The following is a 143,331-nucleotide window of genomic DNA, read 5'->3' as shown; positions in this document are numbered from 1 at the left end:
CTGTGTCTTAGGGAACTTGACAAGTGCCCCTGACTTAGGGGATAAAACCCTTGATTTTTGACTTGTATGGAGGGGAAAATGGGGTCCCACTTGAGACCAGTGGGGATGATAGCTGTTCATTATCATGTGATTTATTTGAGTGGTCTCTCCTCTGGCTCAGAACCTCTCAGAGCCTGGATGAGAAGCACTTGCTGTGTTTGTAGGTGCCAGAAGGACTCTTTGGGCTGAAGTGAATTTGAATTTCACCTACATGATCTGTGTATCCTCTGGCAATAAAGCCCCCAGTTAATCAGTATTTTCCTCGTCCTGTGGCTGCAGTGGGTGGATGTTTGGCAGCAGGATGTGCTTTACACGCCCCTGAATTTCAGCCCTGACCCTGGAAGTTAATGGGAGCTGCATCACTTTGGGATTGAGTTGTTATTGTTTAACTCGCCATGTTGATTGGTTTTTCTTGGACTCTTCATCAGCTGCAGTGTTTGATGTGTAGATGATTTCAGTTTGCTTTGAAAAAAAATAGATGTTTTGAATTACCTATTATCTTGCACAAAGTGAAACTATTTGCCCAACCCCATGGTTGCCTTAGAGACTTGCTGCAAACAACAGATAGAAGCATGAGCTTAATATGAGGAATGTCCAGAGGACAAGTATGTGAGTGTTGAAACCAGAAAAATGAAACAACATGATTGCAACATCTGTCAAAGGGTAGGAGACTTTGAAATATTTCAATTTTATTGTACACTGGTTATGGGCTTTTGGAACCTTAGGTCAGCACCTGGCATTTGTGTTTCTTCCTGAAGGACCTTAAGTGTTTCAGTCAACATTTAATCCATCTCTTCCCTTCTGAGCCCTCAGACTGCCTTGTTTGAGGGCAGGAAAAATATGCTTTATTCAGACAAAATGGGGAAGAAATTTGTTCTTAGCATTTGGAAAATAGAAACCCAAACCCTGGAGTTCAGTCTTTGATTTATTTGAAATCATGGTTTCTAAAACTGTGATTGTTTTAGTAGTTTTATTATTTGTATGTAAAAATTAAAGATCAGAGTTGCTGTCAAGATTTCATTTAAAAAACTGTTAAAAGTGGTTATCTAGCATATCATGCAAGTTTATAGAAACAGTTTGTTATATAGGCTTGTAAGCCAATTATTAAAACATCTGTGAATCATTTGATACTACATGTTGCAGACAGAATATTAATGGGTACAGCAATAGTGTGTGGGCAACTTGGAATCCCACTCCTTTAATAAACTTTGCCCAGATGGAACTTTTATGTTCATGAGTTTCCACACATCTCAATTGCTTCTAGAGAATTCCCCAAAGAATCTAGGATCTGCTGGCAAAAATCTATTGAAGTTGAGCCTTAGGTGTTGGGTTTTTAAAATTCTTTTAAAGGTACCAAAAAGGAAGTTTAGTTCAACTTGTATTTCAAGACAAATAATTGATACCTGTGGAATAATTTCACAGATACTGATAAATATTCTGGGTTTTGAGCTTAAAGGCTTTCCAGAGTAATTCGCATAGTGAATAATTGGTGCCAAGCAACAGAAATGGGATTTTTCTTCTGAGTGATTTTGTTTTTCTGTGTTATTAGGGGGAGTGATCTGGTTATTGTTATATGACAAGCTAAACCTTCAAAATAAAATAAAGGTTTGCTGTGTTGTCAAAGCATCCAGTCAGTAGTTAGGAAAGAGAGCAAACCAAATCAAGTTCTAGAGTTTCCCTACATCTCAATTGCTTATAGAGACAGGAAGATTTTGTTACTGCAGAGACCTATCTATGCTTGAGTGTCTGTCCTGTGCAAAGCCAAATTGCTTTTTATTTCATCAGTGCTGCTGTAAAATTCTGAAGTCCTGTTGGCACACAAATTATTCATGTTTTTAAACTAAATTTCATCTGTAGATAATGGCTGAGCCCTTGCAGATGAGGAGAATGATCTGACTTTCCCCTGCTCTGACCCACTTGATTTCAAATGGGGTTTCACAGAACGTGTGTCCTGCAACAATCACCATCAGGGCTTGGAATTGCTGCAGTGCAGGGGCAGCACCTCCAAATACCCTTGGGTCATACAGGGTCTGAAAGGAGCTAAATTCTGTGGAGTTACTTCACTGCAAGTGGAATTCCAGCGCATTTTGCTGGGTATGAAACACTCCCTGGTCTGCCAGCATTCAGATTGGGTGGTTATGTACCTCTTGTGGGAGGATTTATGCACAGCTGTGTTCAGAACTGCTCACTGGGGTCCCTCAGCATTGTTTTTAGAGCAATGCTCCTGATCAGTGCTTTCTCACTGAATTTTCTCCCCTTGGAACATCCTGTAGCCCTGCAGTGTCACATTCCATGTGCAGGATTTAGAATCATAGAATGATTTGGGTTGGAAGGAACCTAGAGCTCATCCAGTTCCAGCCCCCTGCCCATCCTGCCAGCCCCCTGACACCTTCCGCCAGCCCCATCCCACAGTGGATCACTGGTTTTTTGCACACCATTCCATCCAGCCCTTCCCTGACAATAAGTTAGAATTCAGTGAGTTACTGTACAGATGCAGAGCTCTTGTTTTGAGAGTCAAAGTCATCAGACAAATGCATAGCTGCTGCACTGGAAAATATATATAAAAGAAAACAAACCAAAGAAAGAACACACTAAACAGATGTTTGGTGTGTTCTGTTTCCTGCTGCTTCCTAGATGCAATGTTTTCCTATAGGATACTCATCTTGGAAATCTTTGACATGTGCACACCTATTTTTTTTTTTTTTTTTTTTTTTTTGCAAAAGGAGTGAGCATGTGAGCTAATTCCTTGCATAAAAAAACCTAAACAAGAAAGTTCACTATAATTTATTGGGAGACAATTTTGTATGTACATGTGCCTTGTTTCTTGAGAGAAAGAAAATAAGACCACCTGGTAAGCAAACATTTTAAAACATTGAATTCAAATGTCTCTGTATGTGTGTGGTCATGGATAATAGCCTTTAAAAGCCTCAGAGGCCTCTGTATGTATATATGTAAATAAGAAACAAACTGACATTCAAGACAGGAAAACTTCATAAATCCAAGAGCGGTGTAAATCTGCCACACTCTGTGTTTTGTGACTATGCACTTAAAATCATAAGCCAGAGTTTGCTATGATGTGAAAAGCAATTGAAAGGTAGCACCATGCTGTTATAAAATCTTAAATTTGTCCAGTCAACAACAGAGTTCTTTTCAGTCTTAATTTCAGTTTTAAACTCACTGAGTTATAGAATGTTCATGGGGGAAAAAAACCAGCACAACTCATCATCAATCTCTAACCCATCTACTCCTGGCAGGAGATCTATGGAAAGCTGTGTCTAGCAGAGAGGATCCTGAAGAGAGAGGTGGAATAGTGTGTGGGAATCCAGGGCTTCCCTCTGGCTGCCCTGGCAGGTCTGGGACCCCCCTGGACAGAGCCCCCAGAGACACTGTCTGTGATCTCTGTCCATGGAAAAGAGTTTTCAATCTTACAGGATGAATTACAAGCTCTGAGTGTTTCATATAAGTAATAATTAAGTGTGGCACGGGTGCAAAAGTAAAATTTTAGGATTCTGGATTAGGGGTTCAAAGGGGACAAGATGGAGGAAATTGGGTGTGTCTTGTCCTTTTTCTCCTTCTTCATGCCCTCCATGTTTCACTGTTCAACGTAGGTGACAGATATTGGCACATTATTGTAAATCCAGCCCAGGTAGTTTCTGGTATTTAATGTTTGTAGCATCCCACTGAGGGCAGAGCCCCACACGCTGCCCTGCAGGACAGAGCTGGGCAGGGCAGCAGAACATGTTAGAGATCAACAGAATAAACAACCTTGAAACCAGCACAGACCAATTATGGCTTCTGCTCTGGCAATGGGGCAGAAAGAGACTTTCTACAATCTCAGAATCATCAATACCTCAGATTCTGACAGCAGTGGAGCAGTGCAGTGTGGCCAGCACAGAGGTACCACTCAGTTTCCTGCCCCAAACCAGCCATGGCACAGCCAGCTGGCCTGGAGCTGGCCATTCTGCCTGCAGTGCTTTCCTTGATGAATTTCAGTCTCAGAAAGGCTGTCTCTGCACTCCTTCCCAGCCCTAAGGCCACCTTTGGGTGCTGTGTATCCATAAATGTGCCTGTCTGTTCTGCACCCCCATGAATGCAGAGGGTATGAATGAATTGCAGCGACGATTCATAGATGGTACAAATTCATAAAAAAAGAGAGAGAAATATGAATGGCTCAAAGAGCTGAATACTGCATTAAAAAAAAAAAAACCAACTAAATGAAAGTTGACTCAACCTCAGGGAAGAAGAGAGTGATGAGCTGTGGGTTTTGCACAGTTCCTGAGGTTGCTGTGCACGGAGAATCTCACGGCTGCCTGAGCAAATGCCACATCAGAGGAATTATCTGTGCTCTGTGTGACATCTCCCCCAGCACAGCACACGTGCGTGGCTCAGTCACGCGGCCTTGGCTCCCTCAATGTGTTTGCTGCTGGCCCAGCTGCAGGAAGCACAGCATTGATGCCTATTTTTATGGGATTTAAAGCTGTACAACACCCCCTTCCCCTGCCTCTGGTCTTTTATGTTTAAGAAGAATTACTCAGTCATTATATTTTCTTTCTCCTGCTGCTCTCTATTTGTCTGCCCCTGTTTTCTCCAGTATCCATTCTTCCAACATCTCTGTTTGGTTAACAAATTATGAAAGCCTCAGAGTGCTCAGATGTTTCTATTCATTCCTAGTGACCTTTTCATTCATCTCTTTCACTCCTTGATCAACCAAGTCACTGTAGCCCCTTGGTGCCTTGCTCCATGATGTGTTTTATTGCCCATTGGGCATAGGGCTGCTATTATTTCTACATTTACAAGGACAATAGTCCCCATCACAAATGTCTTTCTGCTTTCCGATTTATAGGATATATCTTGCCTGTAAATGTGTCATTGAAGTTTGGGATTTTTTTTCTATTTAGACCTTTCAAAATCATCTAATTCATTTAGAGTGGCTTGTGGCCCTCCAGGGTTCTGCTGGAGCTTTTGGAATCTCATTTTGTTCCTGAGTGGACTCTTAAAAAGTGCTTTCTGTTGCTGGATTCTTCCCACCCCTGCTTAGAGGCATGACAGCAGCAGAAGGCTTCTGCCCAGCCTTGAGCCTCTGCAGATATGAAAATAAGAATTTCCGTAGTTGCCCATTCCTTTCCCATATTAGTAACCCCACTTCTCCAGAGGCTCTGATCCTGCACTTGGAAAACAGCGATGGGCACTGGGGAGGTGTGCAGGAGAAAAAATGGTAATACAGTGCTTGACTCTTTCCTGATGTACTTTATTAGGTGTAACCCTGACCAACTTGATGATCGAGGAATCACCAGAGTGAAAGTGGAATTCCATCCTGAGCTCTTTGTGTCACCTCCCAGCACCTTCCATGGGTTGCTTTTGTTTTTCTTTGTGGCAAAGGATCACGTTGAGCAAGCACCATCTGCAAATGAGAAGCCAAAGCTGTTCTTGACTCTCTTGCAACTTAAAGCACACTACAGGGGCTGCCCTGGAAATAACTACCAGTTCACCAGCTTGGGTTTGAAACAGTGAAGTAGAGACAAAGTATTCCATCTATCCCATTACTCAGTATATCAATAGGGAAAAAATGAGTACAAAGTGTACAGAGTGAAGATATTTACTTTAAATTTACTACCCTTGCTTGGCATTTAATGCAAAAAATGGTAATAAAACTGTGGATGTGGGGTGGGTTTTTTTTTTCCAGACAGAGATTTGACAGTAAATTTTTGCTATATCTCTTAACTGGCTTTTCCCATAAAACTATGTTTCAGGTCTATTCCTCAAATGTGAACTATCACTCTGATGCATGTGAAATCGAACTACCTGATGGTAGCTCAAACCTGGATGGCCCTGAATCCATAGAGATATCTTGCATCAGCAGCAGTTGTTAAGTGCTGCTAAGGGGCTACTTCAACTGCCAGCTCATAAATCAAGTTATTTTTGGTACAGCTCCCTGAATGCTGCAGCTCCTAATGAAATGAATTCAAGCAAATCTTTTATATTTTTCAGCTGAGAGGGTGGTGATGCTGCACAGATTAGGAATAGGTTAGCAGTGGGCAGATGGTGAAAAGAGAATCCAGAACAAGTAATAGACAGGAGGCAGTGCCAGAGTGAGAGATGAGGCTGTGCACTCCTGGGTAAAAGAAAATAAAAATACATACTTCTGTTTCTTCTGAATGACTGGAAATATTCACCCCAAGATTCTAAATCAAAATTTGAGGTAGGAGCAGTGGTAATTCAAAACTACCAGGTGTAAAAGCAAGGTATAGAGGTGTAAAGCTTTGAATGGCTTTGAGGGACCTGGTGCCACTTGTCTTTCTGGTGTTAGGCTGCAGCAGCAACAGGGATGACAAGTGCACTGAGATTTTACACCCCTGTGCAGTAGTGCCTGGAAAAACCTCACTCACCAGTGAGCTCCATAAGAGAATGATCATGTCATAAGTAAGAGGAAAAAAAAAATAAAAGAAAAAGAAAATTCCTGTCAGACCAAGATCAGAGAAAATTAGAAACAATTAAAAGAGCAGGTATCAGACTTGACAGGCCAGGACAAGTCACAAAAACCCTGACAAACCCTGGCTTTGATATATCACAGGCTTTGAATTCTGTCTCCTGGGCCACATAAGAGCAGAGGAACTCGGGTCTCTTAGGTGGGCTGTGGGAACTGTTGTAACCAGGCCCTGTTCACAGAAGATGTTTGGACACCATAGGAAGCTGCTGAAGAGGAACCTGTGCAATACTTTGCTCTTCTCTTCCCCCAGAACTTGTTTCACTGGCAGAAGGACTCCTGGATGCTGACCCAATGTCTCGTCCTTGTCTTGGACTGTGGCCTGCAGAGTGTGAAAAACTACAGGTTCTGGAGTAAGTGTGATGCCCTTCCTATCCTTTCACCACAGAAAAATACCTTGACTATGGGAGTTGACCAGAAAAATCCTTAGGAATGATGGGACTGGAGAGCAAGAGAGTAGGATTAGCAAAATGAATTTTCTGACTGTAGCCTGGAAAGCTTTAGACATCCCAACAGCCCTTTGGAAAACAAGAAATGGACCTGAATGCTCTGCCCTTGCCTGACCTCATCCCAGAGGCTTGGTTCAGCATCCCCATGCCTGGCAGCTGTCCTTGTCATGTGGGCTCTGCTGGTGGTCTGGGCTGGTGCTCCCAAAAGCAGTCATTTCTTGAAAATAAGTTTTCTCTCACCTCTGCCAATGTCTTGCCACTCCCTGACCCAGCCTTACCCAATTTCTCAGCAGAAAGCTATTCAAATCAACAACAGGACTTTAATTGCTTCTAGATCCAGTGAAGGAAACTTAAATGTTGGCTTGAGTGATTCTCATCTGGTTGTCTTCTTCCAAGCATGTGAAATACACAACCAGGGCATCAGAACTGACAGATATTGTCAAACACACCCAGTTCTCCGAAGAAACTGCATCTCTCAATTCAGCATGGAGGTTAAAATGCAGAGTGAATGTAATAATGACAATGACACTCATAAAGCAACGAGCAATTACAATTTGACACAGATAAAACTCTTGTCTGGCACAAGGTGTTGAGCAAAGGAGCAATGCAAATGTGCCTAAGTTATTTAGGTGGGTAAGAACTGCTGTCTTCCAGCAGCCTCTGAATGCTCCAGACATTTCTGAAAACAGGGCTTAGCTTTCCATGTCACTTCTCTGCTCTGAAAATGTTAGGTGCTTTTTGAAAGAGCTTTTGGAGAAGGTGCTAAGTCATAACTGAATACTGTACAAGTGCCTTTAAGATACAAAACCTTGGGAAGTTCAGATATTCTGTCTAAGACAACAAGGAAAATACACCAGATGTGTTTAATTTTTCATGAGACTTACAAGGGATAAAAGTAATATGCTCTAAAGATAAAAATATTGATAGCTTGCTTATTTTGATAATAAATCAGTGCAAGCATGTTATTTGCAGATATCTCAAAGTTTTACAGGTAGGCAATATTGTATTGTACATATTTTATCACTACACTGTTTAGCTTTCCAAATGACTTGTGAGAGTCTGGGTAATTTTACCCAGTCAACTTCAGTAAAAATAGTATTAGAAAAATCTCTTTTCTTAACAGAATGGAAAAGCCTTGATGGAGAACAGATCGTAAAGAGAAGAGAGGAGGGGGAAAATGCTCTCCTCTTGGAGAGTAGGTATAAACTACAAAAGGAATGGTAGCATTTGAATTTTCTTAGAGAGAGGTGGATTCCAAGGAGATGACCTGGAGCACAGGTGCCTCGGAGACAGTGATGTTTCTGCCATACCTCTGGAAAAATCCCCTTTCTGGGGGCTGTGGGAGCTGGAATGTTCACCAGGGGTGAGCAAGGAAAGGGTTGGATGCAGGGGAGGAGTGCCAAAGCCTTCAGGTGGTGCTGCCTGTGTGTTTTTTCTCCAGGACACTGGCAAAGGCAGTGGGAAGAGTCCAACAGCATGACCAGAGAAACAGAGCTCATGCATGTGAGAAAGCTGTGGCTGAAGACCAGGCAACTGTGAAGGACAGAAACATCTGAAGATAAAATGTGTGGTAAAATCACTGACTTGAGAGAAGCCAGGGGTCAGGAGAAGTCTGTGATTAAATAGATGTTACCACCTACATGCCAAAGTGAGCTATGGCAAATACCTGTGTGATGTTGCACAACCTTCCAGAGAATAATTGACTGAAGTTTCAGCCTGGAAGAACATAAATTGCATAAATTTCTCCTGTAAGAATCCCTGCACAGGCACCAGAGCAGCCATCAAGCAGAAGGGAGAGGAAACCAGTCATGCACTTGCTGGTTTTCTTTAGAAACTTCTACCATAACCCACTGAGGAGCATTGTGCAGTGTCATGTGCCAAGAAAAATAGCAAAAGGTCTGAGGCTAGTCTGAATTATCTGCTTCCACAACTGATCCATTGTAGAGGTCAGCATCCAGATGAAATGCATTCTCTCACCTCCAGTAAATAGCATTGTTAATGACTTCATGAGGAAACTCACAGATATACCCTGAGTCATTATGTGGTTTGATAACAAGATACTGGAATAATTGCATGTAGTTTGTGAATATCTTTGATGTGACTGTTCAGTCAGGAACAAGTAAACACAAGGGAACCATCAAAAAAAAAAAGAGGGAGTTGGTCATCTTTATTTTTTCTTTTTTCTTTTTTTTTTTTTTTACAGGAGGAGAGCCCTACAAATAAATATAGTGAGAAATCAGAATCTGAACTCTAGAAGAAAAAGACAGAATAAAATGACTCAATTTACATATCTTGGCAGTCATATCCTCATGAAAACGTCAGAGGCTGGCTAAGGCAGGGCTGGATTTGGCAGCTTAAGATTTGGTTTTGGGAAATCTGCACTTTAAAGTGAATCACAGAGTCGTCAGTATTCCGTTTTTTTAAATGTATTTGAAAGTTTTAGGACTTTTAAAGTGCAGAAGTAGATCTTAAAACTGAAAATTGCTACAATAAATTTCTAAGAAATGGAGGGATTCAGCAAACCCTTAGGTTTTGTCAGCAGCCCCTTAGGTTGGAAGAAATGTTGAAGAGAAGAGTTTGGAAAACTGTTGAGAAAGAGTGTCTACTTTTAAAGTCTTAAGTAATTGAGTAGTTGGCAAATAATGCAAAAGAGACCAAGGAACCTAGAAGACATCCAGAGGTGCTAATCAGAAAGTGGAAGAAATATTCTCTGGGACACTAGAAAAAAGGCTGAAGATGGTTGGCGAACACACAGTTACCTACATTTACAGAGATTCTTGATATGTCTTTTAAAATATATGCACAATGAGAACTGAATTCTATTCCAGGCATCTCTGATATCATGGGAACAGAAGATTAAATGTGTGAATAGAAGCGTTTTTCTCTGTGCTTTAAATAAACCACCTGTTTCATGTATAGAACAATGCTGCTCAGCTGTGAACATCCTCTGAGAGACAAGGAGGAATTTTTGCTAGAAAATTTGGTGGGTTCTGAAGAGAACTTTTCAAATAACTTCAGTTGGCTGGGTAAGGATCCTCACTTCTGCCAGTGAGGCCTCAGCTCTCTTTAGCTGAGTGATAAGCACAGGCAAATGGTGCTCGTCTTCCATCTATGACAATGCCAGCTTGGAGCTCAAAAAGCTGTGTATTGAAGATGTGAGTGGCTTCTGCCAGATATGGAAAGGGGCAGAAGGGTCATTGCAAGAACAGGCTCATTTTCTGCTGCAAGGAATGAGCTCTGGTCTGGCTTGCCTGTGTTGATACACAGGCACAGACAGTACCTTCCTTCCTGTGGCACTTTCCTCTAGAGCAAATCAATCTTAATGCTGGTCCAGACCTCTGGGGTTTTAGTTTTTATTCAAATTGTTTGCCTCTACATCTATTTCTGTATATTCTACATCTATTTCTGGGTTTTTTTTGGCAGAATATGGTGTACAAAGAACTCCCAAACAAGTGCTAGGTGTCTGGGAAATAGAGCCAGCTGTGAAGGCTGGACTGGATGTTACTCCTGAAATCTGCCACCAAACCTGGACCAAGAAGGATAAGGAATGTTGAATTTAATACCTTGCACTTCATTTATGTGTCTGGAGATGCCTAGTAATAAACCAGCCAGGCAGAACTGGGACAAAAGGGTTTTTGGACTGTGGAGAATTGACCTCAAGGTGGTGGTCCCAGCATATCACAAAAAAAATATTACTGCTCTCCTGCTTGTGAATGTATTTTTTGGCTTTCCTTTTGCCAGAGTTTTCTCTCCCTGCAGCCCAGCTTCCAGAAAAGAGCCCAGAGGTTGCAGCAAGAGTAGCTTAGGAACTCGTCCCATTTTCTGTGTGTTGTCTCATGCAATTTCTTGTGTTTCTGGTCCTGGCTGAGTTGCCATCACCTCTCACTGCTCCTTGTTAGCCCCCAAAGCCAGCTCTGCCAACTGCCTCCAGAGAACAGCTCTTCACTTTCAATGGGCGCATTAAATCTCCTCACCCAACTCTGTTTCTCCAGCTCCAGCTATCTGAAAGAATGGAGGAAAACCTCAAAGTCCAGCAGAACAACATCCAGCCCCAGCTGCAATATTCTCATCTTCTCCTGGCTTCTACAGGGAAGTTTAAAATTTTCCAGAATTTAATGAAGTACATGGCAGGAATCTTAGGCATTCTCTAGAAGGTTGTCCAAGAAAAACAAGAAAACTCTTGGAAATGTTGTGCTTGTCAACACAAGCAGTGTAGCCATGCCCATCTGGCACACACCTGTATAGACCCTGACCATGTCCAAGAAAAGCAGAAGGAAGACATCAAACTCCCACAAAAGCTTTTTTTAATATGTTTTTTTGCTCCTGTGCCTGACTACAGTGCTTGAAGGTACCAAGTAGATCCACCCTTGATGCTCTCTCTGTGGAGAAAATACATTCTTGAGGCTTTTGGTATGAAAAGATGTACTTTAAAAAATGTTAGGGGTTGATTAGGTGATAATGTTTTCATTAGAAAATCTACCTGTGTAGCTCTGGAAGGCTGCTGAACTCCCTACAGCTCCAACCAAGCCATCTTCCTGCCTTATTTGTCTCTGGGTTACACTAAACACAGCTGGCACTCCAACATATGCACTGACTTTTCATGGATGCCATCCTGAGTTTAGCATTTAGGAATCCTCTGAGTGATCAGTGTAACAATTGAGGACATGTGTCCGAGGTTGTTTTATCAGTGCTGTGTGTGATGCCTTCTACATCATAATATGCTCTCAGGCCAGTTCTGCAGGGCTTCTGTGTCAGGATTCCTCAGAAACCAAACCAAAACAGCAGAAAACTTGTGACAAGGAGCATATTTTAGTGTGATGCTAAAGACATCACCAGCCACTAAGACTCACACATTTAATGTGGCAGAACCACAAAAGGTGCCCTGTGCTTTGGGATGAGGCTTCCCACAGGTAGCAGGTTTTGCTGACCACACTAGGATAATTTTGCACTATTTTTCCATTCTACTGTTCTTGAGATCTGAGGGAGATTTCCTCACTTTTGTGAAGTTCTGTCAGACCTATTGATATTTGCTTTTATAAAGGTCAGATAAACCTACACAGCTTAGTCCTGCAAGCCCTTTGGCTGTTTATTTTTCTCTCTCTTTTTCTGGTTTCTTTTTAAGATTCTCTTCACAGGAGGAAGTTAGTCATCATGTGTTTGGACCTTTGATGGAGGCTCTTTTAAAGTGCAGAGGGTTTGTCTTTCATCCCTGATACTTTCAAAGGAGCCAAGGGACTGCAGGCACATCCGTGGTTGCCCGTGTTTTACGCCGTTTGCGCTTACAGATTTTGGGTGATGACGTCAGTCGCACTCCGTGCATTTCACCCTGGTGCTGGTTTGTGTACCTGAAAGATGTGAAGTGTCTGCCTTGCTCCAATCCCATCAGTTGCATCCTACTGATGCTCCAGTCCCATCTGTTCACCTCCTTCAGTGCCTCAGGGCTCGAGAGGGAGAACTCATGTGAACAGCTTTCTAATTCAGAATCTCTGAACCACTTGCAGAGCTTGCTCACATGTAAATGTCTCAAAAACCTGAACCCTTGGCTGGTCTGTGGGGTTTTCTTCTCCCTTCCTTGTGGATTAATTAGTCATGCAGGTGGGTAATAGCACATAAATGCAAATAAGTAATGAGTACTGAGAGGACAACCCTTCGCTTTGCCTGGGTCCCCTCTGCATTCTGCTCCAAGATATCTCTGTACCTCTGCATGTTTCTTTTAATTGGCAGAAATTTTTCAAGCACTCTTACATACTGAGTCATCAAGGGTCTTTGAGTATTCCCTGCAACAGAGCCACTTGAAATAGAAGAGGTGTGCCCCATGTGCTGTGTGGGAGATGGCTTCCTTTTCTTTTGTACATCATGATTGTTGCACACAGTGAATTCTGAGAAGCCTGAGAAGGTAAGGCTGGAATTTCTTTATTATGAGACAGATAGTTCTGGTATTTTGCTCTGCTGGTAATTACAAACTAATTGGTGGCTTCACATACCTTACCAAACAATGTCTTTCAGAACAATGGGAAAATCTTGTACCTGGTCTCTTGACTCTCGTTTTATAGCAAATTAGTTGTAGCTGGACTGAAGGTCTGGTAAGAGTTCTGTACTGTTCTAGAATTATGGAATTAATCACAGAATCACAGAATGGTTTGGGATGAAAAGGACCTTGAAGGCCATTCAGTTCCACCCTCCTGCCATGGGCAGGGACACCTTCCACTATCCCAGGCTGCTCAGGGCCCATCCAACCATTGGGCATTCCAGGGATCCAGAGGCAGCCACAGCTGCTCTGGGCAACCTGTGCCAGGGCCTCATAGGGAAGAATTTCTTCCTAATATCCAATCTAAACCTACTCCCTGTCAGTTGAAACCATCCCCCCTTGTCCCACCACTGCATTTCCTGGCAAAAACTCCTTCTCCATCTTGCTCATTCCTTTTTGAGAGCACCATGCAAGAGTGCAAATACAATTATGATTGGCATTCTCTGACCAACACAGAAGTAATGATAATATCTGGGGAAATATTTGAAACCATTATAGGATTTAAAAGGGATTAAATTAAGGGTTTCCATCCTTCATGAAGAATGTCCTTTGATTGCTGTTACCAGTTACTGAGCTAAGGTAAGTGGTTTAGAGTCCTTAATTTTATATATTTCTGACAGTTTTCAAGAAAGGGACACAGGGACCTTGTATGGTCAATTCACTAAAGGTACACTTCTAGACAAAAAGGAAATTATAGTGGAAGACCCAAAATTTTGAGTATCTGAAAAAGTTAAATAAATGGGTTTAATCAATGGCAAAAATTAAACCCAAAGGAAGGATTGGGCAAATTACTTGGACCTGGGAAATCTTTAGGACATAGGCTGTTTTTATTGTTCTTTTCTGTGTCTGGCATAATGCGAACCTAATACAGCAGCTCTTCAGTTCTCCCATATTGCAAATAAAATAATAGTAGTTACAAACAAAAAGAGCTCTGGCAGACTTCTACTGTAGATAAGAGCATGTGGGGATAATGTAATCACAGTGGTCAAATAGGTAAATGTTAAAACTGATTTACTATAAGCAATGCAAGTGTGGAGATGGAGTTGTGGAACAAATTATTTGCTACTTGGAGGCAGAGAGTTAAGTCCTCTGTGTTGGTGGGAAGTGGGTGGGCAGGTTGATTCAGAGGACTGGTTTTGCTCTCCTAGCATTTAGAGATAAATGGAAGGGGTTTGGTGGGCGAGTGACATAATTTTCTGGAAGAATCCTATAACTGCAGTAGATGCAAGATATTGTGGAGGAAAATATACCTCCCATCCTGTAGAGAGATGCCTTCCTGAGGTGATTTTTTAGCTGTCCTCATAATTTTTGCCCTTTCACACATAAGCTGTTCTCTCAGTGTGTGTGGTGGTGCTGAGTCAGAGCTGCTCTCTATGGTACATTCCTGTAAGAGCAAGGTGGGTTTGCACTTTAAAAAATTAACCTGCTTTGCACATAAATCTGCTAATGGTATTAACATTCAGATACAAGGAAAAGGCAATAACAGTTAATGTTCTGATTAATTCAAGAAACTGAGTTTTGGTAGATCCACATAGTCTGGAGCAGGGTCAGTTTTTAGAGCTTAGCTATGAAATGTGGAAAATTGAAGCACTTGCTGGGCATCCAGTTGTTCTCTTTATGGGTTCCTCTGCAGGTGCTTCACTCCTCAGCTCATTAGAGCCTTTGATATTGTTCTCATTATCAGCCTTAGAATAATCCTGTTACTCATTGGTTCCATGGCAGTCCTGGCTAGGAAGGACTGGGGCTCTGACATGCAGCAGGGCCAGTGCTTGAATGCTGATTAGCAGAAAAGCTGAAGAGGTGGAAGAGGTTATTTGATAGAGATGATTTTTCTTTTCATTCTACTGGCATCCACACTTTTCAGCAGGATTTGCTTGAGTCCCAGCACAGCTGACTGTGCAGACTCCTTGGGAATGCTCCAGCCAGGAGTGCTGCTGTCTGCAGAATGTGAGGGGCTTGGTTTGGAGACGGGGAGAGAAGCAGCAGCAGCAGGAGTTGTGAGCAGTACTTTCTTTTCTTTGGCTCCTGCTGGGCCTAGTTAAGTTATTAGTACTTTCTTCAGAGGAATGAGATCCTGCAAGGTTCCCTCTATGCCCAGCTTTCAGTCCACAGCCCTGGCCTGGGATTAGTGGTTTGCTTTCACACTGCTTGCACACTGGAGTTGTTACAGCTGTGTGCAATTGCTGTTGGCCCTGGCAGCCAGAGCAGAGCTATTCTTCACAGCTGAAACCAACAGAGATCCTTTAAAAAACTTGGGAGAGATCTCTGAGGTCAGCTCCGAGTAGTTGTTTGTCCTGACTGAGAAAATAACTTGATTGTAAAAAAACATTTATGACACTTTCAACTCTATCAGGCACTATGTGTTGTCAAGATTATTTTGAAAGATAGAGCATAGACCGGGGATAGAAATGTGCTTATTTTTCAAGCAAGCAGAGATTAGAGCAAGCATTTACAGTTTTGCAAATCAAAGGAGCTTGGGATTTGCGTCTTTGGAGACCCCGAAGGGCAGCTCTGTCAGCCAGAAAAGAGACTTGCTAGACCAGACAGCACAGCCCTACTCTGAATCCTCATCCCGTGGTGACTGGATCCTGCTGTGCTGAGCTGCCTTAGATGTGTGCCATGGATTGCTGCCCCAGGAGAAGCACGACCCTGCTGCCCTGTCCCTGGGAGTGCTGGACACGAGCCCTGCCTGTGCCTCTGGGATGGAGCTGGGAGCTCTCTGCACAGCCAGAGCTTGCAGCAGCTCTGCTGTCCTGCTGCCTTGTCTCCTGGGCCTCCTTTGGAAATGGCAGTTCTCTTTCCTCCAGTGCCCCTCATCCCTTCCTCTGTGCCTTGGGAGGATGGATTCATCTTGATACACAGCCTGTATTGCAGACTCTGACCAGACCTCATTTTTAGGGGAGGGAGGAAGAGGAGAAAAAAACAACCAACAACAACCACTGCTGATTCTGGCTTTGATAGTGTACATACCACTGTGCTGCAAAATGAAAAACTAAACATGCAGCCTAGATAGCTGACTTGGAAATGTGTGGTGGCAGTAATTATGTTTTTCTTTTTTTCCTTATTTCCTTTCTTTTTTTTTTCCCTTTGAATGTGATTCAATTAAAGAACCTTTTTGACCAAATTTGGAGAGAATTGGGTTAAGGCTTTTGAAGAATGCCTTCCTGCTCCAGCTCTCAGTGAAATCCATCCAAATATACGAAACAGAAAGGTTGTTGATTTAGTTTCTTTGGAAGCTGTGTTGTATTTTCTCCCTAGTTCAGGCTGTTTCCTTGAAACTTGATTTCTGCTTATTGCTCTTCTCACTGAACCTGAATCCAAAATAACAAATATTATTTAAAAAAAAAAAAAAAAAAAAAAAAAAAAAAGACTTTCAGAGTCTGTTTTCAGTTCCCTTTGGTGGCTCCCAAAAAAGCACTCTGCCAAGATTTCCAGTGAGCACTGTGTGCCTGGACAGCTGCAGAGCAAGCTAAGGCAGGAGAGTACTGTTACAGAGTTGTTCAGGAGCCTTTTGTGGGCTCAGGAACTGTGGAAATTGATCCCAGTGTGGCTGTGCCAAGCTCCAAGTCTCTCAACAAGCTGCAGGATTTCCTTCCAAAATTAATATCAAGTTTAAACCACTATTCCTCAGGTTCTACCTTATGTTTTTGCTGCTTTGTCGCTCCTTTTCATGTCTTTGGTGGCATCACCATCCCATTCTCTTATACCTCTTTCTGCCTTTTATGGAAAAATCCTTCAGCTGCAATAAACTGGCCCCTTTTCCTTTCCTCTTGCTATTCTTGTAAGCCTCTTCTGAGACATTTCAAGCATCAGTGCTAAAAAGTTCAATAAACTAGAACAATAGTGGCCTTCCTTCTGGGTTTCCCTCTTGCCAGTTGTATTCAGGGCTGCCAAGATGAGTCTTTAAAGCCAGCCCTGAATCTTACCAATCTCTCCATCTGACATTTTGTTCCAGACAGTGTGTTGTGGTTTGGGACTATATATTGTGTGTCTCCTTGACTTCATGACTAATTGCATGTCATAAACATTATTAGTAGAATAGTTTTAACAGTATTCCACGAGAACACTCTGCCAGGGCTTCCCATAACATAAGAAATGATTTAGTAGAGATAACTGATCTGGATACTCTTTCTAAAGTATGGCCTAATTTTCCTTCTGTGCTCCTTCACCTACATTTTTTATGACTTTAATTGTTTTAGAGATTGGCAGTGGTTAGACTCAGTAAAATTTCTTAATAATAAAGGATTCCCTATGTCTTTATGGTTTTGTTTTATCTTTAGTGTGGTATCTTCTGCCTGATCTGCATTTCTATTTCAAGGGTTCTTTGTATGGATTGTTTTTTCCCCCCAGTTCGGACTTATCTTAATTTTGGCTTTTTAAACTTACATGAGCGTTGTTTGGGTTTTTGGAGGGGTGGATTTTTTTCATTTGATCTGTTGTAGATGTATGATCCCCATGGAGAACAATAGAGGAGTTTTCACATCTTCCATTAAGAAGTCTGCTCCTGGGGAACAACCACCTCCTCATGATAAGTCCCTCTCTAACAAAAACACTGTCTTGTTAGAGCACCTCTTTTAAGCATCCTTGGCTGCTGTGTGAGTCTCCAGGTTAGGATTTGCAGATGAAAGGTGAATTAGGTTGCTTCCAATATAGCCTAAAATAGATTAGAGCAATAAAATATAGATTTGTTTCCTGCCAACAGTTCAAAATCTAAATCAATTTATTTTCCATCCACTCATGCTGAATAGAAGTTGTGAACAGCGAAGCAAAGGAGTTTTAAGAGCTGTTAGTAAAAGGCTAAAGAGCCTTTGTCTGAGTACAAAAAAACTTCCTAATAAACTCACTGCAGGGAGCAGAAATGACTTTGTGCTTGTGTCACAAGCACAAAATATTGCCAACATCCCTCTTTCAACCCCAGACAAAATCTGGTACACTGAGAAAGTAACTGAATTTCTTTCGCTGGCACTTAGATTCATTTTTAGGAGAATAAATGGTGTTGGATTTTCCAAAGTTATGTATTAATGTCCAGATACAGATAGTTGTGTCTAATCACCCAGGTTTAAAGCTGCTAATTGTAGTTGCTGATCCATACGTGACAATTTTTGGCTGTAAAATCACAGTTATGTGTTCTATCTCCAAAAATTTCTCTTGTGTAACTTCAGAGTGTAACCTAGGTGGGATAAAATCTGTATCTTGGTGTCTATAAGGTACCTAATAGGATGGACATCTGGCATCTCTAAACAGCTGATACTTTATTTATAATATAAAATATGTGTCTGGGTCTTTTTATTTCAACCTTGGCATTGTCAGAATGCAACATCAGAAAAATTAGTTATGATACAGTTTCTTTTCAGTGATTGTTGTGATGTCATAAAATGGTGTAGCTCCTATAACCACTGTCACAAGAGGGTTATCTTGGGCTGGATAACACTGAATTTCATGCTCAGTCTTATCTGCTTGTGTCAAAAGGCATTAAAACTTAATATCCTGCCATGCATATGAATCAAAATGCTGTTCTTGTTCTCCATTTATTGCTGCCTGCTACAATGGGAAGAGGTAGGAAACTAAAAAAAAAAAAAATGCTGTAATAAAACTACTGGTTGTTTATACCAGCATAATATTTTTGAGAATGAGAGAGAAAAGCTTTAGAAATGGGTTAACATTTCTTCCACATGTTGTTAAAGGGGGTTTGGATTTTGTTTATCAAGGCTGAGTTCTTCAAAGCCCTTATTTGTGGGAAGGGAAATGTATTTGGGGGAAAAAACTCTGCTGAATAAACACGGGGCTGCTTTGAGTGAAGGAGAGTTGTGAAGCTGCCACTGCTCCTGGCATGGCTGCTTGCTGTGCTTCTTCACTGAAAAGCACATCTTCTGCAATTTTAGGTGGCATCTGCAGAAAATGCCCAAAGGCAAAATGGACACGATGCCCAGAACTAATTATATGCGACACGGAGGGAAGTTTACAGCAGTTCCATTTGGAATGAGTAATTCCAATTACTTGGGGACATTTTTAAACCACTGGCACGTTTGATAGAGGGAGGGGGGAAACCCAAACACAGCTTGTCAATGAAATCTGTTGATGCTGGCATTCAGTGGTGTAGATATTTAACAGTGGGATAATACTTGTCATTCATTTAGCTTGAAAAACAAAAGTAGCCAGAGTAAGGCCAAAAAAATGAGTCTCTAAAGATAAGTTCCTCACTTGATATTTATTTACTTAATAAGGACGATTTCTTTTTAAAAGTGTCAAGTACTCACTAGCTGCTATTAATACCAGCAGAACTGGTAGCAAAGGAAATAACTAAGAATGGTGCCATAATCATTAGGTTGGTTTTGTTCAAGATAATCTGTGCCTGTGGTCAGAAAGAAGCCAAGTATTCAATCTGTGGATTCTGGCCCAAATGAGCAGAACTGTGTGTTATGGACGGGAAGGTAACAAGGGCAGGAGGAGAAAGAGGAGTCAGCTGGAGGAGGTGCCTGTATCTCTGATGGATGGGGTGTTGTACCTCAGCTGCTGCCACCCCACAGGCAGCAGGGACAGCAGACACTGCCTGGGGAAGGTCACTTGGCAGGGGCACCTGGGCTCTGTGCCCTGGGTAGGAGGGGTGGCACAGGAGGTGATGCTGAGGCTCCCGTGAGCCTTTGGAGGAGGAGGCAGAGATGGGGACAGATTGGACACCCATGGCCAGGATGGTGTGAGCTCAAAGTGCAGGCTTGCTGTGAGGGGCCTGAATTAGTTTCAGATGACATCATACACGGTGACTGATTATATTTAGAATATGTGGTCATATGTACTGAAACCTTCCATATGTTAATTATGCATGCTTCAATATATGGCTACAGGAAGCTTGTGAAATCAAAGCAAAATTGGTAGGGAAAATATGTTCTCTAGATGAACTTTAAACACAGTTCTACAAAAAGGTTTAACATACCAAAAACAAATTTATTTATATTTTAAAGTTGGTTGTCTTTAATGGATGAAAGACTTGCATCTGAAAGACTTGCATCCTTAAGACTTAAATATTCAGGCTTAGTTAATATTTTGGGATAAGAAGATATGTGGTACATATTTATCAAATGTAGTGGTTTTGTTGAAAATCATAGAGCAAACATTTCTAATGTACTGAATTATAAAATGAGTTTAAAGACTCAAAGACCTCTGTGGAGGTTGTTAGCCAGTGTTGAAAATATTGCCTCTGAAACATTACAGTAGCTTAGTAGATATGAATGAGCTATTAAAAAAAATAATCACAAACAGCCCTGTCCCTCCAAGACAACAAAAACCCTTTTGTACACTTGCATTTTTGGTGTAAGTAACTTCCTGTCCTTCTGCCCATCCTTACAAAGATCTCAGCTGCTTAACACCAAATACTTGAAATTATGAATGCTCATTGTCATAAGCAACTTTGTGCAGATGATTAGCCTGGATCCTAGAACTTAGGCAAAGGGAAGATTAAATTAACTAAAAGCACATGATCAGCTTAGACTGGGCTGAGACTGGGGTAGACTACCTTTAGGACTTTGCTTTAAAAATCTTTGCGAGTTTAACTCCCAGTAATGCATGGATTTCAGCTGAGCATCTGTGGGACAAGCTAATCTGCAAATTCTTTTTATTTTTTTTTTGTCTTCAATAGAAAGTCATTGTCTTTTACAGGTAGGTGTAAGGTGAAGGTAAAGGTGAAAACTGTCTTTTCTGAAAAAAACTGAGCAGATTTGCCTGTGGACTAAATAATTTGGTTTGAAAACACTGCAGAAAGAAACTTGGAAGTTGTAGATCAGTTTTCATATGGTCCCAGTCTGTCTGGACATATTTCATAATAAAAATTGCGAAATTTTTGCATAGTTAGATATAATTCTCTTTGAGGAGCCCAGTTCAGACAGTGTGAACAACAGTAAGTTCCTGAACTACAACATGTTATCAAAAGAGATTTCCAATTTGAGATGCAATACATATTTTTCTGTAGCAAGTCTACACTTCTTTCTCTACTGCTCCTCCCCAGCATTTATTGGAAAGCCTACACTTGAGCTGAAAAAGTCTCTTAACAGAAAATATTTTATTGAAAAACTTAAAACTCTTTGAGAAAAAATGCTTTATACAAATCTGTTTAAAGCTGTGATTTAGTTCTGGTCACGTGGCAAGGTGCCAGGGCTGAAAGATGTTTTGGGCAAGAATTTCTCTTCTTTGGCTCTCCTCTCCCCCAGATAATTTCTGTGTATATGTGGGACTGAACTACTCCTCTGGCTGCAGACAAGAGTACAAATTCTCCTTGGAATATTTTATTGAAGTTGTTTTTGTAGTAAAATCCAGTGTGGCAGTGTCCCACCATTCGTGTTTGAAATGTGAACCTGCATCTTCACATTTCACCCAACACTGCCTTCTTTTCATCAAAGGCTTTCAAATATCTGACACTTATTTCAGTGCCATGGTGATGCAAAAACCCTGTGGCAGCCCTTGCTGTCATTGGAAAATTGGGACTGTTTGTTCTGAGATGGCTAATGAAGAAATGCAAGAGAGCAATTTCATCAATCTCACATTTTTGTGCTCTGCTAGCTTTGAAAATGAGAACTTTTTTTTTTTTCCTCCCCATGGATAAGGCGTAGAACAAAACTTTTCCATAACTGTGCTAAACCAGATCACAGAAATGCTCTGGCATGGGCTCTTGCCACACTGGTCAGGCAGGAGGGGTTATTTGTTCACTGTCCCTCCAAGTCCTCTTTGGTGTGAAACAGTGGAAAAGCCTGAATGCAAACATCAAGGGTGGTGAGTAACCCAAAGAGAGAAATTTATGCTGGTGCTGGGGAAAGTGAAAAGGGCATTACAGGGACAATGCAAATGGCATAGAGCAAAAACTTTGTCTAAAATAGGTGTGAAGGGTGTTTGGTCTTCAGTTGAGGCAGGTGGCTTTGCACCAGGTGCTGGTAATAAAATCTGCAAAACAAAAAGGAAGAATCAGTTGGGATAATTCTGGAATAACCTCATTTGGACACTATCATTTGGGCTGCCTGTTAGAGAGCAGCAGCGGGGAATTGTACTGTTATGTGAAACTCAGCTTCCCACATTAAAGAGAGAGTGTTGTAGAGTTCAAGAAAAACCAATACAATTAATGATGGTTTAGGTTTAGTTTTGGTGGGGTATTGAAGGCCCAGAAAAAAACAGGCACAGAAATTAACTTTGAAAAATACTTTCAGACAATATGATTGAGCATAAATGCAATTTATCATAAAACATATTTTCCTTCATTTTATGACTGCATTGTTGTAGTGACTGGATAGATTACTTTCTTTACCAATATCACCTTTCCTCCCTGCCTGTTTTTGTCAGAGTTCTTCAAGAGTTTGCCTAGCAAACTGCTTCCCCAGTGGTGCAGTGTGACCTCTTACTGTGGTTTAAACTCTCCAGGGCAGTTCAGTGCTGCACCTCTGTGTTAAGGTTTGCTGTCTGCATGAAAATCATGTGCTCAGAGTTTTAGAGCTTTGTATCCTGTTATGCTGCTGCAGCTCTGGTGTTTGAGATGCTGGAAGCTGATTCCTTGCCCTGGGCAGTCAGTCTCTTGTTTCTTAGGAGACAGGTTGGGAAGGTTTGATGCTTTTCTTTTTAAACAATTTTTTCTTGTCTTATAACAAGAAGGGATGCTTATGGGAGCAGTGTTTTATAGTTTTGTTGGTCTGAATAAATAGAAAAGCCAAGAGATGATGCCTTGGACATATGTAGAAACCCAAAAGCTCTTACAAGTTGAAGTGTCTCCTCATACAGGCCCATCCACTACTTCTGTCTCTAATAATTTTCTTGTCCAGATCATGACACCTCATGTAATGCAATATATGATATATCTAACTTATAAAAATATAGTATATGCATGCAAATGAAATAATATGTATAATTTATATACAATATATATGTCATGTTGGATAATGAGCTGAAACAAATTCTTGCAAAAAATCCCTTTTCCTGTTAGAGGAAGGAACAGGATTCCCTTGATGTCTGTGTACAGTGCAGAGGGGAACTCGGTACCCAATTGCTAGTTCACTGCATGACATTTAAAAGCAGTATAATGATACCAAAATCAGCATTCAGTGACCTTTTCTTTGCTTCAGAACTATTGTAAATGTTTATGGCCAAGATCTTGCTGAGAGGAAGCTCTGCAGAGGATGGGGCCTTCCTTTGTTGCTGTTTGCTGGACAGGGAGTTTCTCCAAAGAAGGAGAAAAAATTGGTGTCCCCCAGAGAAATCCAAAAAAACCTTACTGCACTGCTCACCTGAGAGCAGATTCACCTGAGAACAGAGTCACTTGAGAGAAGAGAATCAAACAGTGCAATCACCACCTGCCTGTTGTCTGCAATGAGAATTGGATATTGTCAGGAGGAGAAATGATGGTTGAGGGAGTTCAATTCAATTTCCTTCCCCCTTGTGGTGCTGAGATTGAGTTAATTTTGCTTTTTTGGCTTACAAAGCCAGTGGTGAGACGCTGAAAAATGACCAAAACTCGGTCTCTGCTTAGGCCCCCAAATGTAAATAATAGCACCAAGGTGTTCTGAGGATTTGAGAAGAAACTTGGCTTGGCTTTGTAAGGACAATGGAGACAACAGAAGAACATAATGGGTTCTGATGAAGATGGACATCTTTATCAGATTATCTGATAAAGATGGAAGAACATCTATGGCAAAGGTAGCTGGGAGGACCATCAGGGCTGCTGCAGTTGTGTTCTGCCTTTGCACTGAAGGGAAAACTCCTGCATTCACTGAACATCCTTGCACTCAAAGGTAAGGACTTTTCTTGGAAACAGCATAAGTGCAACTCCAGCCAGGTACTAAAAACCTCACCCAGACCCTGACCATAAAAAGTGACATAGCTCTGATGCATTAAGGCAACTGGATTAACTGGACAATGCTGTCTTCCTGTTTGTTTCCCAGTGGACAGGAATTAAAGCTATTAATTAAATTAAAGTTATTAAAGCAACTAAATTAAACTGAATGATGTTAAAACACACTTTTAATGCCCTTAAGACCGTTTGGATGCTTCTGGCTGGAGGAGATGTTGTCTTGTCATTCTTGTGTGATCAGAGCCCTTTGTCTGTGTACCTCAAATTGTGTGTCTAATGCACACAGAACAAATAGGATCATCCCATGGCAATGCTTGGTGTTATTTCGGGTTTGAAACTCCTGTTATTTGGGGTTTTAGAAAACTTGAAACTCTACACTGTGAGCTGGCTTTGTATTGCTTGGTCTTCATGTTCAGTTTCAAAAAGGGGTTTGGCTAAAGGAGACAGTGCATAACTGTGTGCAGAGTCACAGATGTGCACAGTTGGGGTTTCCCAAATGTGCTTTCATTCCTTTCTCCAGCTCATCTGTCCAAATGCTTCTTGAGAGGATACTAGCACCAAACATAAGAGGAAATAGTTTCCATTTTCAAGTTTGAATCTCTAAATGTTACTGTTCTCCCTGAGGTCAGCACAAGGTTTTTATTTCCCTGTTCTAAGCAGGATAGAAAATTGCCAGTATCCTTTCCCCCCGCCCCCCATCTTCACAGGATTTATCCATGTGCAATCACTGCTGATTGGATTCTCCCTTTTCAGGCACCCAGCTGTGCTGCTTGAATGCTCACCCCAGCCTGCTTGCCAATTTTAAATGCTTTATAGGGACATGTTCTTATTCAAGCCAATCTGAATTGCACATCATTTCAAAACAACAACAACAAAAAATCCACACAAAGACACAACCCCCCTCCCCCCCCCAAAAAAAAATCTAAATCCACCCTATCCCCCAAGCCCCAGCCTCAGATGCTCTCAGCCTCTGGGATATCCCTCTATAGAATGACATGTCTGTCATGATAAGAGATGCAGCTGAACAGGGATCAAGTTTGGCGTCTCCTGAGAATTTCAGGTGTTGGGTTGAACCTTTTCTCCTGGAATATCTCCCCTTTTCTGACATAGCAGAACTCTTTTTTCAGTTTTCACTTTTGGAAGCCTAAGATGCCTTATGGTAACAAATTTCTTCCGACCACCTTCTGCAGAAAAAAAAAAAAAAATGTTTTGTCATCTAATGAGTGAAGTTGCAGAATTCTTTGCCCATGTTGAATGCTCCATTATTCTGTACAGAAGCTTTTTCTGCATATATATTTTTTTCTCCATTGAATTAAAAGCTCAGGTACTTTCATGAACCAGCCCTTCAGGAACCTGGGTTAATCAAAGTGGATTTTGTATCTCAGGAGGAGACCCTGTGACACCCAAGCTATCTACAGGCTTTTGACAACAAGCCAGGGAATCTGCAGCAGTCTTAATTTTGATTGCTGTGGCTCAAGTTGCCACATCTCTCTCTTGGAAGATTTTCTTCTAAGTTGTTCTCCCCTTACTGTGTTTGAGTGATAGCATGATGTGTTTTGGTTAGGCTGCCGAGGCTGCAAGGTAACAAATGTATGTTTGCAGAAGTTGTCATGGTTGGGTTGGTTTTTTCTTTTGTCTGAAGGCCTGTGGCATTTTTTGTCAAAATCAACTCTTAAACAGCCTCTAATAAGAAAGCTTTAGGGTTCATCAAATACTAAAACTGGTCTTTGAATAACAACATTTGTAAACTTCAATTCAAAGACCTGCTGGAAGTAGTGGCAAGCTGACAAAAAGTTGTCATGGAAACCACTAACACCTAGATATGGGTGAAAAAAGGAGCTTTCATTCAGAGACCACAATTATTTGTAAAAGAAATCTGTAAGTTTCTGAAACATTTTTTCTACTCAGTTGTGATGGTAGGGCTGCTATTAATTTTCATAAATGTGTGTGTGCATTCACAGACACAGATGAGGAACGTTCTGCTGGATGTATTAAAAAATTTCTGGAACATGAAATTGCAGAGAATCAATGAGAGATTAAGGGTAGGGTTTTGTTGGCCCTTTGTGTTTGATTATAGCTTATCCATTTTTGATAAAATGTGTTTAATTCTTGTTAAACTGAGCGCAAGAGAGAAAAAATGTGCATATGAAATAAATTTATGGGAAAGATATGGAACAGAGAGAAAGTACCTGAGAAGCCTGGCTAATCAGGAAACTAAATGGCAGCTGAAATTAAGAAGATAGGAAGGCTGAGTTTTTATAGCCTGTATTTTAGATACCCTTTTGATTTTGTCTTAATAAAGTAACTCAGCAGTTAATTAACACTCTTAGAAAATGTGTAGTACATACCTAAATATGGCTTTATATACTTTTTTTTTAAATTCAGATTTTCAGTTGTCTAAAGACTGTGCTGGGCAATGATAGGTCTGTGTCATTTAGGTAAACTTTTAGAAACATCACCTTTTCTGTCTTTACAGAGCTCTTTCTGCTGCCTTGGGAAGGCTGCCCTAGAACAGAGGCTGGACAGAGCTAAATAATAAAGCAGGGATTTATTAAAAGGATCTCCTCCCTGGATCCACCTTGGGCAGCACAAGAGCCCAGCCAGGGCTGCACCCAAGATGAACCAAAATGGTCCCAAAATGCACGAGCGCTCCTGGGGGCTCTCCCTGGGATCAGTTCTGCTCCATTGGCACCTTGGAGTTCATTGTCCCATTCCAGCTCCAGCCCAGGCAGTCCCATCCTGCTTGTTTTTCTCTCTCCAGACCACATTGTTTGTGCTCCTGGGGCTGAGATTTGGATCATTTGTCCTTGGTCCCCAGCTAGAGAAGGAATTGTTTTGTCTCCCTGCTCTGGGCAGAGAGCTCACCATCCCCTAATGTGAAGCTCAGAACTGCATAGTAAAGCAGCACAGAATCTGAAAAATATAAAAGCTGAAACCTGAGGCATGATTTAAGGCAGATATTTAAGTGTTACAATATTTTTTGGAACACACTAAACTGACTTTTCTGCACAGAAGAATCGCACTACATTCTCAAAGGCCTATTACTGCCACTGTCCCCTGTCCAGTGCAGAGTTTTTAAATTATATTTTGCTGCTTTTCTCACTGATACTGAGCATTTCCAGTGGGGCATTGTTTACTGTTCCATGCTTGCTTTTGGCTAGGGATCGTGATGCCGCAACCTGATGTCTTAATTAACCAGAATTCACGATGCAGGGTTTAGGCTGACACTCTGCTTTTATGTCAGTGCTGTGTGAATCAGTAAAAATCCCAATATAACAATGAAAAACCTTAATTGGCATGATGATCACTCTTGGTTTAGCATGACAGGCCCTGGAGACAGAGCTGATGAATAAAGATGCAGAGCCCTAGGTACATGGTGAGAGCTGCTGTTGACTCATCTTAGTGATTATATAGAAAAGGAGGCTTTCTTCTACATTCTGAGTTTCCCAATGAAACTTCAGACTGAGTAAGGATGACATAACTGGGCCAGGCCCATCCAGGGCTGTGTGTTTCCTCCTAGAGACAGCAGTAGCAATAGAAGACAGCAGAGAAGAACCAGGCAGAGTCACAGCTCCTGAGTCCAAGCTGGTGCCTTGGGGGTGGAAAACCTTGTGGCAGCAGCTCTTTGCTCATCCTGCCAGTGCTGTGTGCACTGCAGGGCTGGTGCCTTCACCTGGGCATGAGTCAAACCCTCACCCTGTGGGAATCCAGGGCTTCCCTCTGGCTGCCCTGGCAGGTCTGGGACCCTGGCAGGGGGTGAGGAACCCCCCTGGACAGAGCCCCCAGAGACACTGTCTGTGATCTCTGTCCATGGAAAAGAGTTTTCAGTCTTACAGGATGAATTACAAGCTCTGAGTGTTTGATATAAAGGGTAATTAAGTGTGGCACAGGTGAAAAAGTAAAATTTTAGGATTCTGGATTAGGGGTTCAAAGGGGACAAGATGGAGGAAATTGGGTGTGTCTTGTCCTTTTTCTCCTTCTTCATGCCCTCCATGTGTCACTGTGGTGTTGGCATTTTTCTGTTGGTTCAGGCTGGGGACACACTGTTCAATGTAGGTGACAGATATTGGCATGTTATTGTAAATCCAGCCCAGGGAGTTTCTGGTATTTAATGTTTGTAACATCCCACTGAGGGCAGAGCCCCACATGCTGCCCTGCAGGACAGAGCTGCGGCAGGGCAGCAGAACATGTTAGAGATAAACAGAATAAACAACCTTGAAACCAGCACAGACCAATTATGGCTTCTGCTTTGGCAGTGGGGCTGACAGACAGAGACTTTTTTCAATCTCGGAATCATCAATACCTCAGATTCCGACATCACCCAAAGGAGGAAAATGCAATTCCTTGAAACCTGCCATGTGACTCCTTGTAATACTAAGGGCCTACATTGAGCCTGTGGTAGAAATCAGTCTTAGAAAAGGTTGCTTGACTACTCTGCCTTGTCCTGCTGATGCTGGATAAAACAAATAAAAGTTTAGTAAGGGTTTCAAGCAGAGAGTGCATGCTATTCATTTCACATGGATCATTATATACTCATGTCTATTTAGCTATTCATTGCCTTGCCCTTTGGTCCAACTGTTAACTGAAAACAAATTCATTCCTGTTTTTATTAAAGCAAGTGGTGCTGTAATGACCTGCAACAGACTAAATCCATGGTGGAAGAGAATTACAGCTGGAGCCAGAGGGGTTTAGGAGATCAACATAACATTTTTGGTGGAAGAGAATGGTAGTTTAATAAAATATGAAGCAGGATTAATGCTGCAGATGACCTTAAAATACTGACTAGCAAAGAGTAGAGTTGCAATTGCACATACATGTGCAGCTGTAGCTGGCTGATTGCGAGTGCTTGTGTTTAAAAGAGATGTTCAAAATGATATAAAAGACCCTAAATATGGATTGCTTGTGTTCCTATAGTTTAAGTTCAATGTCAGCCTACCCCAGAAGCAAAAAAAAAAACTAAGCTGTTTCTCCCATTCTGTGAAAACTAAATGAATTGGTTTTGAAAATTGAAATTTATGATAGCAAATTTTTCACAGTGTGTAATTATGGTGCTGTAACTGCTGGAGCAGACTCTTGGTTTGTCTTGTTCTTGGAGACTGTCAGCCATGGACTGGTGCTGGGGAATGCAGTCTGCCTCCAGCAGATTTTTTATGATATTTTTCTCCAATACCTCACTTGTTAACTTTATAAATTCTCTCTCTTTTTTTTTATTTTTATTTTTTTAAATAAACTTCAGCCATAATTTCTGATGTGTTTTGGTCCAACTGGGATGTGTAACAGGTCCTTGCCATAGCCTTTTGTGCTGACCTTTTCAATTAATTCACAGCAACACTGAACAAAACTAATAAGGTAATGCTGAGATGTGCTTGCAACACCCAGTGTCAACAGCATGGCAGTGTAAGAATGGTTTGAGACTTAATTAATCTTTTCTTATTGTTGAGCCTTAGGCTATGTCCACTGAAATCTCACTTCCATGAGTCTTTAAGAAAAACCTTCTTTAATGCATTTTTAATAACATGGTGGCATATTTTATGATGATGTTGGTTTAGTTTTGTTAGAAAGAAATAAATTTTTATTATACATTTTAACACCAGTGGTACCTAGACTAGTGCTATTAGGTATTTCATAATAACTATGTTTTAGTCCAGTAAATGTTTTTATTTCTTGTAGGCATATCAAGTTATCATATGCCCACAGGCATAAGGCTTTATCACGCTTTAATTCCAAAATATTTTCCCCAGGTGTAGTTTTTTTTGCGCTAAACTTGCAGTGCAAGGACAGAAGCCTTTGGTTCTGTCTTTGAATGCAGTTTGGGATGTGGGAGAGATTTTTGACCATTCTCCCAGAAAACTCAGCATCCTGCCCAGCTGAACTTTGCCTGTACATGAAGAAAATATCCATTTTCTTTAAAAAGAAATTAATAACAAATATCCATTTTCTTTATCTCTTGACAGAGAGACTGGAGGTTAAAGACCTGCTGCAGCAGTGCACTGAAGGACTTGATCAATTAGCTGACAGACAATCCTTTTGAAATCTGAAGATTAAACCAGTGGAGTGAGTAGCAGACTCCCACTGACTTCAGTGAGCCAGGACTTAATCTAATTTCCTAATTAAATGGTCCTGTTCTTCAGCAAAAGCATTAAAAAGATAAATGTTCAGTAATTGCTTTGAGTATTTCCAGTGAAATCTCTTTGCTTAGGATAACACATTTCACATTTCAGTGCAACAACCACAAACTTTTGTGGTTTCAAACTGTGCAAGAGATAAGTATGAAGGTGGAGTAGTACATTTGTGGACTTTTCTCTCAAGGTAATGATTTTGGACTGCGTTGTTGGGGTGAATAATTTCCTTCATTGGCTCACTTTTCTGTCTCAGATTGTTGAAATCAAAGGTGGCGAAAGGTATTTAAAATACTTCTGAAAAATCAGCTCTTAAACTAACATTTTAGTCTTTTATGTTCAGGCCTAAATATAATTATTTAGAAGATAAAAGCCTGGGGAAGAAAGATCTGTCTCTTGTGAACCATTTCACCATTATTCCTTTTGATCTAATTGGCCTATAGCAAAACTCCTCTTTATTTTCCATTAAGAGGAAGAAAAAGGATTTTATTTTTCTGCTTCAGGGAGGAAAAACATATGATTTGGCACCCTCTATTCAAATAAATTGTTGCATTTACTATTTTTGCACTAGAAAATTATTTTACGTTTGCAAAATTAATCTCAAAGATTTGAAAACATTTTCTGAATGGGATGAATTGTGTATTTTAAATAGGAAAATAGAATAAAACAATCAAAACCAAAAGTTGCCTGAACAATTCCCACTGTCACAAAAGAAAGATGACATTGTTGCTGAGATGTGGGTCACGGCAGGATATGCTTCATATGTTTAATTGAATATTTTTATGAATGCCACACTTTCATGCATTTCTTATGAAAGGAAACATAGCGTTTTCATTTATGAGGAGGTAGGAGCAAGATTGTGTTAAAGAGATGAAAGGCTGTGATTTATTCACCACCAGCTGCCAGCGCTTCCGAGCTGAGAGGTGATAGCTCATGAGAGGGATTTCTAAGGGCAGGAGAGCTGGGGTTCATCTCATGTCCTGAGGGAATATCTCCTTCAAGGACACGCTCTCCTGCTCCACTGACACCCCCACCTAAAGCCCAGCTGGGGGGTGGGAATGCCATTTGAGCCCCCTCTCTGCTAAAACAGCGCTTGAAGGGGGGGGTTTCTCCTTTCTGTACAAAGCAAGGGAGTGCAGCACAGAGACTTGGAGGTCAGGTGGGTGATCCAGCCAGAATTCCATGTCCAAGCTGCCTGTGAGCATCTCCCACGGGCAGCCACATTGCAGTGTCTTCCCCTTGGGAACTCAGCTTGGTTTTACACCTCCCTAGGGCCCAGAGGGAAGGCAAGGCTCCAGCAAGACTGGCAAAGATGCCAAAGCAGTGCACTGATGCTTCTCACCCCTGCAGGGGTGGGGAAGGATGATGGTGCTGGCTGCTGGCTGTGGTGCAGACAGGCTTTCAGCTGATTTAGATGTATTCCCTCTGGTGGTCAGAAAACTTCCCAAAAGGAAATAGCATCTGATTTGGACAGATGTCTGTCATTGTAATTATAAGTTTTCAAGTGGTAAATGACAGCAGAAATGGTCAGAATCAAAATATTTAGGCTGCCTCCCATGTGTGTTCTAAATCAGGCTGAGCCCTGGCACAGAAACGTGAAATAAATAAGCACACCCTCCCTGGGGGCTCATGCACACACAGATAGGAAACCATTTTTATTAGGGGAAAGCAAACTGTGTTTGGTAAATGCAGAAACTGAATCCATACAAAACTAAAGTAGAAAATGCATGTATTCCCCTTGGTTACATTAGCATTACTCCACTATTTCTTTTCTAGTAACATCCAGAATTGGGCCACAGTTTCCACCCTGCTCTCTTAATTTGAAACAACAACAATAACCACAGAAAGGTTTTATAAAATTAAGGTGTTTGGTTTTAAGATCTCAGCTCTGCTGCTTTCTTGTTTTCTATCCCTCCACAAGGTCCTCAGCTAGTGCTATTTCTTATTGTGGAATAATCTCTTCTGTGTCTTGCAGGGGAAGCATAATCTCTGTTGTCTATGTTAGCCAAGAGTCCAGCAGGAAGATGAAAGAATACTTCCAGAGGCTCTGGAGAAGATTCATTGCTTCTGGAGCATTTTCTTCTCCACAAACATTCAAGGCAAGCACTTTTTCCTCTCCAAGCCCCTCTCCTTACCCAGGACTCCCTTTCAGTACGAGATACATATTAGTCAATTTTTATGCAACTTTCCAAGTGTTACAGGGGAAGGATGAATTCTTTGCCAGCTATAAATCTGGGATGTGGACACACATGATGGTAATAGCTCATCACATGAGCTAATTAGTAGTTGATTACTTTAACATGGAAGGAAAACATACTACAAAAACTTTTTTGTATTCCGCTTGCTCTCACCATGCACTAAACCTGACCTAAGACACTTCCATTTATTATTTTTTTTTCCTTTTTGCTCTGAGATTTTAAGAGGTTGTTCTCCTAGGGTTGCTAAGTCTGCTTTACTGTTTTACGATATCTTATTTCAAAATGTGACCTGACACAGGATTGAGTTAATTAGTTAATGATTAAAAACCAGGCTTCTCTCCAATCAGAAATACATTTCTCTAAATGAGGTTTATTCTGATCTCTCTTATAAGATAATTGTTTATGCAAGCTCCTCTGGCATTCATACAGAATTCAGATTGCCTGCAATTGCCTGCAAAGTTTGAATTAACACAATAGAAACCTTCTTCACTTGACAAGTGAATTTTTTTTTGAGTTCAGGGTTACTCCTCAGCTACACTTGCAGAAGGCTGAATTATTTTGGTGCTTTGTGTCCTGCTTTCTCATCACATCTTCTTCAAAGCTTAAGCCACACTGGCTCTCATCCTGCCAGAGAGGATTTGGGCAGGCTGATCATCAGGTCACTGATGAAAACCCATAAGTGCTGAGCCATGAGCAGGCAAATTGCTTTTGTCCTACATCCCATGCTCTGACTTCACACCTTTCTTCTTTTCATGGTTGAAATGTGGCTTGCAACAAGTAACAAATCTCCCCAGTTAAGGGGCTTCTACAAGAAAAGTTATTTCTTGTGTACTCATCCCTTGAAAATTTGATAGCTCCATGTTTGTGACAGAGCGAGGAGCTTGGGTTTCCTTTTTCCTGTCGGAGTTGAGCAATGGAATTTTCTGTTTTGATGAAAATTCAGAGGTTTTGAAGCTGCACCTGCATGCAGCTAAAGTTACTGTCTGTTTTTAAAGAGTTCATCCTGCAGCCAACCCCCAGCCAGCTCTGGTTCCTGTTTCATTCAGGGCTTGAACGCTCCAGTCCTAATTCTTCAGTTCCTTACATTTCACCCAGGCATTTACACCTGTAGGAAGTGGATTTAACAGGCTTTGCAGCTTGATATTTATGCCTTTCTTTGTAGTTTTTCCAATTGAAATAGTACAAGAACAGTAAAAGTAATGGAGTAAATGCCTAGGAGAGATGGGATGCAGTAGGAAACCAAGTTGTGATTAATTTTTCAACATCCAGATCTATTCAATCTAGTTTCTAGGTTCTATTCACTTGAAAAGGGAATACAGTATACTAAAAGATTTTTGAAATCTTTCCAGAGAGGAAAACCAAGGATTGTACCTGCTGACAGGTAGTTTGGTTTGCAGATTCCTTCAGTGTGTACCATGTGCTGGGAGTTGTGATGAGTTTGGTCAAAAGCTGGAATGTCAGGAGGGAATGGCAGGACAGCCTGAGTTGTGTCATCAGCTGAAATCAGCTGATCAGGGTAATGCAGGAGAGCAATTATCCTTCCCTCCCTGTTCTCAGGTGTTCTGAAATCTGAGCAAGGTTTTCTGGCATCTTAGGGAGCTCATGCTCTGTTTCTCCACAGGATAAAAATCAAGCAGAACACATAAAGTTAGAAAAATTAGAGACTTCTTGGCAGCAAGTTGTGGCTCTTGGCATCACTGTTAGAGGAGAATGTGTGGCCATACATCTCCCATTGCTGGTGGCTGATAAATTTCCAGAGCTGTTCCTGGGTGCTTAGGCAGCTGGCATACTCTTAAAATAAGATATTTGTGATAGGGAATTGACAGGGCAGTAATTTCTCCTTCAGATTCTTGCACTCTCAGTGCAGCTGAAGTGATACAATTAGGATTTTAAATAAGGCACTGCTTCACCAAATTATTTTGGTTAAGATGACCCTGTGGAGGGAGATCAGTTTATGTTTTATGCCCTCATGGCAGCTTGCCTCTGTTGTGGCGCGGCATGCGCTCCTCTCGCCGCGGCACTCCGAGCCGTGCCGGGCTGGGCGGTGAGGGAAGAGAAACGGGCGGCCGCTTTCCCCTGCAAGCTCTGCAGTTCAGTTCGTGGCGCGCGGGGACAGACGAAGGCGACACGGGACTTGGGGGTGAACAGGATGGTTTTATTCAGCGAGCCCCAAGACCCCCTCGGGGGCGGGAGCAGAGGTTTTATACAGAACTCAGGAGGAGGGGTGTAGGAACAGTAACCACTAAGGGAATAGCAGGGGAGGAGTTTAGGGCAGAACTAACATAGCACAAACCTATCAGGGGAAACAGGGGAGTGGAATAGTACAAATGGATCAATAGAGTGTTGAGCCTCACTAAATAGACAGGGAATGGTCTGGAAGCTGAGGAGGGGGCTAGGATGAATGACAGGGAAGGTTCCAGGGAAAGGGGCAGGGAAAGGGAGGATTGACCACTTGGAGATGAGGGGGTTAGGGGAGAGCTAGGGAATACTGACAACTGGGGAGAGGAGGAGATTAGGGATGGGGGGGGGAAACAGATATTAAACAAATATCAAATTAAAGACACACCACCGCAGCCTCACCTGAAAGGCTGAGGTCTACAGTTATGAAGGCTTCTGGTGGAAGAACTCTTCAAACAGAAGTGGGCTGTGGCAATTTCATCTTGAAATTAATGGAATTTGAATAGGCAGTGTCAAGGGGGAAGATGCTCTCTCCAGGTCATCCTGGCACAGCAGAAATAATTCAGTGCCACAATTGGCACCCAGAAGTGCAGCAGCAGTGAAAAGGTACACCAAAATCTCTGATCCAGGAAGCTGATGGGGGTGTCTAGAACCCTGCCCTGTATAAAACACAGAGCTCTGCTTATTTTCTCAGTGGTAGCTGACAGAACTTCTGTCTGCCTTTGTCCAGGCCTGCTGGACCACACAGCCATGCCCCAGCCCCATCTGTGTGCTCTGAGGATGAAGTCACAGAATCACAGAATGAGGTTGGAAGAGACCTCTAAGATCATCAAGTCCAACCTGTGCCCTAACACCACAGCTAGACTAGAGCACCCACAGTGAGACCATGCTGAGATAAGGCTTTAACAAGGTACTCTAGCTCCAAGCTGAACTGGGAGGAGCTGATGCACACCTGCATGGCTGGGGTAGGGTAGGTGTGAGCCAAAGGGGTGTGTCTGGGGTCTTGGCACGTATCTAAAGGTCAGACACTTTTAGCAGGGACATTGTGACATGAACACCACCTTCTTCTTGACTCCAAAGCAAGGTAAGCAGCCAGCTGGAAGTCCTAAGGTGCCTGAATGTACAGTTGGTCAATAGATGAATGGCTGTGGAAGGGAAGATGAGCCCTGTTCATGCCTAATTAGAGCCCTGCCAGCTGTGCCTGCATGGCTGAGGCCTTGTGAGACCCAAGAACATCTGGTCCTCATCAAGCTGTGAGCTTTTGGCTGATGAGGAGCATGCATTGCTCATGTGTCTGCGAGGCAGATGGCAAGAAGCGTGATGGTAGCAAAGTTCCTCTGGGAGCTCCTGGTGAAGGCAAGTGTGTCACAGTTGGTTTCTGAGCACTGCAGGCTGTGTTAGCTGCAGGAACTTTCTGCCCAGTGAATTGTTTCCCGAGGCAAACTGTGTCTGTACAAAACAGACTTTAGAGGTAGCTTGTTTTCATCCTGCCTTGATGAGATGGCTGGCATGGATAGCCAGAAAAACACATCATGGCTCTGATGTTATTTTCTGCAAGGGATAATTGAGACTGAAACACTGGCCCTGGAACAGGGAACCTTAGCCTTCTCTCCAGCTTGTTAAAGAAAGCAGTTGTGATTAAAATAATGAATGAAGGAAAGAGTTTGGCCTTCCATTGTATTAATGTTCTGTATTTCACCAGACCCATTAACGCACTGAGCTTCAAATCCTGTTACTCTGGATTGCAAAGAGCAGTCCTTTCACTAGCTGTAGTCAGCCCTGGGTCCCTGGAGCTTTGATAAAGCAGAAAGGAAAGACTAAAAGTTCATCATCTGGGGAAAGAAGCCCAGATTCCTTTTTCTGGTGAAAAATAGCAATGAAGTAGCATTGTTCCTGTGTTTGCACCAGATCGTGGAAGTCACACAATATTCCCCTTGCACAGCATCATTTTGCCTGTCTGTCCTGTCATGCTGACTCTTGCAGCTGCCTGGCCCAAGTCCCAGCCCTCCAGCAGGAGCAGAATGCTGCAGTCTGCCCTCGTGTGTGTGTCAGGAAACACCAACATCAGCCTCCTTCTCTCACAATCATGCTGGCTCCCATCTGCTTTAGAATCCAGCTCCCCTGCTCTATTCAAAACTCTATCTGACAATCTGGATATTAGCACAAAGATGTTGTTCAGACTGCTCTAGAAAACAAAATGCAGAGAGGAAGGAATTTTGTTGAAAAATATTAGATGAATATTACAAGCTGGAACTTGTTCCAGCCACTGTGCTCTCCACGCATCTGACAAAAACAGTGCCTGGCTTATCTATTACAGAAAACCCCCGTGACCAAAATGTACTTCAGCTGCTGGAAACCATTGTAATTTTCCTACTGCTCGCTATTTACACCAGGAGAATGAGTGCTAATTAATTTTTGTTAGGTACTTTACTGTGATTGCTCAGCATTCTCAAGGGAAGACCGAGGTCAAGAATCAGAGTTTGTGGAAGGGTTTGTTTTTTTTGAGATGCTTTCCAAAGTTTTTCCTTGCACCTGGGATTTGTCAGCCATATCCTCTTGGGCTGTGTGGAGAGAGCATTATGCATGAACTTTTGGAGGAGGATGCTCCAGGATTAGAGTTTTAAGCAGTCCCCCAGGCTTTTCTTCCTGTTCCCTTTCGCCTTCAGACCACTCCCAGGTCTGACCTGCATTTGTGTGGCAGAGATGTTAATTTGGAGACAGGCAATGACAAGTCAGTGTAGTTAAAATGTGAGTATCTTCTGAGACAAAATTCACAGCTTTGCCCTGATCAGGTGAGATTAAAGCTCTACAGCTCAACTAAACTTAATATTTATGGCGTTCTTCTTTTGGCCCAGAGACCATCTTATCTAAAACAGATGAGAGCTTATCCTTGTCTTTAGATTCTGTTATTCCTACATTTTATTCTTGTAAATGAGCTATCAGAATTTAATGAAATGAACCCCTTTTTAAATAATGGACTCTATCCTGCAGAGTAGTAAGAAATAAAACTTCCCAATATTATTCAATGAATAGATAAACAGCAATGCTTCTAACACATTGAAACTAGTTTAAAAAAGTGGTGATTTTGGTTATGATCTTTGGTTTTCCTTTATTTTCTTTTCCTTTTAATGGCATTGGAGTATTTAAATCTTGGACTGCTTGGAAAACAGGAGTTTTACTTCTTATTTGGCATAAAATTCAAACAGGGGGTAATGCTGTCAGAGTCTGGAGGTGGATAAAACATTTCCCAGATTTTATAGAGAGCTTGAACTTGGGATTCTGATTTCCTTCTTTCCAAGGAAAGAAGCCAGACAAGAAGTTATATGTATAGAAATATTGTAGATGTATTAAAATATTTGTATGGCTCTCATCACTAGTTTCTGAGTGAATAGGTTTGGATCTGAATTTCAGCTGCAGTCAGGAGTCTGGATCAAGGCTTTAATTTAGGGCTATCTTTCCTTCTAAATGGCTTCTATGCGTTTATGACCCTGCTTGTTTGGTTTTTTGTTTTCTATTGGAAACTCAATAAATTTCAGATACTTTAGGCAGCACAATGATTTTAATTGGCAAAGAATAGCAGAGTTGTTTGCAGATAATGAACCTGTGGATATAATGGGAAGCTGATACCTGTGATTGTCAACCTTGACCTCCAACCATTTTTGCTTTAAGTAAAATCTTTGTGAAAGCTTTGTCAAAGATCTTTGAGGAAAGGCCAAAACATAAGTATATTGTTAGTCAATGCACCATGAAATCTTAAAAATAGAAGTTGATTTCTAATTTAAAAAAAAAAAGGGAAGAAAATATATATGCAATGTTAAGCTTCAGGATAAATTGCTGGGGTTATGGGAAAATCTGAAAAGGCAAAAAGTTCTGTGTTGCTTCCTGGCATTTGAGCAAACAGGTTTTTGCAGCTGTGTGTAATTACAAGAAGTTAGAGGACTGTTTATTTAACAATGATATATTTATACATTTACTAGGAAATACAGCATTAGTCAGAGAGGCATTAAAATATCTGTTAAGCTATCCATTATAATATCTGCAAAGTGAGCCCTTAAGAAATAGTATTCTTCCGTAGTATTATTCCATACAGTCATTTTTCAGTTTCCTGTAAACACAGCTAGAAAGACATAATCCAAAGGGGAAGTTCATGGAGGTTCACACAGAAACAGGGATGTGCACCTTTAAAGTTTATTTCTCTCTCTCTGATATAAATTTAACACCTGTTTACATGGCAGGACTTCAGGAGTTTGGAGTGGTTTTGGTGTGTTTGTGTCACTTTTATTATGTTGGGAAATCACATTATCTCCATTCCTCACGGGGAAAACTGAGCTCTGGCCTGATATATCCAAAAGGCAGAGAGGTGATTTAGATGGCCAGACCCAAGACTGACCTGCACTTCTAGTCCTGCAGACACATTTGCAAGTGATTTTTTTGTTCATGTGGAGTAATGCATGTCCTGAGTGATTTCTGCTGTGTTATGGAAGATGAATTTGCTGTTGTGCATTCCCTCCCTGGCCAGGACTAAGGCAGGGTTTATCTGTTGGAATCAACTCCATGTGGAGTGCAGTGACAGCCTCAACATTGATGAGAAAAATGTGTGGAGAAAGAGTGGATGGTGACACGACTCCAGTTTGCACAGCAGTCCCGTGCTAAAGAGCCTTTGATGGTGATGTGATGCAGTCCCTTCCCCATGGGACCATAATCCATATGCTGTAGATGTGCTTTTCTTGAAAAAACTTCCCCAGCTCATAGTTGATGCATTGAAAATTTCTATTCCTCCTTTAAAAGTGAAGTTCTGTTAAGTTAAAGAGCCCAGGGAACTGCAGCCAGTGTTTCAAAGTCACAGGCCAGCATCTTATGCATTTATATTGAAACCAGAAGATGGACTTTGAATATTTTTCTTGGGTAAGCTATCTTCTTTCTTCCTTTTCTTGAATTCATTTGGTGGTGCTGAAAAGTTCTGAAATTATTTCCTGGACTAGATTAATTATTTAAGACAATGGGAGTTGTTTAGTTGACTTCACAGTGAATTAGAACAAGTAATTTATTTAAAGGCAAGATACAGCATGAACAAGCAGTAAAATTAACTCTCCATTCTCTTGTTCCTCCTACAGAGACACACAGGCACTCTCACTTCTAAGCTCAGCTCTGACCTCTGATCATGAAAACAGATTGTTCTCCGGACCTTTTCATTTTATGGTCATTTGAGAAGAGGTTACTGGTGATGATGTTCACACCTTCCAACTTAAAACTGGATTAATATAATGAATTATTCTCTACAAGTTTTATCAAATGAAAACCAGAGTGTATCATGGAGTATTTAGAATATATTTATATTTTTTTTTCCTGGTTTGAAGCAGTTATATGGTGTGAAAACACAGAAAACTAGAATCATTTAGGTTGGAAAAGACCCCTAAGACCATCGAGTCCCCCCAGCACTGCCAAGACCACCACTCTAATAATGTTTAAATTGCTTCCTTTTGGGCATGCCTGTGCTGTAGATTTTAGAGGTGGGGAGCAAAACAGGGCTGTGATCAAAGATGGAGAACCAGTGGGATGAATTTGTTATACTGCAAATATATATATATTTGTTATATATATTTTATTCTCAGTCCTGCAGTGCATCTTTCTCCTCCATCAGTAACACATTTAGTCTGGGTGGAGAAGGCAGAACTCCACCTGATCTACTCCCTTGGGCCACAGCTAATAACCATATTTCTTATTTCTTTTGATGCCAGCAGTTATGGTTAGAAAACCAACACTGAACAATGCTGTGGCACTAGAGGGGAGAAAACATAACCCCCTGACTATTCCTTTTGCTCTTATTCTTTTAGCTGTTGTTAAGGAGGGATAAAACAGATTGGAGTCAATTTTATGGGGTGTAGTTAAGAATATGCCTTAAGGCTTTTGCCTCTTTCTGCTGTGGCAAATGTTATTGGGTGGGGACACACTAGGACAGTCCTAATTTTCCCAGTGACCTCAAGTTTCATCTTATTCACTTTGGTGGCAGTGTCTTGTGCAGTCATGGTTGAATTCACACAAGGTGGTTATTTAAATGGCATGTTCTGCCTTAAGGTTGTCTGTTTTTCTCCTTAATTAAAAACATTGGGATGCCTTACTCAACAACTACCCTTATCCTGCAAATCAACCTGAATCTGATTTTCAGCTCTCCAGCAATTTTAATAATAAGTTCATTTTGTTTTTTTTAAATAATATGTTAATTTTGGTTGGACTTGATGATCTTGAAGGTCTCTTCCAACCCAGTCATTCTGTGAATTCTGTGAATTTTCATACTCTTAAGAATCTTTTGATCTCACTCTGGATCGGGATATGATTTTCATCATTGATCTAATCTTTCTTCCACTGAAGTTAAAAAAAAAGCTTCCATTAAATTCAAGAGCAGACAGAATTTAATCCTTTTCAAAGCAGCACCTGGTTCATAGACAGGCGTGCTGCTTGGACCCTCAGATGGGAAAACACAGTTGAGATTTTAGTTTGATAATAAGCCTCTCTGTCTACAGCAACCCAGAGGACAGTCTGGATCTCAGTCTTAATGTTAAGGAGGGTTCAGGTCCCTACTTGTCTGATGCTTAAATCTTCTGCAAAATGAATTTCTTTGCCACTTTTAAAAGCAAGAGTGATGTTTTGTAACTCTTTCTTCTCTTTATTGCTCCCATCTCTGCATTCAGTGCAGAAAAAAAAACTCCTGCATAATGATTCCAATCTTCTCATAGTAGTCCTGAATTGACTCTTTATTTCTCTGTGTTTTCCTGGCTGTATACAGGGGTGGGAATGTAGAACATGTGGTGGACTGTTGTGAGGTTTCCCTGCTGATAGCAATATTTCTCTAAAGATGTATTTTTATAATATATTGTCTGAATCCACACCCCAAATTCACAAGGAGGAGATATTAAACTGACTCTTCCTGAAGATTCCAATAATCTTTAAAATCGTGGGTAATCTTAGCTTTTCAAACCTCTTTGGTACCCAGTGGTCCTGCACCTTTTACAAACAGTTAAAATTATTATTGCTTGATCTTGCTGCTTCTTTCTGGCTATTTTAATTCTGAGATTAGTCATGTGTGCTCCACAATTTCCCTGTAAAGGCAGGGGATGAGTTTTGCAATTGGCATGTTGTGATGAGACCATTTGGGACCCTGATATATTAAACAGGCTAGGGGAGATGAGAACTGTTTTGGATTTGTCTGAAGACATCTTTGGAGCCATTCAGTGAAAACAAAATAAGGGGGAAAAAAATTTTGTTTTCAGTGCTTCAGTTGCGACATTGTTTGCTTCAAAATAAAATACTGCAGTTTTAGGTGACTTAAACTTTGGGCCCAGTTCCAAAGAGAAGCATCTTGATTTAGGAAAGCATATTTTAGCAAAACCTTTTCATTCTTTTGATCCACTGTTTCTTCTTTGTACTTTTCTTCCTCTTGTGTGTCTGCAGCTGCCAAAGCTGTGGCACCAGAGCTGTAGACTGACCTTTCCTCTTTGCCACTGCATTTTTTGCATGGTTCAGGTGGCACTGTCCCCACATCACACCGAAGTGGAAGACAGCACTGGAAGCAGAGCATGGACAGCCAGTTTCCCTCAGTGCCTTCACAGACCTTGAGTCCCACCTGAAATCACCTCCAAATGAAATAAAGGCTAACAGAAATTGCATTCAAGAAAATTGTCTTGGAAGAGATTTAGAAATTCTTGGCTTAAGAATGTAGCCCTACTGTGTAACTATTGGAGATGAAGGTGTTAAAACTCTTTTGGGCTTATTTTTTGTTTCTGATTCTGCCTCTGGAGCAACTGTGCTGGTCACTGAAGGTAGTAGGAACACTTGACTGGATAGAACACTGGTTCCAGCTGCTACAGCCCCTTCTAAAATCACCCCTCTAGCAAGATGGTTATAATTAACTGTCCTTTCTGGTGTTTGGGAAGACATTCAAATAAACCCCAACCACTACAGAAGAACAAAGGGCTATCAGTGGGTAATGCTGATGAATGCAGTTACTGGTTCAACGGGGCACTTGTGGGAATTTGCCCAGGATTAATTTTGATTTCCCAGCACATTTGCAGGTGAAACATATTCTGAAGTGAAATAAGAGGTTAATCATGAGAAGGCAGCTGACTGCTCTAAGCAGCAGCCTTTTTCATCAATGCCTCTGATGCAAATAAAAACCCCAAACAGCCCTAAAACTAAATATAGCTTAAAAGTCCTCAAAAGCCAGTCAATAAATAGTAATTATCTCTCACAGCTGGAAGCATGTTTTGCTTTGAGTGCAACCAACAAACTGTGCTTGACTGTGTGCTGATTATTTCAATCAGCTTATAAAAGAGAATTCTATTTTGGAGCCCCTCACTTGGAAGGTGTTTTATTTCCAAACCCTTCCCTTCCTTCCCAAACTGCTGCAGACCTGGACGAGTGGCAAGGGCTGATGTGACCCCAAAGGTGGTTTGTGATTCAGGCTTGCTGATGGGCAGAACAGCCCCACATCTCCTCCCTGTGCCCCTGTGCATCCACTGCTCTCACCAGAGAGAGCAGAGCAGACATCCAGCGTGGATCAGCCCTGCAGCTTCCATGCAGGAGTGCCACTCCTCAGTATTCCACAGGGGAATCTCAGTATTTTGGGAGGGAGAGAAAGGAAGGAAAGAGATAAGAAGGCAGCTCTTGCAAGAGAGTTAAAAACCAGGCCTGCCATGTTTCATGGCACAGTGATTTTATTTTCTTTTTCAGACACCTCACCAGCACTGGAGAGTGGCTTAAGCTGTGAGATCCTGACAAACTGATCCTAATGCTGCTCTCTAAAGCTGGCAAACTGAAGGGCAAGTTTGGATTTGCTCTCAAAATTAACACATCAACAATCATGTCAGGAAACTGGCATTTATAATGTTCTTGTGATGCACTGTCCTCATTCCACAAAGTGAAATTGTGTTGCCCTACCAAACATCCTAGATGAAGCCTGAGCTGGTGCGGATAATTCCCATTTCAACAAGAGCCACATTTTTCAGCATCATCTTGCAGTTCTTGGGACCAGTTTTAGAAACTACATTATCTTTGAGGCTTTGTTTTTGCCTGTTAGAATGATGGATGTCTTCTGGAAAATAACATCTATTCTGATGTTCAGTCTCCACTTCTGACAGAACCTACATATCCAATAGTTTTCTCAGTGCATAAATGAAATATTGCCATGCTCCTGTAGGTGGATGTGCACTGCATGTCCATACTTCAAACTATTACAGACCTCCCTGTGTGCAGTGGGCTGAATTTTGAAAAAAAAAACACAACCTGAGGTGCTGCTGCAGCTTTTGGATTTATATTTCACATATTCTCATCTTCCTTCTTCCTAAATGGGCTAGCTGAAATTCTCACATTGGTCTTGGTATCTCTGGTAAATTAGAGAAAGCAAAGAGGCTGCCAGTTGTTTTAGTTATTATTTAAGCAGATCTCTGTTTAACTTGTTTAACTAGAATGACAGGCACATGAAGAAATCTTGAAATCGCAGGATGGATATTTTATGTTGTATGTTTATTTTTTTTTCAAACAATGGACTCTTTTTTTTGGAAGCCATTTACATTTTCATAACTAACATTTTAGGATGCTGAATGAAGCTTTTCAAGTAAAAGGTTACCATTAAAAGGACTAGGAAGTGGTGCCACTTACCATGTGCACCTGAATTATCCTTGAGAACCATAAGAATTGCTTTATTTGTGGTTCCTTTTCCCTTTTCCCTTTCCCCCTTTTCCCTTTCCCCCTTTTCCTTTCCCCCTTTTCCTTTCCCTCTTTTTTTCCTTTTCTGCTTTTCCTTTTCCTCTTTTCCCCTTTCCCCCTTTTCCCTTTCCCCCTTTTCCCTTCCCCCTTTTCCCTTTCCCCCTTTTCCTTTCCCCCTTTTCCTTCCCCCTTTTCCTTTCCCTCTTTTTTTCCTTTTCTGCTTTTCCTTTTCCTCTTTTCCCCTTTCCCCCTTTCCCCTTTTCTCCTTTTCCCCTTTTCTCCTTTTCCCCTTTTCTCCTTTTCAGTTTTCCCTTTCCCCCTTTCATCTTTTCCCCTTTTCCCCTTTTCCCCTTTTCCCCTTTTCTCCTTTTCCCCTTTTCCTCTTTTCCTCTTTTTCCCTTTTCCCTTTCCCCTTTCCCTTTCCCCCTTTTCCTTTCCCCCTTTTCCTTTCCCCCTTTTCCTTTCCCCCTTTTCCTTTCCCCCTTTTCCTTTCCTTCTTTTCCTTTCCCCCTTTACCTTTCCTTCTTTTCCTTTCCCCTTTTCCTTAGTTTTGTTTTAGAGGATTCATATAGGGAGTAGATTCTTGCTTTGTCAAGATCACAGAGGAATTGGATAGATGGAGTTGGATGGTCACAGGTTTAGGTAGCCCTAAACATTGCAGAACTGTGAGGGAGTGTAAAAGTATGATAGAGTGCAGGAATTACTCCCAATCAAACGAAGTTCTCCCGAGATCAGTGTGGAACAACATATCTTGGTGTCATTCAGATGCTCTCCCGAGGCTGCATTCTTGGCACCTGCACACTTTGGCTGGTCTTTTTTGTTTTTCCAACTGTATATGGACTTCTTTTGTTTCAAATTAATCTCTTGATTGGCTGCAGATGCACACCAAAATGTCCTTTGTTTTAGTGTACATTTTCAAGTGACTAATGATTAGTGCCGGTTGGAAACTTCTCCATTGCAGTGATTTGACAGACATTTGTGGTTACAGCAAAATGGATATTTTCTGTGGAAATGCATCGTTTTTGCCAAGGAGAAAAAAAAACCCAAAAAACCTTTTTTTTTTTTTGTCAAGTCATCCTGAAATCCATGGTTTATTTTAGGTCAACTGGTTAAAGAGCTCAAAGCTGTTGATTGTTTCAGGGCACTACTTAAGGCTTGTTTTTTATGACTGTGTATATTTGTTGCTCCAGGCACCATTAATCAGCCTGTTTCATCCATCAGTATCTCTTGCTGGGAGCTGTAGTAGCTGGGATGCCTTCAGAAGCAAAAAATATCTCAAAGAAAATTATGGATAATAATTATAGAAATTATTTGTCCTGTAAGGGGAAGTGCAAGAGCGCCAAGTTTGCAGTTACAGCCTGGGAGGGGTTGGGGGGTTTTGTGTACAAAATGGAGTTGTGAGAAACATAGTTTCCTTTGGAAAGCATTTCTATCCAGTCCATAATTGATAACTATTAATAATTTGATGTTATGTAGAATGAAAATCTTATTCATGAGCCTCCTGTTATCATCTGTAGTTTGTCGCACTTTATTTCTTTTTGTAGAGGTGCTTTTGTGCTCAGCTTTAAGGCTTAAAAAACCAAAACCCAATAATAATAAATGATTTTGCCTCTTTTAATTTGAATTCTGAGGGTATTTTTATACAGCCTTTAAAATTCCCTCAAGTCTCATTTTTCAATCTTCTGTGTACAAGTACAAAGGCTTAAAACCTAACCTTGCACTAAGCAAATACAACACCATTAAGTAATTACTTGTTTTCAGGAACTGTGATTCTGAGAGGAAAGAAAAACAACATTACAGGACTTTCACTGGTACTTTGAGAAATGGGTAAATAAGGGATAACAATAGTGGAACTCTGATTTTTGCAGTGGCTGCCAGGTCTATGACCATAAGTCATTAAATGTTCACAAAAGTGAATAAATAAGCTGCCTAATGTCGTATTCCCCCACGATTTGAGACTTGATCTAATTAAAAAATCCTAATAAACATAATAGCCATCCTCCCAGCTTCTTAAACATCTGCCCCAGCATCATGCAATTGGAGCATGGAGGAAACAGAAGGGATGCACTGACCAAATGTAATTCTTGTAAAACAGGGACATAAGGAGATCAGATTGGTAACTGGGCACATCAAGGATTTAATGTTATCTGAGAACACAGTCCATGCTTATGCAGGCACTAATAACCTCACTTAATTTCTACACTATCACTCATTTGTGAAGGGATTAGAAAAAGCTCTCCTTTGTACCCAATAGTGTGCACACATAGGGGCCCTAACTTATTAAAGCTAATTTTACAATTAGACAGCACAGTGAATCTGTGAATTAGCTCCATAATGACAGGAACAGATGTCACTTGCTGTTGAATGAGAAACACAAAATATCAGGAGTGTACTGTGCAATGCTGCCTCATGCTTTCTGATAGCCAGCTTGACCTCCCTGAAGTCAGCCTGCTCCTTAAAAACCTTTTCCTAGTGTTTGTCTAGCCAGAGGCAGATTGCAGTGGTGACAGAAGGCAGCCCCACTGCAAATCCTAACCCCTTCCATCCCCTTTCCTCAGGCTGCCAGAAACTCTGGGCAGACCCTGCTCATTGTAGCCATTCCCCTCCAGGGATGTGTCAAACAGAGAATCAAAGTTAATTCTCCTGAGGCTGCTCTTGGACCAAGCCACATGCAGACCTAATCCTAATTACATAATTTTCTCTTGTCAAACATAATTTTGCTGGGGCAAGAATGTGATTTTTAATAAGCACTAGGTGAATTTAAGGCAGAGTTGTGGAAAGACTCTTGTTCCCACAGCTGTGATGCCAGAAAAAAATCATATGAAGGTTTGTACAGGAAGGGTGAAAGGTTTGAACAGGTCTATTTTACTGTGATTCCAAAGAGAAAAGTGAAAGCATGATGACTAGGACACAAAGGGGGAACAGTCTACAGGTTCCAGGGCAGATATTGCTGCTGCTTTGGTGCTGGGAACCAAAGCACCATTTGATTAATGAGCAAGATAGGCTTGGGAGGGTTGAAATGTTATGTATAATATAGACATGCACTGTTGGCAGCACATCACTAAAAATGTGCAGAGGGTGAGTTGATAGCTGGGAAAGTATCTGAGATAACCTGGTGGAAAATCAGCCCTGCAGTGGTTCTTCAGCATCCTCAACACCCTTGGAATACTGCTGCAGAAGGATAGTTCCATTTTTCCCCCTTCCTCACAGCTTCACAGCAGAAAGTGTGCAGGAAAATTTCCACCAAATATCATGTGACAGTTTGGGTACTGGGCAGCTTTTAATTGAGAGGTGTTAGGGTGTGAGAGATTCCAAGAGATGGAACTGTCATTCCTAATCTGTTCACACAATTGCATGGATATGTATATATCTCATAATCCAGATCTACCTTTTGTGAGCAAGCCAGGGTCAAATTGCTTCCCTGATGCCCTGAAACAGGGAGTAATATTTTTTTTTTCAGGGTGGCATTTGCAGCACTATAACATGTGATGGGAGGGGTTTGAGGTTTGCTGGCCATACAGACCCTGTTCCCCTTCTTGCTGGGTTTGGTGCAAGTGATTTTGTGAGGAAGTAATTAAATCAAGGGAAAGCATCATGTTCTCTAAAGGAACAGCAGAAAGCAAGCACAGTATTTGCAAACCATGTACTCTTGTTGAGCCTCCAGCTTGTTCAGAAGGGCTTTTCTGCTCTAATTCATCTGATTTGATTTGGTGAATCAAACAATTCCGTGCCTTAACAAGCATTCCTATGGACACAAGCAGGGTGGCCTTGGATCACGTGTGAGTTAAGACACTGAGTTTTTGAGATACAATAGATTGATTAAGATAGAAGCATTCTGATCATGTCCCCTGAAGCATCAAGCTCTGTGATTGGCAGTCATGACTAAATAGTCACCATGTCCTCATTTCTTATTTTGGAAAGCTCCATTTCCCCTCCAGAAGGGGAGGAAAGGAGTGCTGAAGGGCTGGAACGTATCTTTTGATTCCAAGGGAAATTTGAAGGCATTGTCTCTGGGATTTAGCCTGTCCAAGGTTAGGTTTGCTGCAGAGACATGTCCCTATTGGGACACTGCATCCTTGTAGCACACCTGTCCTTAACCCTGTTGCTGGGGGAAGAAAACTCAATTTTTCCTGGTGGCACGTGGGCGAGCTTGGTGAGTGCACATATAAGATCCTGGCTGTTTTCAAGCTGTTTTGCTTTATAATATGATGCATACACAGGGAAGACATATGAGGTTTCTACCTGCTGAGACTGCTACCAAACCAAGTTCTGCATTTAATTTCAGTGGAGCCGCTCTGGCGCTGCATCATCGCTCGCTGTGAGCTCCGGCGGGCGGGATAAACAAATGGCTTTTTGAGCGCTATTTTTACACACCTTTAGGACAAACAGGGAACAATTCCTGGTGCTCGGCTTGCGTTTTCAGTGGGGTTTTCACCCCCAAGCGCTGCCGGGCGGGTGCGGGTGCTCTGCTCCGTGCTGGCGGCCCCACGAGAGGGCAGCCGGGACCCGCCGCTCCCCAGCGCTCCGCTCCCGGTCCCGCCTGGCTCCGGCTCCGCGGGACCGACCGCCTGCAGCTGCTTCATCCCACCCTGCCGCCTGCTAAAACCCGCGGCTGCTCGGTAGGAAACCCAAAATTGGACTGGCTGCCCTATAGCAGCAGCCTGCGCTTGTGCGTGTCCAAGCACAAGGGCAGCAGTTCTCCAGTAAACCCAGAGGAATAAGTTTGAGGGAGTTGGGGTTGTTTAGCCTGGAGAAGAGGAGGCTCAGAGGTGGCCTTATTGCTCTCTACAGCTTCCTGAAGGGAGGCTGTAGACAGGTGGGGTTGATCTCTTCCACCGGGCAGCAACCGGCAAAACAAAAGGACGCAGTCTCAAGCTACGTCAGGGAAGGTTTAGGTTGGATATTAGGAAAAAAAATTCACTGAAAGAATAATAAAATACTGGAATTGTCTTCCTAGGGAGGTGGTGGAATCACCATCTCTGGATATGTTTAAAAAAAGACTGGACTTGGCACTTGGTGCTGTAGTCTAGTTGTGGTGTTAGGGCATAGGTTGGACTTGATGATCTCAGAGGTCTCTTCCAACCTCATTATTCTGTGATTCTGTGTGATTCTGTGAATATTCCATCTTGCTAAAAAAAGGGACAAGACTGAGTCACTTTGAATTTCGAAGTTTAACCAGTGTTTATTCTCAATTCATCAGGCAAAGTTTAGAGATTTGCCTGCTGGCTCTGTCGTACATGCTATTGGTTATGGCAATCACTCTGTAACTTTGAATTTGGGTAATGCATTTTCAAAAAAATAAATACAAATCATAGATTCAGAAATATTTAATGATAAGCTGTATATCAAATATTTCCAGTCCTCTACTTTTGCTTTGTTTGTTTTTTTTTAACTCCTCTATCTGTGGTTGAAAAGCACAACTGCTGGAACCAGAAAGAAGTCGGAAATATTCACCAAATTAGAATATGCAAGATCCCTGTAATTTCTTGGGAAAAGATTGATGAAACCTCAGATTAACTGCCTAAAGGTTACAATCTTAATTAGTCATCAGTCTGCTGTCAAGAAGTCACAGAAATAAATGCCTGGATGAACAGACAGAATGGTTAGGGTTGAAAGATATCTTAAACATCATCCAGTTCCAGCCCCCTGCCATGGGCAGGGACACCTTTTACTGTCCCAGGTTGCTCAGAGCCCCATCCAGCCTGGCCTTGGACACTTCGAGGGATCCAAGGGCAACCACAGCTTCTCTGGGCACCCTGTGCCAGGGCCTCACCATCCTCACAGGGAAGAATTTCCTCCTAATATCTGACCTAAACTGTTGCCTTTTCAATGCAAAACTCCATATCATATTGCTACATTCCCTTTGGACAAGTTCCTCTCCAGCTCTCCTGGAGGCCTCCTTTAGTCACTGAAAGGTGCTCCAAGGTCTCCCCAGAGCTCTCTCTTCTCCAGGCTGAACAGCCCCAGCTCTCACCATCCTCACAGGACTGTTGCTCCAGCCCTCTGATCCTTCCTTTCTGCTTTGAAATAGTATTTTACAACAGGAAGAATTTAATTTTTAATATTCTTGCTGTTTTTTGGGAATTTTTTGTGGGTTTTTGTTGTTGCTCTTTTTGTGCTTTTTTGTTTGGTTCATTTTGGGTTTGGTTTTTCTTTTTTCCCCCACAGGGAACGTTTTTAGATGGCTTACCTGGCCAAGATGAATGTCAAACCTGAGGACTGTAATATGTTAACAATAGGTAGGTGAGGAGAATCTCAGATATCTTTGTCTCAACAAAGGGACAAGTTGTACATCATTAATTAGACACCTGCTCTTGCTTTTTCTGATCTGTTTTTTAATTTTGCTAGAAGTTTTTGAAAAAAACTGACAGTTATTTTAAAGCTTTGCGGGACATTGTATCTTCAGAAACAGGAAGGTAAACTTTGAGGCTATGATAAGGCTGCGTAAACACAGCAGAGAGTTTAAAATAGTGAATATATTTCATGGTCTGAAAGCAAGATTGACATTAAATCTTCTACATTTTGCCTGTGAGTTCCCTGGGCAAAGCCTGTCTTTGTGTTCTGTAGTGACTCACCAGAGGAACCCCAGCAGGGCTGGAGCTGTTTGTGATCTTGTAATAAGCAAGATCAAGAGCAAAGTACATCGATATCGGGGATGCTCTCCAGTTCCACATTATTGTGGCTATCTTGTCCTGGGTGAGACACTGTGGCAAGCACAAGACACAGGATAATTTTGATTAATATATGGAGCTTTGCATGAAAAAATGGTCATCAATATGCACAGAAGTTGCAGACATATTAAAAAACCCTTTTGTTTTTTTCATTGTGGAAGTTTGATATTTTAAGAAAAAAATATTATCTAGACTTTTTAAAATGCTTTAATAAAAATTTTAAATGATCCAGAGATTTGTAATCATGTTTTAATTCATCATATCCTTTCTGTAGCTTTCAAGAAGCTTTTTTTTTTTTTTAAGTTTCTTAGTTTGGTTTCTCCATTTGCAAAATGTAGATAACCCGGTTAGGAAGGGCCATATGGGGGTAAAATCCATTAATCTATGAATGATTTTGGGGTCTTTATATGAAGATTGTGAGGGCTGTGTAAGTACTGAGATGTCAAGAAATATGAAACTTTCTCCTGCAAATATCTCTACTTTTCTCTGTGTTTCATTAGTGAGCACTAGAAGATGACCTCAGTGTTGCTGGTGGCATCCTTTCAGATCCTGTTGGAAGCAACTGTTGAATGATTCCCTGTTTTAGGAATAAGGAAATTTCCCAGAGAGCAGTGACAATGTACTGTCTCAGGCTTCAGAGATGGAGCTGATCAGGGAGGCTGATGCCCTGTGAAGGCTGACCTAGAGCAGAGGCTGGACAGAGTTACAGAATAAAGCAGGGATATATTAAAAGGATCTCCTTCATGGATCCACCTTGGGTAGCACAGGAGCCCAGCCAGGGCTGCACCCAAGAAGAACCAAAATGGTCCCAAAATGCACGAGCGCTCCCGGGGGCTCTCCCAGGGATCAGTTCTGCTCCATTTGCAGAAGTTCATTTCCTTGGAGTTCATTGTCCCATTCCAGCTCCAGCCCAGGCAGTCCCATCCTGCTTGTTTTTCTCTCTCCAGCCCATGTTGTTTGTGCTCCTGGGGCTGAGATTTGGATTATTTGTCCTTGGTCCCCAGCTGGAGAAGGAATTGTTTTGTGTCCCTGCTCTGGGCAGAGAGCTCACCATCCCCTAATGTGAAGCCCTGACACACTAAAGTAGCACAGAATCTGAAAAATAGAAAAGCTAAAACCTGAAGCATCAAGGCTTCAGGAGATGACTGAATGAATTCATAGTGGGTGGATTATTCTCCCCTGATCTGGAACATCTGCTGATGTTCCAGAATAATATAAAAAACCTCCAAACCCTGTTTGCTGTGCCTGATAGGAAGCCAATACAGGCTGTTTTCGTGTCACCTTTAGGGGATAACAGAGGCTAATTGCTTGACTTCAATAAAAATTTTCACAGTGGAATGATGACACAGACATAGTGTTGATCTACAATATTCCTTTTTTTTTTTTTCCCAGTACTTCTCCCTTTTCTCCTTTAGGCATAGTACTAAGCCTTACAATTCAAATCCGAACTCCAAGTTTGTTAAAATATGAATTAATATGTAGAATTTTCACACAGGATATTTCCAGAACTGGAATCTCTTCCTTCCCCTGAGCAGGTTCTTTTCTTCTGTTTGTTTCTCCAGTGAAATTTATAAGCCTATGTTTTTGCCATGGCATGCTGTCACTTTGGAAATGACTGGGATTTCATATACCTGAAGATTATGGCTTTGGATAAAGAGGAAATAGACTGCCAAGCAAACAGAACCTTTTGTGTTGGAAACAGATGAGTGCAACGTGAACTGAGGATGCAGAATCTAATTTGTGGTGGGAATTTTCCCAGAACTGGAAAGGCAGGAACTCAGGATATGGTCTCCATGTCTCTTCCTGACACAGTCCTAAGGATGATGGATATGGCAGGCCACGCCACAGTCATCTATTGTCTGCAAGTTTATTTAGAAGGAATAAAGGAAGTGAATGAGATATAAGTGATATCTGACATTAGCCTTTGAAAATGAAAAATATTTAAGATTACTGAAGTTTGATTTCTTACATGAATTTCAGTTTTGCCTTCTATATTCTCCTTTTGTCTTTTTTCCCCCTGCCTCCCTTGCTGAAAGTCTCTAGCAATTTTGTCAGAAGAAAAACTTGGAAAAAAATTACAGAAGTGTTCACATCTGCATGCAAATGAAGGTAGTGAGAGTCAGTTGGCATGGAAATGAAGAAAACATGTCATCTGGAATAAATGCAAATATATGTTTTAAAGGCCAACCTTAACTATTTTGCTGCTGATCAAAAAATGAAAGAAAACTGAGATGCTCAATGGAGGAAGGAGGAAAATTTGTATTGCTTCTTATCTTTGTGAAGCCAGTGAAAAATACCTATACATCTGAGCTTCCCTGAGTCTTTGTTTATGTTTCATTATGGAGAATGGAGGAAGAGAAAGGAAAAATACTACAGGAGAATGGTGTATCCTTTGGACTGAATAATTAGTGGTTGACACTAAGAATCTGAACAAAGCATCCAAGCTCAACAGAGAAGCCAAAACCCTGACACTCCTAAATTCTGCTAAGAGTTAAGGGTACCTTTCTCTCAGCTGAGTTTGAATACTGGAACACAGAACCAAAAATCCCATATTTAGCTGCAGCAGCACTTTAAGTGGATGGATGGAAGGAAAAGATGGACTTGAATGATAAAAACTCTTTTCCAAGGTGGGAAGATCAAGTGTGTTTCTTCTAAGATATTCCTGTTGCATGTAAGTTACCACTGTCTGTACAAAACACTGGGGTTAAAAGCTTGGAGATGAGAAGATCTCAGCCATGATTCATGCTCTGTAGTACAGTGAAAGAATTAAAATAATTATGGTTCCTGAAAAAAATAACCTTAAATAATTATTTGAATGCCCTTATTAAGCTCTGTTCTTATGATATACCTGTCTACAATGGTTTTCGTTGCTTCCTGGATCAGTATTTTGTTAATTAATTATAGTTTATTTGGGTTTTGCTGTTGTTTTTATTAGTATTGTGGTTGCAAAACTTTGAAATATAACTCAATGAAGACAAATGAGCTGTTGTGAATAAGGTATGAAGGTTACTTGGTTTGAATCATATTTGGAAGAGTGAGTTTGGCTCATGAGCTGCTATGACCCAGATTTCCATTAGATAGGGTTCATTTTAAGGTAGCATGAGAACTAAATGTTTTCTTTAATGCTGGCAAGATAGTTGTTTTAATATGCAAGAACCACCTCACTGCACTCTGAGGGAAAATTTTCTTCACTGTGATCAAGATGTTTTTATTTTTAAAATTTATATATATAATAACCATGTGTGCTTATGTGCATTTAGAAGTTAAAACATTATTTCTATTGTAAAAATTGGATTTGCTAAAGAAAAAAAAAGTTACAGTAGGCCATGAAAAAATAGTACCAAATAAAGAGCATCAAATACACATCAAAGACAAGTTCTTGGATGAACTTTTTCTGTGCTGCTCGTTGATCTTGTGATAAGTTCTGGCAGTTTGTGAAGCAGAGAACAGATGAGTTTCCTGTAGTCCTATGAGGTGTCATGGCTATTGGATAACAGCATTTCTTCTAATTACAGCTGAACATGTTAATGCCTTGTGGTCAATGTGACTTAAAAAGGAGAAAATGGAGATGCCAGGTCTTTGTGCGTAAACATTAGACTGTTGTATGAAGAGAGAATTATTTATGAGAACATACTGTGTCACTGAAGTTATCAGAGGTCTTTGTTAGGAGTTGGGTTTGATTTGTTTGTCTTTTTTTTTTTTTCCTTTTTTTTCTTAAATGCTGCCAGGAAAAGAGATGTACATGGATAATGAGGCATTGCATCAAAATTATTTCTTAAGCATAAGTAGTTGCAATGAACATTGTCAAGAGTGGTGAGTTATCTAGAACACTTGATTTTTAAAACAACACCTTTTCTCACACACCCATAGAGTTGTACTCAAGAAAAATGCTGTGGTCCCACTTGTCTGTTTTACAAAAAAGCCCAGAATGCTGCCCTGAGTTTCCCTTACTTTGGATTAGGATTTAGGAGCTTGCACAGGCTGCACTGCAAAGCATCTCCTTGATCATAACCTGACCATGCCAGCCTCAAAAACTGCACTGGAAAAACTGTGGTTCCTATGGAGAGATTCTTATCGAAAAGATATTTTTGTGGGCTCAAATCTGCAGACTGATGCGTGCCAGGAAGCACAGCCAGGGTTTTGCCTGTGTGCCACCACCTGACAGCGAGGTTTGGGTGGAATAGGAACCCTTGGTACCCTGCACCAGGCTTCAGGGCACACAAGTTGTTCAGGGATGTGCAATTCATCAGGTGTGCCAGAGCTTTTACAGGGACTTCTGTGAGCCAGAGAGAAATTTGATAAGAGGAACCACATTTACCCCTGAAAGTATTTTCTACCAATGTTGTTGACATAGAAACCAAGAAAGAAGGAAGGATAAATAAGAGAAACCTGCAGCTGCCTATTCCAATGAGCACTTTGTCTTTCCTGACCAATGGGTAAAGTGTAAACTTAGGAGTTTTGTAAGAATGTATAAAAACTATGCATGCTGTAATAAAAACAGTTTGAAGCCTTCTGAAAATGGAGTGTTGCTTTGTATTGTCTCCATCTCAACTATGACAATCAGGATCTGGGGAGAGAGGGGCAGCAGAGCCAGGTCAGTCACTGGCATTTTTAGCAGTGGAGCCTAAAGGGCTTTTGAGGCACAATTCCCTTTTTTGGGTCTGCAGCTGGCTTGGCTTGCTCTCAGCTGGAAAATACAGGGATGGATCTCATGTTAGGACTTGTCCTTGGAGGAAAAGGTTTTAAAAATAAGTCAAGGTATGATCACAGTTCAGAATCATTATTTTGTAATAAATTTCACATAGATGCTTGGCTTACATTTTATCCCATGCTAGTTTTGAATATAGATTAAATTAAAAAGTGTGGAGGCAGGTTTGCTGTGCAATAAGAAAGTGAGTTACAGCCAAGCTATTAGTTACAGCCATTTCCTAATATTAGACAAGCTCTTCCAGACTTTCTCTCCTGAGAATGGTAAAGCACACAGATCACCAGAGCTGTCAGTCAGGCTCTTTCATCCTATGGCTCTCTGGTGTTGCTAAAAATGTTTCATTTTTTGATTATGAATTGAATGTGATGAGCTGAAAGCCATGGTGAAACCCATGGTCTGAATCTTCAAGCTGCTCACACACCCAGTGAGGAAGAAGAGTTCCTCTTGCTGCAACCTGTGTGGGTAACAATCATCCTGACAATGGCACATCAGGTGTTTAGGTAGATAAAGAACTTGTTTATACTGTAGGTGTAAAACACCTGAGGAATTGAAGGTTATAATGTAATCACAGGTAAGTATAGCTGATGAGAAAACCATTTACTCTTAAATGGCAGCCCAGAGTATCTATCAGAGAAAAAGATTGTGGTCTTTTTCCCATCAGAAATATTGAAACACATCAAAGCAAACATTTTGTGTCGCTCCTGAACACCTTTCAAAAACTGTTTTGAAGGGTGAGATGGGAGAGAGGAAATCTCCTTTTCTATTTCTTTTTTCAAGGAGAAAAATGCCTAAAGAAAAAGGGATTTTTCATTTTCTCTTTCCCTACAGATTTCTATTTCAGACTTTTGCTTTCTTCAACCTTTCCTTTAAAAAAGAAGGATAAATAAATGGTAAGGAATAAAATATCATAAATTCCATGTGAAGAATTGTAAAGTTTTCCTTTCTGCAAAATGTGTTTGAAGAACATTTTCAGAGGAAATGCAGTGGTATCACTTTCTTTTGACCTGTGGTCTCAACTGACATTGAAATCTTGAATTCTTTGTTCAAAAATTGGAAGAATTAACCAAAATAGCCTCGCCTCATGCAACATGTGGAAGTCACACATTTCATCCTATCAATTTTTCAATTCTAGTAGCTTGCTATGTGAGGCTTTGTGTATATGCAAGATTTCCTAACTGGTCAAGTGTGTGTGGTGATTTTTGTATGCTTTTGTACAATTACAAAAGTTTGGATATCAGAATGAGTTTCTTCTTGCTTGTAGCACTGAAAACATCCTAAGCTGATCCAATGTACAGGAACTATTTAGCTGAGAGTCATGGAAAATTGAGTGATTATTTGTCATTTCCTGTCACTCTCACCTTTTTTCTTTAAGAGTAACAATTTTACTGGCAAACATTTTATAAGCAGAGGCTCCACAAAAGTGAACAGCTCCCAGTTTCAGTAAGGTTTTTGATTCTTATTTGCTGAACCTAACAGTTTGAGGTTATATCGAGACAACTTTAATACCAAAATTAATTTTGTTGTGGTAGATACAGCTGTTTTTGTCTGCGAGGACAAAATTCTTCAGAATATCAAAGAAGAATTAGTTGTCCAGAAACCTGTGCACAACTTGGTCTTTAGAGATTGGAATTCATACAATTTCTATACATCAGTTCAGTCTAAAATGCCTTGAGATCCTCTTGATCATTACTAAGTTGACATGCATATAGCAGAAAGATTGAGGATGGAAATAAAGTCATAACAAGTATAATAATTGATACTACAGCATGAGACAGAAGAGGTGAAGTTTCTGGCTGTATGAAAAGATGGGTTTTGATAAGGGAGCTCAAGAATGTCCTAAGGTATTTTACATGCTGAGGGTATTTTACATGCTGAGAATAGCAACTAAAGACCTATATTTAGGAGCCCAACAGATTCCTGAGATGTAGCTCAGTAACTATTTTGCATGTTATTCCATGGTCAGATTCTTAAAAATGCATCTGATATTGGATACTAAAAATGCCAGCTGTCATGCTGCCATAATAACTGTAATTAATTGTCAGTATTGTTCCTCTACTGACCTCAGAGCACTTTGTGAATATCACCAGTGTTACTGTCCCAAGTGGGAAAATGTCCTTTTTTTTAAGGAAGCTTTTTGCTGTACTTCTTAACCGGCACAGTTTGATTTCAGCTTTTTGTTCTGCTGTAGAATTTTTTCTGCTTGTCTCTCCTTACCCCCTTATGAGTGAATTCAGTGCTTTTTGGCCCTCAGTGCCATTTTATCTGCTCCTCAGCTCTGTGATTAAGCTACTTTTACAGTACTCAGGTTAAGTAATACAAAGTCTGGTGTCTGTGGTCAGACAAGGAATGTTTAGGCCTGGGTAAATATCCTGACACAGATGGGAATGCTTTCCTAATTTACATCTGAGAGGATGAAATTGAATGAAAAGAGAAGATTTGGTGAAGTTAATTGTGGAGAGTGACACATCTACACTGCAGAACCTGTTGTCATTTTTATCACCTGGTGAAGTTTAAAATGAAAAAAGGGAGTGATTATCTATAGAATCAGAACCAGCAGAATGGGAGCATGTAAGTGGATCTGAATAAAAATGATCAACTATATATGTTGATATAATTTGCTCCTATCACAGTTTATTTTTTTCTTTAATAATGAAATGAAGATAGTATAAATACTTGTCCTTCTGTCCAATAAAATTCAACACAGTCTAATTTCACAGGTGTTTTTTGGCCATTAAATAAAATTAAATACAATTTAATGTAGGGTATGCTTTTCTTCAGTTATGATGGTAACTCCTCTGTGTCCATATCTTAAATTGAGGATTTATTGCTATCATTTTGTCTGTTACTTTTTGTGGTTAGCTGTTTACAGCTGCATCAGTGCCCACTTTGCTCTCCAGAATAACCTATCCTTTCAATTCACTTTCCTGATACTGTAGAAGACCTTTCCATTGGAATAACTGGCCTGTTTAGGACCCAGGCACAAAATTCATCATGATGTTTTGGTTCTAAACAGGTGCTGGTTTTCAGCCTATGCCCCCTCTCCAGCTCAGCACACACATTCTGTTAATTTACACTGTTTAAATATCTGATGTACTGATGATGTACTGCATACTCTTAATTTCTGTTAATTTTTGAATTGATTAAGGACACAGGTGAGGTACAAATGCTGTCAAAACCTTTTCATTAATACTCTCTTATTTGACACCACCTGTTATTTTGGTGTATTTAGTATTTCTGAAAAGTGTCAGGTAAGTGGTGTAGAGTCTTCCAGGTGCTCCCAAACCCTCCTGACCGTGTTTCCCAGCTCTTATTGCAGAGTTTGCTTGCTGAATGGCTTGTTTATAGGGAAGAGGTGTAGGGGCAAGGCAAAAGGAGATCTGGATTTTCTCAGCTGAGACTCCATCTTAGGCTAAAGTGAATTCTAACAGAAATAATTATTGCCATCATCCCCAAGTGTTAAATAGTGGTCTGAGAGAGATCTGTCATCAAGCAAACCATTGAATCCACCTTTTAAAATCAATAATTCTTATAACAGTTTAGGAAAAATCTCAGCTTGGTACTTTGAAGTGGCAAATAGGCAAATAGGTCAGGAAACAATCTTATGAGGTTGTGTGACATAATATATTGATCTAACCTCAGAGGAATTTGTACTGGCCAGAAGGCAACAGCCAATTTGTCTGGGAAAAAAAGAACATTTACTAGGATTAGGAGAATACACAAATGGGGGAAAAAAGGCTGTACTTCTGGAGCAGATTTGATGCCAAGTATTTATTCAGAGTTTTCTTTAAAATTTCAGAGCAACTATCAAATTACTCCTCAGTTCCAATTTGGATAGCTTTTATCCCTGGTGGACAGTGCAGTTTAGAAGCCAGGATGTGCAGTGAAAAAGCATTTGTGATAAGAACCTCCTCTTTGCTCCAGTTCCTAGCAGCACTCTGGACACCTAAAATTTTATATAAACCAGGTGAGGTTAAATCATCTCTTCAGATGTAACTGTCCTGGTTTGCTGTTCTAAAATCCCATTAATTTCTTGTCTAGAGCTCTACCAAATGACAACCTTTAAGCTTGTTTTGCCATAAAGCAGATGCCCAATGAACTGGAGTAAATTCCATGTAGAGTTTACTACAATGTTTAGGCTTGTGGGTTGTAGGAAACTCCTTTGTAACAAGTCTTTCTATTTTCAAGATGCTGCTTTACTTCCTTCAGTTAAAAAGGGAAGAGTTGGCTGTGGCTTCCATTCATTAGGTATCACACATTTCACATCTGATTTTATGGGAGAACTGTTAAAACATCTGAAATAACACTTTGGAGAAATATTATTTGTGAAATTTAGCTATTTTATGCAAAAAAGAGTTTTATACTTTGAAGAAAGAATCTGCAGGGCACAAACACAGGTTTGGATAAAGACATTGTTCTAAGTTTGAACTTTAAAATCCTGTCCTTACATGCATTTCTCCATGTCACAGAAATCCAAAAGCCGTGTTTTTCATGGACCCTGTGTTGTGGTAACTGTTGTTAAAATTGACTTTTGAATAACAACTGTTGTATTCCTGATTTTATGAAGTTCATGTTCTCATAGCTGGCAAAGAAAGTTACTAGACTAGACTTCTACAGCTAAAAATTAACTCCAGCTCTATCTGAGGTTTGTGTGGAACGAATAAAGCCATATATTCATTAAATTTCCCTTACTAACATTTTAAGTGGAATTATAGGGATTGACTGCAATTGTCACTGAAAGCAGCTAAAGAGAATATTTGTGGGAAGGAAATTTTAAGCTCATAATGATGACTATTTGTTCTGGAAAACTGATTCTGGAAAACTGATTGAATCCTGCTCATAGGAGAAAATGGAGTGTGGGATCTATATGTTACTGCAATGAGGGTGGTTATGAAACATTGAATGTTACAATGGACTTAGAACAGATTTTTGTGCTGAGAGTTATGGAAACATCTCTTGTTTGGGTGAAACATCTCTTTTTTCTTTGTGTGAGTAACGTGTTGCTTTTGTTTGAATCAAAATATAAAGCTGAAATAAGACTGCTTATGAAGAGGCTGGCTGGAAAACTGTTACCATAGTTATGCATACCATGCTCAGTGAAGTCACAAACTCTGTAGCCACTGCATCTGATTCCTGGGAATTACTTTCTTAGGAGACTGGTCCCAGAAACTCTAAATTTGTGTGCAGAAGTTGAGTAGCTCACAAGTTATTCTAGAATTGATGACAGCATATATAGTAAGATTTATATTTTCAATCTAAGTACTGTCTGATAAAGAATGCCATTAGGTTCCGCCCTATTGCAATAAATGTCATATTATGAAAACTAGATGCTCCCAGTCAGGAATGTGATTTTCCTGTACTGGGTGCTGTCAAAAAATACAACTCAAATCCCTGCCAGAAATATTTTAAAAACTTAACATTCAACCAGGAGTTCTGTATTTTGTTCAAATGTACTCCCTGCTACTGAAGTCTCTGTTTCCTTTCACTAAGTTCTGCTTTCAGAATTTGAAGAAACTTAACTGACACCTAAGCTTCATGTTTGTCTCTAACTGCCTTGCAAGAACACAGAGTTCTGTAAAATATATTGTAAATTCAGTCACTGCTTGCACTGTTCTGTTCCAGCCCTCAGTGCTTCCTGTGATTTCCAAGCAGCAATTGGATTTTGTTTTCCAGAAATACATGCAAATTAATTTTAAGTACCTATGGGAAATTAAAATAACATTTCTGCAAAACTTGTATTTGCAAAGTTATGTGAACATTTGAAATTACTTGGTCTACTGAGAAAGATTCAGACCAACTGTTCAATTATACAACAGTGGGGTTTGTTCTGTCTGAGAACATCTCAGGGATGCTTGGTATGAGCTGTTTGCAGAACCTCACTGCTTCAGGGACTGCACCAGCATAATAAAGGCTGTGCTGGTCATATGTTTACAGGAACACAGACTATGATTTGAAAGAGCAGAGATTTTTTTTTCCCCAGGACTAGAATCCTGCATTGTAACTGGCAAATCTCCTGGAGCCCCTGAGCTCGAGGTACAGGGACATAAAAATACCTGTGTGCAAACAAATAAATGCTCGCTTTACACTCCAATTCTGTGAATAGGTGTGGCAACCTCTCACTGTGCTTACAGACCAAGTTAGGCTGATAGGTACTGTTCTCTTATATCAAGAACTTGGTAAAAAATGGCAACTACTAGAGGAGTGTTTGGAAACAAAATTTTGAAGGATCCTTTGAAAGGAACACAGCTTTTGGCACACCTAAATGCTCTCAGAGAGGTATCTCTTATGAATATATGACAAAAAGGAATACAGATGGATAATTGTGTGGCTTTTCATTTATAATAGTTAAAAGTTTGAAATCAGGCTCTACTTTGCTCCATAGAGAATAGCCCAGTGGTATGACAGCACAATAAATGCATGCATCCATCTGTCCACATACTATATATAGTATTTATAAACTTGCAGCTACGTAGTCATGTCTTAAAAACAGAGCAAATTTTTCCCTTGTGTATTTGTCCTCACCATGAATCTCCAAGTCATTCTTTTCAAACCAGGACAATGTTGCCTGAGGCAGGCAGATAGAGTTTTCCTGCAGTGAAACTTGTTGCTCTGCCTGAAGGATCCATGTAATCCTCTCTCAGTGTGTGTTGGCCATCATGACAGTCTAAGTCTGGGAGGCAGAGGGTCTTACAACATATTCCTCCCCATACACACTGAGAAAATCAAGGATTTAGCCTGCTTTGCTGTGTTGCAGGTGAATATCGATATCCTTTCAGTCCCTCACACTACAAGTGTGTATCTCCAGCAAAGAGCAGATGACAGTTTGCAACTAAAATCTAGATATTCAGATTCAGACCACTCTGGGGAGAGAAGTATGAGGCTTTCATTGGTTTGCCCATCTGTTTTCCTGTTAGACTTGCCTCCAGCAGGCTTTTTTCATTAGTTTTAACATATTTGCTGTTGATAACATCACTGGCACTTCCAGTCCTATCCTAAGAGGTTTTTAAAACTGCTCAGAGGAGCAGCAATCTAAAAGCTGAGTGCAAATCCATTTTCAGTCTCTTGTACCTCTTAACTATGGACTTCTAGGAAGATTTCAGCCTCAGTAGATGGGGTGAGATGGAAATCAAGGATAAAACTTCATTTCCTTTGTAGCATTATTGAAAGAATGGTGTACAGTCAGTCCTCTTACTGTCCAAATTAGTAATCAGGTTCTGTGAAGAAATGTTCTGCCCTTATTTGTGCTCTACAAATCTGATTAGAAATGGAGCCCACATGTTACCTGAAAGGTTGACAGTTTCTCATGCAGCAGAGAAGTCTGATCTCACTCCTGCTGAACCTGCCAGGAAACCTTCCATTAAGTTATCTGTCAACTAAATCAGAAACTGTTTTTACCAGGAACTTTGATACTTAAAATATTGATGGATCTGGAGGGTGTTTTGAGACTTGGCATGACAGAAGAGGAAAAAACCACAATGGTAACAGAAAAATCCATGCCCTGAGCCATCTTGGAAGAACTGGTAAGCAGTGAGCACTAATGGAAGCTTGAAAAGGCAAAAGTAGAACTCAAAATGTTTTACAATGCACCAGTAATGAGGAGCTGGTTTCTAGACCACAATGTTTTAAGTGTGATTCTTGACAAAATCCAGCAAGATAAAATTTGCTATAACTTTCAGCCTATCCCCAATGGGACTGATTCTGCAACAGGATTAGTGTCACCTTTAGAATTCCATAGTGTTTCTCAAAATTAAATATTTTCAGGGGTCTGAAATGAGTGTGTTTAGACCCAAGGCTTAGACCTATTCTTATAAAACTGAGCTCTCATCTGAGAGAACAAGCATCAGTGTGGTAACCCTGATGCACACAGAACAACTCATGTCACTGGACTCTGAGCAGGGAAAAAAAGTTTTAAGACTGTTTACTAAGACTCAATAGTACCTACCAGGAATCCACTACTCACTTCTCTTTAAAAATATCAGCTCCCATACAGCATGTCTAGGATAATATTATCAGAGGTGGCTTCTGGTGTAATTTTGGTGACCGTAATTTTGTACCTGTAGTGCAAAAATTCTGTAACACACTAAACACTGGAGAGGATGGTATTTCTGGTGTCTCTCCCAGCTGATATATATGGCAGCATTTCTAATAGCAGCACAGGAGACTTGCTATTTTAAACTATTTTTCTAGGCTTTGTTGTTTATTCAAGAACATACACATTCTTTCTGCATCTTGGAATGTGGAATGGAGAAATATTTCAGAGATATCCTTAGAAAAATGGTATTGGTTCAGCCACCAGAGCTGATATGTGATACTTCAGTGAAAGGACAGCAGAAAAATTTCTCTTTAAGTAAAGGACACCTGTGGTGGAAAATGATTCCCACTTATTTGAGCAATTCACTACTTTTACACATCCAATTTCAAAGCCTTTACATCTGCTCTTAGCAAGCTTCAACTGAAACCTACTGAGTTATTGTAGGAGTTCCCTGATTGAAAATGGTTCTTTTTCCATGTTCCCAGTGTGGATATTTTTCCTGCCAGATAAGCATGTATTTGACTGACCATCTAATTATGAAACATTGTTGATTCAGGTAAGTTGAAAGAGCTGTGAGAGTGATAGATACAGAGTAACACTACTGATAACTTGCTCAAATACTGTGTTTGTTTTACTTTGCCTCTGCTAGTTTTTGTGTTTGAGCATTGCAAAAGACTGAGCACGTGTGAGCAAACAAACTTCTTACTGTGATCTACACTGCAAAGAGACACTCTTTGTAAATGTTTGCATTCTGGTTTGCTAACATTGGAATATTTCCTGATCCTCTAGTTCACACCTTTCCCTTGTTCCTGGAGGCAGACACCGAGTCCAGCCCGAAGCTGAGATTCTTGCACAAACTTCAACAGCTGGAGCCTTGACAGTTATCAAATCTTGTGAAATTTCACAATAAGTTGCAGGAACAGTGATTAACAGTTGTTCCTGTCTTTTATTACGAATATTTTGTGAGGGCTTTCAGCTATGAAGTTGTGCAATTTTTGGAAGTCAGTGTGGATTATGATTAGCGTATTCTAGTTAACCAGGACCAGGAAATTAGCAACATCCTTACTGTGGCCTCCATGGATCTCCACATCCCCAGTGCCAGAGTGGAAGTCACCTGAACCTTCCACTCTGATGAAAGGCTGCAAAAATGAATACAAGGTCTCAATACTTTCCTAGAAGCAAAGAAGTCTGAGTGGCTGATTGCCAAGTGTACCATGCCAAGAGTTGTAGGGATCTCTGACACATTCCAGTGGGAATATTAACAGGTCTGGGTAAAGTCTTCCAAGCGCGCTGTGAATATCTACTGTTTTATGTATGTAGGGTTTGTGGTCCCCAGCGAGCCGGAAACTCTCAAAACTCTGCAAATACCTTCTGAAACTCTCACCCCCAGACTGCTCTCCAAACATTCCTTCTCCTCTCTTGGAGCATATGCAGTCTCAGGATCATGAAATCATCTGGAAGGATCAGCTATAGGTTTCAAATCATCACCTTGTAATAGGATTAGCACCCCATCAAGCTCACAGATGCTGGGCATCTGCTGAAATAGCTGTAATACTTTGAAATAGAAAATATCATTAAAGGGGTGTGTGGAACCTGAACCAAAGCTCACCAAAGTCAGTGAATTCTGCTGTTCCATGTGTCTCAGTGGGTTTGGGGTTAACCCATGGTCAATAATGATTTTGGATCCTCTGACTTTTTATCCCATCTGAATATACTCTGAAGCAGCCTTTAAAGACCAACTGAGACGTGTTTTGTCCCTTTACACTGTGTGAAAAGAATGAAGTAATATAAAGTGGCTACCAGAAGTCTGATCCTGGACAGGACAAAGACACTCTGTAGACAACTTCTGGAATACCCAGAATTTATGTCCTTAGGAAGGCAAAGACAGGGGTGTATCAGTACAGGCTGACTCCTGTGGCAAGCACATTTCTCTCCCTCTCAGGATTTTCATAGAGGTGCACAGAGAGAAATGAAAGAGAAAACAATTTCTATTTCTGCTCCTTGTTTTTCCTATGTGGAATGTGTTTGGAGAATTGTTTACCTGGAGTGAGTGCTTGATTGGATTCTGGTGAGGATTGCTTGAGCCTGATGGCCAATCCAACCCACCTGGGGCCGGACTCAAGAGAGGGTCACAAGTTATGTCAGATAGAGTCAGAGAAAGTAGTATGTAGTTTTAGTATCCTCCTTTTATATAGTATATTAATATATTTTAGCATAGTTATAATAAATAAATCATTCAGCCTTCTGAGTTTAGTCAGACACCATCATTTCTTCCCATTAGGTTTGCCTGCATTTACAATAGACTCCAGCAGCACTGTCTCCTGCAGCAGGGTAGAGTTGAAGAAAGCTCTGACTTGGGTTTTGAGCTGTCTAAAGCATGCTGCAGACAGAAATCCAGTGAACAAGAGTCAGGATGTTGGAAAGCTTCCTTTGGTCTCCATCCTGGGTGCTCTGGTGATCTCGATGTGATTCGGGATTGGGCTGTGGGGTGAAGTACAGCTAGAGCCCAGCATAGCATTAAGAGCAGTGGGAAATGCTGCCTGACTGGGACCAGAGTGATTTTGACACCTGGGGTACAGGGGAGCTGCTGGCGACATAATGGGAAATAACTCATCAAGTGAAGAACAGAGTGTTTTATCCACATGGAAAGCTTTGTGGAAAAGAGAAGGCATTAAGACTACTGACTTTGCCCTTTGTAGTGTTTTACTATGGGCAAAGTCATAGGATTTTAAGACCGATGCAAATATTGGTTTTTATGTTTGGAAAGAAGTTAGGGAAAGATTATGGGACCTGGACAGAGCTGCCAATGTGCAAAGGGCAAGCTGGGAGGTGTGGCACACCTCCAGCTATTCAAAGTGGAGAGCTTCTTGTCTTCCCCTTGCAAGAATATCAACAAGGTGATACTGTGGAATGCAAATGCCCAAATTTCTATATTTTGAAAGGATCTCCAACAATCACCTGTCTTAATGGGCAGTGGACAATCCCCATTTGCCTGTATGTGGCCTGTATGGCATCAGAAGGTAATGGACAGAAACAATACTGAGCTGAAATGCGTTGAACAAGCCAAGCTGTGCTCCACATTAGGTGTCTATATTGAATTGTGTTGTATACCAGGATATTTGAAAGGCCCAAGTGCTCCCAGATTCAGAGGACATGTTGGGAGGGACATTGAAATACGCAATGCACACATGGAAGAAGATGCTCCCTGGATAGGAACACTGTGGAAAGAACAATATTCAGTGCAGCCATCCAGCCCATGGAGCCCTCAGTGTCACTCAGGGGACCCTGCTGAGTGCAAGCTCTGGTACCTGCAGGTTTCCCAGAGGGAGAAACCCAGAGCACAGTGCCTGGATGGAGAGATTCCATCTCCTGTGCGTGAGCAATCCTCCTTGTTGGGTAAGTGGAAGTGGTATGAGGGAGCCCAGCTCAGGAAATGACAGAGGCCTCAATGAACCTGGTGACTTGAGGTCAGTTTCTCCTGGTGTTTCCCATTTTGCTGTGCTTTTTTGCAGCTTAGCCAATGTTCTGTCTTGGAATTTGCTCTTGTTTTTATCACTGGATGGTTGTCTTCACATGTTATGAACATTATAGCTAGTTTTATAAATATATTTATATTTCATGCAGACAAAAGGTTGTGTTTGCAATTTATCTGTTCTGTACTGATCTCACTGTTATTTTATTAACAAGTGTAAAAGGATCTTGTTAACGTTGTGTAGCTGTTGGTGGAATTGTATAGCTGTTGATTTTGTTGATATCCTGGTGTTTGGCCTTTGGCTTATTCTGGTGTGTTGCTAGTGATATTGTCAATATTCTATAAATGTAAGTATAAAAGTTTTAATTATATTTAAGTTTAGAGAGTGAATTAAGGTCAGTACATGGATGCATTCCAGAGTTAGTGGAATATACAAAAGAGATACTTTTACCATATTTACTATTTCTTCTTCAAGGTCCCTGTAGAGAAATAGTAGACATAGCATTTATTTAAAAGAAAAAAAAAGGGGAATTGTAGGTACAGTGTTTGTGGTGGTTGGGGTGGGGCTGTGGCCCATTCTCACCCCTGACTGGCTCCAGCTGTGCAGGGCAGGTGAGCAGCACTGAAGGGAATGAGCCATGGAGTGCCCAGGGGCACTGACCAACCCCAGAGGGGACAGAGGGCTCACAGGGGCACTGCATCAGCATCAGGGCTGTGAAAGGCTGGGCTGCAGGGCAAGAAGGGCAGATGCTGTGGCCTGCTGATGAGGTATGGTGTTCCTCTGTGTGGTGGTGCTTAAAGCTTTCTGATATTTTATGGTGACACTGTATATATCGTGGCCCTCTTGACTGCAGCATGTGTTGTGTGATGGTGCACCACCTCCCAGGAATGAGGTGAGAAAAAGTGCTCCTCAGTTTCTTGGCACCTGGTAAGCTCAAATTTGCTCTGTAATTTTACCAGAGGCTCATTTTTAACCTTGAGAATGATGTCAAGTTGAATATATACCCTTTACTCTTTTGGATGAGCTATGTCAGCTGTGTCTATAATAACTGACAAGTGTTACTTGTAGGTTCTTTGTCTCAATTTACTAGATTTACAGCTTTTTTTAGTGCTTTTTTTTGGCCTCTAGTCTGTGTTCTTTTTGGATATCCTGTTAAGAATTGTGGCCTACGTTGAACAATCAAGTCTTTCTAGAAAACTATGAAATGTTTGGAAAATTTCTAAAGTAGTGCCACTTTTGACCGGGAGATGACAATAGCTCTGTCTTCCAAGAGGTAAAATATTTTGTCAGGTATTATTATTTGCTTGCTGAGGAGTGTGCATGAATTCAAGTCCTTTTCTGCATCTGAAAAATACCACATAAATATACAGGTGTTGTGGGCTTGTTTGCTTGCAGGTTTTTTTTAAGCAACATGGAGTTTCTACTGGAAAAGAAAAATGAGTCAGCATCTAAATTTCTGTGAGAAACAACAGGCATCTGTTTTGTTAGTTTTTTTTTTTTATTTTCCAAATTCAAATTTCCATTTCACCCATGAGGAGAGGGAGTCTAATGATGTTCCTTTGCAGATCTGAACATTATCTGAGAACATTTTGAATCTCTGTCATTTTTCTGGACCCATCAAGACTTTAAGTGAGATTGAGAGCAGGAAAGGGCTGGAACTGAAAGTCACATTAGAAGTTCTTCAAATGGGACAGCACTTGTCAGCTGACAGTGAAGGAATTTTAAGAGGCAAGCACCAGCTGCTGCACTAATGAAAGAAAGAAGGAGCACATTTGACCTGGCAATTGTTTGGGGATTTTATTGCAGTAGAACAAAAGAAGAGCCTGAAAACTCTTATGACTAGGGGAGGGAGTGGGGTGAAAGGGAAAAGAAAGCAGGGAATTACATGTGCCTTCAATTCTGCTTTAGAAACTGGCCTGGTCCCAAATGAAAGCACAGATACAAATTGTTTTGTCTTCCCTCTTAAACTACAAAGCTTACAAAAGGAAACTCACCTCAGTGTGTTCATATTGGGCCTTATTTGCTCATTCAGCTGTGTTTTCCTGGAGCAGTGGAAGTTGGTGAATACAGCTTGAGTGGTCACCTTCCCTTGAGGTTTTATGCCAAATGGACAATTTTAATGTTACCTGTGGACTGCCCATGGTATGAATTTTATATTTTCCCACCTCATATGCCCACACCATCTTTTTGGCTGACACTTTCTTTGGGCCAAACCCAGCAGATGTGAGCCCCCAGCAGAGAAAGGTGATGGAGGTGCCAGAAAAAAAACAAGATTCACATCCCTACAGAGACTTTCCTGGCTTGTGGCAAATATCACTGAATTGAGGGTCAGAATTTAAGATTTGGGCTCTCCCTGAATGGCAGAGAGATCTTTTGCAAAGCTTGGATCAGATTTCTGGCATAATTTATCAATCATTTGAATCTGAGATTTTGGTCTGCTTTTCTCTGTGGTAGGAACGAAGAAAAGGGTTTTGAGCTTTCACACTCAAAATGTTCTGAAACAGAATACTTTCTATCTACTTGAAAATTCTTTAATTTTACATTATTAGAAAAATTGAAAAATATTTTTCATCATCATTTTTTTCCCTGGTTTGGCAGTGAAAATTATCTTCCGTTGCAGGACATCTGCTGCACTGGTCTTGTCAGCCAGGAAATGCAGTCCTGTAATTGGTAAATAAATAGTTCCTGTGCTCACTTGATGTCTAGGCCAGCCATTTTTTATTGCTGGCAATTAATTTAATAATTTGGCAACCTGAACAAATATAAAGCTTTACATATAAAATGGAAAAAAACCCCAAACCCTGAAACAAAACCAAAGCATTAAAAATACTAGAATAAGAAAAACTGGTAATGAAAGGTAGCTTTGAAATTAAAAAGCTGAAAAATGAGCAGAGACAGTGACATTTGAACAGTTCAGGTAGAAAATATTTGAGTGAAAGATCTCCACTGAGCTCTGATAACTGTATTTTTTGTGGATATTCAAGTCTAATGGTGTTTTGTGGAGAATAGTGACTTGATGGATGATGAAGTCATCCTCTCAGTTTCACATGATTTTAAATCAATCCCTAACATGCCTGTGGGTGTTTCCTAAAGTTCTTTTGTACATCTTATGTGGCAAAATGAACCATTTCAAGGGTACCTGGCACTGGGTTAAGACAAATAATTTTAGAAAAGTGAAAAGTCTGCTGTTATTTTAAAGAACTTAAGCAAAATATCAATTCTAATGCTGGGTAAGATGGCAATTATTTCTTTGCAATAAGAAATGTGAGGAAAAATCTTTCACGTTAAGTGAACACAGGAGATCAATAAAAGGATGCCATTAGCATCATTTAGGGATCACTTGGCTTCAGAGAGAAAGGGTGAGTTTTCAAAGCCTATTATGAATAGAAAAGCCACTTGTTTATTATTTCAGTGATTTATTTATAAGACAGACCAAATGTCTGGTAAACTGAAAAAAATCTGTTTAACATCCAGTGATCACTGGAGTAATGTGAACCTTTGCTTAATTTATTTCTGTGGCTCAGCTCTTTTGTAACTCTTGTCTTTTTTTCCTGACAGCAACACATTATGAGGGGTGTACAGGCTACTAATTATATTGTACAAATACACAAGCAACCTGAAACTTCACAGTGCTTCAAAGGAACTACAGTTTATATTCTTCTTTTGGCGTTTGTAGTTGTAATGATCGTGTTGTTACTTCTTTTATTCCAGGAGGAGCCAATTCCAAGCCCAAGGAAGCTGTTGAGTGATGTAGTGGTGAGTCTGGATGTCATTAAAAATTGCACGTATTAAAGAGAAGTGGTTGTGTTAGGTTCTGTCAAGTCATCCTGTTTCTCAGGTTACAACAGCTTGTAATAAGTGAGTAAGTTTGACCTCTGTGAAAGCTAGTGATGAAATTGTCAAATTATTCAGGTACTTGTTTGGATGAAATGGTGTAAAAAGCTGGAAAATATCCTAATAGACAAGGAATTGGTTGAGGCTAGAAAGACAAGGGTAGCTAGTGAAGTGTGAAGAATGGGCTGAGGTTCTGAAACAAAAGGAGAAATCCCAGTTAATGAGGCCTGAAATAAGATGAACTAAGAGGGAGAGAAGAAAAATTGGTCTGTGCCTGCTGAGTCAGGTTCCCACCAGAAAGCCAAAATACATTATTAGTGATTTCAGTGTGAAATGGAGGGAACACACAGTATCAGCAAAGAACTGAACTGGGGGAAGAGCGTGCTCACTTAGTGTTTAAAAAATGTGGTTTTACACAGTCATAACTGGATATGCAGATGTATGGCATGGACCAAGGAGGTACCAATGTAAAGCTCATTCTGACCCTTGTTCTCACTCCAGCTGGGTGGTAGCAGATTCTGGGGATCACACACCAGTGCTCAGCTGTCCTTCTCCACAGGAGCAACAAATCTGCTGCTGAAGAGGGTTTAAAGAAGCAGGTTGCCACCTCTCCATGCCTGGTTTGGGGATTTCCCAGAGTTAGGGAGTCTCCATCACCCCCTGAGACTCAGACCAGGAGCAGAGGATAAAACTGGGGCAGGCAGAAACAAGAGTTTCATGGCAAACACGTATGTGTGAGGAGCAGCAGGAGTTAACCCATCATGTGGCAGTAAGTTTGTCCCACTTTCTTCAACTATTTCCATCTACCATTCATCCTCTGGCTGATAATCAGGCCAGATAGACTGGTGCCTCTCTTGCCTGTGATTTTTCCCTACCCAGTCTACCCTCTTTGCAGGCTTGTGCTTTTGCCTTTCTCTACTACCACCTATGCCTTGCACTGAAGTGGTTTTCCCATTTGTTGCCGTCCATGAAGGAGAGTGAGAGGGAAAAATATGTCACAGATACTTTACAAATACTAGTGTTTCTGAACTAAAATAATCAAGGGCTGACACATTGACCTTTTCCACAGCTCTGTCTGGCAGTAACAGCTATGAGCTGCTTTGAAGGGGATTCCAGTGAGATTAATGAAATAGCAGCCCCACTGCAAGCAGCTACTCTGCCTGTTTTTTGGTGCCAGTGATTATCTGCCTTAGTGTGACTCCCTTTTCTGTGCCACAGCCAGCTTTCATTGATGGAGAAATATCTTCTTTCTCTTGTCCCCACTGCTCCAGCCATTTGCTGCATCTGAGGCATGAATCTCCAGTGAAGTTTGGGGCATGTTTTGTGTGTCTCTCACACACCAGGAAATGCTCTCCCACTGTGTGTGTCCCCCGTGAGAACTCTGGCCAGCGAGCGCGACGTGAGCTCCTTTTCCTGCAGCCCGGTTGGTCATCATTAATCAAGCTGTTCAAATAGCTTGTTTTGTTATAAAATCAGCTTCAGCTAATGTGTGTGTCATTTCCTGCTGCCTCCCCAGGCTCTTTCAAACTGTGACATGATCTAGGGCCTTTTCTGGTTGCCCAGGCTGCTGAAGGATCTTGTGTGTTATAAAAGCCATGGGTAAGGGAGCGAGGTCTTGTTCCTCAACCCTCTGTGAGGGACAGGCTGGTCATGGGCAGGATTTTCCAAGGGAAATCAAGTCTCTTGATTGCTGTGGGGATCCAGGGTGCTCTGCTCAAGCACTTTGTGAGGAGAAAACACTCCCTCAGTGTGTCATTGATCTGCCTCTGATGGCTCCCTGGAAAATTAGCACTGACTTCTCTGAAGCAACTAACGATCTTGCATTAGGATAATTGACGTCAGGATCTCTTTTCTGAGGGAAAGGAAAAGAAATAATTAAATCATGAAGGAAAATTATGCACCTTTTCTATCTCTTTGAAATGAATTTTGGCAGGGAGAGAAACCTAGATTTATCACTAACCTGGAGACAGCAGTACACAGTGTAGGGAGGTCTCCCCTCAGTTACAGATTTAACTCATGGGGTGTCTGACTTTTTGTGGTGGGTCATCCTTCTAGAGACATCCCTCTTCAATATTAGATACTCACTGAATGAGTCAATGGCAGAACTTTCCTGCAAGAAGAAGCCAAGTGTATTCCATTTATGATATATTCTCTTTCCACAATAAATATTAATTAGGCAAAGCAAAATTGTATTCTTGGGAGAAGCAAAAGTCCATGCTTTAGTAACATTATGTAGTATTCTATGCTTGAATAAGTATTCTTTCTTGGATAAGAAAGTGAGAAGATAGCATCCACACCTGATTAGGAAAACACAGGCATAAACCTCAGTCTTCAGTATCCTCTAGAACCTCTGTTTCTCTGTGACAGCAAAGCAACCATGAGAACTTCAAATCTAACTCTTAATTTGCTTTGATTTTCTTGGTCCTCAAAGAAAAAGTTTCTTATTCAACTGTACAGTGTTTCATTTGACACAAACCAGATTTCACTCTCTGTCTCTCCCCACCAACCCTTCCCCACCTGACCTCTAAAAAAAGTGTTTTCTAGACTTACATTATGACTGTGTTTTTTAAAATGTATTTTTGATTCAAATGATGAACAAAATAGGATTTTTCAAAATACTACTTTTGATTAAACTGGTAGTTTAATAGGGGTTTTATTGTTTTTTTAGTCAAATAACTGATTTTGTAGCTTTTGGATGCATTCTCTATGTTTTACTATGCAGTAAAATGATTTGTAATGAATTGTATTTAGTTCATTACTTGTTCCCTTCTACTTATAATAATCTTAGTGCTGCAATGAACATTAGTTCTAGCATAATTCACTGCCATTGTGACAATATTGACCAAATCAATCTCTCAAATGAGCGGTGAGATTGTAAAACAAAAACCAAAACAGCCAAAAAACAAACTTAAACATGGGTTTGTTTTAGAAGCGTTCCTATTATTTACTTGCTTTGTGAATCCTATTTTTTGTGACAAAAATATTATACGTGGTGGAGGTGTGATATTGCTAGACAAATAGGATAGGTCCTCTTCAAAATATGCTGTTTTCTTTTTGTAAGATGAAGTGTGATGTTTTGAAAGAGGTGTAGCATAAAAGGAGCTTCTTTTTTCTGTAGGCCAAGAACTATCTCTGATTAACAGTCAAAGAGGCAAGACTTAAGGTGGTATCCAGTAATTTTAAAGGTGGGAAAATGCCCATCAGTCTTAAACTTTTATTTTATTACAGTATTCACTTTACATGTGAAGCTGCTGTTTCTTAGATAAGTCAGTTAAAAATCCAAAGACAATTTTATATGGAAGTTCTAAAACTTCCTTTTAACTGTTGATATTCTTCAAAAATCCATCTTGTCAGCACTGTCTGCAGCAGGATGGGTTAGCTGGGGACACCAGTGGGGGCTGGAGCTGGGTTTGGTGGCCTAAGAAGCCCTCAAAGGGGAGCCCCAGCCTCACACAAAGCTTGAGAGGAGAGGCCAGCAGAGATGTGCAGGGAGGAATTTAGGGCGTAGGGTGCAAAGCTGTGAATCCTTCCCACACCCACAGTGTTGGGGCACTTCTGCTTCCTTGCTGAGTGTGATGGAGCTTCCCTGGACCTGCTGGGAGCAGTCCCCACAGCCACTCACTGTTAGAGATGATTTTCTTTGTTCTGGAGGTCCTTTTCTCTGCTAGAGGACCCTTTTCTTTGTTCTGGAGGTCCTTTTCTATGTTAGGGACCATTTTCTTTGTTCTAGAGCTCCTTTTCTCTGTTAGGGACCCTTTTAATTTTTCTGGAGCTCCTTTTCTCTGCACTTAAAGGCTTGTCCACTCCAAAAATGCAGGCTACTCTGTATGGAAATGGTGCTACTGTATGCATCAAGAGGCTTTGTTGACTAAACCAAATAGTTGTAAAACATTATTTATCATTTAGTCATTTAACAACCAAAAGCCTTGGTGAGTATGAGCCTGGTGCCTGAAGCTGTTCAGTTGAAACCTTTATTAATAATGTTTTCATGGCTTTTAATTCCCGTAATGGCTGGATACTGAGCTGCACATCAAAGGAATTTTGGTTTTAAAAGCAATGGCGAGTGCTGCACATTGCATTCGCTCCTCTTTGATCACCATCCGCAGCACAAATAAATCTCATTAATCAATATTTTCTCTATTTCCTCCCTGCCTTTCTGTTAGTGCCAGAGATCTGTTTCTGATTTGCTTTGCTTTGTCTTGAATGAGAGGAAGACTTCTATGGCTATCTTCTGTCTAAAAGGTAAATTTCTCATTACTTTAGGAATAAAACTGTTGCAACTGGGACTTGATCACAGCCTCCTCATCTTGAACATTAGGGCAGGAATATTGAAGCAATTAGACCAGCCTGTGAGTCTGTGAGCATTCCATTGGCCAGGATTCATTCACAGAAAATATTTGGTGTACCCTTGCCAGCTGGAGGTAAATTAATAAAACTCACAGTCTGTTCGCAGACAATTCTTGAGAAAAGTGATAAATTTCCTGAAAAAGCTGTGACTTGCCCATCCACTTCCAGTTGTGACTAGAAATGACTGTGAGGAACTGGTGCACTTTGCACGGAAGGCTTCGAGACTGGGTTCTCTTTCTCTCTAAGCAGCTTCGTAGTTCTGCCCTGTGTTTGCAGCTTTACCTCTCTGCATTACATGCACTCTTGGGTTTTTTATGTTGTGGGTTTTCTTTTTTTTCCCTCTGTTTTGCCCATGTATTTTTTTATTTGCCTTCAGTTTGCTGGTGTCAAATGTTTTGGTGTGTCTGCTGCCACCAAGGAATGGCTGTGCCGGGAAAATCCGACTCCTTGGGGGCGGAAAGGGAGAGAAAGGATTATTATTTTTCCATTCTTTTGAACAAAGCTGGCTTCTGTTGCCATTTTTAACACTCCAGTATTACTGGAATTAATTTGATGCATCTGTTCCTGAATTACCTCCCATAGTTTTTAGTCCTTACTAGACTTCCAAACCAGTGTTGATTTAGGCCTGTTTTTTCCAATCCATATTGCATTCCCATAAGCTCTAAGCTATTTTAAAGCAGTTTAATTGTTTTTTAAATCCTTCAATATTAAAGTTACAGTAAATTTCAAACTTCATTATATTATTAAACATACATGTCTAGGTTCTCTCTAGGGCTCTATAAAGCCTGGCACATATTACCTTCCCCAAGTATGTTGTGAATATTCAGGTTCCAGAGCTTGATCAGGGAAAATATTATGGGAAATCCACAATGTGTAAGCACTTTTTAAAATTGGGATTCTCCAGATCCCAGCTTGAAGCAATTCCTTTTGACTTAAACAGCATAAATGTTGAGAGAGTAAGTGCCTGTTGGTCATAAAAAATATTTTCTCACAATTAAGATTTCCAAGCAGCATGTCATTGACAGAGAGTTATTTCACCTTGAATTTAATGTTTTCCTACTTTGAGCTGTGGGGAGATAGAGTTGTTTTATATATATATATGCACACACATTTGAGCTGATCTTGTTGAAGACATAATTTTATTTGATTGGTGTCAATGTAACTCATCCTCTGCTAGTTTTCAGACTTGTATGTCCTCTGGGTTCCTGGGCATGGATTTATTCAACAGCAGAAGAGCAAGGTGGGAGAAAAGTGTCTTGGAGATAGGGGTTGAAATGACATTGCTGAAACTCCTGTTAAAATAAAAAACATCCTGTTAAGAACCAGTCTCTAAACATGCTGCTGGGGAGAGCCAAACCTTCTGCCTCCTGGAGGTTAAATTAATTTAACTCTCTAGTCAGTGCTTCTCCTTTCCCCTGCCCCAGGAAACAAAGCTGAAAACACAGCGGGACACCTAAAAACTTCGCCTAACCTTGGTCCAGGCTGGGACATAAATTTAGACCAGCATTACATTACACTTCCTATGGCCCCTAGAGGCTGATACAGGGGCCAAGAACAGCTGGAACAGAGCAAGGCTCTGGCCATGTTCCCTCAGCCTGTCTTACACTGGGAAGCAGAGCAGGAGAGGCACTGAGCTGCTGGAAAGGTCCCACACTGCCAGGGAAGCCACTGGCACCAGGGATGCCCTCCCTGCCTTCCTCCTCCTCCCCCAAACTGGCACAGATGATTTACACCACCAGGAAGGGCCAGTGGGTAACATGCTCAGGATCTGTTTTTAAATAGGTTCCACATATCAGGACTGAGAACTGGGGGAGTCCAGAGGCAAAAGATTTATTTTAAGCTGCACAGTGGTAAAATAACTTTGTGAGTTTGATACCTTTTCCTATCATTTATCTAGCCAGAGTTTTGTGCTCCCCATTAGGTTAAAATGCATTTGAATTTCCTCTTTTTTCCCTAAAACTGGAGGTAAAAATAACTACCCAGTCAAAAACATTTTGCATATGAAGTGATTAGTTGTTTGTTTTTTTGTTTTTTTGTTTTTTTTTAATGAAGGAAAGCACAGACTCATTTAAAAAAACAGCTGTGAACAAAACAATTATTGCATTTCACTTCTAAAACCTGGTTTGGAAATCCAGTGAAGTACCTACCTGTAATAAGCTATTTCATTTTGGTTTATTTGTACTGACTTCCCTTTTTATGCATGAAAGAACAACAGTTTCAGATAAGTCACAAACGGCTTTAAGGAAAGAACCCACAAAGAATCAAGTCACTCAATGTAAAACATAAAGTCCTTGTCCTGAGGTTACGCTATTTGAGCAAGGGTGGAAGAAGAGGTAATAGGGGTTTAAATAAGCATTTCTCTTTTCTGTCTCACTGTGTTAAACACTCTAAATAGGAACTTATTGAAGCACCACACTGCTTTTTGAGCATAAGGAGTTGACATGAATAACTTAATTTTGCTCTTGTGAAAGAGGGATGCTGGTGCTGGTTTTGATTTTGTTTTGTGAAAGCAATAGTGGAAAACTAGAGGGGGTGTACTACCTGTTTCTTTCTTCTGTTTTCAACTAACTGCATCAATGGATGAGTGTTTCCTCAAGCATCCTTTAAAGTCTGCATTGCTGGGACATTTGAGAGAGGAAATTCTTTTTGGTCCTTTGCCAAAGAGGATAATCCAAGGTATGCTTGATCTAGAAATTGGTATCCTGGGGAGAAAAATGAATTCACAGGATGATTTTGCCCTACACCTTTTGTGGATGGAAACCCAGGCAAAACACAGCAATTTTTCTTTTGTGTGCAAGGCATTGCAAATGCACCTTGCCTTTGAAGAGGAAGTAATATTTTAACCTTAATCAGGAGGCTTAACCTGAATCAGAAGGCTTAATCCCATTCCTTAGAAACTTCCTTGCATGAGCCAGAAGTATTGTAAATGCTTCTGTGGAGAGAAAGGAAAAGCAAGTTCAGCTGGCATCCCAGGTGTTGGCTCTGTTCAATTCAAGTACTGCTAACTCACTTTGTGCCCACTGAATACCAGAGAATCAGTATGGTTCTGGGTAAAACATGAAGAATTAAAATCTACTGTTCCTAAAAGGGACTAAGAAAAATGTGGGAGAAGAAGCAGTCAGGTTGAGGCTGTAAACTAAATATTTTTGTGTTCTCAGTCTTTTGGCAACAAGTAGAAATTGTGCATATTGTAAGGTTTTATTCTTAACTGCCCAAGGTCTGTAGGGAAATGAATCCTGTTAACTTTCAGCTCAGACCTAAAGATGTTTTGGATATTTTCCCCTCTAAGAGATAGTCCAAAAGAATTCCATATCATACTTAGCAGAAATCCTGTTGATATTTTCTTTACTATTTCTACAATTTGTGGAAACGACCTGATGTGAAATTAAGTCTGTTTCCTTCTGTCTCTCTGTCCTTGACCTTGCCAGCTCTTCTTGCCCTTTCTCCCTTGGCCAAACCTGTTTTATGACAGGAGCATGGCTGGTCAATGTGCAGCTGGGGGAAACAAAATATAGATCTACTTCAGCCCTGCATTTTCAGAAAACTTTTTCTTTCTGTATAGAGGAGGTAATAAATAACCTTTGGCTTCTGCTTCAGCCACCATTTTACCTGGCAAGGTCAACCCCATACCTCATTTCCCATTCTCTATGGTTGTTACTAGTACAAGACAAGAATCAGCCAAGCCACTGGGACTAGAGGACTGATGGAGAGTGCCAGGATGTGCAGGAAAACTACAGAGGGAAGTGCCCTCTCTAATTAAGGTTTATAGTTGCTTCTTTCTATGCATGGCTGCATTTCTGAGGGTACTTGTGAAGCAGAAGCCCCTACTGGTCTGGGTGTAGCTCCTTCCTGGCCAAGGGATGTGGCACCATGTGCTGCCCTCCAGCTTGGATGTTTGTGTGTTGTTCTGGCCCACAAAGCTTTGCTCTCTAACTTGGCTATTGTTATTTCTGGTTTACCTCTGTAAACTAAACCACAGGGATGTTAAGTTCATCCAGGCTGAGCAGTTCATTTGCTTTACATTAGCACAAGTCATACACAGATAATCCCTGATCCCATAAATCCAGTAAATACAGCACTGTTATCTCTCACAGCTGCTGCTTGATGAGCCAGCATTAAGTGCTATGGCACCTGCTCTAAATTTTGGCTGGTTAAGTGGGTTTGGGTATTCACAAAATTAAATTAAAACATCTGAACTGTGTAGAAACTCAGCTTGGGAATTGGTCCTTTTTCTTTATGCTCCTTATATAGTCATGGGAGAGGTAATTTCATGTTTTGCAGCTTTGAAGGAAAAAACCCATTAAATCCTACCAAATCAGAGAAGGCTTCTGGCTTGTATATCCATATTTAGAGACTCAGCATAGAAAGCGTGAGCAATTAGGGAGGAATTTATCAGTGCTACTAAAACATGTGCCCGTTTAGCTAAGTGCATTTTGCTGACCAAATTTGAAACTGGCAGCAGATGGGTACCCAAACAAAGGGATGATACATGATCACTTGGAGTAGAAGTTTGGTTTTACAAGCAGAAAAATGAATGTGTCAACCTCTAACAAGATGAATTGTTTATTTTCAAAGTCTGCTGAAATGAGATGGTTATCTCTAGAATTCCGCCCACTGAAATCTGTGGATGCCTGTAGTTATCTGCTCCCATCTTATATTTTTTTGGGAGCTGGAAAGGGAGCAGGGCTTGTCTGGAAGGAAGTTTGTACTCAAGTTTCAATGTCCTCTACTGAGTTAAATTCACTTTTTGGCTATGCAAAGGATCCCCAACCTATCAACAACACTGACAGACTTAAATTTATTACCAGAGTACTGATTTTTTTAATACATGCAGTAGATTCTAAAGTGCTTTTTGTATAGCTCAGTTCAAGTGGTTAAAGAGAGAAAGCATGAGAAATGTAAACATTGTTGTCATGAGCTGTTTTCTATTAATTAACTTATGCATATCATAATGAATGCTACTGCCAGCACTTTACATGCAGCTCCCTTTCCCCAGAAGATGGTTTGCCAAACACAACACGGGTTACATGGTGGGAAAATCAATCAAGGGAATCAAGTCTTGATCTAAACTTCTGCTGCCATGCTTGGCACTGGCACACCTGTGAACACATTTACAGGAGCAAGCAGTTTTCCTGCCTAAAAACCAGGGCTGCTGAAATATTGACCCTTTCTAACAGGTGCATTTGGAGGTTTTTTGGATAATAATGCTCAGACAGGATCCCTACACTGCCTTGGAGAACTGGCAGTCCCAGGCTGTGCAGTTGGCTGGGTGATTGCAGCCTCACTCCTTGGCATCCAGCCCTGGTATTCTTTTGTCTCGATTCTGCATTGTGGTTATCACACTGCCTCAGCATGGGGAAGAAGCAAAAACATTTTTAAAAGTGCAAAGGAAGAAGTTGAACTGAGATAAACATTTACATAACTGGGGAAAATTACCCAGGAAGGACTGGAAATCTGATGACATTCTGTTTACCTAGAACAGTATTGAAACAGTTTGTGAGAGATACAAACCAGAACACTTTGTATAAATCACTGTGAATGTAAGGACCTGTGAAGCAAGACAGTAAACACTAAAATTATCAAGCTGGCTCAGCACAATAGAACTTACTCAAGACAATATTTTGGACAATGCTTCTGCTAAAGCTCTCTTAAGATGGGAAAAGAGCCAAGTGGTAAAAAGCTTCATGTTACAAAAGTTGCCATATTCTCTATATGTCCAATCTATAAAGTATGCCCATTCTAACCAGATCTAGACCTTGCCATTCTATAAATGCAGGTCTTTCTGGGACTACAAAATTTGCATTCCCACTTCATTTTGTTACTGTTAGGTCATCATAAGATGTGTTTGTGCTTCTCATGTGTTTTAGCCAGCAGAGGTGAAGCTGTGCAGAAATTTGGGCTTCGTACTGAGCAGTTCACACGTCTGCTTGATAGAACCCTGTGAGATATCAGAGGGTTGAGATAGCTGTGAGATATCAGACTGCATCTAAGAAATTAATTCTGTTTTATTTAGAAGCAGAGGCTTCATTTGTATAACTACCACAATATTTGGCTCCTCTTTCTGAAGCTAGTCTGAATTTTTCATGCCCTCAAATTAGATTAGATGTGTGTTTTCTCCCAAGACTTTGCTGTAATCCTAAACAGGTTTTCTCAAGAGCAAGGGGTCAATTGCAATACTGGAGGAGGTGCTGGCAAGCTATGGAAATGGATGTTTCCTTTTTTTGGCTGGGGCAATCTAGCCAGTCTCTTGATTACAGCATATGGTGTGTGAAAACAAGCATCAAACCAATCAGATAGGCAAGGCTGGAAAGGGAAGTAGCTACAGAGGTCTGGGAAAAATTCACAACAGGGAGATCTCAGCAAAAAGAAGTTGGGGAATTATTAATGTGCAGATGGATTAGAAATTCTTCTCCTATGGGAAAGGACCACAGCAACCACAAAATTCACATTTTCAAAATGAAACACAAGGATCACTTCCTTAACCAAGGCTTCTCAATAATAACATAAGACAAGAAAATTCATTAAAATAACATAAGCATCCTTCTCACTGCCTGGGAAGAGAGAGGAATAGTTCTGTGCTCAACTTAAGTTTTGTAATAAATACTGTATAAGAACATAAGCTAGATAACATATGTCATGATAAATGGAGTCTAGTCTACCAGGAGGCATTTATTAATAAAAACCACAGTGACAGCCAAAACAAACAGGCTTCCACAGAGCTCGAGTTTGTGTTTCATGTTCTGTGTTAGTGAGGGATGTCTCGAGCTCTGAGCACAGCAGTGGGGCAGAGAGGGGCTGGAGGATAAGTCAGGAGATGGATACAAGCTACTCACTCCCAGCGGCAGACAGGGAGATACAGGGACAGAGTCTGGCACCGGATGAGATGAGAAGGAAGGGGAAAGCCAGGCTGGTGAAGCAAAGGGAACACGGAAACATGACAACTGTGAGAGGAGTTCTGGGAGGAGGAAGGATGAATTGTTTGAGTGCTGGAGCTGATTTATTCACTTTCTGTGGGAATGTAAACTAGCTGCAGATCCCAGTCCACTGTCAGTTCTGAACATCTGGATGGATTCTGAGCTTGCATCCAAACTCTGTGTTCCCTTTCTCTTCTCACAGTTTCTTGCCCTTCTCTTGTCTTTTCTGAAGTGTCTCTTCTTGCTCTGGTGACAGCTGTATGCTTCCTGAGAGTGCAGTCTTTGAGGATTTCCCCATGGGAAATGATTCTGGGCTTTCTCAGGTCAGTGGGGAGCTGCCCCTTAAATCAGTACCTGTGGTGGATGTGGTGCAGTGCCCAGCCCTACCAGCTGGCAGTAAAATATAAATACACCTTTCTCCATTCCTTCTTTGGCACTGTTTAGAACAGCAGGATGATGTCAAGGAATTTGGAGTGCTCTAAGCATGTTTGATTTGATTCAGTTTTATTTTGTTGCATTTTTTTTAACCTTTAGAAACAGGCTTTACTTTCTTCCTTTCAAAAGTAAACAATTGATTCCAAGGCCAGTGAAAATATAATCCCTTCATAAGGCCTAAAGCTGAGCCCTTCCCAGTAATGTTATGGCAGGTCAGTGTTCTGTCAAAAGATTATTAACTTTTCTTGGTGTTCAAACATAAATAAATAAATAGGAAAGTTGTACATGTCCCCAGGGCACTTGCTCAGCTATGAAAATACCAAGTACAAGTACATTTCTCATTGCAGAAAGGAGAATGGGGATATGTCTGGAACAATAGTAATCAATTTCTGAAATGCTGTGATTTATTGGGCATGGCAGTTTCAGATTTTTGAGGCATGCATTTTCTCCCCATCCCTTTTATACAAACAGATAAAACTTTTGGTGGAATAAGAACTCACTTCACATGATGCATAATGCTAAATCAGCAGGGAAACGATAATCCATAACAAGTTGCTCTGCTCTTCCCAGAGACAGATTTTATGACCAAAGATTTGGTGTCCACTTTAATAACATTTTTTTTTTAGATATGGTTCATCACTTTCCCGGAGGTTAAAAGCCATGCTTTTAATGAAGAGAAAGATGAGAATTCTTCTCTTCCAGATCAGCTGCTTTTCAGGTACATGACAAATACATGTCTCTGTATTTCCTCATTAGGACACAGAAAATAATAACTCAATTTGTTTTCCATTTTGACAGTGTTAAGTAGCTGTTATCAATAACATAAATGAAGAGTAATGTAATATAATTCTTCCATAGAAATGGCATTTAGAGAAGTTTTATCTTAGATGTGGAGGCTTCCCAATTCACAGTATCCAGGGGTTTCTTTTTCACATAAGAAACTCCCCATTTCAATACCCCGAGCTGAGTTTGCTGTTGAAGCCCTGACTTACTGGTGTGCTAAAATTTTTTTGGCACTTGAAAGTAGAACATATAAAACTGATTGGTGTTGAAGTTTAGTTTGGGGGGAAAAAAACATTTCATATCTGATCTCTTGCTCAGCTTTTGCACTTGGGAGGTCTTTGGCTTACTATAAAAATCAGATAAAATTGGCTGCCAAAATCAAGAGTCACAACAATCCATGTGACCAACTTGCCAGATTTGCTGGAAGATCCAACACTTGATCCTCAGGCAGCTGCCTTTGCTCTCTCTGTCACTCAGTAACAGAATATTTTGTTCCTAGTTAGGTTTGCTTCTTCCCATACCCAGCAAGGCCATTTTTGTTGTCCCGTGGGAGAGTTTGTGGCCCTCTCTTGGTTGCTGTGACTAAGTTCATTCTGACTCTTGTTCACTGTGAAGCTGCTGCCACCAAAAATGATAGCCTGAACTTTTGCCTCCCTTTTTTGCTAATTTGGTTGTCTATAGGTCACATGAAATCCTGGTTTGTCCCACCACAGCTGCTCCCAGGAAGCTTGCTGGCAGAAGGGCAGTTCTGATACTTGTTACCTCTTAAAAGATGAATTATTTCCATGTCAAAACCATTACCTTTGGGCCACAGGTGGTGATCTGCTACATCCTCTCAGCTCTTTCTCACTTGCTGCAGAGTTGGGCAGGGCAGGCATGGTACCATCAGCCAGAAGGGTTGTTCTGGGACAATGAGGCAGCAGAGGCTGCCAGGAGCAGGCTGTGACTCACAGCCCAGAGAAGTCCTCATGCCACGCTGGATGGGGTCCTGGCATGCTCCACTCTGAGCCTGGGAATGCCATGGCAAGATGTGCAGGATAATCACTGAGCTGCTTAAGGAGGAAATGTGAAATAAGGAGTAGCTGGGATTTCGGGCTCGGGGCAGGGCTGCTTTGTTCCAGTGTCACTGCTCTCCCTCCAGCTACCTCGTGTATGGCTCTTTGTGCCTGTGACAGGACACTCACCCTGCTTCACCCCAGAAGGCTGAATCTGCTCTTTACCACGTCTTTCATCATCTAATTGGTGGCTGTAAGCATCATGTGAGGCAGAGCTGTGGCACAGCAGGCACAACTGAGCCATTAGCTCAGATGGAGCTGCCTCCAGAGATGAATGTGCATGGAACTTCAGAGCCACTTTAATCAGAGGATTTTCGTGTTCATGAGCCCCTGTGTAAAGAGAGCTGTGTAATTAAGATCGTTCATAATGCTGTAGGATATCCGAGCTAAGATGAGGAAGGTGACTTGTTTTTTAAGGGCACAAATCGATCTCCTGCTGTGGTTAGGAAAGCATGATCCAGTGCATGTGTTCACAGGAAGATTTAATAGTTGTGTTGCTGTCCTCTGAGCGCATGTAACAGGAAGAATAAGGTTTGCTGATAAATTACACTTTCATCTTGCTCAGTGTTGATGTCTCTAATTACGACTAATGTGCGTAAAAACTACAGTGAATCTATGTAGTGCTTGTCTGTAACCCTCTCCTGAATACTGGGAAAGAACAAGATTTTGGGAGATAAACTGCTGTGCCTTTCCCTTCTCTCATACTCCTTAGAATTCGTCAGCCTATGAAAATACATGCCTTTTTTCTGAAGGGAAAAGAAACACAGTGGGTATGAGGCACATGCACTGCCTCATAGTCCCTCTCTGCTTGTCTGACTAATTCAGAGCCTTGGAAACCCCCCTTCACCTAAAATATGACCTGCTGTGGGAAAGCAGAGGGGTTTTTGTCCCTGCAGGTTCCCAAATGGTACTTGTGGAAGAGGTTTAAAAATGTGTTTTCAACACATCACACAATGAATAATCAGCAATGTACTCCCTTCTGGCTTAAGTTACAAGGGAAGGAGGCATTCAGCAAGGCTCTCCTTACTTTCCACAAATCTCACAGCAACATGCCATGAAATTTCTCAGGAGACAGGCTCAAGAGGTGGTTCAGGAAGGCATGAGAAGCAGTTTGTTGTTGTAGATTGAGCCCTCAGCTTTTGGAGAGAATTTGGCATTTTCTTTGCTCATCTGACGGAGAGGTTGTTGGCTAGGAAAACTTCACTGCCTCCATCTCTTGGGGAGGTGCAGATCCTACTTGCAGAGGAAGCAATAACCTTCCTTTTCTTGGCATGCTGGTCCTGAGATCCAGGAGACAGAACCTCCTTCCCTCAGGGCAGCATCTGTTAATTTAATGTTTTGTGTTCTCAGACCCCTCTCTTTCCAGTGTGAAAGTCTCTAGGAAGCTTTTGTGTCCCATGGCCTGTACCAGGTCCGCTAGCTCCTGATTCTATCTCCTGTACTCACAAGTTTAAGCATTTTGTGAAAGTGGAAAGAGTATTACTAAGTTTTGCTAATTTTTGCTGGGAAAAGCTCTCTAGATGGAACTGAGGTATTTCTTTATCGTTTAGATTTGCACAAATGCCCCTGCATTTGTTTTTGTATCAAAATAAAAAATAATGGCTTCTTAAATTTCATTCTGATGTAGTGCTCTAATTTTCAGTCTAATAGTTTTCTGTCCTCAAAAATACTCATTTTCTGTTTCAGTGGAAGCTCACTGGAGGTTTCTTTGATTCTATGATTTAGAAAATATTACTTCATTTTTGTTGTATTCAATTCTACACCTGGCACAAACACTGCTCCAAGTTAGATTGGGAGACCTGTAAACCTGTTGTAATTTGATATGGAAATGTTTAAACCTCTGCACAGTGAGGCAGAGAGAAAACCACTGTTCTAAAACTTTTGCATGAGTGTCCAGTTTGAGCCTTGGATGTCTACTTTGGGATCAGCTGACATGAATGAGCTACTTTGGTGAGAGCTCTCAAAGTTGAATGACTTCCCTGGCTCTAACCAGAGTTGAGTCTTATTCTGATGCAAATCCAACCTTGAACGCCAGGAAAAGTTCAAGGTGTTTCACAAAAATAATGGTATTGGATCTGATTCTCTTGTCAAGCTCTAAACAAGGCTTTTCCTGATTTGCAAAACTTACCAGGATGCTGATAAATGTCTTGTCACCCCTTATTGATCATGTATTCACTGCTTGGTAAATGAATCCAATGTCTCATTTATAGAGAAGTCAGGTTTTCAAGAGGGCCTGTGGCTCTCTAAAAAAGGCACTCTTGTATAAGAGTGCATGTTTCTTTCGGAAAATTTACAACACCTGAGAAAGAACAAATGTTTGTTGCTCACTGAAACACAGAAATTTAAATTTTAAGAAAAATAAATTCGGAACATTTTTCTTTATGTGTAAATCCAGTAATGGTTTAACAACCAAGTCTGTTCTCATGCCTAGAGAAATAGCTTTGTAAGTTCTTAGGGCTAGATGCTATGCAAAGCATAAATGAGAAAACAAGAATGACTGTGTGAAAGGAATTATTCAGTAATCAAAGTTTGAAGTGAAAGCTAAAAGATTTTGCCATAGAATTTTCCATGAATTCTAATGGAAGATGCATGGTTAACCCACCCATAGTGCAGCTCTTATTTTTATTAGGAGTTCTACCACTACTTTTTTTCCCTTTACTGAGGTCTCTGCTGGTTTTTGTATTTTTTTTTTTCCTTTTTCTGGTCCAGACAAATACCACAGTAATGAATATGTTAGAAAGCTTCTAAAATAATGGAATGTCCATAGTTTTTCACTCCTCTTTCTGCCTGTTGTGCTTTACCTGATCTTACAAACAGATAACCAATAGCCAAAACTGTTCTTTGTTTTTCAGAGGACTCCAGGCAAATGCTGTCCAGGAGATACCAAAAAGTTTAAATCATTTATTTGACAGTAACTCATTTATTTGTGTTCCCAAGCATCTCTCAGTTCTGGAAAGAAGGAGAAACATCAAAGTACTGTGGAATAGCAATTTTAATGACCTTCATGCTTTAACCTCAAATAGGAGAACTTTCCATTTGGACAAATATCCTGTCCACTTGGACCTACCCCAGTATGAGGTGCTCTACATTTTCTTAAGAAGCTTTAGCATTTTGGGGTTTATTTTGAAGAAACGTTTTAGCATTTTTAACTTCCTAAGCCATTTCAGGACAAAGAAACAACTTCAAGCTCTCCAAACCTTTTCTAATATTAGGTTTTATAGGTAGGTGGATCAGTACCTTTTTGTTTCTGAAAGGCAACAACTTCTAAAATGCATTTCTTAAGTAGTTTTCCAAACATTAAACTTATAACAGCCAAATCTATTCAGCTATAAGCAAACAGTATCTAGCTGCACTTTATATAATTTTCCTGAACATGGTATATAGAAGTAAGATTTTATGTAAAGAGTTGTGCTTTGGAAGGAGAGCAAAAAGAATTTATCTTCTGATTGCAATTTTGTTTTGCTTCAATGTTTTTGTCAGGAGGATCTGGATTATTATAGCTGAATAGAAAAAAACATATTTTCCCAATGATTTGAAAGCAAAATGTAAGACAAACTGATGTTGTATGAAAAATTACTCCATAAATACTGAAAAGGAAAAAGAAAGGAATACCCTCCAACCAAACAATCAAAGAAACCCATTTTCTTTTTGGGTTTTATTCTTTCCCTTAGTGATGACATTCAGTGGTTGATTAATGTTGAGTCAGGCCACGTTTTGTTTAGCTACATAAAATCTTTCTGCAAACTCTCCCCATGCCTTTGTGGATGGTGACAAGAGCTTGGATTTTCCTGGTTATGATTAGTGCCGTGGGGCTGTTCTCAGTGTGCTGAGTGATGCTATGATTGTCCATTCTCATCAGGCAGCATTACAAGCAAGTGCTTTCTGTGGAGTGTTTCTTGTGCCAGAGGATGTGCATCACTCTTCCTGCAGCTTGGCTTCTCTCCTTCATTGAGATTCATTTGGATCTGCAGGCTGTCCCCCAAGCATGAGCACTCTGTGCAACTGGAGATGCCTCATTCCCTTCTAATCTCTCTCCCTGTTTATACCCATTTGTACAAGACATGGTTCATTTTCAGAATTTTATAGATCAGTATCCAGAAATTAAATTTGAGAGTTTCTTGTTTTGATAGATTTTGAATACTCTGGATTTTTCTCCCTCTTTTTTATTATGTGTTACAAAATCACCGAAATTTGCTTCAGGGAGTGGTGCTGCTTCATTTCATTATTAAATATAAATCCATTCTGGTTTTCTTTTTTTTTTTTTTTTTGACAAACAGCTTAGTGCATAATTGTCTGCTTATTTTCTCTGTATTTCTATCCCTTTTGCAGTACCTGTGTTGCAGTACCTTTGTAAATAGGGATTTAAAACTTAGGAAAAAAAATTAAATGCTTGCTACAGCAGAATAACAGAACAGAAAAACCTTCACAGACTCACAAAACAGTTCAGGTTGGAAGGCATTTCTGGAGATCACCCAGTTCACCCCTTCTGTTCAAGGTAAGGCTGCTGCTCAGGGCTGTCTCCAGTAGAGTTGAGTGTCTTCAAGGAAAAACACTCAACAACCCCTCTGGGCAACAAGTGAATTATTTGTCTTACAGTAAAAATCCTTTAATTTATATTTAAATGGAATTTTCTGTGTGAGAGTCAGACCAGTTTTCTTTATTATCTCTTATGGGTAAGATTCTCCCATACTGGCAATCTCCCCCTGAGAAATCCTTTCTTTCCAGGCTGAACTGTTCCAGTTACCTCATCCTTTTAGTATGACAGATGCTCCAATTTTTTTGGGGGGTTTGATGAACTCAGTAAGTCTCTCTTGTGCCAGTAAGCCCAGAACTGGGTACAGCACTGCAGATGTGGCCTCACCACCCCTCAGTGGAGGGGAAGGATCACTTCTCTTCACTGTCTTGTTGACAACACTCTTGCTGACATTATTATTGGCCAGGATATTATTGGCTTTTTTTGCTGCAAGGGGACATTGCTGCCTTGTGTTCATCTTGGTATTTTGATTTTCCTCACCTGATACCTGCACACTCAAACAGTGTCTTTATTCTATATCAGTCACATATTGTTGCTTCCACCTCTTGCATGTTTTATTTTCATATTGAAGTCATCAGAATCCTCTTGTTGATCTATGCAGGATCCATCCTTGACTGTTCTCTTGTCAGGACAGACCAAGGCTTGGAGGAATTAGTCCCAGGTCTCACTTCTCTCCAGGACTGACTGCCATGGGATTCTCTCAGGCACATCCTGGAGGAAAATTGTGTGTTCATCTGGAGTCCTGCTTTTTGCCTTGTTTCCTTCTTACAGGACCTTGAACTCCACTGTCTTGTGGTCACTGCAGCAAGGTTGACCCTGACCTTCACAACCCCTGACCAGTTCTTCCTTGTTGGTTAGTGTGGGGTGCAGAAGATCATCTTCCCTAGTTGATTCCTGGATATTCAGGAAAGGAGACTGACTTGCACTTGTCTATTGCGGTAATTTTCTTTAATTTTTTTGACAGCTCTGCATTTACACTCCCAGCCCCATACCTCAGTTGAATAGAACTAGCTGTGGTAATAGTACAGTTCTGGCCTGCTGCCCAAAAATAATACTCTATCATTTCCTGATGGGGGGAAAAAAAGTCCTGTAGACTTGTGGCCATTTGTCCTCATATCTATTTGCAGCACCTTATTTCCCTTGAGAAGCATCCAAACCATTTGGAAGTTGAATTTTCCGATGTCCTCACTGATTTCCAACCCCTTCCCCCTCTGTTTCTTGGAAGGACCAGCTTCTGAAGACAAATCTCCCACGTTGTTTAATTCCAGTATTCACTACTCTGTGTCCATTTTATTTCTACTCATCACACAGCATTCTCTAGCTCCCCCTTTTAGTGAACTTACTTGGAGATCTGCCCCCTGTAACACTTACAGATCCATAAATATAACAAAAGTGGGCACTTTGTCATGTTACAGATTTTATTTAACAGCAGATTCAGCTATCAGATTATCATTAGGTAAAGTGCTGACATTCACATCCCTGAGGAAGATGATTGCGAGCTGCTGGAGGAAAAACCATCAAGATTAGTCTGCCAAATACATGGTGGGTATTAATCATCATTAAACACAACATTTTCTTTTTAGAAAAGCACTAAACTACAAAGCTTGTCCACAGAATTACTGCAGCAGGCAGTGAACTGTGTTTTTTTTTGACAGAATCCACTTTGACAGCATATTGATCTAATAATTTCTGTTGCTTTCTAGCATTCCAATGTTTTCTTTTCTCCTCAGGATTCCCCTTCAACACATAAAGACATGGATTTTGATAAACTTGGACTGAATGCATATGCAACTTGTGTTAAGAGATTTCAAATACAGTTTTTATCTGCTTTCATTGATATTTCCCATTATTGAAAAGACCAAAACCTTCTTTTTAATATGTGGTCTTTTCAATATGTGGGTACCTTCTCATGCTTGGAATTGAGCTTACTTAGCATTATATCTTTGCATGCTATGTCCTCTACAGCATACAGAGAATAAAAGTCAATATGCTTGTATCAAGTACTTGAACTTAAACCAGGACTTGGTTGTCTTGAGTCTAGTGAGATTCAGATCCCAAAATTATGGATATTAGCCAAGTGAGGTTCTACAAGCATGACTTTAAACTCTTTGTAAAACAGTCTCTCTGCATCCCCCTTAGAGATATTAGTGAATTATTCTGAAATTTAAATACATGTATCAATAAGAAAAATGATGAAATAGAGAATTAAGACAGTTTTTACATAATCTTACTCAAATTTTTCACAGAGTAGATTAAATGAATCCTCAAATGCAGTAGATGACTGTTTTCCACTTCTCATTCTACCCATGTTGCCCTCACTGCAGAAATCAGTCTCTTTCTTTAAAATATATACATTGTGTTGCACATGGCATCAAGGAGGGAGGACTCATCGTGCTGATCCTGGTCTCAGGAGCATGATGCAGATCACTGTGTAGCTGGTGGCACCAATAGAACACAAAGGAAAAAAGTGTTTTGTTGTTATCTGCTACCCTTAAATTTGCCATGTGTTCAAATAAATATTTGTGTAGCTATCAGATCACTTAAAGCTGTGCTATGGACACCTCTTAAGACTGAGAACTCAGGGATATTAACAATTTGCCACTAGGATTTTGCCGGGAGTCAGTAAAAGGCACAATTAATTTGCAGTATTCCTTCAAGGTTCATTTCCTTTCAGGGGAAGATCAGCTGTCAAATAGAACAAGAGCTGTTCTAGAGAAATAGAATAATCAATTAGTGACTAATTGAGCACTTTTAGCCAAATGATTTTATCCATTAATATATTTTTCCCAGCACAGTAGAATAATGCAGCTTTATCAGAATACTTAATGATGTTAAACCTCAGAGCCCAGATGAATTTCTAGGTTCATTGAAGGGAACATAAAATTATCAGTTTTGGGAGTTTTGATCAAGAAAGACAGTCAATTTGTCCAGTAAATGTTATCTTTGTGGATAACATCTTTTTCTACGTGAGAACCTACAGAACTATTAGCATAATACCACTAAAACCCTCTTAGATCTCACATTGTGCTGCTGACAGCATTGCCATGACTGATACAACACAGAAATGTATTAAATATATTAATGTTTCTATTTAGGTTTGCAAGCATCTGAAAAGAGGAAGGGAGAGGATGGCTAGTTGAAATTATTTTTCCTTCCTCACATAAAATACAGTAGGTGAATCCAATGTTGAATTAGATGAAAGTATTAGTGTATTCCAGTCATGAGCATAAGGTATCACTAAGACTGCCTTCCAAAAAAAAATCTTGTGTAGGAGACCTCCTGAGAATGAATTAGGCAGTGTGTGATGACATTGAAATAAAGGGATTTGTGTAGCAGTAGCTGGAAGCAGAGGTTGATTTGTTCTCCTGCCAAATGGATATATACTGACTTCACTGGGATTACTCAGTACGTGGGGACCAAATCCTGCTTTTGCTGAAACCAGTGACAGAACTCCTGTTGACCTTAACAGAACCTGGAATCAACGCTCTGTTTCTTGGTGAATTATGTTTTCACATCGTTTACAGGAGGGAGTTTTTTCTTCTTGGTCAACATGGAAGGAGCTTGTCAGAACATCACAGAGATCTATGAAGTAGCTGCAGACTAATGTCACTGGGAATGAGAGGAGATTTTGACCCTGTTTGTTGGAGAGGAGACGGGAAGTAATGAGCCCAGAGTGCAAGGAGACCACTGGAACTGGAAAATTTGGAAGCTGCATGGCAGGATCATAACAGCCACTGGAGCTTGGGGTTTGCTGCAGTTAATAGGTGACACAGAAAGGCAGGGACTTTCTTATCCCTCTCACTTTCCCTTTACAATCAAAGCTAGAATGTAATATTTCTAATGCTTACACTTTAGGAGTTGCAACAAGTAAGTTCTGCTAGTGGCTTTCCTCAGTGAATGGAATGGCACATCAGCTGAGCCTTTCCTGCTTTCTCAATTCCCTGGAAAATTCTGAACATGGCAGTAAATTCAGAGATTTAATTGATGGCAGGTCACACAGCTACTGGCTGAGGAGTGCTGATGTGCACTCTGAGAATGGTTAATGTTTCATTTTATTGCATAGCCAAAATAAGACAGAGCTACAGTGCATACTCTTTTCCACTTGTACTCTGGGGATTCTGAAACATTTCACTTTTTCCTGGTGGCTATATGGAGCAAAATAAAACATCAGCCAGTAGTTTACATTTTTGCTGCCTGCTTTATTTAGCACCATCCCTGAAGTGACTCTGAGCATTTATAAATAGAGAACTCTCACAACACTGAGCCCATGTGAAAGATGGTGTCGGCTTTCCTCTGTGGAGATTAAAAACAGGATCTTTTGTGCCAAGCCCAACTTCATGGCTAAGTTAAGGCAGGGAGCCTGTTTCTGTCCCATCATTGGCTGTGTTGTGGATTAATGGTATAACTTGTTTTGTCAGTCTGTCTTTGCAAGTGAATTCACTGGTCTGCAATGTGATAGGTACTTAAAAGTGAAACTTGAATCTAGATCCATGAAGTACTGTCCTTCCTAAGTGAAGGATGCATTGCAAAATGAACAGGCATTGCCATTTTTCAGAATTTTGTGTTAGTAAAATTGCTACTAGGTTAGAATGGAAGTATTTTCTGTCCCTAAAAAGTTAGGGGCTTAATCTTACCATGAGACATAATCTATTAGAAACGTTTCTTTCTGAAGCTTTCTGTATAATTCTTTCTATTCTTTCCTATATTCACTTGTCTTTGTGTCAGTAAAAGACAGTGAATTGCACATAATGCAAGGAAATGCATGTTCTTTTTAGATGTCTTATATGTTTAACAGCTAAAATCAAAGAGGAGAGACAGCCTAGTGGAAGTTGCTAATCAGCAAATCCCACAGTTCAGAACTTCCCCAAAGAGAACCAACAACCCTACAAACAATATAAACCAGCCTGGTGACATGGAGAAGTACCTGATGGCAAGGTCTCTGAAGAAAGCATGCTTTGACAGCCTGTTTTGTGCAAGATATGGATGCCCAAAACAGGAATCTTTCTTTGAGAAGGGGTCAGGACAGAATACAAACAAATCAGTAAACCAGAAACGCTTGTGGGACAAAATATTTCAGTCTTTCAGGCAGTTGAAGGCCAGACATTCAGGCGAAGTAAGTTAAATAACTGGTGGTGCACTTGAATGAGAACATTCATCTTGTTTGTCAAAGCCCCACAGATATTCTTCAAACTGACAGAAGCATCTGACCACATTTCCCCCTTTTCCTACCCTGAATGAACTTGTGAACTACTGGGCGCTGCCTGGGTTCCGGGCATTTCAATAGGTTTGGCTGTATTCTAACATTCAGCCTAGAGGAATTCCTGTTAATTTTCTTTATGCTCTTTATTAAACTTTTGTTTTGTTCCTTCAGGCCTTTTCTGTGTGTTGAATGGGAAAACCATTTTATCTGATGAAATTTACATTTCCGTAATGGTGAGCAATGGGTACTTTCTCTGAGAACATACTATGCAAAGACCCAGAGTCCAAATATTCTTGAACTTTGTGTTTTTTGGGTGGTAGGTGAGATACACATGGTCCTAGACTTCAGTTTTGTGTGAAGTGACTTTGCTCTGTACATAGGATCAGGAGATACAAAAGCTTGATGCTCTGCATCTGAATTTGTTATGGGCAGCTGTAAATTCCAAACAGTTTTGGGGCTTGTTCCATTAAATTTATGAGTGTTCTGGACACTGTTGAGGAGTGCTTGCAGGTGCTCAGCAGCTTAGAGTGCTTAGCAGCAGGTGATCAAGTGAGTAAATATCTGGGGGGGTGCTGGGTGTTATTGTGGGAGCCTGCAGACAGCAAATCCAGAAACTTGGGCTTCAAGCATTTTCTTTTGGCTCATATGATAACATCAGGGGAACCACGTGGAGGAGCCTGGAAGAGATCAAGGGGTTTTTTTTGGTGGAAACAGCCAGCCATCCTCCTGCCACAAGTACTGTGCAGCCTGCACTGCTGAAAGCAGTGTTCTCTCAGCTGCTTTTCTGGGTAAGCATCACAATGCAAATATCAAGATGAAATCCTGCCAAACTCACCAATTTCTTAGATCTTGGATATGTACGTATAGGTACATATGCTACTGAATTTGTCCTGTCAGATGTTTGTATAACGTGGTGAGGCAATCCTGCTAAGCCTTGTGCCTTTGTGGTTGCACTGACAAATCTACTGAAACTGCACATCAAAGCCTTTTAGTGTCACTTAAGACATTTTGCCTGATGAAGCTTTTAAATATGCCCTTCTTTTTAAATTTTATTTTGGACATGTCAGAGAGCCTCACAAACAAGTTGTATTAGTGTTTTAACCTGGCTCAGAGCCTACGACTATTTTTTTTCCCTGTACTTCTAATGTCTTTAGGCATAGAGAGGTTTACAAGTTTGGGTTGGCTTGGCCATTGCTCCTTTTCTGTCTCTCAGAATGCAGGGCATAAACCAATATAATCATCCATGGACTGTAAGGAAGATGATCTCAAAGGCAGTCAAAAATCTGTTTTGATGCTGTTTAAATGAGAAAAACATATAATTTTACATATAAAATAATCTAATTCTTTCATTTGCCTGAAGCTTTGAGATCAAATTCAGAGAAACAAATTTACTGCAAACAAAATGAAACAAATATATTTTAGCTGATTTAAACTTTGTTTTCTGCTTGCTTCACCTCAGGTCATAAGACAGATTATATATTTGTTCTCCCCATAGAATAACTTGACAATTAACTTTGGAAACAGTCCTCTAGGAAAGGTGAGACTGTGTCACAGGATATGAGATGAGGCAGCGCTCTGAGGGGATGGGAACAAGCAGTTCAGCTCAATACATTATACATCAAATTTATAAAGCTGACTTTGACTTTAGCAGGACAACAGGAGCCTTGTCCAAGCAGCTGTCACCAGGACTGGCGCTGCTTATGAGACTGGGCTTGCTTTAAGAGCTTCACTGGAGAAAGATTTAGCACCAGGAAGTTTCCATTTGCTTGTGTAATGGATGTTATGGCTCTCTCTTCACTCTTTCAGGCTTTTCCTGGCTCACACAGCAGCACCTTGTAATACCACAGCATCATTTATTTAGGTCCCCGTGAGGAGGAGCTCAGGCTGGTTGTTTATTTATGCTTGGAAGTGGGCAATTTTCCTTCAGCACAGCTTTCCCTTGCCACAGGAGTGAGAAGGGACTGATGTATTCCAAAACAATCCAATTAAATGTCAAAACTAAGAGCAAGTCTGATTTCACAGTCAGAATACCCTAAATGATAACTTGATCTAACATTCACGTTAGAGTGTGATTTCCAGTGTCCTTGGATACAGCTGTTCTGCATAATGATATAAAGTGTGATTAAATAGAAGACATTGCTAAACACTTTGTCAAACCCATATTATGGTTTGGCAAAATATACCTTGTGACCCATTATGAACATTTTTCACTGATGGCAGCTGTTCTTTCAACCCTTAAAATCAACACAGTACTTTATTTGAAATATTTAAATACAGTTTTCCAGCAGCTGCAAATTTCTTTTCGTCCCATCTAGTTAGAAAAGTGTCATGTACCTCCAAATTAATTTACAGGTTTGCTACTACTAACAGACCTTAACATGGTTATGAATGCCATTAATTTCTGTACCCTATGATGAATACAGGGAGAACAAAGATCATTAAGTAACATATCCCACAGCAGGACACATTCCACTGAAAAAGTCCAGACATCATGAAAAGATGAATACAGGAACGAACAGAAAGGGGGCTCTTGAGCTATTTAATTTTTCATTTTGTACTTAAGAGCCATATTTTTTATTTGAGAGTCAGCCAGCATTACTTGGGACCAAAATTTATACCTGAAAATGTGAACTGGAATGTTAGAGATAGGGGGGAAAAAAGATGCAAGATCTTCAGCTTGTCTAAGGCTTCTTGGTGCTGCTAGGCACCAGAACTGTTCTGGTCAGGACCATGAAGTGTCCTGGAAGGACTGAGTTTGACAAGGTAAAAATACAATGATAAACCCAAAGGTTGATCCTGAAGTGATTAGCTATTTAATTCAGGTTGATACTGAAATGATTAGCTATTTAAAGTGTTTCTTAAACACTTTAAATTTAAAGTGTTTCTTAAACACTTTAAGTAGCTAATCATTTGGATTTAATGTCTACACATATGAATTATATCTATAATTCTGTACACTAAAGAGATCCCATATAATTCCATTAATGAGTCATGAAACTACTGAGCAATAAAAATATAAATCACAACAAAATAGATGTAGAATCATGGCTATGCTCAAAAAAGTATTGCTGCCACAGCAAATAGCCCCAGTTGAGAAACACAGCAGATTTTCTTCTCTTTTAGAATAATTTAAGGATAGCTATGGCCAAGACCAACCAGCCTGCAGCAAGATTCTGATGTTTAATTTGCTTATTTTGTGTAGTTGTATGCTTTGTTAATGCACCAAACTTGCAGCATGTATAGACCAAATGAGAAACGGTCTCAGGTGACTCTCCTGTATCCCAAGTGTGTCCCCAAGAAGAAACATGAATGATATCGAAGTGGAGAGGTTTTTTTTTTTTAATTTGTTCAAACAAATTTGCATGGAAGAAAAACACGAGTCATAGTAATGTTTCAATGTCTGTTAATGTGTATTGTTACTATGCTCAGTAATTTTAGTGTATTTTTTTCTTGGGATGTGTTTATAATGCTGACAGGCAGAAGTCATGTTGGCACCTGGGCAGATTTTCTGGTGAACTGCTTGACAGGTTATAAACCTGCAATAATGGGAATTTTTTTAAGAGTCATATTAGGAGTGTGAACACACTTTCAAATCCAGATCAAATATGAACCTTAATATACAAATTAGGTAAAATGTCAGTACGTAGTCAAATGTTCCCTGGTAAAATTAGATACAGTACCAAAAGAGATGACATTTGATGCCAAAAAATCAAAAAATACCTGAGATGTGGTTTATTTCACAAGTTGACTTCCTGTGAGAAATCCCAAGCCATGCCAGCTGAATCCAATAAAAGGACAGGAGACTTTGGGGGGCGTAGATGTAGAATATGATTTTATAATATTTTCTTCTAAATGCAACTTATTTCAGATATTACCAGTGAAAGCACAGTAACATTTAAAGGGAATTTGTGTTTCTGCTTGACATTTCTTGGCTAGCATATCTAGTGCAAAACCCAGAATTAATGACAAAATCCAAGATATAGTGTGGGGTTTTTTTTCTGGATTTGTAAACATCTATCACAAACATCTATCTCTGCTCCTTGAGTATGGTAAATCATCCTAGAATACTAGCTACTGTATTATATATAAACAGATTTATTTTGTATACCTTTTGTAAGGTAGGAGTTTATGGTTGTCAGTAATACGAGTCCACAGAGCTCAATGACTGTCTGGAATCACGGTGATCAACTCCCTTTTAATGATTAATGATCAGGTGATTAATCCTGAGAAACAAGCTCTCCAGCATGTTGGTGGCATTTCATATGAAAATTTTGATTTGTTAGAAAGAAGAACATAAAATTTTGTGCAGAAAGCAGCTGAGCTCCATTTGAAGCTGCCCACAGGACCAGTCTCCTCCAGGGCCCATGTCCCCGGTAGAGGCTAGTGTGGACATTTGGTGCACATCTGCAACCATGTTCAGTTTCCTCCTAAGGAATTCAGTCCATGTGTGGTGAAATAACTCTGTGAAATTCCAACTAATACCCAGCAAGTGGCCATTGACTGGAGAATTTAACTCAAAACCGCAGCACAGCTCTGAACCAAGACAAATCGAGGTGTCATACCTTCCCTCCTTTATAGAAATTTGCATTGGTAACTTGTTAAAGAAGTTCTGTCTTCAGGACTAAAAATAAGAATTTTTTTTTGCGGGCAATATTGTATAGCTAATTTGAAAACCAGCATTTGATTTCATTGACTCATATGCTAGATAGATGCATCTGAACACATCAGGTTTTCCCAGCTAAATCAAAAAAACATTAAAAAAGGAAAAATATTCCAATTAATCTCAAATGTGCCTTCACATGTAAATACAATCATGAGACCTGCCTAAATGTGAAACATTTACATGTCTTCAGATTTGTTTGTTTTACTTTTCTGAATGCAGATGATCATACGTGCAAAGAATTATTTTAATTGGCATAACAGATACCATTTCTTTTTATTTAACTTTGTGCAGCTTACTTCATTTCCCATTGAAATGAGCAGAGACTCTTTTTCTCCTGAAATGTTTGCAACTTGGCTTTTTGGAAATGAAGAGCTGTTGCTTCAGCAATGAGTTCTTCAGGCTGCCACGTGTGAAAACACATATAAAATATGGAGATAGTGTGTATTTAGTAGGAAGATGGCAAATCCGAGCTTGCTGTGTAATTCTTAGTGGGTGTGGAAAGAAAGTGAGATAAAAGTGTGAAGGGCAAGGTTTGTGAAGAACCAAAAGGGGAAAGTGCAGTGGGAAGTGGGATGGAAAAATATCTGAGCTCCTTTCTGCCCCAAGGAGTGGGGAAGCAAATGCTGTGCAGTGAGTGTTTGTGCTTAGAAAGGAGGTGCTAACCTGCTCAGTGGAAATCTTGACAAAATGTCTGGGCAGCTCATTTCTCTGATAGCCATGGAGCTTGCCCCTGTCTGGCTTTCCCCATGCAGAGACATTCTTTCCCCTGCTTTACTAGGGCCCTGAGAAATAGAAAAGATGTCATCTCAAGCTAATTCTATAAACACTGCTATCAAAAAAAGGCATTTTAAACTATCATAAAAAGGCCCATTGTGCAACTGGACTCTTGGAACAAGAATGGCTTATAGCTCAACCATTGTTAAAGGTTAATGTTCCTATCATTGCATTCCTTTTTCTAGTTCCCATAACCAGGCTGTAGTGATAGATAAATATATGAGCTATTTCTTTGTGTTGGCAAAATCACAATTCAGAAAGACATAGTTTCCTAGGTTATTTTTAAACTAATATGCTGGTTTATAGCTAGATGAATAAACCCATCTTTTTTAAGAGAAAAGACTCCTAATGTTCTGTTGCTTTTGCAGAGTGTGAGCATTTGTGAAAGTTTTTGTCTATCAAAACAGAGTAACAGCTTTAAGAAGTCAGCTCATGAACTGAAAAGGAAACTAATTAAAACAATAACAATTTACTCTTGCCAAATGCTAACCAGTCTTGTACTTTCCACAAGTATTTTTTCTTTACACAATTATTGTATTTATTTCAAATTATTTTTGTACAATTATTTGAATGTCTTTGTCATTGCTGTGCATTGTTATGTTCCTGTAAGTGCTGAATGCTGATTCCAAGGCAGAAATTCTATTTTCTGTTAGCTGGCTGAGCAACAGAGTCTGCCCATCTCTCTTCCAAGCTCTCCCCATTTTCACACAAGGAGCAAAGTAATGACTTCTCTGTTTTAGAGAGTTGCTGTGCTGCTTGGTCAGTGTACAGGAGTGCTTCCTACCAAGAAAGTACTCTGATAAAATGTTATAACTTTTAAGAAACTCTGCAGATTGAGGTCTAAAAGTTTTCCTGTGACATGGCAGGAGTAGAGCATCTTAGCCCAGGTTTTTTTAAAGTCAGGACAGGGAAAATTCAATCGTCACAGTTCCATCTGATTTAGAGGAGCTTCTGAACATCCACAAAATTGTTCTTGCCCAGCACTGCTGCTCTCCTCAAACATCTGCTGAGCTGCAGGTGCATCTGAGCTGGTGTCTGAGTGATGGAGCTTGTGCATCCTTCACTCTGTGTTTTTCAGGCAGTTTTTGGGTGAGTCCTTAGCACAGCTGTGCTGTGCTCAGCACCTCTTCAAAAGGGCTGAATGAAGAGTGACTGCTCCTGGTTACAGGTTTTACAGGTTTTCTGGTTCAGGGACAAGCTGAGAGGAGAAGCAGGCCAGCTGCAGATGCCTCCTATTTTTGGAGTCAGTCTACCTAGAACACTTCTAAAAGTAATCCCAAATAATTTTTTTTTTTTTTTTTTTTTTTACAGGCAGAGCAAGCATTCCAGTAACTCTTTCCTGGCTCGTGGTGGTTTTGAATGAAAGTAAATAATTCTCCATTTAACAGTCTCAAGGAAAATATCTGTGAAAGGTAAGCTGATGAGATATTTTTATAGCATGGATCCATGGCAGTGATATATCCTAGTGAACAGAACTTAGGCTCCAGATAGTGTCTGAGTAGATGGCCCTGGTTCCCTGCAGAGATTTGATAATCAAGTTGTTCTTTGGAAGCAAGAGATGGATGGGGAAACCAATTAAGGAAATTCTTAGGGAAATTCTTGTTTTTTAACACAAGGAGAAATAATGAAGGTCTGTCTGTAATTGTTTTCTGGATATGAGCTCTATAGCTGCCAGCACTGTCTAGGTAACCTGTTAGGTATTTTTAATGTAGGAAATTTAGACTTCATTTAAAAAAAACCCAATCAAACAACCCAAAACCCAGACAATATCCACCCACCCCCCAAAAAAAAAAAAAAAAAGAGAAAGGGAAATGTGTATTGATCTTTCAGCAAAGAACAAATACTGCTGGTGCATCTCAAATTAGTGTCTGGTTTGCCTTCACTGTGATTATAAAACTTATATGGTTTCAGATGCTAGTTTAGTCAAAATCTAAGCAACTCTGCAAATTTTAAGCAATGAAATAGGTCTACAGGTTTTGGCCTCTGGTAAAAGGCTATAATAATACAGATAAATAAACACATGACTGCTTACCCACAATATGCAAGTATTTGTAAGAAAGCAAAAAAAAAAAAAAGAAAACAAAATTAAAAGAAATATAGGTGCAGTTTTATTCAAGAGATCTCATTAGAATGGGGAAAATGATAAAGTCTTAAGTTCTTTATTTACAAAAAGGCTGTATTTATTTAAGGTGATAAATAATGTAAGAGCTTAGTTGATGCACATAACAGGAAGAATTGGGAGGTCTTGTTATATATAATAACCCTGTTCTCCTAAGGCTCTTCCCTACAGTTTTACTAAAGTTGTTTCTAAAGCCTGCACAACTCTCAGATTTTATGAAACTTTGTGTAAAACGTCACCCATTGCAATATAGGGCAATGCAATACTCATTACTCTTTCAATTTTTGCAGAATACAACCCTAAATAGTGAGGTTCTACAAAAAAATTGATTTTAGGGTTTGCTCATTTTTATTCATCATTAAAATTAACCTAACCCAGAAGCAAACTTTGATTAGAATCAGCAAAATTATAAAGATGTTTTTGCTAAATTGAAAATTAGTATGTGATTTGCTGGTTTTTGATTGACTATGGCTTTAGGTTTTTAATCTCCCTTGTGACATTGCTGTACAGTAAGTGAAACATTTTTAAAGTGATAGGTTTTTAACTTGGACTGGTAATAAAGTTTAAATCTTCTGCATGGAAATACAAAATTTAGCTTTTAAAAATTTCACAAAAATAGAATAGCAGTATAATAGATTTTAAGAAAGGAATGTATTTGTTTTCACTGCAGTTATTCTAATTAAATTTTTGTAAATCTCAAAATTATTTCCAAAAACATTTTGAAATTCATTCTCCTCCTGAAAGCACAGTGTTTTAATTAAAAACAGTTCAATTAATCTTAAAAAAATAAAAAACACATTCAACTAAGGAAAGTTTGACTTTAAAATTACACTTTAAAATGACTGCAACAGATTGGTCTATCACATTAAAAACATACAACATGATTTGTAATAGGATATGAGCAAATTCAGGTGGCTTTTTTAATTCACTTGTCACATTGGCATATCAAAGGGGAAATCTACTGAAAATAATTTTTATTTCTTTGTATAAAAAGAAATTCAGCCCTAATTCTCTTTAGCACTTAGATATTATCAAGTATTATATTTTAAAAATATACTTAAAGGACTTGTTTCATGGGAACTCCCCCTGACAGATGTTGCAGTACAATTGTGAAGAATGATCAAAGAGAGAGATTGATTAGACAACTTTCACAAAAACAAAACCCTGCTTCCCTTCCCTACCCTCTCTCTTCTTCCAGCCCCCTGTGATTAAAAAATAGCACTTAAAATTGTGTGACACACTCTGAGGAAGATTGCTGGGCTTAATTTCCTTTCTGTTTTTCCTTGACTCCCTGTATAACCCTTAATGTCAAAGCTCAGAAGCTTTTTTTGGCAGGAGGAGAGGGCTGTGCCAAGAGCAGAGGCAGCTTGTGATATGCTTTAGTTTGTCACTCATGTCTGCAAACACACACCTTGGGTGACAGCCAAAAAACCACGGGACTGTGGGGAGAAGAGCAGGATGAGCATGGCCAATAAAGGATGTTATGGTCATGAAAATATCAGCCACATTGTGAATATTTTTTCCTTACAATGGATTTGTTGCACATGTAAACTTCCTTTTGTAGTAACAGAGCATAAAAGATTGTGGGAAATGGAAAGAAACTCCTAGAGATGCAGGAGGGTTTGATCTGCAGTCTTGGAAGAAGCTTGGATTGATGTAAAAATAAAGCACACAGATATTAGGTAGAAAAATCATAAACTCATGTTTCTACAGTTGTAAGTGAGAGTATGCCTTAAGTGAGAAACTGAACTGATAAGATGCTGAAGGGTTCCTAATGTAGGGGTGTGGTTGTGTAGAGTAGCTAAGAGTTTAGAAGTTATAACAGAAGAATATGTGTGGTACTAGTCCATTGGATAAAATATCCACAGTGCAGCAGAAGTAAGTAAAGGTGATAGGTTAGAAAAACAAAATAAACCCTGTGGCAACTGTTCATTGGTTCAGAAAGTTCTATACTGCCTTGTAACAAAGAACTGGTGACTACTTTGAGCTATAACCAACTTCTTGCTCCTCTAAAATCTCACAGCCCCTGAGACTGATGTTTATCAGAGCAATGAATCGTTCTTAGCCCAAAGATGGTCCCACCCCTTCACTAACAGCAGTGACAATGATAAAAGATGTCTGGGGATGAACATATCTGTCTCTTTTGTGTAAAACTTAGTCAAGTCACCAGAAAAGAGAGTGGAGCCAGTGTCACATGATTGGGTTTTGGGTGTTCACATTTACAGTGCAGCCCCCTCAGCATCCCCTTCATCCACGTGTGATGTCAGGGGATGTGAGCTCCCATCAAACATTGCCAATGCTTGTGACTCATGCTCAGAGGGATGGAATTAATTGTGGTTACATTTCTGATGCTAATGCTGCTGTTTGCTCTTTATGTGTAAGAAACAGGAAAGAAGGAAAAGGGGCAGCATTCTCCTTTCTAGCAGCTACACAATAAAGTGTAGCTTTCAAAATAAATGACTGTTTTTTTTCCAAATTTTATAAGGGGGAAAAAAATAATCCTCCCGAGATGCAATCTTGAGCAAAGTACAAGAAGTTCCCAAAGGATGCTGAACATGAGCAAAAACATTTCCAGCATACTTGTAGTAATGCTGTGTTTACTCTGTCAATTAATGATTCATTACCCAAAACAGCTTGTGCATTACAAATGGCTCTGCACTGCATTTATGGAGCTGAAAACTGTAAATGGCAAAGATGGCTTAGCTTTTCTTGCAGCCATTTGTTTATCTGAATACCAGAAAAGAGAGCTGTTGAGAGAGTGGAGGGCACCATATATTTATTTGTTTAGTCTTGCAGTGCCTTTGCTCTTCTGAGCTCCTATACTCTCCATGGGCCTTCTCTTGGGTCTGAGCAGAGACCTGGACCACAGATTGCCTCTATTCCCCTTCCAAGACCTGTGGATGCATTGCCTCCATGGGCAGAGGGACTCCACAACTGCCTAGAAGGTGAAGGCACAAAGGAAGTTGCTTTCCCAGAGCCATTCTGATATGGTCATGCAATTGCTGCAGGACAGGAAAGAGGTCAGACCAAGTATTCTGCTGGTGTAAATCAGTCCAGTTTGTCATGGACTTGAATGGAATAGGCTGATTTATACAGTTGGGAATCTGACCTGTCACAGAGAGAGATGGAAAATGTGGCTCAGTTAAATTCAGTTGGAGTTGTGCTCCCTTGTCACGTGTGTAACAGAGCTGAGGTCCTGCAGCTGTTGGAGATGCAGCTCAGATTTCCCCACTCTGGTGTTCTTAAAATTATAGCAGAGCTTTTCAATCATGGCACATTTTTTTTTATTTTATTTCCATCGGGCTGTCTGAACTTGGTTAACATGATTGTAACTTCATTAGATTTTTTCTAAAATTAATTTCACCCCAATGGCTTTCACCTCGATAAATTACCTCATAAATGGACACAGGTGAAAGCTGGAATCCTCTAGCATTAGTCTAAAATAACAATTTTAATTGTTTTACTTTGCACATAATAGTTAAAGAATTTGATCAAAAGCCCATTGTGGAGACACTGTCTTGCCTTCAAAAGGCCACACTAAGCACACTTTGCCATTGCTGGTGCCAAAAGATCCAAGCTGTTCATTTGCAGTCTTATCTTCAGGACATGTCGGTACACAGATTTGCTCAGAAAGCGTCAGGCATCCAGCTCTTCTCAGTCCAAGGTGCACACGCTCCATGTCTAACATCCAAACGAAGAGCCAGGACTTCTGCATGAACTGAAAAGCAGCCAGTGCTTTTCAAATCAGCAGGTAGAGAGGATGAAGGGCAGCAAACATCTTGTATCTGGAAAGGAGTGAAATACACTTTGTTCAGCATCACCAGACTGTGCTACTCCCCACCTGGGACTCACATAAAGGAGCTCACCTGTGAGCTGTGAGAGAGAAGAGCTTTGAATCCCCTTACAGAAACTATCATTGCTTTAAAAATAAAACTGTCATTTCCTGGCTGTGCAAAATTTGCATATTTCTTGGATATCAGGAAATCAATACAGAGATATTAATCTCTGTATTGATACCCTAATATTCAAGAAATATCTCAGATAGTTTCAGATAGTGTCTGCAAATTGTCTTTCCCCCCAGCATTTTTTTTTGTTCATATAGTTATCAGTTTTTATGAGCATTGTGTATCTCATGAATGCCAGCTAACCAGGGTGATAAAAATCTGAGAGCTGTGAGAACTGAAAAGATATTTGAAAGCAATTATGCAATAACTGTATTAAAACAAATTGGGGCCAAAGTCTAGACATTTGCCATTCAGTTACGTGATTCTTATCTCTGTCATTCAGTTTCTCCATGGAGATGGTCAGTAAAGTCTCCCCATAGAAGAAAAGATAGAAGGTCAACAGCAGAGTTAGCCAAACAGTAAATTTTAAACTGATATTGTATAATTTTTCATTATTGAGTTAAAAATGTAAAGCCAAATAATGCACTATTTTAATTGATAAGCCTTCTATGGGTTTCACTAGTAACTCTACTGCATTCCAAGGAGCTGGGATCCAATACCTTTTAGGAAACAACAAAATGAGGGTAGCTTCCAGATCAGTACAATTTGGACTCAGATATGGAAACTGAACAAGGACTCTGCAGGTCAGGATTCAAGACAAATTTCAGAGCTGAATGGAACAAAGACCACACAAGTCTTGAGGTCTGCTTTTGAAGAGAGAGTGAGCATACTGTGTATTTTTGCAGACTAGTGCTGGTAGCCTTTAATTTCTTCTACAGAATTTCACACAGTGACTTGAATCAAGGACTTTTCATGAATTAAAACACTGTATGAGCAATAAAGAGTACTTATCAATATAGGAAACTGCTCAAGAAATAATCCTATATAGAACTAGAGGCATGGTGTGACTTTAAAGCATATTCAATTTGCCGTTACTTTGACAGACCTACAGAAACCACTGGGATTTGTCACATAAGTGATATTAGGAGAATTTGGACTCCTAATCAGATTTTACAGCTATTAAGTGATATATTGTGTTGTGTTTTGGAGTCAGTAGAGGAGCTTCTGTCCTCGGAGCATAGAGCAGAGGAAAGAGCAAAAAATAATCAATATTTTTGAAGGAAACAAGATCAAGATAAAGCAAGCAGGCTGGTGGGGTTGGTAGTGATCATAATTCTGACAGGATCCAATTGTCAGTTTTTCCTAAGTGCTGCTCTGTGTTTCTGTGGTGTTTTGATTTATGAAGAAAATTTGTAGAAGCCTCATTTTATGAGAATGGGATCTAGATCAGTATGCAACTGATCTCTTGTTTCTTTAATGTCAGAACAACTAGAATGGTGGAAAAGTCCTGTGCTTATACCCTTATTTCCAAACTCCTGTTGCCTTGTCATGTATTAGATTGATAATTCAGATGCTTTCATAATCCTGGACTAGTGCCTTCATCTAGGCTGTATAGGTAACTTTCTGTGGCATTCATTGTTGTCATAGAACTGCCACATATTTAGATTTCCTTTTCACTTGAAGGCATATTTACAAAGCCCATTATTTCTATTAATATTTATATTATTATTTCTATCAAAAATTATATATCTATAGAGAATTATACATATTTAATTATCTATATTTAATTATTTATATATTGTATTATTTATTTATTTATTTATTTATTTCAAATGGTTCCTCCATTTGAAAACTGTGGGCAAGCACTGCTGATGATTCTAGTATTCCAACTATTTACATTTATGGTACTGGAGCTAATTTCCCTAAAGTTAGAGCAATTCGACCTATCTGAGCTGCAGACAATTTTCTGGATCTTTCTTTTTTGGAGGGAGAATTGGAAAATAATTCTTAAGAACAAATATTTTCACATATAATAAGAGTGTCATGTGATAAGGGGAGGGAAAGAGAATTGCTCATAACACCTAACAAAATTAACTCAGGGAGTATTCATTATTAGGTAGTTGGTAAATTTATGTGATCTTTTAGGCAAAAAAATTGCTTAAGATATGGTAGAAATATTGCCTGTTAATATATAAAATGAGGCACTGTGATTCACATGGGTTCTTATGAATTGGCACATTCAGTAAAAACATATTTTCTTTGTTTACACATTTTTTTTTGCTGTTTTGAGAACAGAGGAGATTTGAATGTGTTTTCAAGCATACCCACTACATGTTTTTACAACCAAGTTCATCATTCCCAGCTCAGTTTGCCTCTTACTTTATCAGTTCTTCCCACCATGATTTTTTTGTTGCAAACAGAGAGCCAAGACGTAGGAATAAATCCCCTGCCATCACCTCAGACATATTGTTTTGAGGTTCTTTTCTCTCTTATTTCCATGCTGAACTCATATTCATGTGTCTCCCTCCAACCTCTAACATTATTTCTTTTTTGAGCATTTTTTCTTGAACTGCTTGAAATTGTTGACAGAAAACCACTTACTGAAGATTCTAGCAGCACCACTCATAAGAATGCCAGAGTAAGAAAAACAGGGGATAGTCTCTTGCAACTGAAATATTTGAATCAGTAAAAGTGTTGGTTGTCTTCTAGAACCACATGATTTCATCCTAAATTGCTTCTTCAGCACAGAGTGAAATAACAATAGAAGTTATTTCTTCTTGGGTGAGTCTTTTCTTCCAATTAATTTAGTGAGGAATTGAGGCTATTGGCATCTCTTGGAATGTTTTGCTCACCATTAAGACCCCCTTCTTCCAAATTACTCCTCTAGAACCACAATTAGTCTCCCACAGGGGTTTTCTTTTTGATGTTGTTTTAAAGAAAGTGATTTATGAGATTGCCCTGCTAACATCATGAAAATGGGCTTTATTGCAAGACTTTCCTGTGCTTTATTGTAAGAGCTCCAGCCTGTTATATAACATAACCCAAAGTGTTGGAGCCACTGTAGGTCTTTTCAGGGATTTTTACTAAGGTAAGTTTCCATGGGAGCTGTGTTTTCTCTAGCATTTGTTTAGGTGGATGCAAGCAGAAAAAGCATGCATCAGCCCAGACACTCTAAGCACTTTCTCACACAATCTCAAGAAAGACATAATTTTAAGGTTTGAACTACAGTAATTTAATAACTTCTGAGCTTGGCATTTGACAGCTTGCATTAAGTGATACTGGTAGATAAGGGATTTGGCACACAATGCACTAAAAATCCTTCCCTTTGAGGAAGGATCCACAGTATTAGTGCTGTGCTTGGATACAAATTTCTTTATAAATTTCATACCTGCTCTCCAGATTTCAGCCTGTTATCATCTGAGGTTTTGGGTTCATGCTTTTTACTAGTGGATGCATTCTCTCCCTTTATGAACCTTGTAGAAAGCTGCCTTTAAACAACCTGAGCTGATATTTGCCTTGTGTCAATACTGGACTAAAACAGAAAAGGAAAAAAAAAGCATATTTCAAACCCACTAGAAAATAACTTTTGACATATGATAGTTAAAGCTTAAACTAGTTCCTATCTTATCCCTCTGTGTATTTATAATCCCTCTTGAATTCCAGCACATTTTGTTTTGACATTTTTCTCAATAGTTACTAAGACTAATATGAGTAGTCTCAATCCACTCCAAAACTGTGATACAAAATAAAATACACCAAAGATTGAAATGATATACAGCTATGTAGTGAATACTTAACCATGTCATGGCAGGAGAGCTTGGGGACTCACTTTCAAAGTGAAGTTGCCTTCATCTTCACTACTTGTTATGCTGCATTTAATCAAAGTAGCTATTATTCTAGACCTTGAAGCATAAAGTACTGAAGGAGAAGGCATCCTTAAATGCTTTATTTTGATATTTAGGCAATAAAGCAAACAAACTGGGGCTTTTTTTTTGATGGGCCACTCTCCTACAAGAGCTCCTCTGGCAGAACAAGTGTAGTTGTGGCACAGCTCCTCTTCTCCACATGGCAGCCCACATGGGACACCCTACCATGTTCAGCTCTGTTCAGCATTAAGGCTGAAATCAGTCTCACCATGTTTACTCTGGGGAAAACCAGCAGCTGCCCTGCTGGTGAAAAGCTGTCTAAAACAACTGTTAGTTTTACAAGTAGAACCAGTATTTTTTTCCCCTTCCACTCCCACAGCATCTTCCTCCTCCAGACTTCTTTTGTTGCTTAATCTTTCGAAACCATTCCTATTTGCTGTGTAGCCAACCCAAGCAGTGCTGCTTCCTGGTCATGACTTACCACGTTCCTTACCACGATCTCTGCCAGATCAGTCCATGTCTCACAAAACAGAATGGGACCTTGACTGGTTGTAGACTTAGGATTTATTATCTGTCTGTATCATACAAGCAAAAAGCAAGAGGCACAGAGAAACAAACATCCATGCAAATCCAGATCAAAGACAAGATGGCAGCTTATGCAAAGTCTTTTTCTACATATTCCTTGAACCAATAGCATGAAAGAAAAGGTGCAAAGTCATTATACTCTAACCAATAAGAAGAGGACCCACGTGGGTTTAACATTAACAAAAGGACTTCTATGGACCTCAAACAATACACAATAATTCATTTTATAATATTGAAATTTTTCTATCTTTGCAAAGCATATATCTAGGACTTTTCACATCTTGAGCTATCAATAAGTTCTTTTTCTTTCTTGTTCTTTCTTGTTTCTTATGATAAATATAAATGTATTCACTTGGTTCTTACTTTCCTAGCTTCCCATGAGAAGGTATTGAAATTTCCCAGCCTTTCTCAGCTTTATGTCTATTTTCTGGGGCCTTTTTGCACTTTCTAAGGTCTTTTACCTTTTTATGTTCCTACACCCTGCCTTTGGAGGGCTGGCACTTCAAATATGAGAGCAGGAAGCAGTGAAAAAGGCTGTGAGGAGACATCTGATTTTTGGATCTCCATCTCTCCGCTCCACGAGCACCAGGTTTGCCTTCCACAAGGTCTGAGGCCTGCACACACTTTGCAGCATTGCACCACTTAGACTAAAAATGTTAATCGTGATAAAACCCCTCAGATGTCACATCCTTTCAGAGACCTTTTCCTGTGGGAAGACAGGAAAAGGTCTCACCTGTGCCCAGGTGTCCTGATGGACAGATTTTGGAAGTGTATCCGAGGCAAGACTGAATGGAAGCTTGTGGATAGCCATGCTTCAATCCATTTTAACCTTTTGCAAAATCAACCTCTTGTTTCAAGGTCTTCATGTTTAAAGTCTTAGGAAAGTTGCTTGGATATTATTTTGGGAGGTTCTTAAAAACCTCAGCTTGGCTCTTGTGCAGCTCCATCTGAGGCACCAAGTCATGCTCAGAGCCCATCTTTGTGAAAAAGATCTCAATAAGGAGCAGTTTAAACAGGGCCATCAACAGAGTTTTAAACAGAATGTTGGACCAGGTGACCTCCACACCTTAAATGATTCTGTGGTGCATTGATGCCCTCAGGGGAATTCCTGCAGGAAAAAAAGAGTTGAGGCATGTGATTGCAAATGGTAGTACTTTTCACCAAAGCAGGAATCAGCAATATAATAAGATTTACTGTCATCTACATTCTTTTCCTTGAGTTCCAGTCACAGAAGTTTGTATACATATTAATTAAAGGGACACTGAGTGAGGAAATAAACATTTGTTTGTTAAGTCTCTGGTTGATTGATTCTCCAAATAAAATAATTTCTAAAATGCATTCCTAATTTCTTAAGTTATGCATTTGTCTTTTCGTATTTCATTATGGAATTGATATGTTTAGATTGCTCTCTTTTAGTCCTATTGCAATTAGACCTAATTATTGCCTTTATTTTTTCCTTCCTATTTGCTTTTAAAACTCTGGAACAATTGCAATTTTTATTTGGTCAAATTTTACAGGAATTTACTTATCTCCATCTCTATCTTGTAATTTTAGTGCTATATAGATTCTGAGAAACTGCAGACAGATCAAAATTAGTTTAGGAGGCCAATGCTTCTGTCAATATTATTTTCTTTTTTCTTTTCTACAGAAATGAAGGATAAAATGTCATTCTAATTTCATAATCCTTTCCCTTTAGGACAGATTGTAAAAGGAAGGGGTCTTCCAAAGAACTTGTTATGGTTGTTTCTTATTTCTGTTGTAGTTGTCTGAGGCCCCGGTCAAAATCTTAGTCATGTTTTTCTAGGCATTAGTTTAATACATAGAAGCAGTTCTTGCTCAGCAACCTTATATTTAGGAGGCAGACCAAGTAGATAAAAGAGAAGAAAACATTTTATCCAGGCTTATTCAGACAGGTTGAATTTTATCTTCACTGCAAAAAGGCAGAACAAAAAGTATTCCTGAAACCAAATTGATACCTGAAATTGAAATTCTAGTGAATCAGTGGAGCAAAAGTCAAAGTTATCTCAATGCAGCTGCAATCATAGAGATGAGATTAACAAGTATAAAGTGTGCTGCCTAGAATTCTACTTTGACCAAAACTATTTGACATAAAAACGCCATCCTTCTAATCCTCCCTACCATACTCTGTTGTCAATACCTCAGGAAAGGGGTTTAGGGCTGCTTATGAGGCTTTTAGTAGTATGAACTCCTGTCCCTTGCTTGCTAAATCAATAAGACACAAACTACATCATTACAAAAAGTTAAATGTTTGTTAAGGTCTTTCTTACCCTGTGACAGATACTTCCTGGTTTTGGTCTATGGCTTTATGAAAATGACCATACAAAGGGCATTTGTTTGAAAAAAAATGCAATTAGAAAGTTCAATTCATTTCTTATATACTTTCCCTCTCCAACTGATTTTAACCACATCTCCATGTGAGATATGTCTAGTTAATTGCCATCTCCAAAGTGAAATATTGATTCTGACACAAGCTGTCCAGATAAGAGAGGTTACCTTCCACTGAAAACACGTGTTCAAAACAAACTTTCTCATGTATCTCAAACAAACCAAATTCATTATTCACATTTCAATTGTATTATAGGTGTTTGTAATTTATTCTAGCTCTATTCCATCCCTTTATGGTTCCAATGGGCTGCTCTTTGTTGTTATTGCTGACCAACTTTCAGTAGTGCATTAAATTGTGATTAACATCTGTCACATGTTGTTTGTACTCTGTTCTTCTCCCCAGGGATGGAAGTGTGTGCAGCGAAGTGTACTGTTAATTTGTTATTTTAAATATGAAAGTTGTTGTGTATTTATTAAAAAAGGCATGGTCAGGGAATGAGCCTTACTTTTGGAGCAAAAAATGAGTGTGCTTGTGATGCATTTTCCCCTCATCCCTGATTAGAAATAACAATATTGTGAGTAAAATTCACATAGAGACTTCATTTTGTAGGAGCAATATGATGTCACGTGGGTTTTTTTACAGCTTCCATCAGTGTTTTGTTTTTCTGCATTTGTTCTTACAGAAAGGCATGTCTGCTTGCCAGTGAATTATCTGAGTCCAAAATTCTTTTTGGATCATAGATTATTTTTTACCTTTAGTAGCCACAGTGAAGATATCATATGGACGTATATATACACATATATATATGGTACTAACAATACTTTAACATAAAAAAAATTAGTACTGCCAGTAAAAAGCAGTCCTTCATCAAGGATTATGGACACCATTTTACAGCGCTTTAACTTTTATCTTGTTTTTTCTCATTTGTGGTTTCTGAAGCAGTTCCTCATGGAACTTGCCATTGCTTTCCTTGCTCATTTTTTTGCCCAGTTTATTTCTGGTCATCTTGGCCTATGCAAAAGCTAGAAGCTGTGAGCTATTATCTTTTAAAAATGTGAAAACTTGTTTTCATATTTATTGGGCTGTTTCAGACTGAAGTGTTGGAAACAGTTGGGAGGATAATCAGAAACTTTCTGAGAAATACTAATTAATGAAAAATTTAGTGGTCTGGATTGCTTTTAGCACAAGAGGCTCATTCCTTGTCAGGTTTCTATATCCATGGGATGTTTGCTTTGTTATCCTGAGAGCACTTTCTAAGTGGAAAAAGGAAAGTTTGAAAAAGAATGCATGATAACAGAAAATGAGAGTATTATAAATATGAACTCTGGCTCTCCTAAAACAAATGGCTAAACTCTAATTAACCTCATTGGGCCCAGGATTTCATCCTGAGTGTTTCTGATAGTATTTTTTGAGCTATAGAATGTAAGTGTGAAGAAATACTATTATCTGTGTAATACAGTGGTGGAGGGTGCCATGAACTACTGTGCACTTAATGAAATTCAAAAAGAGTTCTCTGTGTCACTGAGAGTCACTGTCACCAGGCTTGCCACGTGGGAGTGATTTTCTCTGTTACACTCCACTCTTTGAAGCAAGGACAATTGAGAAATCTGGCATATCAGGTTTCAGTACTGCTGCTTGCATCCCTTCTTCTTCCCTCTCTGTTGCCTCACCTAATGTAATTCTCCATCTTCTTCTGGTTTTGCCTGGAACAACCCACAAAGTGCAACAACATCCATTGGCTTTGATTTGGGTTACCTGACTTTTCAAAGCTGAATGAATAGCTGAACCGTTCAATTTGAGAACAGAACAGAACAAACCAGTTGAACAGTTCCTATTTCATGCTACATTTTTCACCTAAAATGATACCTCTAACCCAATGTTGTTATAGCTAAGATTACAATAGGGAGAAGACCTGGACAAAAGAGAGACTATATTTGCTCTACAAAATAAATTTTCTCATTTAGCAACCTAGGCTGAGAAGCTGCCATCTGTTAAACTGCTCTGACAAGATGCCTCTGAGTGACCATATCCTGAAGCAGAGAGAACTAAGATTAAACCATTCTGTCACAAGTAAACAAGAAAGAAGATGGCCTTAAAATTGGAGAAGAATTTTCAAAACTGAAGAGACAATTCAGTCCCTGATGTTAAGCTGGAAGGTTGTCAGAACTTCGAGAGCATGCTTGAATTAACCTTTCGCTTTCATGTCAAGGACTTAAGAGTCCAAAATGAAAGGTGTGTTTTGTGCCATAGGCTCTCTTCAGTCTTTCTCTAGGATTCTAGGAATCTTCTGGATACTCTTAACCTCTGGAGCAGTAGGACATGATAGAAGAAGTCTTTTGCTTGGAAGAATTTAGTACCATGTATACCTGGGCTAGCCAAAAATCCTGGGCTTCTATGTCTGGTAGTTAATCAAGAACAGGAACTTTGTGACTACACCTAATAGTGAGCATGAGTTTCTGAGGATGCCTTTGCTTCCTGTTGAATATTATTATAAGGGTAATTTCTCATGGAGCTAATTATGTCTAGTGTCAAATTAGAATTTGCCAGTGTTGATTATAATTGGTTGTGTTTGCTGCACAGAGAAATTCCTAATGCAGTGCTGTTTAAATCATAGTTCTGGATTAGCAGTGGAGAAGGATTCTTTGGAGTGAAGAACTGACAACTGTAATTGTGCAATGAAATAATTGAACCATGCTAAGTAATTAAGGAGTCTATTCATAGCCAGAACATATTTCTGACTCTTTTGCCACCCTCCTTTTTTGTTACCTTATGCACAAGGGAAAGAAACAGCGAAGTTGTGTTGCCATAGCTTAACCAGAAAAAATAATTGTGTAAAGGTGGGATCAGTGGGCAGCACTGCATTAAATATATATCAGAATGTGGCTTTGGTGGCCAGGTCAGGGCCAGGGACAGATTCTGATTTGTGTGAGTAAAAGAACTTAACAAATTTCTGGATGGAATTTCTCATCCAAAGTCATTTGCTCAGCTTCTCCAGGGGTAGTGCTCCTCTTGAGCAATGTGGGTCAGCTGCTCCTTTGTGAAAGTTTCATCACTTCTCTTAGTCTCAAGAAAGTGGCATACTGTTCCTTAAATATTTTGGCAAAAGCTGAACCTCACTGGAAGAGGGGCCTCCACATTGTTTGCACAGAGGCCAGGGCCAAACCCATTAATCTGGTTTATGATTCAGGGACTGAAATCTGAATAATCTGGAGGAATTTGTTCTTGAAGTCCTGGTTTTGGCCTACTTTAGCTACTTTCTTGGTTTTATTTCTTATATATTGATAAGGTATTTGAGCAGTATAAATCAAAATTAATCAAAAACTATACAGCCCTGAGCCATGTATTTGAGTCTGGGGAAAAGAACATGAGGTTTTGCTTTGTGGTTTGACTGCTACCTATCTCTGTTGCACGATCCTAAGAAGACAGGGTGGATTTTTCATGGGAAGGAAGATGATTATCACTAGTACAGAGAGGGAATATGTAAGAGATGGTAATGAAAGAGCTAAGGTCATGGTTCATGGCAAACAGGTGAAATAAAAATATTAGTTGCTGTAAAGATAGTAACCCTTCAGCAGTTGGGAATTAGCTCTTGTGATTTGTACTTTAGCTTGTCGTGTCAATTTGTCAGCGCAGGATGTATAGCAGGAAAAAGGACTATTATGTCTCTCATGTTCCATTTCTTTTACTTGTTTTAGTCATGGTTATAAACTGTACTGAGGGTCCTCTCCTGGATTGCTCTTCCTATCAGAGATGACATAATTTCTTTGCTGAATCATTTCTAGGTCTCATTATTTTCTCTTAAAAGTTATTGTAGAAGCAAATTCCTGTGCATCTTGCTTCATAGTGCAGTTAAAGTTCTTTTAATTTGAAAGACATTTTAAGAACTGAGATGCTAGTGAGACTTGAAAATTGCTCAATGTTAACTCAATTTACTTTGGTATTAGATTAACATTAGTTTTCAAACACTTATACCCCTTTTTAAGTTCTTAAGTTACATATTAAGCACAGCAAGCATTATAGATTTTGCTAGCAGTCTAGATAAGATCTGACTAGATTTGCTATTTCTAAAATGACATTAAAACAGTCCATCTTAATCCTCTACAATTCAGAAAAAATAAACACAAACTCTAAGGTATTTCTGTTTGTCTAGACATAAACCCAAGTGGTTTTGGTTTTTTTTTTTCTCTACACTAAAAGCTTCCACAGTTGGTATTACATTTCCATGTAGAGATTAATCAAGGACAGGTCCCTACTGGTGATTTCTGTCCCAACAATCTGACTGGTAGAAATGGTGGGAAGAAATCTGACAAGTTTTTTTCCTCACTGACCTCTTCCATTTAGACAAACCTTCATGACAAAGGCTGGTTTCTGGGCTTACCTCTTCCTCTACCAAGTCACTTTGTTTTCTAGGTTGTGTAGCCCTTAATGTGCCACCAACTCCTTCATCAGCTGGGTTTCTGGGCTTCTTTGGTGAGGAGCTACAAGCCCAAGGACAGGAAGGTTTGATCCACAGTAGACTTTTGCCCTCTTGCAAACATTTTCTGCTTTGCAGAAGGATCAAATGCATGTGTTGGCTCTCACCTCAGAGAGTTAGGCATGAAAGAGAAGAACTGCTGTTCCTGCCTGTTTGTAGCCTCAATAAAGAGGAGCCAAAGGCTTGGAAAGCCTTCAGTGTGCACCATGACAGGTGAACTTGGCTGGGGAAGCTGCCCTGTGCCCCCAGGATGCTATACCTTATTCTGTGGAGAGAGCAGACCAGACCCAGGTGCTCCCACTGCCTCTTTGCACAGCAGCAGTGGTGGTGTCACAGGAGGACCCTGACCCTGTGCTCTTGATCACACTGGTGGTGATAAACAGGCTCCTTCATGGCTGGATGCACACACTCAACATCCACACCATGGGAAGGGTGTGGATGAGCTCTAGATTAAGTCATCATCTTCAGTGCAGCTCTAAGGTTTCTGGAAAAAAAGCCTTTGTGAGTGATCTGAATGACAGTTCATGTAGCATCGAGGGGGACATGCTAAGGAGTGTCCCTTAAGTTAGCCAGGATTGTGGGAATCTTCATCATGAGGACACTCATTTTATTATGGAGCTAACAAAACAGGAAATCCCAGACAAAAAATAGCCATAAAGCCAATATGTGTGCCATTTTACTGTCACTGTGGGCCTGCTGTGCTCAAGAACAAAATCATAATCTTGCTGAAGGCTCCTTTATTTCCTACACCACTTTTCATTGTCCAGAGTTTTCAATTTCACAAATGAAAACTAGGGAGTGTCATTCCCTTTTTTGCTAAGATATGCTTTGTTGCTAAGCATTTCAACCAAAGTGCTTGGAGGCTAAAATCAAGACAAAGCATTTCAGTGTCATCTCTTTGCTAAATCAATTCTCTGATGTTTATGTTTGTAGAGGAAAGAGCCTAATGAAGGAACGAGCCTGAATATGCATTAAGATGACGCATGCAGAAACAAGATGAATGCTCCTTAGAAACCTGTAAGTAGGATCTTCATCTGCCAACATACCAGAACATTAGGAGCTTAATACCATGGTGCAGGACATGAGAAACAAGGATTATATAGATTTCAAGATGCTGACTTCATCTAGATAGAAAAGCTCCATGCAGCTGTACAGGTTGGAGGCCAAAGGAGCTTTGCAAAAAGAAAATATTAAAAAAAACCCAAACCAAAATCAATTCCCGTGGGTCATAATGGACAACAAACTGGGCAGGAATCAGCAGTGTAATCTTACAAAAAAGGTCAAGCACATTGTATTTTGGTTGTACTAGTTAGAGTGGAAGCAGATTGAGGGAAGGGAGCCTTTCCCTCTTTTGCTCTAATCACTACAGCAAAAACTGTTTCAGAAAAGTCAGCAGTAATTAAAATGCCTTGCTGCCTGTTAGCAAGGAGGATCCTAAGAGAGGGGCTTGCCAGCACACAGAGACATTCCAAAATATTGAGCAACTGCTGTCCAACTCCACATTCATCCATCACAATGAACAGAGGGTCTTGCTGACTGTGAACTATGCATATTTTTGTGGTTTTGGAGCCATTCTCAGCCAGTCATTAAGGAGATGAAACTGAAGCACCTTTTTCTGTCTATTGAGGAATGCTGACACCAACTGAACAGAATGTGAATTGATTAAGGGCTTGCCACTTCTAAGGGCTTGCTTCAAAATCAAGCCAACAGCTTCAGTCATATTGCTGTGCATGCAGGGATGGAGATGCTTGTAAGCACTAATGGAGTGCTACACCAAGTGCTTATGATTGCACAAGGTTTTTGTGAGCCAGAAAAAGCGATTGCAAATGCCAGGTTGTGGAGATGACTGCCATTGCCTATTCCAGATTGTGCTCCTCCACCTGCAGTTGAATTCTCAATGCTGGATCTCCTCCCAAGCCTTTTCAAGCCAACCATGTCATGGAAATAGTTGCCAGTGATTTATCCAGAGCTTGGCATGAGTCCTTGGCTGGGTGGGAGGAAGAGTTTGGCCAACAGAGTAAATGAATAGAGTTGAAATAACTTTTTCCCAAAAATCTGATCTGTCTGCTTATGAAGAAAACCTTTTATTTTGCTGTTCTTGCAGGAAATCAACTTTTTTGTTTGTTTGTTTCACTAACATAATCTGTAGCAAATTCAGATAAAATGCATCTGAAAACATTGCCCAGAAGTTTTGTGGGATGCTTTGGGTTCAATGCTGGTGGTGGTCACTGTTGAATGAGTCAGCCACCAATAAGCACAGTGCTTCCCTGGGATATGGTCACAAATCAAATCCACTGGCCTCTCCTTGGAAGGAATTTCTCTGTGTTACAAATTGGCTTGAACTGAATTTTTATTGTCACCATGAACATTTATTTCAGTAGCCTCAGCTCTTTCACAGCTATTTACATGTCACAACTACTGAAAATGCTGTATTTCTTATCAGAACTACCATCAGTTCTGGCAGGTTAAAGAGTTTTCCCCAAAGCAGCCTGGTTTGAGCTGCTCCTACTGCATCATGCCTTTTGCAGGGGAATAGCTGAATCAAATGGCAAAGTCAGAGATGTTAAATACGATTACAATAGGCTTATTCCTCATTTGTTGACACAGTTACTCTTATCCAACTACTGGAGTGAGACCATATAAGATGAACCTGGGGCAGGTCGAGCCAAACAACAGTTCTGCCAACCCTTTTTGCCTGATACAGACAAAAAGAGTGGAGTCACCTCTAGTATTTTACTTCCTTTGTATTTGCAGAGTAAACCAATTCAGAATGACAAGAATCTGTGAAACTGGACCAAATTAAAAGCCTTTGACTCTTATTGATACAACCTTGCTCGAGCTTATAGGAGTCTTTACCAGCAGGAAGACTTCCAAAGTGTCAAGCATTATAAAGGTCACAGCAGGAGTGCACACTGACAGGTAACTCTGTTTTCTCTTGGTGGTACACAAAGGGGGATCACAGGACAAGAAACCAATTGTGATGCTCTGTCTGATACATGCAGGAGGGTTTTATCCTGATGAAAAAAATGTTAATGAGCTAATGAATGTTCATCCCTGCCTCTACTGCTGCAGCAGCAGCCTGAGGTACAGGAGGGCCTCGGTCACAGAGATTTTTGGAGCTGTGTTGGTGATGCTCCTCAGTCACAGAGATTTTTGGAGCTGTGTTGGTGATGCTCCTCAGTCACAGAGATTTTTGGAGCTGTGTTGGTGATGCTCCTTAGTCAGAGGGTTTTGGAGCTGTGTTGGTGATGCTTCTTGGTCACAGAGGTTTTTGGAGCTGTGTTGGTGATGCTCCTCGGCCACAGAGGTTTTTGGAGCTGTGTTGGTGTTGCTCCAAAGGCCACGTTCATGTGCTGTGGGCAGCCTCAGTCTGTGTCAGGCTTCTCAAGTGCCACAGGGAGAGAAGAGAGAGAACATATAATAGGAAGAGTAAGGATGTGCAAACATTGCCTTAATTCAATTATTATACTGTTCATAATTTAATGCCTTCAGAAGGTTTTGCAGAGGATGGGATTAGCAGAACTCTTAGGTTCAGGCTCCTGCTGGGGCTTGCAGGAAGGAGAAAGTATCCCAGAGCTCAGAAGTGTGGCAGTTCACTCCAAGATGATTTTGGTGGTCTGGAATCCCCTGTCAGTCTTCCCTGGCCCAGCACAGACATCTGAGGCTTCCCAAATAATAACTGCCACTCCTAGCATGAACCACTTTCTTCTCCTTCTGAACTTAGCTTGCTAAATTAGTTTTGACATAGACTATTTGGGGTGCAAACAGTCTATAAAATGTTAGTGGGTAAAGGTCTTTTTTCCCTGGCATAAGATTAACAAACCCAGAAAAAATATCCAAATGCTGTGCAGCTGATTCTGAACTGAATAACACAAGCTCTTAAAACAGCCTTCAGTGCTGAAATGAAATGAAATTTCCCTCAGAGTTTATTGATGTATCCCATTATGACACAGTGCACATGGTTCAATTAATTCAATAAAATTTTATATAAAACCAAAATGAACTTATAATTCTGCCATTAACTGCCAGCAATTAATATTACGTCTGCAGAAGGAAAGTCCCCTCAATTCCATTCTTGATAATTCAGCCCCAGTAATCAGTAATTCATCTTTATTGCCTCAGTGCCCCTTGAACAAAAACAGAGAATGCAACATCTTAAAATTATTTCTAATTTAATTATGTGGTTTTAAATAAAGATATTTTATATTGGTGGTTTCTTATGACCAGGAAAAAAAACCCTCTGTAGCCTGTTAGGAAATGCAGTATACAGTAACAAATCTCTCAGCCATATTTTTCTTTTCACAAGTCTTCATAGATGAAGTGTTTTGAGAATCAATGTGTAATCTTTTCATCTGAATAACCTATGCCATAGTGAACATCTGGTTTGTGTAGTCTCACCATAACATGCCCACAAGAGCTCAGAAAATTTTAGAAGATCTCTGTTGCCTTTGCAAACATGGGGATAAGTAAATAAGATTTTTGCTTCTAATTATAAATTACTGTTTTTTCTTCTTAAAAGACCAGATAATTTGTACCATATGAAAGCAATAAAGAAATTATAAAGTCAGAAATTTTAATGAACTCATTTTTTTCTTTATAAGAGAAAATGAAAGTTACGACCAACTTCTTTTTTTTACAGTTTGATGTGTGTCATGTAAAGCTTCTTATAATGAACCCATAATTTATATCCCATATATAAACTTTTTTGACCTGCTATTTGCTATAGCTGTAATACAATCTTATTTATCCTCTTTCTTTGTTTTCTGGTAAGTAATTAAACTGTAAAAAAAATTGCAAAAATTGACAAAAAGAAAAAAAAAAAGAAAAAAAACCCCAAAATGACAGCCAAAACCAAATAAATCCAGGTGAGTTCTTCACAATAAAGTTTCTAAGAATGCATGCACATTTTTGCCACTGGCTCGCTGGAGGTGATAAGACGCTTAGGCGCTCAGAAAGATCCCTTTGTTTGCCAAAGCTGCACAGGAGGACCCCTATATCTTCACTGAGGCTCCAAATTGCTGCTCTGGTGGTCATTCAGATCTGCTGATCATTCCGAGCTGGCTGGAGCATGCTGAGCATCTGTTCTCTTCCTCTCCTCCTTCCCCAAGAGTAAAGGTGTTGAGAAGGAGCTGGTATTCATCTGGATTTTATCATGACATGGGCCAAGATATTAAATGGGTTTTTTGAAGCACTTCCAGAACCAAGTATCTAGCTGGTGAAGAGATAAAAATGAGTTACAGATTGACTTGGGTAAGATAAAATGAATTATTTGCATGGTTTATGATATATTCCAGCACTGTAATGCTGGAAAATAGCCCTAAGCAATGAGCCCTGGAAGCAGCAGTTTCACTGCTGTCAGCTCCAAACCAGCTCCTGAAGGAAAGAAAACCACTTGGTCACACTGCCCAGTCTAGGGAGTAGAATCAGACTTGCTCCTCATAGTATAGATACTCATATATTACAAAATTTGTTTAACTAGAGGCACCTAAATGACTTGATGGACTGTAAAAATTGTCCCATAAGTTTTTTCGTCTCAAGATTATCTAACTTATTCTTTAAAGATCTCCAAAGGTGGGAGTACCCACACAGAGTTATATGCTACTTCCCTGTATTTTTCCCAATATTCTTTTCCACTGTCATTCAAACCTATAAATCTGAGTCATGAAAAAAGTAATCCTGTGGATTTGGGTTGGTTTTTAATTTTTTTTCTATTAGGTGGAGCAACATTTTTTCTTCAGCTCTTTCCCATATAATATATTTTCTTAGGTTTCTATTTGGTGTTCTGCCTACAGCCTTCTCACTTGGCCTACCTCTTTCTTGAAGTGTGGTGCTCAGCACTGGACAAGAGCTGCTGGACCCAAGTAACCTGGTAAGATTGTCACTGTGCTTTTGCTCTGATTGCACACCTTGCTACGCTGCATTCCTATTTCAAGGCAGTGTTGCCCTGTTGACACACAGCTGGAACAGCAAGGACAGCCTCTGTGTCTTCTCTGCAGAGCCCAGGCAGTGTTTCCTCCCTCCTCTTTGCTTTTTTTATCAGAAGAGCCATGGAGAATACAAAAACTCTGTGAAATGTTTTGTGTGAGACTGTGGAATCCTGTGAAATATTAGCCTATCTTCCCAAACATTCATTTGTCCACTTTGTCATTCTGAATTTCCCCTTCCTCCAGCATAGTGGCAGAAGTTCTCAAGATAACCTGCTCTGGAAATAATTTTTACTTCATCATTCTACAGCTGCTTATGGTGAGGAAGATGATGGTGTCCCTTTTTGTAACTTTGTTCAAAAACTGAAATGCTTTTTTAAAATTCACTCCTTATTTTCTTGTTAATACTGCAACTAACTCTGTCCCTGTGTATCTGTGGAAGTCAGGCAGGTGTTCAGCTGAGCCTTTGGGGAGCTGATAATGCAAAGCATCCCATCTTGGCAAGAGGCTTCCTCTGGAAAGCATTAGCATGTGACCTACTCCGTGTTTTGGGAGTGGAGAGAGAATTCCAAATTAAGAGGCACCATCCTGTCACTAGCTGTGCAAGACCCTGCCTGAATAAGTGGCACCTGCCCAGAGCCCTCAGTGCTAATTCTGCCAACTGAGCTCATGGGAGGCTCCAGTGACGCCGTGGCTGCCTCAGGGCAGCTGCCCAAAACCAGATGTGACTTTTGTCCCCCTGTGCCTCAGCTGCCCTGTGGGTGTTACTCATTCCATCTGGGCTCAGCTGCCCAGGAGCCAAGGGTTTCTGGTGTAAACTACATGACTAAATTCTTATTTAACCAGGAAACTCTCCAGAGGACCATTCATCCTTTCCCAGCCACTGATCTCACTTCTGAACAAATTCTTCCCTGGACAAGCTTATTATATATTTTTGGGCGTTGAAGGAGCCTAGATAACTAAGATTGAAACTGTCAGTTTTAGCTAGGATTAACAAAGGCTTATATTTAAATTTATTCATATGTAAAGTCAGATAATTGTACTTCATGAGTCCACTGAGTGGACTCAGACTTTTCTTAGTTTTGGAAATGGTCTGTGAAATGGCAATTAACAAAAGAGCCTCCCAGTAAAATAAACTCATGCCTTCTACTATGCAAAAATTTCTGTCCAATTAATGCAGCAGTATGGTGTGGAAAATTTTGGAAAAATATACTAGGTGAGATTTGTTTCCTTTCCCCTTTGTGGGATTCTTCAGCCCATGAAAACAAGGTTACTTTAGTGTAATTAACCTTTAAGAAGCTTGGTTTGTTTGCATGAGTTGAACTCTGTCCTGAATTGCTGTATGTGAGAAGTTTCTTGCATCTGAAATGGGCTTTCTAAAAATCCAAGCCAATATATATATATATATATATATATTTTTTTTTTTTTTTTTCCCCAGGAAAATAACAAAATCAAGCAGGAATGATTTATGGATGGTTGGGGGAAAGAAAATAAAATGAATCATCAAAAAGGAGGAATAATGAGACTAGAATCATTCATGCTATTATGGGTTCAGCATAAAAACTTGTGCAGTTATGTGGTGTTGATATCAAATTGAGAGTTATTTATTGAAAATCTATGAACAAAAAGAGAGGTTTGGCTGTCATTTTATGTGGAAAAATGTTGCAACATGTAAAAAGAGCTATAGAATTTCATAAAGAAATGTTTGTCTAAGAATTGTCATAATTCCACCTGATAGGAGTTTCATTTTTCATATTTATTACTTTTTTGGATAATGAAAGATAAATATGTTTCTGAAATTTGGAAATAAGCTATGCTTTTAATCAGTTATCTTTATTAAACCATGTTTTTTTAACACAGTACAAGGGTGAACATAAAATCTTGCTCATCTAATATTGAAATGTGCTGAATAAAGTCAACTGAGCAATTCCATCCCTGTACTTTACCAGTGTTTTTAGATTTCTTTTGTGGAATTCATCCTAGCAGGCAGTTGATCCCAGGAGAGATATCAGAATCTTAAATGGGCAGAGAAATAAAAGAACACTGATCACATTAATATTTATGAGAATTATGATTAGAGACAGCTTTTAGCTACAAAAATTACATCTGGATTCAAATTTACTAAAAATTTATAGATGTATCCCTGAATTAACACTTAAAATGCCATATTACTGTTGCAAAGTTGAAAGTCTTATAGAGACTATTTCACTTTCTTTTTTACAAGACTTTGGGTTCAAGATTTCTCCCAATCCATATGGGCAGTGTGTGTCCATATGAAGAGTGAATGATGGAAGATCTGTGTAGTCAAATGTTCAACTTGTTCTCTCAAGCTTAGAAAAAATTGGCCTGTGAGTAATGCAGAAGCCTTTCAAGCCTTAGTTTGGGGTTTCTTAAAGATCAGATTTTTCTTTTTTGTTGTTGCTCTTCTGGAAATTTTGAAAATAATCTATACCCTGTATTTCCAGTCTGTTACATCTCATGAGGTAATATTTGGCTTCTGCGAATGGAATTGAGGGCATTTCATGGGAACAATATAATTGAAGCCCATGATCCTGTTTTTTTAATGTTTCTTAGGTCAGGAACTGCACCATTCGCTCTCTGTATTTATATTCTGCTCAGATGTTTCCTCTGTTCAGAATTCCTAATCCCTTCAGTTCCCCTCCCTCTTTTCTTTGAGAAAGAAAGTCTGGCAGCTGTGATAGCAAAAGCTTCAGACACACTGAGAACATCTGGAAACTTGACAGTGAAGATCTGAGTCCAGCAGCTCCATGGTTGTTGTCTGAGCCCTCTGCAACTGCTGGGTTATTTATCTCTGGCCTTGGAGAGCAGCTCCAAGTGAGTCTCTTTTTAAGAGCATTGCTAGAAGGATCATCATGGAAGCATTTGCTCATCCTTTTGGTCACTTTGAGGGCAGCAAAGGGCTGGAAGAGGTTCAGGAAAACGTTGTCACGGGAGAGATTCTGGTTTGCCCCCAGGCACTAAATGTGGGATATGTTCATTGAGCCTCAGCTCTTTATTTTCCCACCCAGCTCTGGGGTAGTTCTTCTGTAGGCATAACCTCTCATCAGAATTAAGCCCAGTTAAAATCTTCACCCTGAAGTCTGATGCTTTTAGATGGTATCCTTCTGTATCTTTGCACAACTTTAAAAATTTTCTCCATCAGAATTGTTGCTTTCTGTAAATTTGCCACTGCTTTAATTTATCTGAGAACTCAGTTTGCTGCCTTACAAAAAATAGCAGACCTAGGGGACTTATGGCTTTCCTGAATTGCCTCTTTTAGCACATTGTGACTAAGCTCAGCTAAAACAGGGAAAAATCACAAGGCAAGGAAGACGTTTTTGCTGCTTGTCTTCTACCCCACGGCCCTTTCACTGGCATGCAGAGTGTTTGAATGGGATGACTTCACAGACAAAGAACAGCTGCTAATAACTTACCTAGAAACACTTGCAGTGTTTAGATCCTAGCAAGGTTTTTGCCTTTGGGTTATTTAATTTATCTATTTTCTGACTTTTTGCAGGTCTTTTTATATTCTGTCAGGTAACATGGTTATTATTGTGTAATAAATCAAAGGTAATCATAGCACTTGATTGCTATAATTACCTAAAATGAGATCCTTTTGTTTTTAACTCTTAAATTCACCTCAGAGGAATATTCATAATTCCCTGTCCCTCTGAAACTTCTCTCTTATTGCACCATACAGTGAAATATAGGACCTGGAGACATTTGGTACCTCCCAGTGTGGTAATGCCTCATTCTAATTCCTCATATCTAAAGATCTAAAGCCTTTAAAAGTCCCCAGAATGTTCCTTTCAAGACCAACAATTCACAGTAAGTAAAAATACTTTTGAAAGCATGTTGTTACAATGCAATTAGGTATATAACCAGAGGTGTTCTTTTCAATGGCTTTCAGAAAATAAGATGAAAGTAAAGGTACAGGGAGTAAAACCTAAGCTTTTAAATGTTTTTAATTATAGATAAGTGTAATTATGTTAAACTGTATACCTGTTCTGAGAGGTATAGCTGGAATACTGCAAGTACTGCTAAGTAAAGTGAAAATATGAAGGAAAAATTAAATGAGAGCATAAGAAAACTCTAAATGTTCACATTACACTATTATCATGAATGGCTAAATCACAGGATATTTTAGAGGTAGAGAAAGGAACATATTTATTAGCATATTTCATACAAATACCAGTAATCTCATTTACATGAATATGAGTATCTATCAAGTGTAAATAGCAAAATTCCAAAAATTGTATTTTATGTGATGAACAGAGCACCCCCTTGCACTAGGAATTTATCTGCACCTTACATCTTAGCACTGGTAGAAATTCAGTATGTTGTTGTGAGTTTTTCACCTTTTTATTATTTTTTAGAAGTTTCTAATCCCTTTATTGATTTGAACTTTAAAAATACAAAGATTTCCATCAAAACTTCCTAAAATCTGTTCTGTTTTAGATGAATTCCTCTAATACCTTCAGCTGGACTCACTCTGCTATTTAAATGAATCTGCCCAGTCTGTACTTGTGCTGAGCTGTTCACCACAACCTATTTGAGGACAACCCCCCCCAGCCAATACTTTATCTATCATATAAGAGGTGCATCCATCAAATCCATGTCTCTGCAGTTTGGAGATGAGGATGCCATGAGGGACAAAATGCTTTGCAGAAATCCAGGTGGATGACAAGTCCAGGTAGATTTCTCTTCCCTCTGATAAGAAACACGACTTCTGCATGCCATTTTATAAATACCTGCTGTGAGCTTCCCAGCTTACCCAGAGGGCTGACAGGTTTAGATGCATCACAGAAGAGATGCAGATTTTAGATTCTAGGGAAAAAAAGCACGTCCCTCTTTTACATGCCAGCAATCTCCAGCACAGATACGGTCACGTGTAGATGTAGCTGTATGTAGGTTATCACCAGGGCTGAAACAAACTGATTCATTGTGCATCCCTGCCAGCAGTCTGTGAGTGATCATTGACTATTCTGTTCCATTAATTTATTTTGAGTTATTTTTTTTCTATTTGTTTTTGGAAAAATCTCCTTAGCTGTGTCTTATAAACTGTTTTAAATCGCACGCTTTACGCTTGTGTCTACCAGCTCAACCTACTCATTAGAGCCTCTTCTCTTTACAATTTCTTGTTTAACTTCTGCCTTAGCAATTCCAATGCCTTTTTATTTTCATTTTTTTTCTCCAGGCCTCACACTAAAATGTCCTCCAGCTGAGTTATGCCCCTTAGTCATGGAATTTACACCCCAACCCCTCCACTGACGCAAACCTTGGAGAGCAGCTCCGCGGAGGATAACCTAAGTGCTGCCTCCCAAGCTAAGTGTACTGTCCTTCCTTGTTATTGTAACATTGATATACATATCTTCCTTTCCTCATTTGTTATATCCTAATGTCATTAGGACGAGCCTGCAGCAATTTTAAAAGCTGGCTGCCCAGCCTCTTTGACGTCATTGGAGAAAGGTCTCGGCTGCAGACCCTGCATATACTGTCTGTGATATAGTGTATAAAAATCCATGTCAGTGCTGGCTCTCGGGGAGCTCTGGAAATGATTCAGCTGTCTGGAATGGGCAGATGGCTGCTATCAAAGTTTTATTATCACCGTCATTATTATTACAGTGGTTTGTGACACATACTGAACTTTCAGACTAGTGTTAAAGCTAAAATATGTGAGCAACACTTTCTGAAATTCAAATCCCTCAAATCCTTTCCAATCTGACTCCAAAAAGCAGGAGTAGGTTTAAAGCTAATTAGACAGATTGCTTGGTTCCACTTCCAACTTTCAGAATAATTATCTGAAAATTCTTGTTCTCATGTAAACGCAACTGTTAACTATTTTTAATTGCCTTTGATTTATTGCAGAACTTAAATTCAGTACATATTGAATGTTCAGCAGGGTGGAAGGAAAATTTGAGTTAGTTAAGGGTGCATATGGATTGGATTGTCTACTGAGTTTTTACTCTTTGAAAAAGCTTCTAGTCAACCTAGGCTACTGCATACTGCCTGCTGGAGGCATCCTCTATCTACAACTACAAATACTGAGGAATTTCTAGGCAGACATCTTCTCCTGTTTGTTTTTCTTCACCATTAGCCTCTTCCTCCACAGTTAGAGATGTCTCAGGCGAAGGATCTACAGAGTAAGCTTTCATTTATTAAGGGACAGCTTGTTTCATGGTTATCTACTCTTTGTAGCTCCATCTTGTCCAGTATCTTCCTAACACCCTGGAGTCCCTTCCAGTGTCAGCAGCTCTGCCCCAGAAACTGCTCTTCTAGCCTAGGCTCAGTCCAATATGTTCTTTCTCAGAGACAAAGGGAAATAAAACCACTTTTTACTTCTCCTCTTCCTAAGTATGGCTCTATTCTCTGTTCCCCCTTCTGTAACAGAGTTCTGCACCCAGATAAGTTTGACAGTAGTTGTTGCTTGCTATTCCAGACACTCTCAGAGAACCACTGATCGTTCTTTATCACACTGCATTTAGGTGCTGTGGAATCTCCTGAGAGATTCAAAATAACCTAATCACCAAATGAAGGCAGTTCAGTGAGTTTATGTCTGCCTTGCTTTCAGTTAATTTCCCCAGCAACCTGGATGGTTTGTCCAGGAAGCTGTGTTTGTTTGCCCTGAAGTTTTTCTCAAACTCTGCTCCCACCTGATACCGAACAAAAAATACATGTTTCTGACATCTTTTGTATACATTCTCTTGTCTTGCCCCAGTAATTAACATGACAGATTGTGGTACAGAGAGGTGGAGTGGACTAAATTACAGTGCTTAGGGTTCAAGGTATGAACTACAAATATAGATATCCTCTCTTGTGCCCCCACAGCTGAGACATTCAGCCTGACTTACATCTCTACCATGACAACTCCCACGGCTGTCCAAGCATCAGCTACTTGTTGGATGTCTACTTGACCTTGTTTCCACAGGAAAAAGGAGGTGGTGGGGAAAGCTGCAATAAAACCAGTTGTTGATGAGATGAAACAGCACAATAATTGACTTAAAGAATAAATGGATTTAGGTTGTGTCGTGCTGCCACAGGTTTGCTGATGACAGCCAAGCTCGTTCACTCACAGTTAGCTCAGGAAGCTCCTTGCCCATTTCTGGGATGAGCAGCTTTTCACACAGGTTCATAGGATTTACAGAGGTGTGGCCAGCTTTCCACACCTTCCACCAAGCTGCTATCCACTTTTCCTTAGGGTCAAGACAACAGACACATTTTTATGAGTGATTAGGCAGCAGCCTGATTCTGGAGTGCTCCTTCACCTCCAAAGGCTACTCTGCAGGCTGGAACCAGGTCAGACTGTGCACATGATCCCAACAGTTAGTCTGAAGTGTGCTCTGATTTAAGTGTGTTCATGAATAGGTTTTAAGTTTGCATATTTTGCTACAGGACTAGAATCAGAGAAATCTTTATAAAAAACCAGGCCAAATCTTCTTCCTTTTAAATTTTTTTAAATGGAAAGTCTGACAGAATATTTATTTTTTATTGCTTTAGAATACATTGGCACTAGGCCTATTTTATTCCCAGGTTTAACTACACATAGCAATTTCTGTAGCTTGGGAGAATATCTCAGCTGCAGGCAAGAAGGAAAAAGCACTGGCCTCATGAAATTATAATCTCTGAGCTTGGCTGGTGACCATGTTCAGAAGCCACAACAGACAGGACACAGAGTCAGTTGTGAGGCACAACTTGTATTTTCAGGCCCGTTCATATAAAGAAAATCATTCCTTTATCCATGCATATCCTTAATCCATGCATGTACATGATTTAGTAGTCCAGAACCAGATGTGTGAGGGGTGAGGAGGGGAAAAAAGGGCAAAGGGAAAAAAAGGGAAAAGGGAAAGGAAAGGGAGGAAGGAAGGAAGGATGGACTGTTTAAGTTAGGAGTCAGTATTCTACAGATATCTAACTTCATGGATTTATAACAAACAGTATTTTTGAAGATGCTAGGAATTTGTCCTTGTGTACTTTTGAAAACACTGAAAACTAAACAGTTATGTGATTTTAAGTTTTTTCATTTGCTGGAATTTCTCCTTTTTAAAGTTTTTGTTTGTTTGTTTGTTTGTTTTTTGGGTTTTGTTTGTTTGGTTTTGTTTTCTTTGGTTTTTTGTTTTGTTTTGTTTTGGTTTTTTTTTGGACCCAGAGATGGCTTGACATTCAAAATAAATAGATGAATGTGACATCCAGGGTATGGACATTTATTTTCATTTGAGCTCATTTGGCTACAGCACACCACAAAGAACATTTTCATCAGTCATATCTCAGAATTTAGGAATATGGAAATAAAAAGAGGCAAAACCGACTGTGAAATACAATCTCTACATACAGCTCGATTTTTGGCCATCTTGATTTCCTCATCCCCTGTATTGCACACACAATACCGTGGCCAGAACAAGCTGCTGTGGATGTGAGAAGAAAATGCACGTCATTCTGATTTAAAGCACATGTCCCAGCCACTCTGTGTTTCCTGAGAATTTAGCCAATGGTAACACATTAAAACACTTTAGAGCCCATTCAGCACAGGGCTGTGTTACACATGCATGCTGGCCTTTTCATTAAAATTAATGAGTGGTGGTGCCTTAAACTTGCCTACTACAAGGATTTTTTTGTTTGGATAGCCCAGACGGGCTCATAAAAGCCACTGGGGCTTTACATTCTAGATCCAACTCCGCAAAAATAAAAGTCTTGAAAAATTGCACATATAAGGAATTAAACCAAATGCCACAATATAAAGACAACTGTAAAACCCCCACATTGTATTCTTAAACTGACAACTTAATCATTTCCTGTGAGATTAGTGCCCTGGATGAATTAAAAAAGATCTTACATTTCATGGCCAGAATTCCAGTAAAATTGGCCAATAATACACAAATATTTTCTTCTCCATTGAGGACTTCAAAGGAATCATTTCTGGAAAGGGGGTTATTATTTTTTTTTATTTTTAGGAATGGCAGCATCAATATGTTCTTAAACTAGGGTAGCAGGATATACAGTAGATTGCCACTAACCCTTTTAACTAATCCATCTATTTTTTCATTGTCACCTGAGATCTTTTTTCTTCACTTCTCATGAAAGGTTTAATGTTGGATTTTCACATTTTACAGAAGACTTAGACCAAGAGTATAACAGGACAAATATGGGTAATCCTGCTGATGGGATAACTACAGGGAATGACATTTTGCACCTTGTGGCAGAGGCTCTCCTAGAGAGGCTCAGAGTGAGTCTGCAGATAGGTTTAGGTATAGAAAGACTTTGAATTTAAAATCATTTGGGTTTAGAAATTATGTACTTATGCTTATTGAAACAAAAAAAAAGGTATTTAATGAACCTAAGTAATTAATTGTGACAAGAATAGATTGTATGAGTTTCCTGTAGGCACAGTGTTTGTGGTGATTGGGGTGGGGCTGTGGCCCATTCTCATCCCTGACTGGCTCCAGCTGTGCAGGACAGGTGAGCAGCACTGAAGGGAATGAGCCATGGAGTGCCCAGGGGCACTGACCAACCCCAGAGGGGACAGAGGGCTCACAGGGGCACTGCATCAGCATCAGGGCTGTGAAAGGCTGGGCTGCAGGGCAAGAAGGGCAGACGCTGCAGCCTGCTGAAGAGGTATGGTGTTCCTCTGTGTGGGCAGACACCTGAAGCCTTCTGAAAAGGTAAGGTATTACTGTGCTTGGGATGAAGCCTTCTGAAATTGTATGGGGATACTCTGTGTATTCTGGCTGTCTTGACTGTGATATGTCCTTGTGACAGTTTCCTATCAAAAATGAAAAATCTAAAAAAATAGAAGAATCTTTGAGTCCTAGGTTATGGAACAATTTCTAGGTTTTTCAATCAGATTTGATTTAAGTTCTCAACCATTATTACCTTATTAACATATGTGCAGGACCTTGGGTTATATCTTATAAGGATGAATTCTTCAACTACCTACAGACTTTTTAGCAGACCTGATAAACTAGACAATGTAGCAATGATGAGTAATCGCTGGTGTTTTCATGTGTTTTTAATGTTTAGATTTCAGTTGAAGGTTTTTTTATATAGTTGCCTATGTTTTCACTCCTAAATTTCCTGTTTTCTTTTTTTTCTTTTGGAACTGGTAATCGATAGTTTGAGCAGCTCTTGGGAAGGTATACAAAGGTATTCAGTTGCTGTTTTAAACCCTGGAGTAGTGGAAGCAATAGTGGTGATGGGGCAGAGCTTGGTGTGTGCCAGCTGGTTGGGTCCTTACCCGGCATTTTGGGCACACAAAGTAGCACCTGTGCATCTGCAGTTTGCTTTTTGACTAGTCACATCATTTCAGCTAATAATTCCTGGACTCTGGTAGTACCACACATGTCCCATCCAGCCTCATCCTTGCTGGGATTATGGTAACCTCTGGCAGAGCAGAAAGTGGGAAGCAGGGAGTGATGACTTCTGTAGCTGTCCCAATGCCAAATGTGATGCAAGGGGTTGAAGTCAGTTTGAGAACATCTGTGAGCTGCACTTGAGGAAATGACAGCTCTGCAGGTATCTGTTAAGAAGCACAACTAAAAGCACATTGCTTCCCTAGGGAGTCCTAAAGGAGATGTGATATCAGATATTTTTTGTCATATGATATTATTTAATTTAATTAAATAGGTTAAAGGAGAAAAGACCTGTCATGGTTTAACCCTCAGACAGCAACTAAGCACCACACAGCTGCTTGCTCACTCGTTCCCAGTGGGGTAGGGGAGAGAGCTGGAAGGGTAAAGTGAGAAAACTCATGGATTTAAGAGTTGGAGCAAATGTTGCACACACAAGAAAAGCAAAACAAGGAATCCTTTCCCCACATACCAAGGGCAGGCAGGTGTTCAGCAATCTCCAGGACGGCAGGGCTTCATCACATGTAATGCTTACCTGGGGACACAAAAGCCATCACTTTGGACATCTTCTCTTCCTCCTTCTTCCCCAGCTTTATATGCTGAGCATGATCCATATGGTCTGGGACAATTGGTTAATTGGGGCCAGCGATCCTGACTGTGTCCCCTCCCAACTCCCTGGGCACCCCCAGCCCCTCACTGGTGGGTGAGGGGCAGGAAAGATTTTGGCTATGTATGAGCAAGAGCTGAAACATCCATGTGTTACCAACACTGCTTCCAGCACTAGGAAATGTGGCCTAAAGAAGACTCCTTATCTTTATAGCTACGTGAACCTACAGGTAAGACAGATTTAAGATTTACCTGAGCTCTATGCTTTCCTCCAGATTAGTTTGAGAAAACCCCAATGGAATCTGTGCAGAGATATAGCACAAAACTTTTTTTCTCTGTGTCTCCTTTCCCCCTTTCTGATACAGCAGCTGAACCCTACATATAGCTGGGCGTTCTACAGGCACACAGACTGCAGTCTGAAGGATTTTATGGCCACACAAAATATTAGATAATGCTGGTCCTTCTGTAAATCCATTTCATGCCATGTTCAGAGAACATGCCAGCTGTCTCTAACTTTTGTCACCCAGAGAAAATGTGGAGCCTTTCCCTTCTCAGAAGTCTGATCTTTCTTCCCCATCCCCACTCTCCATGTTCTCCTTTTCCTACTCTCCTGCCTTATTGCTGCTAGACCAGGCTTTAAATGGGAGTGAATCTTTGACCATCCTACCTCAAACCTTTGCTGTGCCTGTAGCCCTGGCAGGCCTGGAGCGGTTTATGGATTTGATTTGTTTACATAACTCCAATGTGAAGATTGCTCTGTGAAAGTTCTCAGAGCATCCTGAGCAAAAACAGGAGTTCAGGGCCCTTTATAATTAATGTACTTACTTTGGAAGAAAAAAAAGTGGAATTTCTTTTCTTGTGGGCTATCTGGGAAAGTCTTACTTTCTCACAGTAAATACCAGAGCACCTTTCATTTTTGACCACTGAGGTGGCTTACTGACAGGGCTGTGGTTTCTGGTGTATGTAGGAAATTCAGGCTGAAACTCATAACCTGTCCTTTTCACTGTTATTGCAGGAATAAATTTAAATTATATATATCTGTGTCAAATAAGTTGCATAGTTAAGCCCTTGCCTTGCTTTACTGCAGCATCTGGGATCCATCAAATTATTATACAGCTAGTTAGATGTAAAATACATTTATGTACTCAGTGTCTGTGTTTTCTGTTTCCATCAACTATTAGTGTTTTATTTTCTCTTTGTTTGAAATAAGCAAATTTTTAATATTCTATATTTGGATTGTATGGACAGATGAATTTGGCAACTTCCATTATCCTAACCAAATTTCTGTTATGGAGAGAATTAAGTTGCATTTTATAAAGTGAATCTATCATTAATTTGAGTCATTATGAGAAACAACAGATAGCATAACTCCTTATAGATATAGTAAATAGATATGCAAAAACAAATTAACATCATTTTGTTTATCTGTTATTGGAAAGAAATCTTATTTATCCTTCTAATTACAATATCACTAGTTTCAATGTTACAGTTCAATTCCAAGTTATTTTGAATTTTTTTTTTTTTTTTTTTTTTTTTTTTTTTTTTTTTTTTTTTTGGAAGTAGAGGAGTTAATTGCAGAGATTTGATCTCAGAAGCTGAACCAGATGGTGATCAGGGCAGCAGGGACTTGTACTGTTCCAATCAGCCTGGCCTCCCTCTGACTTGAAAGCAGAACTTCAACACTGGTAATGCCAACTTCCATGACCTCAGTGTTCAGTGATGTTTTTCTTACAGTCTTGCCATTTTTCAATCCCATAATTTATAGAAGCCCTGATCATAATTTTGGAGTAGCTGAGTTTAGCAAAATGGATTTTCAGCAGGAATAGTGATTATAGAATATTTCTGAGGTCCAAACTGTTTTGACAACAGAGGAGAGGTTTCCTTGCTTTCTGCCTCTTATGAGCCTTAGAACACTGCCAGTCTTTCCTAAAGCAATTCAGGTGTTCTGGTCAAGGGATAAATCAAAAATTTCCTCACTCTACCTGCAAGTATTCTACTTGTTCTTCTGTTCATGAAGCATTTCTGGTGTACCTCTGAGGTGAGTTCAGGAGGCTTTCACTGATTTTTGAGCTTCATAAAACAATGCCCTGCTGTCTTTGCCTCGTTAACCCTGGAGTTAATTGCACTGTTTCCAAGTGGTGTGGTGATGAAGCTTACGTAGGTTCATGGTAAGGAATTTGTTGGCCATCAAGAAGATGATGGGGTAGAGGGGAGTCTTGGATGAGAATGCCAGCTCCTAAAGGCAGCTTGCTGTGGGATCACATCCCTTTTGTGCTGTGATGTGTTTGTTGACAAATGTGACATAAAGAAATTTAGGAGGAAAAAGAAACCACATTTTCTTAAAGTGTTTTAGATCACTTTGTGGTCTAACCACATACTCAAAAACTTCCTGAGTTGGAAACAGTCTCCAGATGACCTACAGGCTTTAAAACTTACCAAAACAAAAAGTTCTCTACCACAAAAGCATTCCGATGGTTCTACTCTGGTAGAAAATAGTTTCTCATCATATGCTTTAATGCTGAAAAATGCACTGGTTGTCTGTCACCTTCTATTCTTCTGCAGAGAATACAAGGTTGTTTTAGTTTAGCATAGCTTTTGGCTTATGGGGTGGCTTTGTATACACAGCAATAAATTGGGGCACACAGTAAAACTTCTCGGCAGCTTGCCAAATTACCTCAAATGTCAGCCAGGCACAACTGTTTTTCTTGGCATCAATTTCTACAGCATTTAAACAGAACAATGGATGTTTCTAGCATCTCTTTTGTAGAAAGAACAGATTCAATGGAAAACTATTATCTACTGTGAATATGGGGAATAATTGACCACCACGTCCAATAGTAATTGCAATTTAACGATACAATTTGTCCGTGATTTCAGTGGGGCTTTGAGCTAGAGGATTTATGCTTGAGGCTGACGTGGTAGACCTTTTTTCTGATCTTTGACACTTAAGCTTTCTTTCACAAGCTTCTGCACTGTTACAGCAGTGACATTTCTACTATGAAAGGCACCACTGTACATTTCCACAGGGTTCTGGGTTTTTTTGAACATACTGAATTGTATAGGCTTTAGTTCTCCTCTACACCCTTGTGTCTGCTGTAGTCAGATGTAAAGGCACCTCATTCAGACTTACCTAGCTTTAAACCAAACCCCTTGGCATTGCTATCTAGCCTCTGCATCATGTGCTGGAGGAACTCTGTTCTCCCCAGACTACATTGTTATCCACACTGGCAGTGGCTGGTCTCAACCCAGTTTGGGAATGTTAATTATTCACACCTTTCATTACAGGGTGATATGCTCTGAACCAGCCAAACGTTCCCTGGAATGCAAGATAACCTTTGGAAGTTGACTCTTCAGTTCTCCCAGTTCTATGCTGCAGTTCAAAGGGACCCTAAATGGGATGCTTGTTATGTTTGTATGAGCTGATGTAATATTAAAGCAGGGCTAAATGATCAAATTTTAAGCCTTTTTTTGGTGATATTGTAAAAGCATGTCCTTATTAGAAATACACTTGGGCTGCTTATGCAACCATCTCTCAGCTTAAACTGGTAGAAATGTTCAAGATCTGTGCTCACATCTCCTATGAACTGCAACTCTTACCTCTCTCCTTACAAGTCTGCAGCTGATCTTGTCTCTGCTCCTCTGAGGAGATCAATATCTTTCAATACAGATTCCTCCAATCACAAGAAAAATGAATATATTTTTTGCCAGCTGGCCAGGGTTCATTCTGAAAGGTTCTCTCCTGGTCAACAGACTTAATCATTCTATAAGGTTTGCTTTTATGTGCTTCAAAGGTCTTTGTCTAGCTCAGTTTCACATGTGACTTCACATCTACTCTTGAAAATAAAACGTTTTGGAGTTAAACTAACAATATAGCAGAGAGACTTTATTTTTTCTGTGACGTTGGATGTTAATAATTAAAAATAATAAAAAAAAGTGATAAGTTTCAAGGTCAAAAGGAACTAACTATTATTTTTCCATTCCTTTTCAATTGTCAGCTTTTAAAATTTAGGTTGCTGGTGGAGATAGAAACCTGCAGGATTTAGACCAATTATTTTTGGCTATTTTGTATACCTTAGGAATATTCTGTGGACTGCCAGTATTGAATGGAATGTGTTAGAACTGAGAAGTCTTGTTCTTGGGGTAATTTTTATTTCTACAGGGGTCAGCCCCTCTTTTTGTCATTATAGGGCACTGTCTTCAATAAAGATTACATGTCTGTACAACTCCCTTCTAGATTTTAAATTTCATTATTAGAGAATCACTAGAATCTTTCCGAGTATAAGGCTAAGTATATTAAAAATTAAGCCAACAAGATTTAATCAATAAAGCAAGTAAAACTTAATGCTTGAAGAAAAATTAGTGGTACGATCAACTGTACCTGAAGCATGTAGTTCTAACACCTGCAATCCTTCAAGATGTCATAAGGTTTCTTTTAGCATCTCTTTATATTCTTACCAACAAAATTTTGTAGGGTGGTTCCTCAACTGTCATTTGCTTCCTTTTGAAAGCAACAAATGCTTTAAAAATATTAATATAACTTTTCTATAATATATTTTAATATTCCTTGAACTTTATAGCAGCTCTGACCAGCTGTACTGTTAAGTTAAATAAAGTTGGGCTATAAGGGCTAAGAATGTGCCTTCAGTGGAAGCTTAATTTGCTCCAAACTTTCTTGATTTTCAGATCTATTGCACATAAAACCTTAGTGGTTCTGCTGAGGTCTCTGCCTGAACTTTGTGGTGTGTTTTTTATACACTTTGTTATAGCTGAACACAATAGAGGTTTGGATGCTTTACAGTTAAGTGTACAATTAACTGCTCTCTCCAACAAAATAAACAATACTGATTAACTATTTCTTTCTGTGTAAAGATAAATCCCTATGAGCAATTCCTGATTCTTTGTGTTGAGTAATGCATCAACCTGAGTGATAAAGTAGAGCAAGAAATCATGTTCACTTTTCTGCTTTCCTTTTTTTTTTTTTTTAATGAAAAATCTAAGTGAATTACAGTTTACTTTTTCAAACTTGATCTTTTCAGGATATTATTTCACTAGGTAGATTCTGTGCTATTAGGGAACAAATGGATAAATGCATTGGAACAACCCAGCTTGCCAGACTGATCTTAATAAGAATTTCTGTGCTAATACCCTCACTCAATGCTACAAGTGCATATTTTCTCCCCAGAAGGTTATAGATCCCTACAGTTTATTGATTTTTATCTCATAATAGAAAATCCATGAAGACGGAAGCTGTAGATCTTCCTGCAGAGTCTCTATCTGGAATATGTGCAAACAAAAAGATCTCTGGAAAATTACAGGTTCCATTACAAATATTTTCTACTGCAAAAATCTTCTGCCTCACTGTCATTTGATTTTTCTTTTTGACAAAGTGGTGGTTTGGGTCTACTGCTTATTTCCTTTGTGAACTGATGAGCAATACATGTGGTTTTGTATTGCCCTGTGTAAATCAAATCAACACAACACTAATGAAATCCTTGAGCACTGTTCCCTTCTCTCATTGTGACTCCTCTTTTTCCTGTGTGCTGAATTTTTGTAGTGTAGAGTTATAGGATGGGAAATATGAAGCAGATATGCAGCATAAAAAAAATTTTAGAATCCCTCAAAGGAGAGGCTGTGGAATGGCTGATACAGCTTGCAGTCCTTGATCTGAAAGTCTCAAAATCTTGTCATGCACTGTTTCTTTTCTCTCTTCCTAATGCCATTCTTATTCATACCAACGAACCTTCAATGGAAAAAAACCCCATAATTTATATTCCATTTTTTTCTGCAGTGGGACCAAATGTGCTTTTTCCCTGAGTTCAAAAAAGTATGGATAGCTCTATTTATTTTGCCACTGATTTCAAGGCAGATGAGACCTTTAGCTAAATCCTCCCCTGACCTGAGTCTTCTGAATTGTAACCCATGCCCTTGAGCAGACCAAGGGTCAAACACACCCCTGTACAGTGGCTCAGCACAAACCTTATGATGTAAGTGCCTCATAAATCCTGAAAAGATGAATTTTCTTTTTATGGGGATAAATTTTACCTAGCTAAAGGTACACCTTGTGTTGAGTGTAGGTGTGGTCTGTGGAAAGATCCTTGAACTTTAATTGCAGTTAAGTTGAGAACAGTGCAGGTACAGATATTGCAATCCAGCCTTTGTTATCCAGTGATCATAACATTAATTTGTTAAAGAAGTTTAAAATAAATAAATGTGACTTGTTGGAATAGGCATGAGATGTTTCTAGTGCAGATTTGCCAGTTTCTGTGAGGCTGAGGTGAGTCACAAGTTCTGTAGGTATGAAAATGCACGTATAACATGCATAAAATATATAACATGCATAAAAATGTGCCTACTATGGCTGCAGATAGAGTAATATTTGTTAGTAAGTAATTATTATTAAATAATGCATCTGCAGCTCTAGTAAGTGTAAGTAATAAGCAACTCCTGTGGAGTTTTTTCCTAAAGGCATAGAAAGCCACCTCTACTTGGGATGAATTCTGTTTTCTCTATGTCAGCTGTTTTTATCTTAAAGCTCTGGAGTTCAAACTGTGTTTATGGTTTACAACTGATCACAATCTCTAAGATTTTATATACTTTACTGTGCAAACTTAATTCTGGTCCAATGTTTCTAGAAGAACTGCTTGTGGAAGCAAGATTTAAAATTTGTTTTGCATTAGTATTTAAGATTGAGATTAAAATTTGCACTCATGAATTGCAGATGCACACTTTTGCTTAGGAGCTGGATATGGCAGGATCACCAAGCTGTCTGGAATAAATAAATAAATAGAATAACCAACAGGCAAATATTTTTTAAAATAGTCATTACTTGCCTGGATCATGCAGGCAATTTAGAGGATGGAGGTATTGTCATGGTTTTACTTATTCTCACCTATTATCTGGAGGTTTGTTGTTGTTTCTTTGTGGCAATACGTTCAAAACTAATCTCAGGTTATAGAGCCACAGAATTGGTCAAGTTAGAAAAGTACAAGCAGGGTCACTCAGAGTGGGTTGCCCAGCATGATGCTGATATAATCAGATCTTCAATATCTTCAAAAGCTGCTGAAGTCCCTCTGCACATCAACACAACCATCTTGTACGCAACTCACTCCTCTATTTTTCGTGTCATCTATAAACTCACTGCAGGCGTCCTCTGCCCCATTTCCAAGGACATTAAGGAAGGGGTTAAAAGGCATGGACATGTTATCAGCCCCTGAGATCCATCACTTGTGACTGGCTTCCAGCTGCACTTTCTGTGGCTCATGACACTTTTCTGGGCTCAGCCATTCAGCCAGTTTTCAATCCACCTCCCTGTTATGTACCTGACCTGTATTTAAACTATTTATCCAGGGGTGTGTTATGTGAGTGCCAAATAAACACCATCCCTTGCTCTCCTGGCATCCACTCAGATTGGTCAGGCATTCCCTTTGGGGATTCATCCTGACTGCCCCTAATATCCTTTATATCCTGCATGTATCTGAAAAAGGATTCCAGGATTATTTGCTTCACCAGATTTGTAAAGGATACAGGTGAGGTTGAAAAACCTGCAGTTCTTTAGACCCTCCTCCTTTCTCTTTGTGAAGACAGAGGTGACTTTTTTTTTTTTTTTTTTTTTTTGCCATTCTTCAGGAAGCTCTTCCAATTGCCATAACCTTTCAGAGCTAGTCAGGCAAGGCCATCAGCCAGCTTCCTCAGCTCTCATGGCTGCATCCCATCAGATCCCAAGGACTTGTGTGTGCCCAGTGTGCTTAAGTGTTTCCTAACCTTGCCCTCCTCAGCTGAGGGCAAGTCTCTCTTTCTCCAAAAATAAGACCATTAAAAGCATGATGGAGCAGCATGCTGCTATCAGTATTAAGCTCTCTGATTTTAATTTAATAGGACATTTTGCTTTTCTTTTTATTCCCATCAGAGTGATCCTGGAAGGTGCTGAGCATCCAAAATTCCACTGGCAGTTCACTGGCCTCTGAGCTCTCAATAGCATTTCACAGGCTCAGCCTCTCCAGAATCATTTATGGGTTTTGAAGAATGAATCTTGGAGATATGGCATACATTTTGTTTGTTGTTTTAGGCCACTTTATACTTGATCTGATCTTCAAGGTCAGTGTTCTTGTCTCTTTTTAAAGATAAACAAGCTTGTATCCTTCTTTGGCCAGGACATCACATCTCCAAAGCATGTGTAGCAGAGCTGCAGTTTACATTTCATCTGCTCCAGCAGTTGGTTCTGACAGCTGCTAGGAAAGGAGCAGAGTGCTGCTCCCTGCCTGCCTCCATCATTTCTGTCATTCCTGGTTGCAGCAATGTCCTGGGAAAGTTTTTATCTGACGTGGGTAGGTGATAACACAGTGGTCACAATGATGTGAAAAAATGGTGATGGTCATGCACCATTAGCAGGGCTTGAAAGTTGTTGTCGTCCCTCCACACAGGGTTTGTGCTCTATACCAGGAACCTTCACACTGGGGGATAGTCTTTAACTATTCCACACCAGGCCTTTAACAGAAAGAATTAGGGACAATTTTCATATGTCTCAATATATACATAGTGCAGCTTTTGTGGGTTTTTTCTGTTTTTTTTTTTTTTTTTTTTTTGTTTTCTTTTGTTTTGTTGTTTTTTTTTTTTCTTTTGTTAAATTTCTCTCATTTTTCAGTCCACAAGTTATCACTTTCTTGAGTTTCCCATTGTTTGGTTCCCAGGACCAAAAGTGAAGATAAAACCTTAGTCAAGTGAATTCCTGGTGGAAAATGTAAAATTGTACAAATTCCACAAATGACAAAAAGGCTGCATACATTCATATTTCATTGTGATTTGTTTTTTCAATATAGTATTGTTTGTAATATATTCTTTTTAAAAGTGGTGGCATAAAAATGATAAAAATTGCAAAGTTCAAACTATATGATTTTTTTTGGGAGGGCTGAATAGGGATACAAAGACATAAAAAACAGTTTCATTTGAAATTTTTGTTCTGCTGAAATTTTATTAGAATTATGTTAATTTTAGTAATTTGTCCTTGGGAAATGGATCAATTTTAAGTTGTCATTATTGTATTAACACGATCAGCATTTGCAGAGGTTTTTATATTATTTTTCTGTGTTCTGATAGGTGAACAAGAAAATATGTCTGTATTTACAAGGAATTTCTTGCTGACTCTGTAGCCTGTCCTTTGCCACTTCTCTCAGCTTTTAAAAGAAATTCTGGGTATGTTACCAGGGGTCTTTTCTCTGGAACACTCTGCTGGGAAGAGCTGGCAATCTAAACAAAAGAGAGAAAGGGTAGAAATGTTAAAGTCACCATTCTGCTAATGGAGTTATGATAAACACACAGAAGTCACCAAACTGAACCCTGTGACCCAGTCCCTGGGGCAGCACAATAAAATCCTCTTTTGCTAAGGAGCTTTGCCATAGGTGGCAGCAAGAGAGGGGCAGTAAAATCTGAAGAATTGGCTGTTTATTTCCTTATGGTGGTTTGCATTTCTCACCTGTAGCATCAGCACTGAAATAAACTTATAGTCACCACTTTGAATAAAACCATTGTCTCAGACACAGTCTCTTTAGCCATTTAGAAATGTTTATTTTCATTATTAAGACACTTCTATGACATGACACTGTTTTCTTAAATCCCATAAATATTCCTGGTCCTGGTCTGAGAAAAGTAGTTAATGAAATGCTGGCCCCCTACTCCAAATTGTAAATAGGTTTATTTCTTTACTACAGAAAGATGTCATTGTAGTGAACAAAGGAACTTCCTTCTATTATTTGTGAACTGCAGGAGGCCAAACAATCTATTGCATTATGAACTGCACTCTCACACACATATATTCACATACACTGCAAAAGAATTCATGCTTTGTCTGGAGGA

The 143,331-nt window shown here is 39.9% G+C and overlaps 2 long non-coding RNA genes across 3 annotated transcripts; both read left to right on the top strand.

Annotated features, from left to right (window-relative positions):
• The first annotated feature begins 2,637 nt into the window (after positions 1–2,637).
• LOC146763377 (uncharacterized) lies at positions 2,638–55,206 on the top strand. Of its 2 annotated transcripts, XR_014952116.1 has the most exons (5): positions 2,638–6,876; positions 8,414–21,760; positions 29,774–32,037; positions 50,185–50,255; positions 52,250–55,206. It is a non-coding gene; the product is annotated as an uncharacterized LOC146763377 (long non-coding RNA). The 2 variants fall into 2 exon arrangements; XR_014952115.1 differs by having other exon boundaries at positions 2,638–21,760.
• A 10,942-nt stretch (positions 55,207–66,148) lies between these two features.
• Positions 66,149–137,352, top strand: LOC146763376 (uncharacterized). The gene is made up of 8 exons (XR_014952117.1): positions 66,149–67,664; positions 70,609–70,653; positions 100,748–100,848; positions 117,546–117,629; positions 119,367–119,531; positions 122,379–126,364; positions 126,995–135,167; positions 136,768–137,352. It is a non-coding gene; the product is annotated as an uncharacterized LOC146763376 (long non-coding RNA).
• Positions 137,353–143,331: the final 5,979 nt, after the last annotated feature.

Source organism: Lonchura striata, chromosome 1A (assembly GCF_050655825.1).
Source record: "Lonchura striata isolate lonStrDom1 chromosome 1A, ASM5065582v1, whole genome shotgun sequence".
NCBI classification, from domain to species: domain Eukaryota; kingdom Metazoa; phylum Chordata; class Aves; order Passeriformes; family Estrildidae; genus Lonchura; species Lonchura striata.
The sequence above is the reverse complement of the archived record's forward strand: the minus strand, read 5'-3'. Positions and strand labels throughout refer to the sequence as shown.